The sequence below is a fragment of the Lynx rufus genome, unplaced genomic scaffold (genome assembly GCF_022079265.1).
Source record: "Lynx rufus isolate CCGP_SWC_20201006 ecotype Redwood Valley unplaced genomic scaffold, mLynRuf1.p SCAF_12, whole genome shotgun sequence".
NCBI classification, from domain to species: Eukaryota; Metazoa; Chordata; class Mammalia; order Carnivora; family Felidae; genus Lynx; species Lynx rufus.
The window spans coordinates 30,182,536-30,326,714 of NW_025814826.1; the positions used below are offsets into that span (position 1 = coordinate 30,182,536).

The 144,179-nt window shown below is 40.3% G+C and overlaps 1 protein-coding gene and 1 pseudogene across 1 annotated transcript; both read left to right on the forward strand.

Annotated features, from left to right (window-relative positions):
- Positions 1-13,915: 13,915 nt before the first annotated feature.
- On the forward strand, positions 13,916-33,371 carry LOC124507540 (6-phosphogluconate dehydrogenase, decarboxylating-like; annotated as a pseudogene).
- Positions 33,372-43,539: 10,168 nt separating this feature from the next.
- On the forward strand, positions 43,540-90,543 carry STMN2 (stathmin 2). The gene is made up of 5 exons (XM_047073770.1): positions 43,540-43,605; positions 69,662-69,757; positions 71,898-72,070; positions 82,496-82,687; positions 89,190-90,543. The coding sequence occupies exons 1-5, from the start codon at positions 43,587-43,589 to the stop codon at positions 89,247-89,249; spliced, it is 540 nt and encodes a 179-aa protein (XP_046929726.1). The 5' UTR covers positions 43,540-43,586; the 3' UTR covers positions 89,250-90,543.
- Positions 90,544-144,179: the final 53,636 nt, after the last annotated feature.

A 144,179-nucleotide genomic window follows, 5' to 3' on the forward strand; every position in this document is an offset into this window, starting at 1 on the left:
ACCAGCTAATTGAAGATATGCTGATCTAAGATTCTAGCTCTCCTAAAGTGGATGGCTTGCATGGTACATAGACAAGACTCTGGGGATTCTTCTCAGAATCTCTGATGCCATGTATGCTAACAGAGAATGAACAACGGACATCATTCTTCAACAAACCAACAAAACCAGATGTATTTTCAAGCATTACAGACACTCCCTCTACAGGCAGAGTAAATGGAATTTTCTTCCATTTGAATTTCTTCTTAGCAAAATAACGATTTAGAAGAAGTCAATTTTGCAATTTCCAGAAAAAAAAAAGCCCACAAAATGATATCAGTATATGCATAATATGTGAAAATCCAAAAATGAGGTCACTAAGGCATCTGTAGTTTCCTCCAACTGTATGTTGAAGGAAAACGGAGTGGCTTCCAATTCCTTCATTACCCACTTCAAATTATTAGAATAAATGTCAGCAATTCTGGAGTATATGACATCATTGTAAAAGACTGATTTTGTTCTCATTCTGCTCCAAGTTGCAAATAAGTGCCACCATTTCCAGCACAAATGGATTCGCCAAAGTCACTCATTATGTAAGGCTTCTTTTATTTGACATTACAAAAAGCAATTTTGTAGAATGGATCAAAAAGAATATGGATTGGAGAAAACTTTAGTCTTGGTAAAATTCCAGACTTTAAATTGAAACTTCTTCAGATCACATTTTTTATCTGTGTTTTTGACTGACCGATGTAAGGGGCTCATTGGTTCCAAGGGCTTTATGTTTCCATTGTATGAGTTTTTCCATAAAGAAGTAGCTTTTGTGGCCCATCACATTTAATGATAAAAGCAAAACAAGTGAATGCATCAGCTAAATTATGCATTCTTTTGCCTTGACATTTTCAGCATCACCTCAAGCACAATACAAATACAGACTGGTCTCCTTAATATGATCTCCAAGTTGCACTTTTAAAAACCATCTCAATGAGAAGCAATCATAGACATCATAACTTAGCAAAGTGTTGACTGATGGTTCTTGATTGTGTACTGAAGAATTCAATAACATACTTATGTAAAGTTAAACTATAACTTAAATAAAATAATACATTGTTAAAGCTAATTTAACAAAGGAAATATTGAAAATTCCAGAAGGGAATAGGAAAATTTTTCACCTGGCGCAATATGTATCTGAGCTTATCCTGAGAAACAATAGAAACCGATAAAACCCATAGACTAAAGTCCAAAGTCCTCATCATTTTATAACAACCCAAATGACCAAATGTTTATTGAACACCTACAGAGATAACACAGGCATCTATGTCAATTACAAAATTGAAGGACACGGCCCTTACCTTTGAAAAGTTGATAGTCCAGTGGGAGATACGAGTATCTAAAGAGATAATTTTAATATAATATGGTAACCACTAGGATAAAGGTAAGTAAAATAACACAAAAGCCTCGAAAAGGAATATTTATCCCTCAAGAAAAATCTCCTTGAGGAGCTGATGCCTCAGCTAAGTCTTAAAAATGAAAAGATTTCTTTTATCTTTTCGTACTCAGACCAAAAAAAAAAAAAAAATTACCTCATGTCTTCTTTGATAGGTAAGAAATTCAGATGATAAATTATTAGACGTGTACTTTAAAACCATGCAATAGAGGCTAAGCAGTGCCTTTAATATCTGGGCCCAGCACAGGGTGTGCCATCAAGAGGCTTGGCTCTGGAGGAGAAGTGCAGTTTGAAAGAAATGTGCAATACAAACTGAATAAGAACCCGAACTAAGGCACGTAAAAAAAAAATTTTAAGTGTATTTATTTGTTCTGAGAGAGTGAGCGAGAGCAGAGAGGGGCAGAGAGAGAGGGAGAGAGAGAATCTCAAGCAGGCTCTGCACTTGGGGCTCAGACTCACGAACCGTGAGACCATGACCTGAGCCAACTGAGCCACCCAGGCACCCCTGATGAGAAAAATATAAGAGAGAGTAGGATTTGGTAAGTAACTGGATATACAAAGAATTAAAAAAACAAAGGACACAAATTTGTCTCTCTGGGTGACCTGGAAAGAGACAGCGATGATACATCATTAATTAAAGACAGAGGTCTCATGATGCAAAGGCACCCACCTTTGGAGAAAGCTGCTAAGTCTAGTGAAAACATGCAGGCCTACTTCATGAGATCAGTCAGCCTGAAGGAAGAGGGACAGTGATACTGGGAGCTTGAGGAGAAAAACATGACAGCTCAGGGAAAGTGATCCATGAAACAAGAGAAGAAAGTAGTGGTAAAAGCCCAACTAAAATTGGAGATCATCAATCTACAGTGTAATAAATGATTTCACCATTGCATGACTTTCTTCAGCAACATTCCATGACCTAGAAGCAAAAGCACGTAGAACAAGTGCTGCTCAGAGAAATGGTGCCACGGAAAGGCAAAGAGGTAAATAAATCTACGTGCCCAAATTAGTTTCCAATTAGTAGCTCATTCAGTTCTCACCAAATCTGATCCTGATCAGACCTACACTTGTCAAGCCTCCTAGAACCTTCCACAGGCCCACAAACATGGCATCATTTTATAGTTGCAACATGAGTAGACATACTCGATGACGACTCATTACGGTACTTTGTTTAAAATGTTACTTTTGTTCTTATAACAGCAAATAATAGCTTCAATAAGATTTATATATGTGTTCAATAATCTTCACCAGGAGTTCAACTCCATCCTTTGAGAATTCACTTCATCTTGTGAAATAGATTTTTATTTTGTTTCCATTTCAGGAAAAAGTAAGTCGAGACCCAAAGCAGTTAGCTAAGATCATTCCACTACCATTTGGTGGAGGAAGATTGAGGCTCAGACTCTCTGAGTCTTACTCTTTCTGCTGCACCAAAGTAGAAATACAAAGTAGGCAAAGGAGAGAGAAAGTGCCCGTTCCTGAAGAAGGTAAGAATAAGATTTAGCAGATGTAAAGAAATGTCAGGTGAGTGTCAGATAAAAACAAGTTAGTAATCTGTGAGACGGGGCGGGGTTGATCATGACAAAATCCAGGATATGAGAGTGATAATGAGCAGTATTAGGAAGTGGAAGGTAAGGTTGCTGGCAGTATATTGAGTAACAAACTGATTTGGACATTAAGGTTGCTAAATACTGAGTAGGAGATTAGAAAAAATACGAGAGAGTAATGTGAGCAGTAGCATGGTTACAATGTCCAAGCAAACCAATGGCAGGAAATAATTGAAATGCAAAAGGTATTGAAATATAGAGAATAGGCTAAGCCCTTTTGGGTTTATCAGAATAATAAAAGAAGGCAAGATAGATAGATAGATAGATAGATATTGATATAGAGATATATAGTTATATAGCTATAGAGTTATTTATACACATATATATTTCATAATTGTTAGATATATGTATAGTTAGATACAGTCTTATTTGAAGAAGCCACATTTCCACTGAAGGAGTAAAGAAAGTCTGAAGATGACAGAAAGTTTCAAGCAGTGAAGTAAAACTTACATTAAAAAAACAAATAGGGGCGCCTGGGTGGCTAGTTGGTTAAGCATCCGACCTTGGAGGCTCGGGTCATGATCTTATGGTTCCTGGATTCAAGCTCTGCGTCTGGCTCTATGCTGACAGCTCGGAGCCTGGAGCCTGCTTTGCATTCTGTGTCTCCCTCTCTCTCTGCCCCACCCCTGCTCATGCTCTGCATCTTTATCTCTCAAAAGTAAACATTAAAAATTTTTTTTAAATAATAAAATAAAATAAAATAAAATAAAATAAAATAAAATAATAAAATAAACCATGGGAAAGTTTAAGTGAGAGAACAGGAATGGGTAGCCTATGAATGAAATTATTGGATGAGCTGAACTTGACTGAGTGTGTGTGGAGGAATCAGCAAAGAGGAAGACAAACCAGAGCGACAGCAATGAATGATGTCAGAGCTTGGAAAGCACAGAGGAAGAAAGGAATATTTTTGCAGTAGTTTAATTCCAAAGTAAGTACACTATCACAAGAGTAGTTAGGCAGAGACTCTCATAAAATTTCACATAAGGTGCTGACTTTAATGAGCTCTCTTTGGTCATGTACTTTGTACTTTACAGCAAGATCAAGCATTTACCCCGCCTGTTTTGTTCTTAAATATATTGCACATTAGAAGCAAGGTGTGTGCTTACCAGGAACATGTGGTACATCAAACTCTAGTCTATGAATTTTTTATAGGCAGAGAAGAATTAGAAGATCAGATTAAATTCAGAGCAATAACTGAAACCCTGCTCAGAATTAATGGGCCTCATTATTTGAGTGAAGGTTTCAAGAGTAAATACTGCTCATTTCGCAGTCAGAGCACTGAACTGGTGACATTGCTCAAGCAATTCACTCATACTTTAATATGATATTTCATAATTATGATAAAATATTCTAGGATGAAAATTATGTTTGGCCATTTATGTGCAAGTTTCATTTTGTGCAAGTTAATACAATTCATGACCTGGTATGCCTCAGGGCTTAAATATTTAAATGATGTTTAGCATAATCTTTCCCAATGGATAAAACCCTTTTGGGAAAAAAAGCAAGATCTAAGTGATATTAAAAAATGTTTACTTAAATTTATATTTGCTTGATGCTTAGAATAAATGCTTCAATTCATTTTAAAATCTACTCTGTTCCTCTATGCTATTTTTTATTTTTAGTATATTTGCCATTTGAATTTCTCTGTGTTTTAAATAACCATATATCAATCTTTATTAACTATGGTAGGTCATTTGCAAAGATGACCTCTAATATTCACACATACTTGCAATGTTACTCTCTTCTCCCCCCATGGAGAAGTAAAGTTTTTTCTCCACCCTTTGAATCTGGCCTTGGCCATTTGACTTGCTTTGGCCAATGGGATATTAGCAAGCATGAGATGAACAAAGACTCAAAAAAATACTTGCACATTAGGGCATGTTCTCTTTTGACTCCATTTGGAACCCTAAGACCACGGTGTGAATAACCCTGAACTAGCCTACTGGATAGACCATTTGGAGTGGAGCAGAGAGCACCCCATCTGGATAGACTGCTAACCACCTCACTTGTGAGTGAGCCCATCTTAGGCAATTGAGTCCTAGTTAAGCCACCAGAAGACTACAACCAAGTGATTGACCCAGAAAAGGCCATCAGCCCAATTGAGCTCAAAAGTTGCCCAAATTGATGACTCATAGAATCATAAGAATATAAAATTATTTTAAGCCTATAAATTGCTATACAATTTGTTACACAGCAATACCTAACTAATACACTAATATACTTTTATCTTCTGAAAATAGGTAGCAATGGTTCATTTAAAGATGAGTGGTAAAGAAGAGAGGTGGTTAGCAAAGCAGTGCTTTAGTTGCAAGAAAATGAAATAAAAGTATAGGTATTATGTTAATTTTCAGTTTCACACAATTTCAACTTATACTACCACTGATGCTTTCCAGCAAATGCTTAGTCTTCTAAATAAGCTCACAGTATTCAAAAACTCTAGAAACATGTAACTTCCAAACGGTTTCCATTTAAGCTATCCTATTATTCTAATAATCTATTTGTTAAACACTATTGCCTGATTTGTTAATAGTGGAATGCTGGGAAGCAGCCTCAGTGCTGGATTAGTTCATTGCTACATCCCTAAATTGATCACCAGATACCTGTCTCACTGTCATTCACTTTTATCATGCACAGGAAAGGCTGCTGGGGGAGAAGTCTCCACCAAGAGTGAGACCGAGGTTAGGCCACGCTTTCACTAAACCCTGTACCACAAGATAAGTCAAAAATTTATTACTGGTCAGGATCTGTGACAAAGATATTTTTTTTAATTTATTTAATGTTTATTTATTTTTGAGAGAGAAACAGTGTGAACAAGGGAGGAGAAGAGAGAGAGGGAGACACACAGAATCCAAACCAGTCCCCAGGAGGGGAAGAGAGAGAGGGAGACACAGAATCTAAAACAGGTTCCAGGCTCTGATTTGTCAGCACAGAGCCTGACGCGGGGCTCAAACTCATAGACTGTGAGATCATGACCTGAGCCAAAGTTGGACGTTTAACTGACTGAGCCACCCAGGCACCCACGTGTGATAAGGATTTTTAACCAGGGATGGGCATGATAATCACCAGTGGACTTTTTTAAACTACCAATTTTTTTTCCCATCTACTGGAAATTTTAATTCATTAAGCCTGAGATGAGGGGGGGGGGGGGTAACATCTGACTTGTTTTAACGTCACACATAATTGCCATTCACTTGGCTAACTAAGAATCACAAGTAAAAGCAAAGGAAAACATTAACAACGTGATATAATTTGAGGGGTAACGAGGATTTTTTAATAATATAACCCCCTTTGGGCGCCTGAGCAGCAGCTCAGCCGGTTCAGCTCAGGTCATGATCTCGCATTCGTGAATCTGAGCCCCACATCGGCTCCTACACTGACAGTGTGGAGCCCACTCCAGACCCTCTGTCTCCCTCTCTCTCTGCCCCTCCCCTGCTCATGGGCACACGCAATCTCTCTTTCTCAAAACTAACAAACATTTAAAAATAATAATATAATTTATAATAATAAAAATATATAATAATGTAACTAATATAGTGCCTGAAGTTACATTGGCTTTTTTCTTTGGTTAAAAATATATTATCCATAAACAGGGCAGTTTATTCAAGGGAAAAGCCTTGCATCAAAAGACCTGGATTCTCTTGTAATTACTTATCTAACCTTGGTGGAGTCATGTAACCTCTCAGTATCTTCCCTGGAAAAATAGGGAAAGAAATATCTGCTTTCTAGGTTACTGTGAATGTCAAATGAGATGCATGAGAAAGTATTTTGCAAAGTCTAAAATGTCATCTAAAATAAGGAATTACCACCTTTCAGGAGCAAAAGCCATTAACTTCTCAGAACAACCTCACTTACTTGAATCACTAGCCTATTACCTAATAAAATGAGACTAGGCATGGGTAACTTTGGATTGGGAGGGAGAAAACCTCTGAAGTGGAATAATATCCAGGAAGGAGGAACCAAGCTTTTCACCTCAAGGGGGAATCTTTCTCAAGTGGCTTGAGGACAATACAGATTAATGGAAGAGAGTAAGGAAGGTTCAAAAAAAAAAAAAAAAAAAAAAAAAAAACGAGACGCAAGCATTCCCAACTTCCTGATTTAGCCTCAGATCAGCTCAACAAACGGCCCCAGATCAAAATGGTTCAGTGGCTTCATTTTATTCTTAAACGATGGGACAGACAGTGAGAGAAAGAATAAAATAAGATATACTTCCGAGTAACGCATTTGACTGGATATGTTTGATTTTATAGGCAGTTCTTCTCTTCATCTTTTTCCATTTGAAAATCAGGTTATATCCATTTTTCATATTTGGAAGCACAGACCTATAATAACAGAGTCAGAGGAGGAATTTTGCAAATACAGTAAAAATAAAACTGAATTGCTCTTCTAATTGCCTTGCAGACTTAGGTTATATGAATAATTATTCATAATCTTCTTTGATGCTGTAGTGAAATAAGTTTTTTTTTCTTTTGATGGCAATGAAATAGGTCCGTTCATTTATTGAGGTTATAATGATCCAAATGAAAACTTGAAAAATGATGGGCTCGGGCACTAGAGAGAAAAGAGTTTGAGTATTTAAAAATACTAAACAGTAAAATTAAGTATTCTCACTTCAAGTTTTCAAAAATGTTGGATAAAGATGAATCCTGTGCACTTGGTTTATTTTTTTATGTTAATATATTTTTATCCAACCCATTATATCCAAAATATTATTTCAATATGCAATCAATCTAAAAATTATTAAGATATTTTATATTATTTTTTCACACTAAGTCTTCAAAATTCAGTGTGTATAGGCTTGCCGTGTATTTCAAATTGGATTAAGCATACTGTGGGTGCTCAGTAGACACAATGATGCTACCATATTGGAAGAATAGCACAGATTTAGAATATAAGAATATTCTTGGGTGAAGTGACAATTTAGCAAAGAAATTCAGTCAATCTACATAATTGAGAGCTCAGAGGTATAGGGCAAGTAGAATAAGGACAAATGCCTCTACACTTGAGCTTGAAAGAGGGGTGGGTAGGGGAAAGGATAGTGGGCTTTGAGGGGATAAGGTGCTGCGCTGTCTGGCTAAGTTGAGCAGTCAATAGGAGATGAAAAGGAGGATTTTATGACTTTATGAAGTATTAAGGGTCCATGGGTCCTTTGCATAGGGTTAAAAAAAAACCCTCAAGGTTTTGTTATTTTATAATATTTAGGTTTGCATGGACCTCATTCTTTGTCGAGAGAATTGCTGTAGATTACAACCACAAGGGTTAAAGCTTGAAAACGTTAATAAATACTTTAAAGGAGGAGGGCTTTTAGTCAAAGTACTGGAGTGGGGGGTGGGCATTAAATCCCTAATCCATCCTTGTTTTCAGTTCCATCGAATATGGCAGTGAACACTTCCTGTTGCCTTCTCTATGATTACCCATTGGAAGAGAAGCAACTAATCTGAAGGGTGAGAGTCTGACACTCACTGGGGCTCTTACTTCTGGGGAAAGGGCCCAGATGTTCACAGCCACTGGTCCAGCTCTCTTCCTCAATGCTGTCGGCTGCAGCATGGGCTTTCCCTTTGTGTTCCTCCCATGCTTGCTCTTGCTCAGCCTCTCTCGGGTGGTGGTAACAGACATGAAATTCCAGTACAGCACAGTAACTGCTTTACTGAAGCCTTATTCAAAGTAGCATAAGAGCATAAAGGAAGGAGGAAGTCAGGGGTTTGGAAGTCATTCTTCACATCAGAGGGCTGTCTTTCCTACTCATAACACCTTATGCCATTTTCTCATTCCACATTACTATGGAAATGTACTTTTCTCCCAGCTTTATTGAGATATAATTGACATATAATATTGTATGAGTTTAAAGTCTACAACTTAATGATTTGATATATGTATATGTTGCAAAATAATTACCACTAAAAACATTAGTTGACCGTTCCATCATCTCACACAGTTACAAATTTTTTATGTGTGGTGAAAACTCTTAAAATCTTCTCTTAGCAACTTTCAAATACACAAGACATTGTTGTTAACTGTAGTCACCACGTCGTACATCATATCCCCAGAATTACTCATCTTACAACTGGAAGTCTGTACCTTCGACCACCTTCACCCATTCCACCACCTCTCACACCCTGATTTTGGCAATGACCATTCTATCTCTGTTTCTGACTTTGGCTTTCTTAGACTACGCTTACATTATTTGTCTTTATCTGACTTATATCATTTAACATAATGCTCTCAAGTTTTATCCATGTTGTTACAAATGGCAAGATTTCCTTTGGTTTTATGGTTGAATAATATTCCATTGTATATATAACCATTTTTCTTTATCTATTCATCTGTCAATGGACACAAGTTGTTCCCATGTCTTGGCTATTATAAATAACCCTGCAATGAACATGGGGGTGCAGATAATCTCTTCAAGATAGTGACTTTATTTCTTTGGGATCTATATTCCAGTAGAATTGCTGACTTATATGGCAGTTCTATTTTTAATTTTTTAAACATTTTTTTAAAGTTCATTTATTTACTTTGAGAGAGAGGGAGGGAGGGAGGGAGGGAGGGAGAGGGGGGAGAGAGAGAGAGAGAGAGAGAGAGAGAGAGAGAGAGAATATCCCGAGCAGGCTCCACACTGTCAGCATGGAGCCCAATATGGGGTTCAAACTCACAAACTATGAGTTCATGATCTGAGCCAAAATCTAGAGTCAGAAGCTTAACCAACTGAGCCCAGGCACCCCTCTATTTTTAATTTTTTGAGGAACCTCCATACTGTTTTCCATAGTGGCTACACCAATTTACATTTCCACCAACAATGTAAAAGGATTCCCTTTTTCCCGACATCTTCCCAACCTTGTTACTTCTTGTCTTTTTGAGAATAGCCATCCTAACAGGTACAGCTCTGGTTGCTATAAACCAGCTCTGGTTGCTATAAGAAGGGGGGCAGCCCTTCTCTGTTTCTATCTGATTCTCAATGGTCAAGGCCCGTGAGTGATTCCTCTGAAGAAATGTCCAAGTGGGCTCCTTGGAAAGTGCCTGACAATGATGGGGAAGATGGATGTTCACCTTGGGCTCTTTGTTCTCTGCTGTAGAAGCCATAAGTCCAGGGGCCCCTTGATGCAGCACAATGCAGTCCTAGAAGAGGGGCAACAAAGTCAGACTGTAGCCTCTCCTATTATCCTTCTAATGCAGTCCTTCCAGATTTCTGTGATGGGGGAGGGGGTTTGCTTCAGACCATACCTGGGTTTCTGGGATTTCACAATGGTGTCCTATCACTGGATAGTGGTTAGTTGGTCTTCTTGTGAGGATAAGTTGGGAACAGCCCATGTCACCCTCTTGCTCTGTTTCCACTGAAAAAATGAGATGTTTATTTGGGGTAAATATGAAATTTTCTATTTTCTAAAATAAAAAGGCAAAAAATATATTTCTTTCTTCTAAAAGAAGTTCATAGCAATGCTGAACATTTTTCAAATAAGCAAAAAAACCTGTTCACTCACCTCATGAAGAAATATTTTTCCTCCATACATTTTTATCCTATAAACTATCAAAATATGCCTTTTTTACCCTCTCTCTCCATTCCTACAAATGGACACAATGACATATATTCTTTTCTTCATGGGATACAGTTAAGGGCGATAGCAAAAGGTACCTGATAGTAATGTCCAGCTGGACAAGGACTGAGACTTGAGATGTTACCTGGCCAAGTGGTTTTCTTCGCTGCTAGATGTTCTACAAATACGTGTTGCTTTATATGTCTTGATTCTCTGCCTAGGTGTCTATTATAACCTGGGGTCATCAAACCAAGCATAATAAACAGACAAGTTAACAATCAATCACAATATAGCCTGATAGATACTTTCATAAAAGTGTTATAAAAGTGCAGCAATATGACAACACATCATAAGGGCAGTCAGGGGCATGTTGGTGCACTACGTCCATTGAAGGAGGTGCTAGAAGTTTTCTATTGCTGTGAAACAAATTACCACAAGCTTAGTGGCTTAAAACAACATGTAATGATTATCTCAGTTTCTGGGGGGTCAAAGTCCTGGCTCAGCTTAGCTGGGCCCTCTACTCGGTGTCTTATCAGGCTGAAATCCCGACATTGGCTGACTTGCCTTCTCATCTGGAGTTCAGGGTGCCTTCCAAGTTCACGTGGTTACTGGCAGAATTCAGTTCCTTGTGGATGTAGGACTGAGGTCCCTGTGCTCTTGCTGGCTGTCAGCCCAGGGCTACCCTCATCTCCTAGAGGCCACCTGCAGGGCGGTGGCCACCCAGGCCTCTCACCAGCCTTCTCAGACGTGGCGGTGTGAAAATAAATAAAGAAAACCTTGCTTAAAATGGAGTCAGAGCCCTGATGGGGGAGATTTCATGCAACTACAACTCATGGCAGCCTGCTTAACCAGTAGGACGAGGTAAGATAATAATTTTGACCAGGGAGAAGATTTTTCACATAGGAATTTTATCTTCTGCTTTTAAGGAAAAGAGGGAAGATCCCTCTCTGCCTGGCAGCACACAGGAACCACAGCTTGCTGCCAATGAGAAACCTCCACAACCACCAACGTTCATTCTTCTCCAGTGAACTAGTTCACATCAACCCTCCCCCACTTTCCTCTTAAAGTCTAAGAATAGCTGAACTTCCCTCTGTTTCTTCAGACTTGCCTGCAGCCCACCATAGCTGGCTTGTCCCAAAATTGCAATTCCTCTGCCATTCCAGAATAAACTTATTTTTTTTACTTCTATAAAATGTTTTTCACTCTATTCAAAGTCACAGTTTACTTCGTCAAAACCAACAAGACAATCTCTCTCCAGTCTGCTAAGGCAGGGTCTCTATAACTTAAGGTAACCACAGGAGTAACTCTCCCATTCCTTCTCCGTATTTTATTGGCCAGAAGCAAGCCACAAGTTCTGCCTGCACTTCAGAGGAGAGAGTTACACAGAAGCATGACTCATTTGGAGGTCTTTTTAGGATGTGTCTGCCACGAGATGACACACAAATTTCATAAAGATGATGTCTGAGATGAGTGTTGTAGGTTGCCTTCGATTGGACTACAGGGGAGTGAGTGGGGAAAGACATTCCGAGCAAGTTGAAAAGCCTTAGCAACAGAGCAGAGGAGGGAAGGCGCCAAACACATTCTGAAATAGGAATTAGTCCTTAGAATGGAATAAAAGGACCTCTGTTCTTTCTACTTGGGGTGAATTTTGAGGAATTCCCAAAAAGAAGGCAGAGTTTCTGCCAACCCATGTGATGTCTTTGTGTGGATTAGATAAAGACACCCCTTCTCCTGGTGCGTACCCACCACACCCTAGACAGCCCGGTGTGTGGATGGCTGTGGCTGGACTTCATCCCCCATCCCCTCTTCCCAGCCGACGGGCTGCCCAGTTGTCTGCAGCGGCCTTGGGGGAAGAACTGTAGAGGAATTTGGGAAGTGGGTAACCTGGTGCTACTTCCATCATGTAGATTCTTCCCCAGCTGCCTGGCCACAGACCCCTGGGGAACTCTCTGGTGTGGCTCCTTCCAGGCTTTCCACAGGCACCCAGAAGCCGGGCTAACCCTGGGGCACATTTCAAATCTGGCAGAGCCGAGTGAGGAGAGGGATGGCAGTGGGGATACAGAGAACGGACACAAGAAGGAAAGTGAATTTAAAATTAAAGAATGGAAAACTAAAGTTCTGGAGATTATTTCACTTTTTTTTATAAAGGGGCAATTTTCTCCAGGCCTTTGTAGCTCAAAACACAATTGTTTCAAAACAAGTTGGGTATCATATATTTGAATATTCATTAACAAAAATGATTTCAGATCTAACTCTGCACATGGGATTAAGGACCAAAAACATTTTTATTTTTCCAAAAAAATAATAATAACACTATCAAGTACCTATCACATGCTAGGCACTAAACTTTATAAACGTTGCTTTGACTAATCCTTATATCCTTGAAAAATAATTATTAATATACGTATCTTACGGATAAGGAAATTGAGATGCCAGGATACGAGGTCCAACTGAGGGGGTTCCATTCCCACGTATTTCATGTGAACCGTGAAGAGTTCACATGAAATAGTTGTACAGCCTGCTCAGGTCAAGTGTACCCATTTAAATGGAAAAGGAAACCCTGGTCCTTTGGCTCATTCTTTGTACTACACTAAAAAGTAAATGTTCATTGCTTCAGAATTTTGGGGAATTTAACTTTTCTGATTTGAGCTGTAATTTACAGTTACATAATTATTAGGTATCTATGGAGCCCTTACCACATGCCAACACAGTATTTGGTGTTCTACATGTTCTTTCACCTAATCTTCATAGCTTTCTGCTACAGATACTATCAAAGTCCCCATTTCACATACAAGGAGGCTGAGATGACAGGTTAATAAAGCTGCCCGTGATAATCAGGCAGTAATTGGTGGATTCAATATTGAACCCAGGTAATCCTTGACTGATTGTGCAAAGCTAATCTGAGAAACTATGGGGGACATCACACACTTCTCAGGTTGACGTCCCCACAGTAGTTAATCTGAAAGTATCTTCACATTTATCTCTTTCCTATTTAAACTGTCATGCTACTTTGCAATGATTTATCATCACACATCAGATTTTATAGTCACCTCCACACAAATCCGGGGCTGATTAATTAACTAAAATTGGAAGACATTTTGGTGATGAAAAGTGCTAAGCATTGCTATGAATAATAATTAGTATGCTACTCCAACTAAATTGTGTATGTCCGCATTGGGAATCAATCTGCAGGAGGAGGGTCTGACCTCAGATGGCCGAACTAGATAAGATGGATTAGTCAGAGCAACAGAAGTGACTCCAAGAGATATCAGCAGGAAAATCAAAAATAAACAACAACAACAACAACAAAAAGCCTCACTGAACACCTAGTATATGCCATGCACATTCAGGATCCTCAAGACACAATGTTGAACACGACAGAGCTGGCGCCTGCCTCGGGGCGTCTTACAGTCCAGAACACAGCAGACATGAGCGAAGGTCCCAGCACAGTGGTCCACTGTGTTGAGAAAGTCTTGCAGGCTCCAATAGAAAGCAAGTACATGGCCAGGGTCGCTGAGATTCAGAGCCTGCTCTCCAGTCCCTACAAGGGTTGGGATGGGGTGAAGTGTGGTTGCAGTCTTAGAAGGGAACCAGGACAGGCAAGTCTTTCCCTGGGATTCTGCAACAGAAATAAGGCAGTGACCTGCCCACAGGAAGTAGGCAAGAGCTTGGCTACTAGAAACAAATTAGGGCCTGATCATCAGGAAGAGTAAAATAAAGTTAGTCTTCAGGTCTGGAATTTTATAAAGCTCTCTGCGGCCTTCCAGAAACAGAAGTGAACCCAGAGGCTGAGGTACACTGTCAGTCCATCTTCTCCAGGGCAGTGACTGCTGCTGTGGGAACCAGGGAGCCATGAAGGGAGAGAGTCCAATAAGCCACCCCACTTTCCCGTGCTGCTTTCCTTCGAAGACGGCTCACAACATTTATGTAGCTATAATGAGAGATCCTGCCACCAGAAGTCCCAAATTGGAAGTTACCCAAATGATAGTCACACATAGGGCTTTCCCCTTCCCTACCAAAGAAACCTTTTCTGAGCATGAATTAGATAGAATTCTCACAAGCTTTCTTGCCCAGTAATTCTGCCAGGAAGTAATTGCTTCCTTCATTTCTGGAAGCTGGACTCCCAGTACTTGTTCTAAGCAGTGAATTTATTCTAAAAAAGGAAGCAATCCTGAAACAGGTGTGCATGCAGATACGTGGTCTTGGATTTCAGGAGGCCCCTGTGACCCACTCAGTTCTCTGATTTGAATTCTTATTGGGGAATTAATTTCTTCCGAGGTGCCATTTCATCCATATCTAATTCTATGACTAATCCCCTTCTATACTGCATAAGGCAACTGCATTTCTTCGCTTTTGCCTTATTCTCGATAGTTTTTCAGGTGTGGTAGGGGATCATTTTCCTTCTGTGATGCCAGTGGTGACAGACACAAACTACATTTATTTGATCAAGCAAATTAGAACAACCGCCTTTTGCAGTGAGAAGCAATATATTTTCAAAGAATGAGATTTTATTTTTATTATTTTTTTAATGTTTATTTTTGAGAGAGAAAGACAGAGTGTGAACACAGCATCTGTGCTAAGCTGTCAGCACAGAGCCCAACATGGGGCTCGGACCCACAAACCATGTGATCATGACCTGAGCCAAAGTCAGATGCTCAACCCACTGAGCCACCCAGGCACCCTCCAAAGAATGAGATTTTAAAACAGGATGTTTCAAGTGTCGTTTCCCCCATTTTCTTTAAAGACATTTCTTCTCAAGAGGGTAATTACAAACAATAAACTCCTTTGCATCTAAGCTTCGACCCAGACCTAGGTGTTGCCAAAGCTATCGTTCAAAACGTGTATAAAAAAAGCTAAGTGACTCTTCTGTGAGCATATGGTAAATATTCAAGAGTCAAGTATTCTACGCAACTCCTGATGACCAATAACTTACAAGGTTCTTTCATATAGTTCAGAGTTTTTAATCAACAAAACAGATCAGAGTTATGATGTCCAATTGGCATTGACATGCTCATGTTTATACACCTGGACCCTGACCACAGCCCAGATCTCCTGACCATGAGTTCATATTCCCTTCTGAAGTGTACATGTTCAAAAACTATTATCTAAAATACAAAGAGGTATCTGTATCTCCCAAAGGCCCCACCTCCTAATACCATCACCCTTAGGGGTTAGGATTCAACACATGAATTTGGGAGAGGGAGGGCACACTCCAACTATAGAACAGCCCTTTGCAATCTTCTTGCTAGGCTTGTTAACATTCTTCATATGTGAATCTCCTTATTACCATAAAAGAATTTCAAAGAAATCCAGACTTACAGACACAGATAGAAATGCAGAGTAGTACAAGAAGTTGCTTATATTAAAATAGAGAAAAAAAGAAAGCATGGCAGTGAGATAAATTGCTGTTATCCTTAGAGTGGCTGAGAAAGGTGAAGTTATCTCTTGATAAAAATTCACCCTGAAGTTGCTGGGTTCTTTCCAAGAATGCTTATTAAGTTGGAAATGTTTAATATCAAAATAGACCCTTAAGGACACCCAAAAGTAGGCTAAAACTCTTGATTTTCTTCCTCGCCCATCTAGTGCTTCTCAGGTTTCAAACTGGAAAGGCTCATCAGCAAAGACTCCTTGCCACAGAAGGTGACCAAAGAGTACAAAGCTGTCCGGCTCTTAACCACTCCACCATCCCACTTCTCATTGTGCTGTGTAAGTAAGCACACACAAACACACCCACACACAATGTGACTTTCACATGCCAGTCACCGCGGTAAGGACTTTGGCATGGTATTTCACTGTGTCGCCATTGTAAGTGAGGCATAATTTCATTATTTTTGTTTCTATTTTTTCTAGCAAAATTTTCCTAATTTCAGAAATACAAATTTGAGATCTATTAAACTCTCTCTCATCTCTCATCTCATAAATGAGATGGGTTCTATAACTGGGTAGGTAATTAGGCTTTTTTAAAGAGTTAAAGAGGACACTGTCCACAAGAATAAAAATCGATGAGAGTAAAGACCTGACAAAGAAGAAACTTGTACGTCCAAAGTCCATAGATGAGAGTAATTCAAGACCCTAGAATAATGAGGCCATGGAGGCAGTTTCCAACAAGATTTAGGAATAAATAGCTCTGCAAAAGGCTTTGCCATAAACTTCAGAGAAAATAAATCTATAAATAATTTCATTTTCATGCTTGAAAGTGTAAGTATTTGGAAGTACAAGGTTGCCGAATTTCTATTAAAAATCAGATATAGATAACCTCAGATGATGAGTGATCGTAAAACACAGCTTTGCAGTTCTGAACCATGATTGAAAACAATCATTGTTCTCTCCCTTTCTCTCTCTCTCTCTCTCTCTCTCTCTCTCACACACACACACACACACACACACACTTGCACACTAACACACAAAATGTAGTTTGCATTTTTATCCTATTTTCCAATATTCATAGGGTAATCACTGGTCACATTCCTGCATCACCCTGTTTTGTGCTTTCGTTCTATTCTATTTTTTTTAAGTTGATTTATTTATGAGAGATAGAGACAGCATGAGTGGAGGAGGAGCAGGGGGAGGGGCAGAGAGAGAGGGAGAAGGAGGCTCCAGGCTCTGAACTGTCAGCACAGAGCCCAACGTGGGGCTCGAACCCAAGAACTGTGAAATCATGACCTGAGCCGAAGTCGGACGCTTAACCGACTGAGCCACCCAGGCACCCCTAATTTCTTTTCTTTAAATAAAAGTCCCAAATTTACGTTAGGGTATTATTTGGACACACAAAAGAGCAATCTTTAAAATGTCTACACAGACTTTGAGAAATGCTAAACTATGTGAGCACCTTTTGAGACAACCAATCCCTTCCTACTATGTGAGTTGCCTTCCTCCTACATGCAAGGCATTTAGGAGAGTGCATGGCTCATAGTAAATGCTCTGCAAGCGTTTGTTGCTATTGTTGTTGTTTTTTATCCTCCCCAGCACCTCCTCCTCCTACTCCTCCTCTTCCTCTAAAACTTGCCTCACTGCAATCTTCAATAATGGACTCTTGCAGCCATCACCCTGCCTCTTCCTTGGCCACAGATGGTTGAACCAGGAGTGGAAACCTGACTCGAGCCACTCAGATTTCCTCTCCCAGGAATTTATTTGGTGATTCCGCATTGTCTCTGTTAGCATCAAGCCGAGTGGATAGATAGGGGTCTGGGAAAGCCATTTTACAATATGTGCACAAGTAAGTCAACCTGCTAAGTGAGAGGAAAATGAAGGAGCTGAGAGAGAAAGAGAGCAGAAATATCTTGTGGACCCATAGGAGGGGAGACAAAGAGAGTTAGAATGCTGTGAATTGGAATGACTTTCCATTTCTGGTTCCAGCTCTTTGTGAGCTGTGACTTCACTTCTTTCACTAGGTTGGTGTTACTTTCAACATGTTTCCATTGTTGCTTAAATTAATATGAATGGATTTTGATAAATGGCAAAAGTGATTGCTGATTATAACAAGAATACACTTCAGAATAAAAGGTGGCTAAGAAAATTTGAGGAGAAGCCACAAGACCCACATTCTAATTCACTTATTTTAGGAGAAAACACAAAAGTAATTTTAGATTGAAGTTGTTCTTATAATGTATTTGATAGGAATGATTCTACTTTGAGAGCCATTGAGTATACTCTAGTAGTTTAAGATTTAAATCTGTATACTTTCTTAATGGCTTTCTGGAACATTTTTGGGGGGTAAGCAGTGCTACTGTAATGCACAAAATTGTATCTTGGTGTACTGAAAGCATTAAAGAGCTTCTTTTATTAACCAACTTTCTACTAAGAAATGACTGGGGTACTGGTCAAAAGACAGAATTCTAACAAAGACTGCAAATACCTGATACTATTGATGCAACCGTGGGAAGTGTTAATATAAATTTTAAAGCAATAAGTTCTTCAGGGAAGCATATATAAACTGGGGAAAAAATAAAATATCTTCTGCTTCTTCTAGAGTTACTAACAGTTTTTGGTGTCAGTACTGGTAATTACAAACAAACCACGTGAGCCTGTCCCCAAGCATGCCCATCGCAGGTATCCCATTTCCTTGGATTTTATCCCATCACAGGTATCCCATTTCCTTGGATTTTATTTGTCTTACAAGTCATCATTTGCGTACACGGAGCTCTTCTCAACAAATATGCATGAATCCAAAATGGACTAAGTGCTATATTTTCCTCAGATTTTGTTAAATGCCATTGTCTGACTCACAAATCCTTAGTCTGGTGTAGCTGAATTCCCTGTCTCTTGTAAGAATTCTTCTTATGAATGGTTTGGGATTTGAAGTGTGAAAACATATACTTGTGCTATGGCTATAAATGGTGAGACTGATGTTTATTATGAATTTACAATAAAAATATTTTCCCATTGCACGTGCATGCACACACACACACACACACACACACAGCATCTTGATTTACATGCAATTCTTCCATGCGGAGGGCCAGGCTGTAAAAGTTCTTCTTTCCACCTCACCCTAAGTAAAGATCTCCTAGCCTCCCTTTCTTCTACACATGTGCACCTGCTCTGACAGTCCACCACCACCTCCTATGCTTCTCCAACATCCCCTTCCTGTAGCCTCTACCACCAACCTCTGGGATCCCCTGGTCAGCCCTTCATCCAGGCCTGCTGGAGACCTCTTCCCAAACTGTGGAAACTGGATCAGTGACCTGATGAAGGGTCTCCACTCATACTTCTGTGTATTCAGGAAAGGAGAGAGGAAAGAGAAGTTACAGATATCTCAAGTTAGAATTCTGAATGTATCTTCCAGTGGAAGCAATAATAGAAATAATATTACATGTGTAACATAATTGGTATTATTCTTCGGGTTTCTTTCATTCATTTACTTATGCACCAAAATGTTTTTTTGTTATCTACTATATTTCAGGTACCACTTATGAGTCCAGGGAAATGTCCATAACAAATAGATAAAATTATGGGTTTTTTATGGATTGGTCTTAATACATAAACATGATGAATAACATTGATCCTATAGGAAATCGTGCACTGAGTTCATAATAATCTCACAGAATGCAACCATCCCATCAGTCAGCTGAAGAATTCCTATATATATCTATATCTATACATGTATAAATATTAATTTCTTAATTAAAATCTTAAAAGCCTATGTATTCATTCATAGACACATAGCTAAATAAATATGCATGCTTAGTCTCCATTTACTATACCATAGAAACTGGTTTCCAGACCTCGAATCACTGAAAGTGATTTCTGCTCATTATTCCCCAAAATATCACATCAAATTTCTAACATATATTTTAAGTCTAAAATAAAGTTCCAAATCCAAAACATTGTTTAGGTTTCCACCTGGATAAAGCATAGTTGCTAAGGATGTATGCTTTGGAATCAGACCTACTTCCAAATCTTAGTACTTTTGTCACTCTGTGCAAGTTACGAAACTCTTAGCCCTTAAATTTCAGAACTGTAATGAGGATAATGGTACATGTCATATAAGATTAACATGAGTATTAAATGAAATTAAGCAGTGTATACATTAAGCCCACCATGCCTAGTACAAGGTAAGTACTCAAAAACTTATACTTATTAATATAAAATGGCTATACTTCATCTATCTCATGAGCCAAAGAATTAGTTGAAGAATTCGAAAAGAATTAGCTGACTTCAAAGCCCTTGAGAAACAATAGGCTACCGTGTCCTCTTCTGATGAGAGTATATTTAGAAGGTGAAAGTACAACAAATCACATTTTGTAGACAGGGGTTCAATTATATTTTTCTTTCTATCTTTGTTTCTTTTGCTTTTATCATGCCCCATGGTACGTGTTCAAATATTCCCATCTACCATGCTAAGGAAGCAACTATAGTAATTCCATTAATACAAATACATCAGCCTGGTAAGTCATATGAACACTCCAACCAAACTCCAAAGGAGCAACTGAAGGTGATTTTTTAAAATTACATCTCTGAATCCATCTACCAAACCTAGGGGGCAGAAATGGATCAAATGATGTATGAATGGGCAGGTAACCGTTACCCATAAATAATTTCCTTTCAAGACTTAGAAATGACATTGATTGAGAAATGACATGCTATTTCTCACATGAGATATTAGCTAGACGTCTCTTTAACATTCCTTTTTTCTGCCTATCTCCCCAGGGGAGCATTTTAATATACAATGCTAGTCTGGAATGGGCATTTGTTCAGAAGGAGAAATACAGTTACAAGTAGCTCTTCCTGAACAGCTTCTCCGGTGAGGAAACAGCTCATATGCCTTTGTCCCAGGCATCCATCCTCCAATTAGGATGCATCCTCCAGTTAGCGGAGAATGAAAACCATCCTTTTCCCAGTAATAAAAGTCCTTCTAATCCCAAGTGGGAGGCGCAGGGGGAAAGGAGGGTTAATTAAAAGTTAAAAGCCTCAGGCAGAAAGTAAGTCCACATGACCACATTGTTGAGAACTATACCATCTAATTTTTTTTTATGTTTATTTATTTTTGAGAAAGAAAGTCAGAGTGTGAGCAGGGGAGAGGCAGAGAGAGAGGGAGACGCAGAATCCAAAGCAGGCTCCACAGTCAGCACAGAGCCTGATGCAAGGCTTGAACTCACAGACTGTGAGATCATGACCTAAGCCAAAGTCGGAAATTCAACTGAATGAGCCACCCAGGTGCCCCGACAAGTATGCCATCTAATCAAGCAATGCAGGTGCTGGAGGTGAGGATTCACCCAAAGAAGGAAACATTGGCTTACATGGGAAAACTTTCAGATAATAAATAGATAATTCAAAGTTTTTCTGTTTTCTGGCCTTAAGTATGAAATGCAGAGCTGCTTCTTCACTAGAACCTAAAGAATTCATTATCCTTGGGCTGTAACTCTCACACGTGTAATTTTCTTTCCTTATTTGCATCTATTCAACCAGATGTGCAGGCCTTCTAGTGCTACTTTGGAAATAAGAATGAAAACAGGACCCCTGGGTGGCTCAGTCGGTTAAACGTCCAACTTTGGCCCAGGTCATGATCTCACGGTTTGGGAGTTCAAGGCCCACATGAGGCTTTTTGCTGTCAGCACAGAGCCCACTTTGGAGCCTATGACTCTCTCTCTGCCCCTCCCCGTGCTTTCACATGCTCTCTCTCTCCCTCTCTCTTAAAAATAAATAAACATTTAAGAATTAAAACAAACAAGGCTAATAATAATGAAGGGGTAGACATAAAATAAACATAACTGTTTTATCTTGCCCTCATTGTTTCTTTACATCTTGTTTTTGAAGAATCCAAGTCCACGTATGTATCTTTGCAAATGCTGTGCATAGATCAGTAAACTTTATATTGAAAATACATTGAAATGGTCTCTACATATCTCTCTGTCTCTCTCATTAGACTATAAGTTCCTAGTTACAGAATCTATGACTTATACGTCTTTGTAGTATGGCATAGGATAGTGTCTTGGAAATTTTGCCTCAGTTTTTAACCTGTTTACATTTAGATAAGACCTAACATGAAACAAACGTAGCCAAATTCAAGGATGAGTTTGAGTAGGCATTATTTGAAATGAAGGCAGTTTGTGTCTGTCAAATACTAAAGAGAACTTCTAGCTCTGAAACCAGAAATATTTGTATGAACTTTTGACCTTTAAAAATATATTCTTTTACAAAAACAAAGACGGCATTGCAAATTAGTGAGGAAAAGATAGACATTTCTAAATGACATTGGAATAAAGGATAGCCATGTGGAAAAAGAAATTTCATTTCGCCCTAACACCACAAACATCTGAGATCTGAAATACAAAAAATTAAAGTAAGGAAATTATACAATAGAAAAATAAAATCAGGATAAGTTTCTTTACAACTTCGGAGTTGGGAAAATATACCTTATTCACAACTTAGAAACAATAAAAGAAAAAATAAGTTTGACTACACTAAAATAAAAAAAATTATATAAGAAAAAATATCATAAATAAAAAGGACAAACTAAGAAAAGATATTTATAACTTATAGACATAGTGGTGATATTTTTATAACATGAAGATATCCTAAAATTTGAGGCAAAAAACTCTACAACAAACAAATAGAAACAACCAATGTGAACGAACAATATACAGAAGAATGAAACATACGACAAGATGCTCAACACCATCCATACGTTAAAATTTTATTAAGATCTCACTTCCAATTGGCAAAAATGCAATATGTTGGCAATGTATTATTTTATTTTAATGGAACAACCCCATGATAGGTGAGAATACAAATAAAGGTAACAACAATAAAGGATGATTCGACAGTAACTAAAAGAACTACTTATGTACTCACTTTTTGACTCAGCAACTCCACCTCTAAGTATCCATCAAAAAATGGCAGAATTATGAAATATTTTATGTACAAAGTTATTCATTGCAAAAAAAATTTTTTTTAAACCAGAAACAACTTAACTGCTCATCCATACAGACTGGTTAAATAAATTATGGTAAATTAAATAGTGTGCAATCAGGCCACCTGGGTGGCCAAGTAGGTTAAATGTCCGACTTCAGCTCAGGTCATGATCTTGAGGTTCTCAGGTTCAGGCCCCATGTCAGGCTCTGTGCTGACAGCTCAGAGCCTGGAACCTGCTTCAGATTCTGTGTCTCCCCCTCTCTCTGCCCCTCCCCGGCTCATGCTCTCTCTTTCTCTCTCTCCCTCAAAAATAATAAAAACATTAAAAATTTTTAAAAATATAGTGTACAATCATAAAAAGGACTGAAGAAGATTGCTATACATATGAAATTATATGAAATGATATGAAATGATCTCCAAGATACATTAAGTAGAAAAAGAAAAATTCAGAATAGCATATATAGCATGCTATTTTTTGTATAAGAAAAGAATTTGGTTTATTTAGCAAATTACATTTGTAAAAAGAATTTTTTGTACTAAACCTGTACGAATTACAACTTGTTACAAAAAAATTAGTAGCTATAGAAAAAGAGAAGGAACAGAACAGAATAGATTGGAATGGAAGCAAGAGCCCTAAAATATGAAAACTAAAAGAAAAAATAAATTTAATTGTATATCAAGTTAAAGATATAAGCGTGCACACACACACACACACACACACACACACAATTCTTTTTTCACATAGCATTTTAACTTTCAATACTTAATGTAATAGAATATATTTCATGGACAAATACAGTTCAAAAAAATCTTAATGGTAGTTCGTTTGTTGGTAATATTATTGGTAATTTTTTTGACATTATCTGTATATACACACAAATATATAATTAAATTTAATATTATTATATACTAAAATACTCCATGTAAAAGAAACACAATATAAGCACATAATCAAAAATTTGACTCAAATATTTTAATGTTAATCCTGAATTTGAAATATCATAATAAATTCATGATTTCTTCTCCTTTGAAAAAATACAAGTGCCCTAGCTCTGCCCACTGAAGAGGCTGGAATTAATGACCACCAAATGGCCCTGAGCACAGCTAACACCCATTGAGCATATCTAGCATTATGGTTTCCAAACGCCATTTCCTTATAAAAGTACTCAGACACCAAAAATCATAAAATACCTAGGAATAAACCAAACCAAAGAGGTAAAAGATCTGTATGCTGAAAACTATAGAAAGCTTATAAAAGACATTGAAGAAGACACAAAGAAATGGAAAAACATTCCATGCTCATGGACTGAAAGAACAAACATTGTTAAATAGTACCCAAAGCAATCTACACATTCAATGCAATCCCTATCAAAATAATAGCAGTATTCTTCAAAGAGGTAGAACAAACAATTTTAAAATTTGTATGGAACCAGAGAAAAGAATCTGCATAGCCAAAATAATGTTGAAAAAGAAAACCAAACCTGGAGGCATCACAATTCCAGATTTCAAGCTGTATTACTAAGCTGTAATCATCAAGACAGTATGGTACTGGCACAAAAACAAACACATAGATCAGTGGAACAGAATAGAGAACCCAGAAGTGACCCAACAGATGTATGGCCAACTAATCTTTGACAAAGCAGTAAAGAATATCCAATGGAAAAAAGACAGTCTCTTCAGTAAATGGTGTTGGGAAAACTGGACAACAACACGCAGAAGAATGAACCTGGACCACTTTCTTGCACCATACACAATTAATAAACTCAAAATGGATGAAAGACCTAAATGTAAGACAGGAAACCACCAAAATCCTAGGGGAGGAAACAGGCAACAACCTCTTTGACCTCAGGCACAGCAACTTCTTACAAGATATGTCTCCAGAGGCAAGAGAAACAAAAGCAAAAATGAACTATTGGGACTTCATCAAGATAAAAATCTTCTGCACAGTGAAGGAAATAATCAGCAAAACTAAAAGGCAACTGATGGAATGGGAGAAGATATCTGCAAATGACATCAGATAAAGGGTTAGTTTCCAAAATCTATAAAGAACTTATGAAACTCAACACCCAAAAAACAAATAATCCAGTGAAGAAATAAGCAGAAGACATGTTTTCCAAAGAAGGTATCCAGATGGCTAACAGACACATGAAAGGATGCTCATCACTCATCATCAGGGAAATACAAATCAAAACCACAATGAGATACCACCTCACACCTGTCAGAATGGCTAAAATTAACAACTCAAGGAAACAACAGATGTTGGCAAGGATGTGGAGGGATTTTTGCACTGCTAGTGGGAATGCAAACTGATGCAGCCACGCTGGAAAACAGTATGGAGATTCCTCAAAAAATTAAAAATAGAACTACCCTACAACACAGCAATTGCACTACTAGGTATTTATCCAAAGGATACAAAAATGCAAATTCCATGGGTCACATTCACCCCGATGTTTATAGTAGCAGTATCAACAATAGCCAAACTATGGAAAGAGCCCAAATGTCCATCGACTGACAAATGGGTAAAGAAGATGTGGCGTATATATATATACAATAGAATATTACTGAGCAATCAAAAAGAATGAAATCTTGCCATTTGTAACAACATGGATGGAACTAGAACACATTATGTTAAAGGAAATAAGCCAGAGGAAGATAAATATCATATGATTTCGCTGATATGTGGAATTTAAGAAACAAAACAGATGAACATAAGGGAAGTGAAGAAAAAGTAAGATAAAAACAGAGAAGGAGGCAAACCATAATAGATTCTTAAATACAGAGAATAAACCGAGGGTTGCTGAAGATGTATTGGGTGGGGGATGGGTTAAATGGTTAATGGGAATTAAGGAGAGTACTTGTTGGGATGAACACTAGGTGTTATATGTAACTAATGAATCACCAAATTCTACTCCTGAAACCGTATATATGTTAAACACTATATATTAACTAACTTGGATTTAAATAAAATTTTAAAAATTAAATAATAAAAAGTAAAAGGACTCAGGGACTTCTGAAAAATATCTGATTCTCAATGTGGATCTGGAAATTTACAAGATGAACATTCTGCTTTGTCAAGGAGTAAGGAAATTGTCAAAGTCGAAGGGTCATTTCCAAAGGTCACAGAAGCCAGTATGAAGGAGTGCCTATTGGCCAAACTTGAAATGATTTGAGTGTCAAGTATAATGAATGTAATTGTTTAAGGCATTTAATATAGATATATTTTAAATGAGTAAATAATAATAAAAAAGGAAGAAAGCAAAAAAAAATCTAATACACAGCATTTAAAAAATCTTCACTTCAAAAAATGTCAATTAAAAGGATGGAATTAAGTGTCCATCTTGCCTTTACTCTATTAAGTATATTTCAGAGATCCAAAATTATTCTTCTTTATGCAAGAAAGTTCTTTACCTAATGGTGGGGATGAAATTATAGGATTGTGATATAGAAATTACAGATTTCTCAAAAACACATTTTATAACCCGAAATGAAATAATTGATTCAAACCTCATCAATAGATAAAATCATTGGATGACAGGGATATTTACAGTGGAGGGAGGGACCAGGCTGCCACCATCCAAAATCCCCTGATCATTCATGCATTTTGCATCACAAAAATGTAGGTAATCCATTCACCTTAATGTATTGTGACATAAGACACATTATGCCATCTATAAGAAATTCTTAACAAAAAGTGTGAGGGAATTACAATAAGGGAATAGGACATTCTTGCCTTAACTGGGGTGGACACCAAAAGCATTACCAGTAGCCATCACCCAGAAATTTACATGCCACACACATTCCACAGTCATAAAGTTTTTTGAAAAGAACTGAAAATACCCTCCCTGATAACTGTCAGCTCTAGGACAGGTAGCTGTCTCTGAGATCTGCAGTCAAGCAGAAGGAAGGAAATAATAAAGAGAAAAGTACAAATCAATGAAATATGAAACAAAATACAATAGAAAAAAATCAATGAAACCAACAGTCAGAATGATACAGAAAAAAAGAGCAAAGACACAAATTACCAATGTCAGTAGTGAAAAAGGACGCTTCAATAGAAATCTGAAAAGACATTATAAAAATAGTAAGGGAGTAGCTAGCGTTTGCATTACTTGAAAAGCAAAGAACTATAATTGTATGATACTTTTACAAATACACTTAGGAGGGGATGTAGATGGAATGGGATTAATTGCTTCTGGCTTGTCTGAAGACTAAGGACCTCCCAAGAAATCTGCAAGGTGCAAGACTTCTTCTTTCTTCGGAAAAGAAATAGGAATCCCATAGAAATATACAAAATGAGACAAATCAAGATGGAAAAACAGCTTTTTCATGCCAAAGACAAAATATTAATAACACCTCAAAGTGAGCCCATAGCTGGACTTGAAGAAGTACTCCTGGAAAAATACTACTAAAAAGAGCATACAATGAAAAAGGGGGAAATCCCAACTTTTTCCAGGAATGTGATAAGATTTTTCCATTGAGTATGAAATACATTCTTTTTTATATATATATACCACATCTTCTTTTTTTTAATTTTTTTTAAATATGAAATTTATTGTCAAATTGGTTTCCATACAACACCCAGTGCTCATCCCAACAGGTGCCCTCCTCAGTGCCCATCACCCACCCTCCCCTCCCACCCATCCCCCATCAACCCTCAGTTTGTTCTATGTTTTTAAGAGTCTCTTATGGTTTGGCTCCCTCCCTCTCTAACCTTTTTTTTTTCTTCCCCTCCCCCATGGGTTTCTGTTAAGTTTCTCAGGATCCACATAAGAGTGAAAACATATGGTATCTGTCTTTCTCTCTCTGACTTATTTCACTTAGCATAACACTCTCCAGCTCCAACCATGTTGCTACAAAGGGCCACATTTCATTCTTTCTCATTGCCACGTAGTATTCCACTGTGTATATAAACCACAATTTCTTTATCCATTCATCAGTTGATGGACATTTAGGCTCTTTCCATAATTTGGCTATTGTTGAAAGTGCTGTTAAAAACATTGGGGTACAAGTGCCCCTATGCATCAGCACTCCTGGATGCCTTGGGTAAATTCCTGGCGGTGCTACTGCTGGGTCATAGGGTAGGTCTATTTTTAATTTTTTGAGGAACCTCCACACTGTTTTCCAGAGTGGCTGCACCAGTTTGCATTCCCACCAACAGTGCAACAGGGTTCCCGTTTCTCCACATCCTCGCCAGCATCTATAGTCTCCTGATTTGTTCATTTTAGCCACTCTGATAGGCGTGAGGTGATATCTCAGTGTGGTTTCGATTTGTATTTCCCTGATGAGGAGCGACGTTGAGCATCTTTTCATGTGCCTGTTGGCCATCTGGATGTCTTCTGTGAAATACATTCTAAGGAAACGTATTGATATGCCATTTATACCAGGGAATATTAATAAATTATATTATAAATTCTCTCAATTTGAGAGGAACTCCTATTATGATTGGTTTATAAAGACTAATTACGCTCTTATTTAAACTAGCCTAGGGAAGCAAACTCCAAGAAAGGAAAGTAAAAATGCTTTTGAAATGCTGGCCCTTTAAGAACTTGAAAAAGTTGAAATTCGTGAGGAAAGAAAGAAAGAAAAAGAACAAGTTCACCTGAATCATATTAATGGATTTAGTTGCTACATTATAAGATAAAGAGAAAATAAATGCCGGTTTAATCAACCTATCAAAAAGTTTGTCTTTTTTTTTTTTAAGTAGAACTTTTGTTCTTTTAAGTGAAGTTTAAAGAACTTTTAATATTGGTCATGTAAATACAGAAAAATTCCATAAGGATAAGTTTGGGTAATATTCCTAAACAAAGCAAATCCTGCTAAGGTGCTAGTGTGTGACAGTTCTCAGTTACCTACTTCCCAGTTTTCTCTATAACTGAATGACTAAAAGTTGCTTAGGTTTTTTTAAGTTGAAGCTAATATAGATGATATGGTAGTTGCAAAGAGATACTGGTATGGTATGGTAGGTGTGTTTTACATGTTTCTCAAGGTAACCAAGGCAATTTTATTAGGATGGCAAATTCAGTGAGGGTAGCAATTGTCCTGGACCTGCTGATGAGGCTAATATTTTTTTTAATATTAAACACCTAAGTAATTTTATGCCTATTTGTGCATGTTTAAATACATGCATATATAAATGCATACATTAGAAAACAAAGAAAGCTTAAAAATCATAGTTCAGAAAAATATTGATCTTTGAGTATAATTTTTGTGTTTTTTATGCTCTTAAACCATTTTTTAAATTGTTATTTCTGTTTCCAATTGTGGTAAAATACATAGAATTTAAGTCATTTTTAACATGAAAGTTCTTTGTTTCTGAAAAGCCTGTGGTTTCAAATATCTGTTATACTTGCTATCATATTTACTTTAAATATTTTAAATATTTTGCTTTTTCTAAACCAAGTAATAGTTTCCTAACTTTAGGCATCTGTGATTGAGTCTATATCGATGCAATGACCAGTTTCCTCTAACAAATCTCTTTAAAGCTGTCTTTCCCAAGTGTAGGCCCAAATTCAGAATGCTAAAATTCTTAACATACCTTTTTCACTCAAACAATCCTTGGTGCTCCTCAGATAGGCCACTGAGTTTACTACTTTACCTTATAAAGGATGGATACTGGATATAATTGCAATATTATTTCTACATATATTAACAATCTCAATCACCATGAAAGCTAACTAATATAAATGGCCCAGAGACCCTCTCTTGGCATCTAGAATCAGAAAATTGCTTTTCCTTTCTTAAGGAGACCTTACAACAACTCTCAAATTCAGGCACCCCATTTATAAAAACCCTTCTCATTAAAGGTAGAAGAAAAAACTGTGCTTTGTGATGCTTATCTCCCAAACTGGAACCTTGTCATAAACCCATTGTTTTCCTTGGCATTTTTCTTGATCTTGTGTGTTGATTCATCATGTTTACAAGTGGGAGGGCAGCAGCTCCACTTGTTAAAGTCTCCGTAGAAGGTATTCTGGCCTTGCCTGTCCCACTCTGACTCTCTAATAGAGTACAGGCCTCATTACTCCAAACTAGCACCCAGCACTTCCGGGCCAGCCTGACTACCACCAAAAAATCTACTTTGTCTGTTTCTCATATAATTGTCAACTGCTGACCCAATCTAAATCCAGCCACATTACTACTTTCACTTCCTGGTAGAGACGACTTCCATGACCATTTAACAGTTTTCCAATACTCTGTTATACACTTGTAAGTCGCTTAGAGAGTTGATCTTAAAAATTCTCACCACTGTAGAACCAAACTAAAATGGAGTCACTAATGTCAAGGACAAAATAGAGGTGGTCAGCACAGGTGCATGAAGGAAATGTAACCTAACCTAACACGAATTTACAGCTCTTCCCAGAAAGCAGCAGAGGATACCAGCTTGTCCCCAAACATCACATCTGTTCATGCCATCTCTGGACCTTCTTGTTCCCCTGACTCACCTACCCTGATTCAAATAGGGGAAAAAACCCACTAGACAACCAATTAGCTGCAAAATAATGTCCTCACTGACCCCATAAAAATCCCTTTGTGAACAACTCAGGGTTTACTGCTCCCGTAGCCTTGAGTTTTGCAGCTCGCTGGTGGAAAGCCTTGCAAGAAACACCTTTCTTCGTTTTATTCAGTATGCAGAGTTTGGTGGTTGTTTTTTTTTTTTTTTTAATTTTTTTTTTCAACGTTTATTTATTTTTGGGACAGAGAGAGACAGAGCATGAACGGGGGAGGGGCAGAGAGAGAGGGAGACACAGAATCGGAAACAGGCTCCAGGCTCTGAGCCATCAGCCCAGAGCCTGACGCGGGGCTCGAACTCACGGACCGCGAGATCGTGACCTGGCTGAAGTCGGATGCTTAACCGACTGCGCCACCCAGGCGCCCCCAGAGTTTGGTTTTTGACACCACAAAAAAGAAATAGTAATCATGTGATGTGATAGAAGTGTTAGCTAACACTGTGGTGGTAATCATTTTGCAATATATAATTATATCGAATCAACATATTGTACATCTTAAATTTACACAATGTTGCATGTCAATTATATATGAATAAACCTGGAGGGAAAAAAGAATTTAAATTAATAGCTGTTCATAATGCTCCATCTTGATTCAACTCATGTTCTCTTAAAAACCCTGATACATTATTTGTTGATGGCACATATCTTAAAAATAATCAATGTATATTTTGTGCTTGGCAGTGTTTATAGAAGCTACCTCATTTAAAGCTTTAAGTTAACAGCTCTGTTGATAATAGATAAGACTTAGAAGTCATTCATGATTGCAACTTTTTTGGGTCCCCAGAAGCACATTCATCTGTGTAGAATATTTATTAGAGTGTACACTTGCCACACGAAGCACCCACAATGACAAAGGCAAATTGATCCAGACTTTTCAAAAATATTGGAGGGGGGTATTTCCCGAGAGATGTGACAGGTGACCAAATCTTGGCTTTCCTGTAATTATGTTGACCCAGCAAAAACGATAAAAGTATGGTACGACTCCCCTCAAGGCCAGTTTGAGCATTTACAAGATTTCATTTAGTTGCCCCAAAAACAAAGCTTTAATTAAGTTTTAGAAATATATATATATATATATTTTTTTTTTTTTTTTAATTTTCTGGTGAAATTGAAGCTTTCTTTGCTAAAAGTCTAACATTCTAGTTTTTGAGGGGGAAAACTTACCCCCCCCTAACAGGTGAAATGCTTAAGAAGTTATACAAGATTCTTCTTTTACTTTTTTAAAATGTTTCTTTATTTATGTTGAGAGAGAGCACACATGCACATAAGTGGGGCAGGGCACAGGGAGAGGGAGAGAGAATCCCAAGCAGGCTCCACGCTTATCATGAAGTCTGACGTGGGGCTCGATCTCACAACCAAGAGATCATGACCTGGGCCAAAATCAAGAGTTGGGTCCTTAACCAACTGAGCCACGAAGGCACTCCCAATACTCTTCCTTCAAAACAAAACTCATTGGCGGCAACGGGACTCAGCTTTGGCCTCCTGCCACTTCCTCTCAGCTCCATTGATACCATCACCATAGTCCCAGCTGGTAGTGCACTGATTGGAACGGCTGTCATGAGCAGAACTTAGTTTTGAACATGAATAACCATGGCTTTGTGGTGTGTACTTTTAATAGAAAAGTCTCCAAAGTTGGTAATTTCTTGACCAATGGGCAAAGGCAACCAAAGTGGTTGATGCTCACTCCAGGCTGAAGAAGTGCAGGCCGATCATACTGTTTGTGATGGCTGGTTAAGCTGTTGATGACTTCATTGAAAAATTAGTACCATTGTTAGACGCTGGTGACATCATCATTGATGGAGGAACTTCTGGATACAGGGATACCACAGTGTTGAGACCTCAAGGCCAAGAGAATCTTGTTTGTGGAGAGTAGAGTTAACGGTGGAGAGGAAGGGGCCCAGGATGGCCAAGAGGGACAAAAAAGGCGGGCCACACATCATTTTGTGACTGGGTGGGAGATGAAGGAGCAGGACACTTTGTGCAGATGGTGCACACTGGAATAGAGAGTGGGGAAATGCAAACTCATCCATAAGGCTTACCGCTTGATGAAAGATGTTCCAGGCATGGAGCACAATGAGATGGCAAAGGCATTTGAGGAATGGAATAAGACAGAGCTAGGATTGAAATCACAGCCAATATTCTTAAGTTCCAAGACAGCAATGGCAAACACCTGCTGCTGACGATCAAGGACAATGAGAGGCAGAAGGGCACAGGAAAGTGGACCACCATCTCAGCCTTGGAGTACCATGGTCCTGTCACCCTCCTTGCAGAAGCAATTTTTCTTGATGTTTATCATCTCTGAAGGATGAGAGGATTTAAGTTAGCAAAAAGCTGAAGGGTCCCCAAAGATCCAGTTTGAAGGTGGTAAGAAATCATTCCTGGAGGACATTCAGAAGGCCCTCTATGCCTCCACGATCATCTTATGTGCACAAGGCTTCATGCTGCTAAGACAAGCAGCCATGGAATTTGGCTGCACCCTCAACTATGGTGGTGTCACCCTGACACGGAGGGGGTCTGCACCATTAGGAGTGTGTTCCTAGGAAAGATAAAAGATGCATTTGATCAAAACCCATAACTTCAGAATCTACTACTAGATGACTTTTTTAACTCAGCTGTTAAAAACTACCAGGACTCCTGGCAGCAGGCAGTCAGCACTGGTGTCCAGGCAGGTATTCCCGTGCCCTGCTTCACCACTGCCCTTTCCTTCTATGATGGGTACAGACACAAGATGCCACCTGCCAACCTTATCCAGGCCCAGTGGGGTTACTTTGGGGCTCACACTTATGAACTCTTAGCCAAACCTGGGCAGTTTAATCACACTAATTGGACAAGCCATGGTGGCAGCATGGCATCATCTTCATACAGTGCCCAATCGGACTGGTTACCCACCACAATGTCACAGACTGGGACATTCCACTTACCACACAGCTCTGCTCACACAGCCCTCTGCCCTATTTTCTGATCAGACCTCTTAAAATAAAGTCTCATAAGAGACTCCTGAAGGAGCCAACCTGAGTTTACTTGTAACATAGATCTGTGAGAACCACCTTGCCCTCTGCCCTTGCTTCTTAAGACCAACCAGGAGCTGAGGCACTTGGGTGGCCCAGTCGGTTGAGTGTCTGACTTTGGCTCAGGTCATGATCTCATGGTTCATGAGTTCAAGCCCTGTGTTTGGCTGTGTGTTGACAGCTCAGAGCCTGGAGCCTGCTTCAGATTCTGTGTCTCCCTCTGTCTCTGCCCCTCCCCATTCGTGTTCTGTCTCTGTCTCTCAAGTATAAATAAATGTTAAAATTTTTTTATTTATATTAAAAAAAAAAAAAGACCAACCAGGAGTTGACCGTGTGTGAGGTAATGTGAATCAGCTCCGGGAAACAGTTTTCCAAGTATCCCCTGTGGTTAGGGAGTCAGTGGCAGTTTCACTTGATAGAAGCACACATAGATGGGCGCAGTTTCTGTGGAATTTGCTCAGATTGAGCGGAATTCCTTTGTTTCCCTACTTAATAAAAGATCCATTGTAAAGAACAAAAACAAAAACAAAAACAGACACTCATTGGCCTATTAGCATAAAAGCTCTGAGGAGGTAAAAAGAATTAATAATATTTTTAAGTTTTTTACATTTTTATTCTTAAAAAATCCATAGTTACAGGAAAGTCCCAAGAACAGTTAACCCCTATGTGCCCTTCATCTGTATTCACTAATTGTTAACATTCCCACATTTGCTTTATATCTCTCTCCTTTCTCTGTCTTTATATATATTATATATATTCATAAAAATAATAAAATGATTATTATTACTAATGCTAAACCATTTAAAAGTTGATTACAGATATTATGACCTTTATTTTTATGTTTTTAATTGTTGACCCTATATTTTTAAATACTCTTATGTTTCTCTTTTAGGAATAGGTATATTTTCTTACAAAACCTCATTCCAGTGATCAAATTCAGAAAAATCAATACTGGTTTGGTGTCATAATATAATATACTACTCATCTCCTATACATCATTCTTGATCTAGAAGCCATTCTGGAATCACCAGTTGCAATCACTGATTGTCATGTCTCTTTACTTTATCTGTCACAGTTTCTCACCTGTCTTTACCTTTATGAGATTGATATTTTTTAAGCATACAAGCAAGTTGTTTTATGGACTCTCCATAATTAATTTTTAGATGTTTGGCAGGAGAACCAAGTAACTAATGCTGTTTGTAGTGTACCACATCTAGAGACACACGATGGTCATTTATCACTATTGCTAGTGATGTTAACTTCAATTGCTTGGCTCAGTTGGCTTCCACAAGATTTCAAGGTTCCATCATCAATATTTCCTTTGTAATTAATAAGTAATCTGTGAGGAAATACTCTAAGACAGTTTAATTATCTCTTCCTCATCAAACTTTCACCTAGTCATTTCAGCATTTAATGATTATTGCCTAAGTCAGTGATCATTATGGCACTTGCAGAATGATGATTTTTTTCCAACTCTATCTTTCCTCCTACATGTATTATATAATATTCCATGATAAAGAAGAGCTTTTCCTTTTCTCCCATGTATTTATTTATCATAAATACATAATTAATTATTATTTGATTTAATGTGTTCTTTTTTTGAAAGAGAGAGAGCACACACAAATGGGGATGGGACAGAGGGAGAGGGAGAGAGAGAATCTTAAGTAGGTTCCATGGCAGCGCAGAGCCCAATGCAAGACTCAGTCTCACGATTGTGAGAGTTGAAATCAAGAGTTGCTTGGGATGCCTGGGTGGCTCAGTCGGTTGAGCATCCGACCTCGGCTCAGGTCATGATCTCACAGTCTGTGAGTTCGAGCCCCGCATCGGGCTCCGTGCTGACAGCTCAGAGCCTGGATCCCATTTCAGATTCTGTGTCTCCCTCTCTCTCTGACCCTCCCCCGTTCATGCTCTGTCTCTCTTTGTCTCAAAAATAAATAAACGTTAAAAAAAATTAAAAAAAAAAAGAGTTGCTTAACCAAATGAGCCACCCAGAAGCCCCTTTGCTGCTATATTTGTATTGATAGATTGTCCCAGATTTGCCATTGAGATCCCTTCAAGCTGGCTCCTATGTCCTTTTTACAATACCCATTAGTTTTTAGAGCTTCCTTTTTTTTTTTTTTTTTTTTCATTAAATAAGGTCCTTCAGACTTATCTTGAATTTTCTGTGTCCCAGCCCTGGAATCAGGCAAGTCTCTAATCTATTGAGAAACCATCACATGGTTTGTTTGTTTATTTATTTTTTAGAGAGAGACAGACAGTCAGAGTATGAGCAGGAGAGGGTCAGAGAGAAAAGGAGACACAGAATCTGAAGCAGGTTCCAGGCTCTGAGCTGTCAGCACAGAATCCAATGGGGCTTGAACCCATGATGTGAGATTATGACCTGAGCCAAAGTTGGACACTTAACCACCTGAGCCACCCAGGCACCCCTGATGTGGTTTGTTTAAATCTACTTAGAGTGTTGGTTCTGTACAATAATATCAATAAGTTTATGTCTCCTCAACATATGCTCTCAAGGAATCTTTTTCCTACATTTATGTTTTCTCATGCTGACTACATGAAAATGTGGTATATACTTTGACAAGATCATCCTGCCCTAGCTGTTTTTAGTGGAGAATGGTATTTCAAAACCAAACTCTGGGTGTTAACTGCTCATTATACCAGTGTGTAATTGCTTCTTAGCTCAATCAGCAGATAAAACTAAGAAGCATAGACTTTTATTATAGATATGGTGTATTTTAAATCATGAATTAGGAAATGCATATATATTTTTATACTATGAATTTTTAGACATCTAATTCCAATCTAATACCACAATATTCTTTATTTTTTTAATTTATTTTTATTTATTTTGAGAGAGATAGTGAGAGCAAGCAGGGAAGGGGCAGAGAGAGAAGAGGGAGACAGAATATCAAGCAGGCTCTGCATTGTCAGTACTGAGCCCAATTCAGGGCTCAAACTCAAGAACTGTGAGATCATGATCTGAGCTGAAATTAAGAGTCAGCCACCACCCAGGTGCCCCTAATACCACAATATTCTTTTCTACCTTTCCAAATTCTATATTTGTATCTCTCTTCTGCCACAGAGACAAACCTGACTCCCAATAATAAGATTATATTGACTCAGTTCTCAATCCTACTGTATATACAAAATGGTTCCAGAATTTCCACACCCAGTACTATACAAACAAGAACAATTTTGAAATGTTCAAGGAACAGGTTTTGGTTTCTTGGATTCGGAGTTGTTTTGGGTTGTGGGTGGGGGAGTTTGTAGTTTTGTTGTCTTTAAATTGAGGGTATATAATCAAAGCACTGTGTTTAAAATTATGAACTAAGAGTATTTAAAATTAGAACAATTAATATTTACAGAAGAATTTGATCCTCCTCATCTTAAAGTTCTTCCCTAACCTTAATTATGATATAATGTACATCACAAAATCCCCATAAATTCTCACGTTTTTACTAAGCTATCCTTATTACATCTTGATCTTGACAGGTATTTTCAAAACCTAGTATCATATACAATCATACCCAACAGGTGCAAACTGTACTTCCTAAAGAGATACCTGTGCACACACCCCTATGTAATACACAACCGGTAGATTGGTTATATGGGGAAAGACACCGATGAAAATCAGTTTTAGAACTGTATTGAAAACAGGGTCATTCAAGTGTTTCTAACCACTAATGCTGTTCTTAAATTCCAGAACACATAATCCATGGATTTATACTTTCCAATGCAAATGTACCAAGGATTTTTACAACCTAAATATCCATTCCCATTGGAGATCTAATTCAGAAGCAGGAAATTTACAGAAATAAAAAAGACAACTGCCACAGACCATTGCCATGGCTGCCAACATTGCCAATTGTGGAATTTTATATCTGGTCCAGATCCTCCTAAAAAGTATTAACCCAAACACATCTAATGCATAGGTCTCAATCGAACTCTAGGCCTCCCACAATTACTGCTGTTACATATATACCCAGGGCCTCACAATCACCCATATGACGTCAAAAATGGGAAGGGACACGTCACTAACAATGCAAATTATAAGTCAACTGTTTTGTCACAAATCAGTTCAGAACCATCACGTGATTTGTTTAAAGTTACCAAAAATGTTTGTTCTTCACAATTAGACTAATTACAACTAGGCAGAAACTGGTACCGACTGATTATCTTTATGCCCTCTCAGTACACACCCAAGGGACTATTTTTCCTATATAATTAGATGGGCCTTCCATGCTAATGACATCAACATATGACCTATACTTTGAGAAAATCATACTGCTTTTCTAAGGATTCAAGACAAATCCCTCTGCATCTCATATTTGTGGTGAGAAACCTGGCAAGGTAGCTTATCAAAAAAGATCCAAGACACCAGGTACCATGAAAATGTCGTCCTCAGACTGAAATGTGTGATCCACAATTTATAACCGACTATAACTGACAAATAAAAGAGCTTAAGCACTCAACCCACAAAAAAATTGTTGGCTAGACTAGTTCCAGCTAATAAAATTGTCCCTGACTATTTACAGGCCAACCAAATCCTGAATCAATACAATAACTAATGCCCAGGGAAACACTTGAAGAAAAGTGGAATCGTTAATTTGGGGGAGAAGGAAGGGGTTGGAATGGTACATAGATTTTAGGGCTGGCCAAATTTATCCATGAGACTTATACTCCTGGTTGGTTCTAGGCCAATTAAAAATTAGATACGAAGTGGGATTGCAAATATTTCTTTTAATATTATGACTGTCCTCATACATCTTCCCTTTTCTACTGAATCATATTGCTTAAAAGCTATTCCATTGCCACTATGCCAGAGTGACAACTAGCTGATGCTACCACTGTCAAAACAACTGAAGTCACTACAACTCACTTAGCCCACTTTGACCAAAAGGAGGACAGTATTATGATAAGCAAGAAATAGTACAGTCATCGTTTCACTAAGGAGGGGTGTTCAGCGAAATCCAGGCAATAGTTCAGCAATAGTCATATCCAGAAATAAAACACATCATTTTCAGAGTTTTCAGAAAGAGTCTTCAGAAAGCTCATAAATAACTACAGTTACCTTCCCTGACAAATGCCAGTTTGCTTCAAAGAAAATGTTCCCCCTGATAAGTTTTAACTAATAGTTAAATACACATTTGAGCTCAAAGCTAATGTTACTGTCAAATTGAATTTTTGATGAAATAGCTTTTTAAAAATATTACTTAGATCTATTAATTCAATTTCATTTGATAATAAAGCAGAACAGGGGTGGGGTAAGTTCAGAGGGTCAGAGAATGAGTTAATAAATGATTAATGGAAAAATATCCCTGGAAGGCAGTATAATAAAATGCTTTTGCTTTTTTCTTCCCTAATTCCTCCTCATCCTCCTCCCCCTCCTCATCCTCCTCCCCCTCCTCCTGGCTGTGATTTAAAATAAACAAAGTTCTTGGGCAACTCATGTTAATTGTATGTATAGTACTGTGCTCATTGTGGGGCTTCTGTTTAAAAAATAAAATAAAATGGGGCCTATGGGATAAATACAGTGAGTCATACTTCTCCTAGATTTCTCCTCCAGGCATTTCGGTATTATCTCCATTGTGTTCCCACTTGAGTGTTGTAAGCTAAAATGCTGAGTGGAATCCCAAGGGGAATCAACTTCCCAGCTTCAGTGGTGTCCAACTAATGTTCTCCTTGAACTCAAGTTGTAAATCAACTCACAGAGAGAAGGAAAGAGTCATAGTAGTTGCTGCCAAGAGAGCAAACAGTTTTCGAACACTACCAATTTAATGTAAAGATTCAACTTATTAAATTTATTTTGTCCCTTTTATGATTAGAGCAAGTTTGTTCCCAAAAAAGTTCAATTATAAAACTATCAATAGGACTTACTCATCTCAATAGGTCATTTTGTTTCCAGGTAAATTATACTAATTATTAATATGTACAAGTCCCATTTGTACATAAAGAAAACCTTAGGTACAAAAAAAAGGAGATAATCATTAACTAAACATCCTTCATATTTAAATAACTGATCTAAGAGGAAATAATAAGATATGTTCATTCATCATTTCAGAAAACAACTCTAAAACATCAGAAAATTCCTGAACTATATAGATTTCATTATTAATAAGGAATACTCCCCTTTCTCAGGATGACTTCCTTTTAATTAAACCATATTAGATAGTGCTATTGAAGGGCACCTGATTCTTTTTATTCTTTATTAATCTATAAAAGTTTAAGTATACCAAAATAGTCAAAATGTTAGTCAATTAACTATTTTTTCATCTTACTATTTTAGATGCATTACTAGAGATCTTCAGTTATAACTGCATTCCCAACTACCTAAAAAGAAATTTTATGGCTTCCGCTGCTGCCCCCCAAACTTCCTTTGTAATCAACTAATGTCAGATCAAAACAATTAACTCAACTCTAACAATATTTTTTGTATCTCACTAGCTTTTAATAATTACTTTAGAATTCCTTCCCAGACACTTGATTATTAATAGCAGAAAGTCATATGACTACATTAGATTACATCAGCTAAACCTCCAAAGCAACTGTTCCTCTCCACTTTGGAAAGAAATCAACACCTCAGGCTTCCTCACAGAGATAAAACACAATACACTGTAACCCACAGTAATTAAAATCTCTGTTAGCACATCTTTCATTTCCACAGCTTCCTCTTACTACTGTTAAAGATTTTAAAAAATTGACAAAGGTTTTATCCACCTCTGTCCTTTAGGGAATGGGGAAGAATATAAATAAACAATAGTAAACAGCTTAGTAACTGCTCCTGACAGGAGCTATGCAAAGAAATGTGGTTGAAAGCATCACTATGGCTTCACCAGGTTCAATCATTTTGAATTGTTTTCAACCATATTTTATTATTGTCACTGTTAATTCACAAGTATTTATGGACTTTCAACTGTGTGAATCATGAAGCCAAGTACTATAAAGGATATAAAGATATACACTATTCAGTCCATACCCTTAAAAAGTTTAAATGTATTGGAAATGGTAAACATAGTAGCTATAATTTATTAAGTATCCATAGTGATTTAGGCAGTTTATACATGATAACCCTACAGTCTACCCCAAATCCTGGAATACAGGCCTTATGTCACATTGTAGAAACTTAGTACTTATTCCTTAATTTGGGTATCCACCCATCCTTATCAAAATCATTTGTTTCAGGGAAAGCTGATTTTTATCTCCAGGCTTCTGGGGCCTATTCTATCTCTGTAGTTAGATGAGTCAAAAATCCTCTTTTTTTTTTTTAATCAGAGCAACTTGATTGTGTTTTCTATACTTTGCAACCAAAAGCAGTCTAACTGATACCCAGGATATTTATCCTCCAAAATAAATATAATTTTCTTAAAGAGGTGAAGGTTACACTTTCTTTTATTGTGCATTAAAAAATTTAAACATTAAGGAGAAGGTTGGTGGTTTCATAATATAAAAGCCTGAAATTTCACTAAATAAATATTTGTTGGGTGAATAAATTGGCTGAACAAGTGAATGAATAATGAATAAACTATTGAATATAAAATAATTCTCTATTCCTATTTGCCCCTACCCTCCCAGGCCAATATCCATGATTCAAATTGTTACATTAGAAGAAAAGAAAGAACAATAATTGATTAATAAGTCAGCTTTTTTAATTTATTTCGGGTTTGTTTTTTTTTTTAGCCAGTTGATGATAGCCTGCTATCTCTGTATACTATAGTAAATCATACTAACCTACCCTCTTCCCTGCTTGACATTACTTAAAAATCACACAAAGCTGAGGTTAGGTGGCTAGCACCCAAAGAGTCAGAAATAGAAAAGAGTCACACATCTGACACTTGCCCCTATGTATACTGACCTCCTTCTCACATTTCTATCCATCAGTAAGTCATGTTCCCCAAAGGATGAGAGATTAGACAATAGAATGTGTGCGAGTTTTGTTCTGTTTTGTTTTTTGTTTGATCAAAGTGCAGAAAAAGATCTCACTCAACTGCCAGTGGTAGTTGTTACAGACATTAATGTCATGACTTAGGGATCCTGTTCTCCAAGGAAGCTAGAGAATATGTAAACATAATACATAACCTGAGGGGAAAAGGTGTGGTGGGGAGAAGAGGAGTACCATAAAGATTTGAGTCACACAGACCGGCTGAAGATCTCTCATCTCATTACTGGTAACTACTCCACTGAGAAGGAATTAGCTCTCACATTTAAAGTGGGAAATGACCATAGAAAGGGAGAAAATGGCTATATATTTCCAGACCCTGCCAACTTCCATACTGCTCTCTTGCTGTGTCATAGTCACAGACCTGTACAATGACAGGAAAAATAATTTCTAATCTTCCTGTTCAAGAAGTAATTTTATTGATCTCTACTTTATCTTTTATTTTTCCTATGATTCAGCAGGTCAGAATTGCTCTAGTTCCAACAGTTTTCTATCACTCAGCAGATGTCCATGGGGTTTAAATGTCTTACAAGTTAATAGGAGGTGAAGAAATTTATTTCAGCACCAAGGAGAGTGCCTGTTATTTTCAAATAGTTTTATGTTTAAAACTGCATATTATTCATGAGCCTAGAATTTTTGATATATGACTTAATAGAAAGCTGCTAAGAGATTATTTCATTCATTAGAATAATCCCAATCATTTCTATAAAATTAAAAATTTGCCAGGATTCTGTATGTATTCATGATTTCAACAATGTGCTATTCTTTTAGCTATCAACTGCAATGGAATTGGCGATTCTTTCCCTTTTTTAAAATGTCAAAAACCACAATTTCCTGAATGGATCTAGACTAGAGGAAGGCTCAGAGAAATCACAGAAGTGTTAAATTAAAATCGCTATGAGAACAAGGTCTAAAATCTTTTTCACTGTTGTGTCCTCAAAGCTTGGCCTGTGATAAACGCTCAATGAATATTTATGTGAGTCTTCTGAGAAAGAACGAATTAATGAATGACACTCATTAAGTCAATAAGAATGAATTAGTGAATGCCTTCTCTCTAATCAAAGGTCGCTTTTTGCACCTGATCTCACAGATCCTCACATACCACATCGCTCAGCCTGAAACTTTAACACATCTTTCTTTGACCTATATCAATTGGGTCTGCAGATCTCTGAAAAATCATCCCCCAGATCACACCTTTCATTGCCACTTAGCTTTCAGCATGAAGGTTTCTTCTTTGAAACCTGAAAGAGTCACTGGGGTTTCAATCCAGAGATGCAATTCTACATCTCCAAGGTAGAATGGCATTACCCATCTATGGTCCTCCAATACCCAAGCCAATCAGTCAACCCGGTTCTGCCATGTAACCAGATGGAGAGGTCACAGACACTGGAAGCTGGAAGCTGACTCTCCCCTTCCTCCTTGAGGTACCCAGGTGGACCATAACTATTTGTCCCTATTCCTAAGTAACCCAGACAGCCCCTTCCTTCTGTGCCAAGAGTAGAAAACACCAGGCCTCACTCTGCCCAGAGACCTTCAAGAGTCCGAGACATCTGAGTCCCACTGTGCTGAGAGACAAAAGTCAATAATGCAGTTCTGTTTCAAGTTGCTACCATAGCCAGACATGGGGTCACTCTGGGGGACTAGAAACTACCAAAACAGGGTCAAAGGTGAAAGAGAAAACATGAACAAGTAAAACCACAACGTTTAAACAGATGTTTTCACTAGTCGGCATGCTGTGAAGACTTTTCAAAGCTTTAAATCCCTTCACCTTTTTAATGTCTATTTGTGAGATAAAACAAGTGTGAACAAAGTCAATCCTCTTGGCTCCCAGGTAGGCACAGCCCAGTTCTTAGCTCCTAGGAGGCTTCTGGGCTAAGGCTCCACTCTACTTGGACTGTACTATCAGGCCCCCAAAACGGGGGGGAGCTGCTAGGGAAGGACTGATTTCCATTTCAAACTGCATTCTGGTACTTTGTACTCCAGCACCATTGGTCGATCAATATTTAATGCTTGGAGATTCTGACTCTGCGGGAGTCATGTCAGGGGACCTTGGGAGCCAATCTGCTTGAGCTTCTGAGTGATAATTATTCATGGGCTCCTGCCTCTTGCTCTTTCTCTCGCACGGTCCCACTCTGCAGACTCAGTGCCTTATTCAGTCTTCTCTCTCGCTCTCTCCGCTGCTGTAGCTGGACCCTTCGCCTTCTCCACCGCTCAGCATCTGCACATCCCTACAATGGCTAAAACAGCAATGGGTAAGGCATCGCGCCTCGTTCTCCCTCGGCTCGACCTGGAGCCCACCTCTCACCTTCTCTCTTAGAGTTTTGAAGGCATTCAGAGATATTTTATAGAGAAAAAGACGTTAAGGGTAAAACAGGAACCGGGAAGGACGAAGGCAGTTCTGGGGGTTTGGGAAGGGCAAAGAGGGTGTCTATGGAAATCTAAAACTAAAATTTTCTTTTGAAAGGTAGAAGCAGGTAAGTTGCCCTCCCATGGGTAGAGAATTTATTCTGTTTCCATGTTTAAAATTAGGGCTCAATCGTGGGGGGTGGGGGGAGCTACCTTTACTGTTTGCCTTAAATGGGGTTAAGGGACATTTTGGAAAGTGCTTTGTAACATCCTTTATTTCTTCTCTAGTTAAAAAAAGAAAATGGGGAAGAGGAGGGCAAGGTGAGGGAAAGAAAAAACAGAATGCGAAGTCAAATCGGTCCCTTCTAGGCTGTTTGAAAGATGGGTGGAGACTGGGGGGGGGGGAGGGACGGGTGGAGAACGGGGCAAATTTTATGGTATTGTCTCGTCGGAGAAACCGCTAGTCCTGGGGCGCGGTGCGGGGAGGTTAGGGCGGGGGTGGGGGTGCTACGCTCCTTTGTTTTAGGGAAAGGGAGGGGAAGGAGAGAGGAAGTCGGGGAGGGCTTGGAGGGCGCGGGTGGGCAGCTGCAGGGGCGGGGAAGCGCGCGGTGGGGAGGGGTGGAGGGACAGCGGTTTCGAAGGCACTGGGGTGGGGTTTCTTTGTGTGAGGACGAGCGGTCCCAGGGGGAGGCACCTGCAGCGCTGGGCGCACAATGCGGACGGCCCCACCCTGTGCGAAGCCGCGCCGGCGCCCTCACTCCTCCCCGCTGCGGGGTGCAGCAGCATCAGCCGAAAGAGGGCCGGGTGGGGAACGCAGCGCGACGCCCAGGAGCCCAGCCCAGGAGGGACAGCAGGGCCACGCCCCGCGCTTCGCGCTCCTGACTCCCAGCCTCGGTTTCCGAAACAGACCCGACCATTGCCCCAGCCTTCCCGACCCTGGCCTCATTGTTCCGTTTTACAGAGAGAGGAGGGAAAAAGTGGGTTAACATTTTTCTTTTCAAAACCACATAGGGTGGCTAGACATTGACGCCGATGAAGGCTTCTTTGAACTCATTGATCATTTTGGGTAAAAGCTTCGGGAACCTAGGTGTGTGTAGATATAATCATAATACAGATCCAAGAGAGGCCAACTTCTTAAATTGAGCCACGCGAAATACCCGTCTTGTAGGTCAAACAGGGCCGAAAAATGGCAATTTTCATAGGCTCAACCTGTATCAGAGAAACAGTCCAGACACAGAGATCCCCCACCGGTCGTGCGCCTCTAGTGTCCCACGGTTCTGGCGCTCGGTGGCCCCGGGGGTGGACAGGCAGGGAGGGACCCGAGGTCTGGTGGCTGCTGGAAGCACCCCTCCCCCGGGACCCGGTGCTGGTTGCGGAGAAGGGAAAAAGCGATGGACAGGGCTCTCTCTGCACAGCTCCGCCCTGCCCCACCCTTTCCGTGGTGCTGGGAAGACCTCGGGCTCCGAGGCTTGGCAAGGAAACGGAGCTGGGGAAAGGCTGTTGAACGGTCTGCAGTCCTAGAGCCCCTTTTTGCAGCCCCGCAGTCCAGAACAGCCCAGACACCCCTCGAGAGGCGCAGACACCCGGCTTTGCTCTGGGTCCTGGCGCCGAGCCCCTCCCAGCCCGGAGGGTGGCTCTGCAGAAAAGCTGGCTCGAGCCCCGCCCGGCCACACAAAGGCGCGGCCCCACCCCAGCCGGCCGCAAGACCGCAGAGGTGACCCCTGCCCAGGGGTGCGAGAAGGGTTTTTCTCTTCTCGCTCTCCCCCAGCCCTCGGAGCTCAGACACTTTCCCCTAGCTGAAACCCTCGGCCCACGCGCGGTTCTCTATTATTTCCCGGGACGAAGACCCTTGGAGAGTCTCTCTAGGAGGACCCTCACTAATCCAGCGGGGCGCGGCTCGGCCCCACCCCTCCCAGCTGCGACCTAGACCAGTCAGCCGCTGGCCGGATGGGGGCGCACTGGGCGAGCCGGCGCGTGGAGCGCTGCCAGCCCTGCAGAGCCCAGCGCCGCGCCCTGTACTCCCCTCCCCCGAGCTGGGCGCTCGCCCCCGCGGGTGCAGCCCGGGAGACCGGTTTCTGCGCAGTGTCCTGAGCTACCCCCGCTTCGCACAGTTCGCGGTTCACCCGCAAGTCCAGAAAGGTTCTCAGAATGAGGGACGGGGGCGATCTCGCTCTGCGCTCTGCACCCCCACCAAGAGGTTTCTGCTGCAGGAGGGCGGCTACAAACTCATCATTATCAATATTACTTTAAATCATTATCATTACAATATTATTATTATTTCATGACTCAACGGCCTTATGTGTTCAAAAGGTTCAAGTGATTGAATTTGATTAAGGATTATTAACCTTTGTTGCACTCACTTTTCTTCCTTCTACTCCTCCCTGCCTTCTCCCCCACCCCTTAAAAAAAGAGTTTTTTGTCCTGTTGTTCATTTTACATTATAAAGCGAATGTATTTTCAATCCCTGGCCGGATCACGTATGTTCATGTGGGTCGGATATTACGTGCAGGTGCTTACTAAGAGTAGGATTTGTGTGCCAAAGATTGCTGGAAAATTCTCCGCACATAATTGTTACTGCAATGGGTAAAATTATACATATACAATTAAGAGGTTATGATTTTCACTGTATATTCCATAAGGTTATATCTGTCAATATGTAAATACAGGTTATGCAAAAAATTTTAACTGTTTTTTTTTCTTTTTTTTTTTTAAACTGATCTTCCAATCGCTGATTCTTGATACAGTCTCAATTCTGCACAGAAACCTGGATCTTGAAATGGTAGCCACTATCCCATTAATAAAAATCCCACCCATAATATGACAATGCAAGGGTCCTTTCTGCCATGAATAAGCTGTATTTGCAAAACATGAAAAGAAGTACAACCTTCGCAATATTAAAATAACGGATTTTGACATCGTTTCAGTTGCAAAGCCTAATCAATTAATCACCAGGGCGGGTGCTTTTTCCTGATTCATTAAACAATTATTCAGCATGATTGTACTAGGTGCATATAGAATTCCCCATTATCTTCTCCAATGAAGTGGGCGCCTTCTAAATGGATATATAAATAACCAGAAGTGGAAAAATGAGGATTTGGTCAGGATTTCAAGATAAAACTAAAAAAGAAACAGCAGTAGCTTATCAATTAATGATATATGTGATTAATACCTGCTGAGTAAGCTGAGCCTGCAATAAGCATTATGTGACCCAGTGTATTCCTAATATACATGGCTAGTATGAGGGTATAAATTAAAATACCTGGTGATATTTGTCTACACATGTTAAAATTCTCTGAAAGTACATTTTGAAATAATGAATAATTAAGATTGAATGGTTTTTAACATTAAAATCTGGAATTTTGTTCAGTCACAATTCGCAATGGTTTTGTGAAGTAATTTGTAGTAAATTATTCCATCCTAAGGGGGAGGGGAGTATTTTTATTGTTAGAACAATTGCCTCTGCTCTTAATCATTAACATTTTTAGCAGGATTTTATTTGTTGCGCTAAAAACACGTTTGCTCACTTTGGGGATTTTTTAATTATTAATGGATAGATTCTGGAATAAGCATTCAATCGTGTGGCCCAGTATGTCTTCTATCAAATAACCCGTTCTCTGTGATGAAAAGGCTGCAAGAGGTTACATTTTACCCAGATTCAAGAGTGCCCTTCAGCCATTTCAGAGTGCCAGAAAGCTGATTCACACAATAAGATAGTTTTCCTCCCTGTAATTTAGGATCGAAATAGTTATTTAATTCTGTGAATATCTAGTAGTTGCTATCATCCAGAATTTTAAGTTAAATCTGTATAGTTAAAAATGAACTGGGAGATGAATCGATTACATATTTAACTGAGCATTTTTCTCATTAATGAATCCAGACCATCTTTAGGAAAATTCCTGATTTAGCGATCACCACTGTGTTTTACTCCAACTGAACAGAACTGACTTATATGCCCTATTCCCCTGCAATAGCTCCTTGCTCACAAGCCTGGATGAAGCTGGCCCAAAGCTACTTGCTTTGGGTGTGGCTGCTCCCAAGCTGCTGATACCTAATTCCAGCTCACATCAATTTCCTATTGGTTCTTGGGAAAATACACACTATTCTGTTGTCTCAGGGTCTGTGACCTTATATGAAAATGCAAGACATCTGTGAAACAAGAAGAAAAGACCAAATCGGAGAACTGAGGCTAGTTCTCTTTCCTACTTCTCTCAATTGGAAAACCTTGGAGTCCACATTACCTTTCACCCCACTAGAGGGCAATCAAGTTCTCTTAAGAAATAGATGATTGATTTTTTTTTTTTTTTTTTTTTTTTTGGTGTGTATTTTTGAGAGAGACAGAGACAGCGGACAAGCAGGGGAGGGGCAGAGAGAGAGGGAGACACAATACCTAAGGAGACTCCTGGCTCTGAGCTGTCAGCACGGAGCCCGACACAGGGCTTGAACTCATAAATGGTGAGATCATGACCTGAGCAGAAGTCGGATGCCTTACCAACTGAGCCACCCAGGCACCCCTGATTTTTTTTAACCCAGTTTCAAATGCTATTTAACAAAATCTTTTTTTTTTTTTTTTAATCTGGAACATTCAGTTGCTTGTTCAATAAATTAATGGCATACTTTACCCTAGTGGATGAAAAGAGTTTGTTCACCTTTTCAAGGAGACCTACTTGGAAGTAGGTGTAGACCCTGGTTAGTTATTCTGTTACGATTTTACTTTCTAGTTTCATTACCTTGCTGTTACATCACTTATGCTACTTTTGGGAGTTTGTAGTGGATGAATGGTAGAAAATAGTGGTAATAGCAAAATTATTTAGGAAGAGAATGTTTTAATGTTTGAATAAAGGAATAAATTAAACAAAAACATTATTTACTTTTTCATTTGTTTAAAATGTGCTTCAGATGTTGTGGACACACCTGAATGTCAATGTCCACCTTCAGGGAGCCTGCAGGCTAGCAGTTAAAACGTAGACACAAAGTGATATCTGAGGAGAGGTACCAAAAACAGGCAGAAACTAATTTTTAGGATCATCAAAAGTGGATTGTTTTTCATGTTTGCATTGGCAGGGATTTTTTTTTCTCTTATGTTTCATGAAACTATAATCCATCTGTAAAATATTTAATAGTTTCATATTACTGTGTTCTGCTAATTTTAATCTGCATATGAATTACCTGTGATTTGCATTAAAATGCAAATTCTGATCCAGAAGGTCTCATTGAGGCCAGACATTCTGCATTCCTAACAAACTACCAGATGATGCTGATTCTAACCACCAAACATACCAGATTTAGAAGTAGAGAACTGTGATATACATGTTCCTCCCACAATAAGCTTTGATATTAGGTCTTAATATTTTCAAATGCATGGCAATCCTTACAAAATATTTCGTTTCCATACTCATTCTTTTAGAGATTGTATACCTCTGGGAGTTATGTGTTCTCTGTCATCACCTTCTCTTAATTGGATTTTTAAAAATATATTCATATTGTAGCACTCAGCAGAAGACCTTCAAGAGAAAGGTGGAAAATGAGAATTTGGCTCTGTGTGTGTATCTAACACAAAATGAATATGGCTTGTGGCACAGTTGTGAAAGATGATAAATCAATATTACTAGCTTACTGTTATTAGCAAAACAATGCAGAACAAGAAGTTCAACACACAACCTTTTAGTTATGGGATAATCTAAAAGTCTGTAACCCGTTTGCCATATAGCTAATTTGCTACAAATAGTCACATATTGTAGAAATTAAAACAGAAGATGGAACAGTACTAAAATTGCTTTTCAACATATCCCATACTTATTACTTACCCAATTGAATTTCTTTCTGGATAGCACATAAGAAAATTATTAATAATTTAGTGAGTGTGGGTGCATCATTGGAAACAGATTACACATGTGTTTTCTCCTTACTTAAGCCAATAAAGGGCTTCCATTATTTGACACTATTCAAGAAAGTCAACCCAGAGGAAAAAAATTGGTCTTTGAAGAATACTATCAAAAATACCATATGTCAGTCCTCCCATGCAGTGGGTGGCTGACCATGCAAACATTACCACATTTCTGGAAATGCAACCTGAAAAAGTATACTACATAAAATATCTCCAATTAGAAATACATTTCCCAAATAGGGCACTAAAAGCATAGTCCAAATAGAACTGGCCACAGAGTTGGTAGGGTATACTGTTAGTCAACACAAAGTTGGATTAAGCCTCAAGGTTATCCCTTCCTTTGTTGTTGTTGTTGTTGTTGTTGTTGTTCATTAACAGGTTTTTCTCTGCCATTGTTTTCTTTCAAGATTCATTTTTCTGGCGTAGACCTAAACCTTATAGAGTGTCTATGAGAAATGACTTTTATTTATTGATTTGACCCTTATGTAGCATATATAACAGGCTAGGAACTAAGCACTTTGCACATATTAGTGATGTTAATCATCCAATAATCCTAAAAAGTAGGTACTTTTACAGATGAGGAAACTGAGGCACAGACAGATAAAGTGATTTTCACCCAAGGTCACACAGTTAGATACAGAATTTGAGCCCGGGCCATCTGGTTCCAGAATCTGTCCTTTTAACCAGTACTAGCCACTCTTATATGCTCCGTGGCAGAAGTGTTCCCACCATGGAGGTCAAACCTGTGAAACCTCCATTTTGTCTAACAACCCTGAGATGCTCTTATCCTTTGCTAGCACAGACATACTTTGAAGAGGAAATACATTCGACCTGATGATTACTTTTAAGGCCTAACCTGGGATTCATTGAGAATAATTGCCATGATTTAGGCTTTGAGGGAAAAAATGCTCTGAGGGGGTATAATGTATGGAACACATGGCTGTCTGAAGGCTCAGCTAAGAAATCAGCAGGGACTTTGGGTGGGGACACAACAGGATGACCAGGTCTGGGGGGGAAACAAACAAACAAACAAAAAAATCTTGACTTAATGTAATCAATATCATTATGGCTATCGCATTTTAAAATGGGCCCTTACCTCCTTCCATAAACACCAGATATTTAACTTCAATATTTTGTTTTATGAAATAAATCTAGAACTAAAGGAGATATACAACCCAGGCATCCAGTTAGTATAATCATTAGATGTTCTTCAAGACTCTTCATCTTATTACGTCAAAATCAAGCAAGCAGGAGGAAGGCTCTGAATCCCTTGTGAAACATTGCTAATTATCTTTTAATAAAGGAATCAGGTCCTGTCATTTGTCAAGGAGACATTTGCAGTAGTAAAACCTGTGTTTATATAACCCATTTTTATTAACCATGATTAAAGATAACATTTTGTGTACATTTGTTCTCACAAAACACTTTTATGTGAATATAAAGGTTAATTAATGCATTTCAGCAATCATTTTGCTAGTCATCTGGAAATATAGCTTCTCTAGGAATTGTACTTAAGAGAAGCAGCCATACCTTAGACTATAAAACCATAACAAAAATTTTAAGATTTTTCTCACTTGCTGGGCCCCTGGGTAGCCCAGTCAGTTGGGCATCTATCTGACTTCGGCTCAGGTCATGATCTCACATCACAGCTCATGGGCTCTAGCCCCGTGTCAGGCTGTGCACTGACAACTCAGAGCCTGGAGCCTGCTTTGGATTCTGTGTCTCCCAATCGCTCTACCCTTCCCCCACTCATGCTCTGTCTCTCTCTGTCTCAAAAATAAACATTTTTTTTTTTAAATTTTTTAAAGATTTTTCACACTTGCAATTTTGTTGGCCTCCAGATTAAAATATTTAATATTTGGAAAAATTACAAAATTCAAAAAGGTTGACCAGAAGTAGATAATTTTTGTGTAGTACCTTAAAATAATATTGTCTGGGACTGATTTTTTTTAACCAAAATCATAAAGCAATGCCTGTAAAAGTGCTTATTTAACAGTTATTCTTTTAGAATAATTGTACTTTCGATGTCAGAGTTTGTACATCATCCGCAGCACAAGTAATTATGTAATTACAAACAATAGATCATCAGAATAAAAAAAAAACAATAGATCATCAGAATATGAATCTGTTAGTCTTTCAGTTTTTCAGTGGTAAGTCTTTATATCAGGATAAAAAGACATGGATGAAATTTATCTAAACCTAGTTCCACAAATACTCACACAAGAGCATTTTAAACTTTACATTTTTATTAGCACTCTACTCCCTCTTTAGGGATTTTTTTTTTCCTATAAACTGCAGCCACAGTTTGATTTCCATTCAGCAAAACCACTCACAGTAAACCTAATGATAATCTTCTAGTTCAGGCTTTCTAGTAGATAGAAGCCTAATGCACATGACAAAGCTCAACTTAACAAGATATTGACTGTTGCAACACTGGGACCCGAAAATTTTATCAAAACGTTACTTGCTAGTGACTCTACTTGCTAGAGTCACTTCCAGACTCTCACAGGGAGGGGCGCTAAAAGCTAGTCAGGCAGTTGAGCTGACACTAGAGTTTCTGAAGCCTCCTTGGGAACTCTGCTTCCAGACATGTTGTCTTTATGACTGCAAAGTTCTTTTTTATTCCCAATACCAATATCTACTGTGTTATTTAAATCTTGGCAGCTTTATCTGAGAAGTGCCAGTTAGCATCCTTCTCATTATCCTCATTCAAACACATGAAAAATTATGAGTCAATTCTAGTCTTTTGATGCACAGATTACATGATCCAAGACTCTTGTCACTTGAAAATCCTCATTCTACTTCAGACTCACTTTTTCCTTTTATATTAAAACAACAACAACAACAACAAAAGAGCAGACAAACACAGAAGATTGAAAATGTAAAGTGTCCAAAAGAAAAGTTAGATAGCATGATCTATGTTGGACCTTGTAGTTCTTAGAAAATATTTACTTGCTGTATCCTTCTTAATCTTCATATAGTCCCTATGAAATGGGAATAGTATACATGTTGCTCTGTTTAAAATGAATAAATTTAAGCTCAAAAGAATTTACCGGGTCTAGTTCATATGTGTAAGCTTCAGGCCATATACATATACATTTTATATATAAAATATAAATGTATATATATATTATTACATATATGTAAAATGTGTATATATATGATTATAATGGTGTAATACGTAACATATAATATGTGTAATATATATCATATAATTTAATATGTGTGATATATATTACATATTATATATAATATATTATTATAATGATTTTTTGATAAAAAATAAAACTAATAAAGTTTAGCACTTAGTCCTGTAAGTCCTATAATCAAATATGTCCTGTAATCAAAGATGCATATGTGAGGGAAGTCACACACTAAACATATTTGTCTTTAGTCCAATGTCGTTAATAGTTAATGGCAAGATTTACTAACGTAAAATAGATTCAAGCACCAATTCTCCTCTGAAGCCTATGCCAAGTATTGTGAGAATAGAAATGAACATGATTCTCATGCTTGGGGAATTTAGTCTTTTGAAGAAGACAAGATTCTGTACTTACAAAAAGGTTGAATACCAATAGTAGTAACTTAAACCATCACTCGAAGCCTCCACCACTTTTAAGTTTATTTACTTTGAGAGAGAGAGAGAGAGAGAGAGCGTGCGTATAAGCAGGGGAGGCAACAGAGAGAGAGAGAGAGAGAGAAAGAATCCCAAGCAGGCTCCACTGTCAGCTCAGAGCCCAATGTGGGGCTCGAACTCTTGAGCTATGAGCTCAAGACCTGAGCTGAAATCAAGAGTCCCAATGCTCAACCTACTGAGCCACCCAGCTGCCCCTGGAAGTCTCCACCACTTTAATAATTTTGTTATACCACCCTACAATTATTACAAGACAGTACATAATTATACACAAAGAACATCAGTTAGGAAGTACTGTGATCTCCCCAAAGGACAAAATTAAAATATTTAACTAGTCTCCTCTATCAATCAGACCAGCCAGGAAATCCCTTAGTTAAAATGCTTCTCAAATTTTACTGAGCATCAGCAGCACTTGGGAACTTCAGATCCCACCCCCAGAAGTTCTGATTCTGTGGGTCTGAGGTGGGTCTCCTTAATTTGCATTTCTAACAAGCTTCTGGGAGGTGCTGATGCTTCTGGTCCAGAACCACACTTGGATTAAACCTAATGTCAGTGACCAGTGGGTACCTGGAGCAGTGGGGGAAGAAGCATGGCCCTCTGGTGTGAGTTCCCTCCTCTGACCAGCTCAGCAAAGTGGACTCAAAAGAATAGAGGACTTAAGCCCCAACAGCTCCACCCGTCTCCACATGCTGCTGGTGCTGCATTGCAGGAAGAGGCCAGGAGCAGGATCCTGACGCCCTGAGCTCTAGTCTTTACTCTCTCAGCTAACCAACTTTGGTCAGGTCACTTTTTCTCTCTCTGCCTCTACTGCCGCATCTGTAAAGTGGCAACATACTGCCTTGTCTGTTTCAGAGGGTCCTTTTCAGAACCAAGGAAGCAAACGTGAAAGTGATTGGTACCTGTCAAGCACTCTGTAAATATAACCCATTGCATTTTTTTGTCATTAAATAGAATGAGTGGATATTTTACTCGTCAAGATACCAATGCACATTTAGAATGAGTAACAAGGAAACGAGGAGTGAAGAAACTGAGCCTTTTGTTTTTTGAAGAATACTTTCTAAATAATAAATTGAAATAAAATGTTGAGTGATTTGCTTGGACAGCAGTATCGGATATTTTGAAGGGCTTGTGCTTAGGTTTCATCCAAGATTCTTCTTTAGAATTCTTAAGTGAGCATTGGCTGAGAAGCAGCAACTAAGTCACCCAAAGTTTATTACAGTCCCCAACCCAAGGGAACGGTGGTAAGTAGTGACCCAAGATGGTACCCTCAAGCTAAGAGGGCTGCTGGGCAAAGCAGGGGTGCCCCTGCAAAGAGAAATAGAAAATGTGAGAGGGTTGACAAGGAAAAGGTAACACTTAGTACAGATTTTTCTGCTGGTTCCATGATTGCCCCTTGCCAGCACCACCTTGGCCTTCTCTACCCTCTGAGTCTAAGTCTTCCCTCTTGAGCAACTATACAAGCAGGCCCACCTTAGACAAAGCAACCCAAGCCCAAATGTTCAGGTGTGCTGAAAGCTTGGTTTAAAGCTGCCTCCAAAAGTTAAAAACAAAAAGGAAAAGCTCTGTGTAATAGGAAAAAGCAACTTGTCATGGAACTTAAAAGAGTGCAAAATGCTATGAAAATTTAAAACAGTAATATAAATTCCCCCTTCACTCCCCCCCCCCGCCCCAAAAAAAGCTTAGCTCAAGAATGTTGCTGTTATGTAAGAGTGCATTCTGGCAGATTAGAAGTGGGTTGCGTATTAGATGGACATAGTTTTGAACCCTGCACCACTCGTCATTATCAGATACTCCTTGTGCAAATTATCATTTCTATACCACAGTTTTCTCAGTTATGAATGGGGAAAATAATACCATTTAAATCACACGGTCTTTATGAGGATTAACTAATCAATTGAATATCAAGCACTTTTAATAAAAAAAAATTAATCTCCATCCAAGACTCCCTGAACAGATGATGGAAATATTAAATAAAAACAATCACTTAAAGTAAACATCTAAATTCTTGGATTTTGTAAATTTCCACATATAGTAACAAATCTACTAGAAATTACTTGGAATTTAAGAAATGATTGCTACTCAGTAATTCTTTGTGACAGAGGGAGAGCTGATATATTTATGATGCAGCTGCCAGTATAGTATATCTCCAAAGCAAATCCGTTCTGGGGAACATGCCAGAATTAAAAGTACACTTCTCTTGCATTTATTTCTCATTTTATGTTTCACTGTCCTATTTCATATCTCATCCTACTTCAAATACATATAAAATATCAAAAAAATTGACCCTTCTTGCCTGCCCAGTAAGGTTCAGCTACATAAGATGTCACATTCCATAGAAATAAAAACTGATTCCAGAAACATTAAGATGTAAAAGTCTACACTGAGGTCTCTTAAAGGGCAGGAAAGGGGGGGATTATATGACATAACACACACACACACACACACACACACACACACACCAGACACACAGAGTCTCTTGTCCTTACATTCTTATTAAACCATCAATTTCATCTGAACCCCATCACTCCCCATCACTGGGCTGTTGCAAAATCCTTCACTCCTGATTCTCTAGTCTTCTCCCTACCTGGCACTCTCCTGACCTACTACTGCCATTTCCAACACCCTTCTTCCAATTAGACCTTTTCTTTCAGAGATAACTCCAGGAGCTTTTCTCTCTGGATCAATTTAGTCTCCCTCTTCTCCTTCCATTAGTAGATAAGTACAACAAAGACACCAGAGCCAAACAATATGAACATAGTATTCCTTAGATGACTGTGGTGGTACAAGGCTATGAATACGTAGAGTTTCATATTATTCTTCAATCATTCATGACAGTAACACCTTTTCAGTCAGTAGTGTTTCAGGTACCAGTCATTATAAATGTAGAGGATGTTAGCAGAATGTAATGAATAGAATAAAGAAACTAAGAAATCAAATTAACATTCGTTGGGTTTCTGACTTTACAAAGGCTTAGTTAATAATTGACTACCAATATAAAAGATCATTTTAAATATTTTGCCTCTAAAACTTAATATAAATGTGTGGTATATAAACTTGCAACTGTATTTACGACATAACTGAGAACATGATAGAAATATGTGCTTACATTTATAAGTGCTACATAGGTCTTTTTCAAACTAGATTCTGTTGATTATAGCAATCTCCATTTCTCCATACTTTCTCACAAACATAGAATAATGACAAAGGAGGAGCTTTACATGAAAGCATTAAAATAACATAAGTCCTTACAAGCTCATAATACACTGTACAAGTTCATTGCACAGGGTAGGAAAGTTCAGTTTTAAAGAAAATGTAGGCATTTCCTCGTTAAAAAAAAAAAAAAATTCTAGCTAGGTTCTGAAATACCTAGCCAAAACACAAGGTGGAGAGAAAAGAACTGCATCTCTCCTATCAACCAAAAACTTGGCTTGGAAAAAAAGAAAAAAAGTTTTGTAGTAGAACAAATAAAAGAAAACGAAACTCAATATTTAGGATGAAAATTTTTTCCAAGTGGAAGAAATATTGAATTAGGGAGCCTTGAAAGAATTAGATTTCAAATTTTGAAATTTTTCTTAAAATGAAACCTTAAAATGGTGTTCCCAGTTGCAGTCTGTATTGGTCACAAATTGCAGTATATGTTACAACATATCCTAGAGGAGAAATGCAGAAAAGTGTAACTTGAGGAGAACATTGGACTTTGTGCCCTGCCTGCCTGGCCAAATGAAGGCTCACCCATCTAAATACAAAGGGAAGATGTCGCTCATGAAAAATAAACAACAAATAACGAGTAACGCTGAAGTTCTTCTATCCAGAAAACTGCATGTTTTATCACTTCTGATAAATTTTAGAAGTGAGTGGGGAATATGTATTATATAGGGTAGTCAGCTAAGAAGTCAAGTAGGATTTCTCCGAATTGCTTCTGGGAAAGGATTTGTGCTCCTTGAAACAAGTAACAGTAGGTTTCTCAAGTCAACCTCCAGTCCAGCTTTTCTTGATCTTTCCTTCCTGTGAACTCTTCAAACAGATTTCCTATCTCCTAGTATATGGCCATTTATCACCAAATAGCACCTTCTGCTATCATCTACCTTGTCATTTATTGTTCCCTTACTATGCATGAGCCACCCACACGTCACATGTCCTCCCTGTGCTCTTTTTCCTCAATTTTTATGGTAACCCTCAAGCAGGTTTCATTATCCCCACCTGACAAGGAAGGAAAGCAGAAGCCAAGGAAGTTAAGTGACTTGCTCTGCAGTGCAAACATTCAGGGAAGATCTAGGTTTCAAATCTAGCGCTCACTTCACTGCACTCTGGCTTCCTCATCATGAGCGTCCTTACTTTGTTTTGCTGCAGACACTTCTTTGTCTTAGATCCAACTATATTGAGGGCTGTTTTTTAGTACACAATTATGTTTCACTCACTTTGTCTCCCCTGTAATCACCTCTGTGGCTGACAATAATAATACTACTATTGTCTAACATGCATTGAATACTTTGTCAGGTTCTGTGACTATGCCGAACACTTTACAAAGGGTATTATCATTCCCATTTCCACAGGTGAGAAAGGGAGAGAGAAAAAGTCACACACAGCCAATAGATGGTGGGTCAGGATTTAAGACAAATCAGTCCAATCCCAGAGTTCAGCTGGTTAACCACTGTGTCTCTCCTGGACATCGTAGGACCTCTGTGTTCGTTGACTCGATGACATAAAGATGAACTAAGAGAAGCTGGCAGAATTGTACCAAATAAGGTTCCACAACATCTCACTATAGCCAAGCCCAGTAAAGCTTCAAAAGGTCACTCAAAGAATAAAGATTAATTTGCAGAAGACTCATCTTCACTAACAATATCATATCAGTACAGCATTTCAGTTTCTTAACACATACCTAATTCAATCCTCACAAAAATATCCTGTCTCCATTTTGTGGATAAATAAACTTCTGTTCAGGTTTAATAAATTGTCTAAGGTTGAAAAGATCCTGAGCTAGAGCATAAGTCTTCAGCTCCTATTCATATTCTTCCCATGGGGGAGGTGGGGGGAAGCAACACAGCATATAAATGTAAAGGAAACATTGACCTCTTTTTCTCCTTGAATAGAGAGTTGATTACCTGCTATTGTGAAGGATAAAGGTGGTGGAGCTTTCTTAAATTCTGCCAGGAAACTACACAATTATGGTTGTATCACTCACTAGTGCCATTTTGAAACTATCCACATAGCTATAGCTAGGGCTGTAGGGAGAGAAGCAACCAACTTCAAGTATGCAGAAACACCAGTCTGTAGCAGAAAATGAAGCTAATGAATTTAGTGGGGAGAACAGTTGAGCTCAATGTGGCTCTAACATCTGGGCTCTTAACTCCCACTCTATACCTGGTTTCAGTGGGAAAGCCAGCTGGGCCACTGACTGATTCAAGTATCCTTTGCAGCTGATGAACAGCCCCACCCTGCTCAGCAACCCATGGATAAGTGTTTACAGCCCATCTTCTAACAGCTATATGTACTCCTACATGTGGGGGGAAATACAGAAAACATTAAATGATAAGTGTTTACAGCCCACCTTCTAACAGCTATATGCACTCCTACATGTGGGGGGAGATACAGAAAACGTTAAATGATAAGTGTTTACAGCCCACCTTCTTACAGCTGTATGTACTCCTACATGGTGGGGGGGGGGTGGAATACAGAAAACATTAAATGAGACACCTTCCCTCATCCTCAAAAAAATTTAAATATAGTTGGTAAGAAATAATTAGCAGCAAACAAACAGGCAAATAAGGGCCAACCTCTGTGAAACAAGACAGGAGAATGTCTTTGAAAGAAGAAACTCAAAGGCCCTAGAGATGGAAACCATTATGCTTGATTCACTTCTGTTTTTAGGAAGGTACAAACCCAGCCTTACGGAATTGCATGAGTCACAACTGTTGGAGACATTTCTGAATTGGCACCACATCCTAGGACACAGATCTGTCCTGCTGTATTATTACTTGGCAAGTGTTTTGAAGATGTGAGCAACATTCCCAACCACAAGTCTACTCTTTTATGAATAATGTTCAGGCAGAATAAGTCTATAGAAAATAAACCATCAAATAAAATCAACATGATGCCTTTGCATATTATGTATGATCACGTTGTGATTTTCAAAATAACATCAGCAACTTATGCCAAAATCCAATCCACATTTGTCTATACAGACCAAACACTTGATTCCCTTTTCACCTTCAGTTTTTTAGTATTTATCACCAAATCATGTGGTATTTTCTGCCATAAATAAATACAATGCATAAGTTATTCCAATCTCATTCAATCAGTATAGCAACATGTAATCTTCTTCACATCTTAAGATGAGTGTTACGAATTCAAAAGGAGTTCTAGCTGGTATCCAAAAAGTTTACCTTGTGTGCACCATTTATTCTGGCTAATGTTATACATATTGAAAGCCAAACTGAATCTTACATGTAGTATGTGGAAAAGTGAAATTTTCCCTAATGGTTTGACAGTTTGAAACTTAAAACATGAATTGCTTTATGAAGCATGTTCTATGTTATGCTATTTTATGTAATATAAATATTTATTATGAAATGCCAAAATTTGAAAAAAGGAAAAATTTTGCAAAGTAGAAATACCAAGACTAAGGTTTCCTTTTCTTTAAAATGTAATACCTTAAAATAATCTGTTTAAAAAACATCAGTACAGAAAATGCTTACTGCAGAAAATGCAAAAAAAAAAAGATGAATCTGTATGTAATGAGAAAGTTACTCTATTTAAAGACAAAATTTGCTAAATTTGTAGAATCCAAAAATTCCAGAGCTTGGAGCTATTAATTGTAGATGCGGAAAAGGTCCAAATTGCTTAAAGGACTTGCTCAAGGTCTTAAAAAACCTGAAGTTCTAAGAAGATCGTAAAGGCCCTGTGATGCAGTCACCATGTCAATGCTTATTTTCCTAGCTCTCACGTGGGATTAGTTCAGACTTGTGTCACTACACAAGATCATAGTTTCACTTGAAAGAGTCTCAATCCATTTCATAATTTTTTAGAGTAAAAGGACAATCCGTTGTTCCTGACAATTTTGTAACTGGAAGGAACTCCAGAAGTAATAACAGTACACCTATTGCAACAAGTACCATACATCCCAAGAACTTTGTGTCCGTACCTGAGGCGGTCGTCTTCACATGAAGTGAAATTTGCTTCCCAAGAGAAGCTAAATTGTGTGGCCATTTTTGAAGGGCTGTTCCCAAGTGCTCTGAAAGAGGAGATTAAAGATTTCCCAAGTCTGGGGTGAGGGGCAGGGGTTAGAGGGGAGAACTAGGAACTGCCACAATGCAAAATAAATGCTTTTTAAAGAAAGACACTGATTTTTTTTTGTAAAGTCTACCATCACTTCCATTTATGACACCACTTTCCCACCTCTGTTTTCCATTCTGTCCCTGCCACCAACATCGCCCCACCATCTCTCACCCCCCACAGGGGACCTTCAAAGAAATAAAGGTTATTAGATCTGGTTTCTTCACCTATAAAATGAGAATAACATTAAATGATTTAGGAGCACGTGGTGGCTCAGTCAGTTAAGCCTCCAACTCTTGATATTTGCTCAGGCCATGAGCTTAACAGTTGTGAGATCAATCCCTGCATCAGGCTCTGTACTGACATGGAGCCTGCTTGGAATTCTCTCTCCCTCTTTCTCTGCCCTTCAGCTATGTTCTCTCTCTCTCTCTTTCCCTCCCTCCCTCCCTCCCTCAAAAACAAACAAAAATGATTAGATGATTTCAATGATTTCAAGGCTTCCTTCCAGTTCTAAAATTCTGTGGCTGGTGATTCCAATTGCATTAGACTAAGTTGTCTTTTACATTTTAATCCTGTTTGTAGCAGTGGTGACACAAACTGACTGTGCATTGCAGAGGCTTCAGACACCTATGTACTTGCTTTGTATGTTGCTTTACGTGCCCTGCAGAAAATTATTACTAATTCAAGTTCTAGTATACAATCTGATGAATCCTATTTCAGAAAATGAGTCTTTATGTGGCAGAACTTGAGGAAGTAGCATTTAATTTCCAAAACGCAAAAGCCATTTTCATCACACAGCTAGATTAACCTGAATGGTTTCTTCCATGCTATTTGGCTGCCTTGAAAATGGGTACTGAAGATCATCATGCTATGGAAACTGTAACATTAAGATGCTTCATTTTCATCTCAAAGGCTCTGTTACTCTCACAAATTCCCAGAGGCACCCAAGAATAATATCACTATAATAATTTTTTTAACATCAGGTAGTTCTAAACCTGATGCACATACTGTGCATTTTACAAAATTTCATTAAATGAGACCCTGGAATTCTCATTACATTTTTGGAAGCAAGCAAAACGACTGCTCTTCCTACATGAGATTTTTGTGGACTTTGCCTGAAATGGTTACTTTCTGTTAGTTATTTATGTGCCATTCATTTCCTACGAAAACATTTAGGAATACTAGTATAAAGTATAGATTGTATACTATCCAGATAAGGATTCTATCCAGCGAAACCTTAAGAAATATTATGTGGCAATAACACCAAGCTAAAATAACTTTTATTCTCAGTTGATGCTAGTAACTATTCTCAATACTATGTATTTTGTAAGACATACTCAGAAATAAAACAGCAATAGGGAGCTTTTCAAATGCAGAGAAACTTCACACTATTCCAAGAAAGTACAAGTTTACATAGAAACTCTTCAAGAAATACGCTTTCATCTTTTAGCAAGTTTTCAGACTGAGAGAAGAATTAAATCAAGATTAATTTATAGGGCTTGTCACACAAATTGCTGTTGAGTCTCTGCTTAATCCTACTGTGTTTTCATACAGTGTTTTATATAAATTAACGTATTCCAATATATGAAGATGAACAACCCCGTCTTGTGACTGATATATAGGATTTCCTTTGAATTCATTTTCTGTGTCCTCATTTATGTAAACCACTGGTCCATTCAAGGGGAAAGCCAACTGGCCCATTAACAGAGGTAAAGTCATCTGAATCTTATATGACAGGTTTTTTTTTTTTTTGCAGTTGTGATAACAGATTTGCATTTTTCCATTTCTGAAAGTTCTTGCTTTCACTGAGAACATAATAAGTAATTTACTGTATTTGTAGTTTTGTACCACTTTATTCAATGCAAAGACACAAGTCATGGACTTCATTCTAAATCCATATGAAATAGAAGCAAGAACTTCTTTTTCAGGAGAAAGGTCACACATTACAACAAAGTGAAGAAGGAAGCTAACATCCTTATTGATAACCGAAACATTTTTTATTCTAGAAATTGAGCCCACAAATGCAATAATTAGTCTGCATATACACTGTGATCTTTGCTGAATTAGAAATGAATGAAAATGTTTTTCTAGTCTTCCACCAAAAATATTAAGAAGTAATGGGGAGTGATTTAAATTACTTAGGTGCCGCATTAAGCAATTATGGAGACACAATTCAGGTCATGGCAGCCTCAAATGACAGCTGCATCCGGCTCAGGAGACTACAGGGCAGGGAAGAGTCATTCCTATGTGAGAACTGTAGCCAGATGGACCAACTCTCCTGAGTGTCTGAGATGGCTTTCTGTCATTTAAGTGCCAATCAATCGAGCTATCATTTTAAGCTTATTCATATAACCTGGCCATGTTGAGGGCTTAAAAAATATATCCTTTAGTACTCAAAATTAGCTTGGTAAGAAAGTCTTGAAATATAAACAGAATAAAGTGCTTTCATTACTCCTATAAACCAGTGTAGTTTTATCTCCATGTAGGACTATAAGAATTTCTTTCATTAGAGAGAGGGAAAAAAAGGACCAAACTGTGCACGATAAGTAGGATTCTTATTAAACTCAGCCAGAGCTGTAACTGGAATGAGGGTAAGGTAAGGTCTCAGATTGGTACAATTTACTGCTCTTATTACAGTCTTGATCACAAGGACTGATTCATGTCATCCAATTTCTTTTCCTTGTCACAATTGTTTTGCCAAGAATCAACTGAATTGAAATTTAAGAACCTCCTATGTTTCTGTACAGCCCAGTGATGGGTTGTACAGCTTTGACCTTAAATGTCCCCTAATTTGATTTGATACCTATTCCTGCAGAAAAAGTGTGCTGTATCAGCTGATCAAACATTAATCTTTCAAACCCTCCTTGGTCATTATATCTTAGGAAGCCATAATTTGGGGGGTGGGGGAGAGGTGGGTAGAATGAATATAGACTGAATCCATTTCTGTACTAAGCCAATTAGCATTACATCATCATAGCAGAAATATCTAGAACATTATCTCATATCAGTGATCTTCTGGGATGTTAAAATAGATCTTCAAAAATGTGAGATTTATTTTTTCATTTAAATGTTGAATCTTAAATTACATTTTCATCAACCATATTCATCAACCTTTTTTTTAAGGTCCAAATTCAAGCTAATGTACTATACAAGTGTTTTAAATAAAATCCTTTTAGTCTGTTTCATCTTTCAAGAAGCAAATCACAGTGGTAGAGTTCCCAAAAGTATTTCTAAATGGGATGACAGATTTGACTTTTAAAAAATAATCTGACCTCAGTCTCTAGGATCCCAAAGCAATCGAACTACCAAATGCAATTCACACACACACACACACACACACACACACACGATATGGTCAAAATCAAGTTAAAAGGAGGATGAAGGGTTTAATTCATGACCTGGAAAAGAAAGGTACCAGAAACAGAGCTGGAAGATTACTGATTCTGATCTATGTAAAGACTATATATTTAGAAGAGTAGCGAAATAATTATATATGTGTGTTTGTCTATTTCATATTTTACTAAATAAACATAACCTCTCTGTTGCTTTAATCTAATCCAAGATCTAATCTGACCATGAAATCTCTAGTTTTGATCATATTGTTCTCCTTGATGCTCTTTGTTCCTCAAAGGAAAAAATACTCTTCAGATTCACATACACACATACACAAAGGAAAAAGAAAAAAATAGAGAAAACTTGGTAGTCGTCTGCCAAAATAAATCACTCTTAAAATATTCAATAACTGAATCATGGGAATCTACTCCCAAAGCCAAGAGCACACTATATACACTGTATGTTAGCTAACTTGACAATAAATTATATTTAAAAAAATATTCAAAGGAGCTTTTTCCTTAAAATACCGAGGTAACTACCACTTGCTCCACTTGCCTCATTAGCTGTGATACGAATGTTAAAGATATATTCAGTCGTATAAGAATATATACACTCAGAGATCCTTTTGAGAAACTGTTCCTGAGTTTTCTAGCCATCTCTGCACCAATATTTACTATCCAAGCAAAACACACAAGTGAGAAAAAGTTACACTTTCTTTCTGTAAATCTCTATCCTGAATTTATAGTCATGGAGTCAGTAAGTCACACGTGGGAATTAATTAAAGAATAAATGCCAAAGAAAAATGGGAAGAGAAAAAGATCTTGGATTCTTTATTTTGAAAGTGGGTAGTAGTAATATACATCATTTTCTTGTTAAGCACAATTTGTAGATGGCCAAGGTGTGTGTAACGCGTCTGAACAAATAGTTGGAGGAAGTAAAGAGCATTAAAAGCAGGGCACATAGAGTCAGACAGACCTACATTCAAACTGAACTCCACGCTTTACGATCAGTTGGATGTTGGGCAAGTTACTCCACTTCTCTGCATCTTTTTCTTTCATCTGTAAGTCTAGTCTAATTATAATACCTTCTCATAGCATTATTCAGATGATTGAATGAGAAAATTCATGCAAATATCTTAGCCCAGAGCCTGATATATTGTTTGTGCTCAATAAACAGCAGCTGTTACCATTATTCACAGTTCCTTGTAGCCATTTGGAAGAATGGAAAACAATGTTCAAAAATCATTAGGTCACATGGATATTGCAATAGAACCGTTATACATCATATGGGTTACATTTTAAATGAATTCACTAGACAAATACACAAACGTGCACACATTAATAGTTAATAGCAAATGCGACCAACTATGAGAAAAATTATATGGAATTACCTGTTGCCTCCCACATCCTTACAAACATGCTTACAATTCTACTTCGTGTTGGGATGTAGTGAAAAAATTAATATATGCCGAGTTCCAAACACTGATGAACGGACCTATCAATTTAAAGTATGAAATATCAATAGTGAAATGTTGTTAGCACATTTCTAATAGCCTTCGCATTTGCTTGGGATTTTTCGTTGTTGGTAAAAGACGGTTATCCAAATTACATATATTTCAACCCACACTCTATATTCTGCTAGGCCAACTCATTTTACTGGGCTCAGTTTTAGTGACACTTGGAAAGCTTCCCTGACCACCCAACCACAAGGATTTCTTGCTCTTTTCCCTCTACCCTTGGTTCCAAATACAGTTATTATTTACTGTCCATTCTTCTTTCCTAAAGTCTCTTGGATCTTCCTTTTCTTTTTCCGTTGCCATTTCCCACTGTTTTCTTAAGCCACGCCACATTTCCTGCTGAACTTCATTCAGTTGTGTCTTAAGTGTATCCCTTGGTAACAGATCTTTCCTGTATAAAATGGCTAGATAAATCTAGTAAGAGACTTTCATCAGGTCACCCTCCCTTTCAAAATGTTCAATGGCTCCCTATTGCTAAGATCATTGTGATGGCCAAATTCTAAGAGTGAAAGAAGAGATTTTTAATGGCTTCAACCAGGACTTCCAGCTAACTCACTCATTTTCATCTCCGTGCCTCTCAAACTTCTCCACAAAAAATATTCCTAAGAGTGGACTCAAACCTGATGCTTGAGCTTAAATTTCTTTCTGTTTAAAATTCATGATATTCTGACGTTCTAGTTAAAAAATATAACTGTGTTTGCTTTAATGTGAACACATTTTAAGTCACCTTCTCCCTCCCTTGCTTTCCTCAACACTGTTCAGTCCTTACAATCCAGGTCCTTTTGCTGTGGTTGCTGTATAAAATACAAGCCACCCAATTAAATTTGAATTCCAGAAAAGCAAGGAATGGTTTTTAGTGTGTCCCATGCAATTTTTGGATTAAAACTTAACTGGGCTTCCTGTATTTTTACTTGAGAAATCTGGTAATCCTAACTGTAAATCCATTTCCTGCCACTCTCCCCATGGCACCAGGGCTTTGATTCTTCTGAATTTCTAATACAAATCACCTGTGCCTCCCCCAACACCCTATTTTCCCCATGATCTCTGTTTTTATCCATACACTCCATATTTTTATATCCAGATACCCCACTTCCCAGACGCAAAAGCTTCTTGAGAATGAGGATACTATTATATCTCTTTGTGATTCCATAATGCCTCACAGAAACTCCTGATGATTTATGGTCATCAATGGTGACCATAAATGCTTGTTAATGGAGAGATCGACTTAAAATCAATAAGCAATAGCCAACACTATTTATTAAGAAATAGCTTTCTGGGAGCACCTGGGTGGCTCAGTCAATTAAGTGTCCGACTTCGGCTCAGGTCATGATCTCATGGTTCGTGGGTTTGAGTCCCGCATCGGGCTCTGTGCAGACAGCTCGGAGCCTGGAGCCTGCTTTGGATTCTTTCTCTCCCTCTCTCTCTGCCCCTCCCCCTCTCATGCCCTGTCTCTCTCTCTGGGTCTCTCAAAAATAAATAAACATTTTTTAAAAAATAAAAACAATAACTTTCTTTTTTTTTTTAAACAATTGCTTTCTGTTCCATCCAGACCTGTGCTGTGAAATTTTTCATAGATAAGCAAAATGTAGCATTTGCCCTCTAAGAACCTATAGTTCTGTAAACAAAAATTACACATCAAAAAGTAATGAATGACCCTAGACAATATAGAATCACGTAAAACGGTATATAATCAAGTACAGCCAACTAAAGGCAATAGGAGATCAATGTGGGTAGCACCCCCCGAGCGAGGGAAACGCTGGGAGGGAAGATCTGAATTGGGATTGAAATTTTGGCAAGAATTTAGATGAGAGGAGAGGATTAGGAAGGGCAATGCCACCTGGGGGAAAGTTTGGGAAACTGCACCCAGTGAAGAGGAAACTTCTGCCTTTACTGCAGAGCAACAGTCAAGAGTGTTTGGGTTGCAGCTGCAACTGGTTTTAAGCAGCTCCCTAGGATTCAGAGCAACTATATGAGTGAGAATCTAAGCAATGGCTGCTACTGGGTAGGTTCATGCCATGTAGAGTAAAGAATAAATCCAAACCAGCAATACATACAATGTAAAGGGGTGCCTGGGTAGCTCAGTCTGTTAAGCATCCCACTCTTGATTTTGGCTCAGGTCATGATCTCTGGGTTCATGAGATTGAGCCTCACATCAGGCTCAGCACAGAGCCTGTTTGGGATTCTCTTTCCCTCTGTCTCTGTCCCTCCCCTGCTCACTCTCTCTGTCTCTCTCAAAATAAAAGAACCTATGTAAAGAGTCTCTTAAGTAATCACCCACAAAGGTCAATGGGGTTTTGTCCCCAGACCACGTAGCAGAGGAAAGAAGAAACTTTTTATCAATCATGGTTATCATACATTACACATAGGGCTTTAAAGTATTGGCCCCTGACAACTTTTATATCCCCTGCCTTTATTAAATTATCAAGCTTAACAGAGCAGTGGCTTTACTGAAAATTATTGAATTTTGTTCACAAGAAACTGAAGACAGTTATTGAGGAGTATTTTTTTTTCAGTGGGAATTCCTATTCTCCTATAGCTTTAATCAGTTACTACTCTATGAGAAGGAAAATCTTTTATTTTATTTCTATTCTTCGGTTGGCCCTCCCTAATAAAGTTGGTATCTTTAACATATGCTCCTAATATGAGCTTAATTTTGCAAATTACTCTCGACGCCATATTGCTTTATCTTACAAAAAGGCACAGCCTATGAAAACTCGCTGGCTTGGGTTTTATTCTTCATGGAATTGAATGTATTAAATCATCAAATGTTTCTATCCAAAAGAAACTGTGAGGTACACTGAGCATCCATGTAAAGACCTGCTTGGACCTTCATAAGTGACATAATTTCATTAACTAAATAGACAAAAAAGATGAAGAAACATAGTTTTTGCCTTCTAAAGTTCCAAAGGCATCTGATAAAATCTCTCAGAGTGGGTGTCAGGACTGTTATGGCAAAGGGCAAATTGTGTTGCTTATTTTAAAGGAAATCAGCTAAATAAGGAGGGAAATTCTCTTAAAGAGACCCTCTGGATGTGGTAGGTTGAACCATATACACAGTATGACAATATTTGATCTTTGCATATGGTTCAAAGATGTGCGAATATTTGCAGCCCTCTTGGCACATTGAATCTCCTCCCAAAAAGAGAGGTCGAAAAAGGCATCTTGGCAAACTTGACATTGATTCATTTCCTGCATTTTTATCTGGAGGCCGCATATGACTTTATCCTCTGTGGGCCATTGTTATTTGCAAAATTGTTGGTGGGGTGGGTGGACAGTTCGCTAAATGATCTTTTAGGACCCTCCTAATGTAGCATTCTGTAGTTCTAAAGCATCTGGGTGTTGAATCTGTTTCCTCTTAGCCAACAAAAGATGCACTTGTCAATAATGCCCAAATTAACCTTCCGGGAATTCCCATCTCCCCAAGGTACTCGCCCTCCCTTGGGTTGCTGTAATGATCAGAAGCCCCTCCCACGAGGTGAATGTTACCTATGAGACTCAACATGTTAGACCATCGCCCTTTGTTTATACATTTTCACAAGTTAGTGCACAGTATACCTTCATTTTTCTTTCATTTTCTTAACTTATTGATAATCAACAATAGTGAGAAGTCCCCACCTCCTTATCCCCATCTGGTTGTCGTTCATCCTGGGAGGGAAGGAGGAAGGGAATCACTCGCTGAATTCCTGCACCTGCTTGGCAAGGTGGGTGCCCAAGCTGGGTTATACAGAGGAAAGGGGAGCCTCATCAGATCTCAGATTTAGGTTTATGGTGTGTGTGGAAAGAAGTTGCTGCAAGAAAGTGCACTTGGGGATGAAGAGAAAGCAGCAACACGGGTCCTTGGAGGATGTATCTGCTTAATAACCCTCCTGATGGGTTCTCTGCCTATCCCCAGCTGAATACGTGGCCACTGAGGCCGAAGCAGCAAAGGACACCTCCTGAGTCATACTTGTATATACAGTAGACCTGCCTACATTTGTGCTAGAACAGACCTATCTCTCTGCTAACTTTGTCTGTTTTTGCTTCTTCCATGGCTTTTCTGTCTCTCCTCCCTGTCCTTGCTGGATCTCAATTCCTTCTACTTTCCTTTCTTTCTCTAACTCCCTTTCTCTCACTTTATAGTTAACCTGCTATAACATGTAATTTATGCCCTCTGTAATAAGGAATACACACTTGAAAGTCCCGTTTCAGTCTTTCTTTTTGCAGAGCGGGGTCCCTGGCAATATTCATTCTGCAGGAGGCTGTAATATTATTTGGGTTAAAAGAAACATTAAGAGGCAATTCAGGAAATGAAAGACACTAATCTTGAGCCTCTCGTTGTAGCCTACAAGGAAAAAATGAAGGAACTGTCCATGCTGTCACTGATCTGCTCTTGCTTTTACCCGGAACCTCGCAACATCAACATCTACACCTACGATGGTGAGTTCCCTGCAACAGAAATGCTCCTGCTAACAAGATCATTCGGAAAAGCTTAGATACCTTTGTTTCTCTCTCACAGCTCATGGTATAATTAAATCGATATTTTGTAGATCTCACTATTGACTTGTTGTGTCTAGCTATTAGGTCTCATTAATTGCCTATTGCTTGAAACAGCTTGAGGGGCTTTTTTTTTTTTTAAGTAAATTCTACTCCCAACATGGGGCTCAAACTCACAACCCGGAGATCAAGGGTCACACGCTGCACTAACTCAGTCAGCCAGACGCCCCTGAAACAGTTTGAATTTGATGCTAACATCAGCACATTAATGTCTCTTAAGACACATGACTAGATTGTTGTTAGCAGCATAGCAAGACCCACAGCATGTTCAAAACTTTTTTTTGCAAATAATATAATATGCTGAGCTTTAGTGAGGCCAGATCATAATTTGCAAGAAAATGCTTTATACTAAGGAAACTTCAAGAGTAAAAATCAACAACCACCACTGTTTTCCCCTTATCACTGTCTTCATAAAGTGTGCATATTTTGTGCATGCATGTCCACAAGCTGACAAGTTTCCATGATAAATGTGACCTAGGACTAAGGCCCCAGATAACGAGAATTTTAAAAGAAAAGCCTAAAGCATTGGCATGACTACGAACTTCATTTGTAGTGCAACATTTTCAGTTTGATTTATCCAAATTCATTCTATTTAGTGCGGTTTTCCTCCTGGCTCTGCCACTATCTGCCTGACCTCAGGCAAGTTACTTTGATTTTTCTGAGGTTTACTTGTCTCTAGTATTTTCCTCCCGCAGTTGTTGTAGGGTTTAAGTGGTCAAATTCAAGTCAGATGCTTAGGCACCAAGCCTGATCTCTGGTAAGCACTCAAAAATAGTAGCTATCACGACCAAACAATATCATCCTCACTTAGTTCAGTCAATTTAATCCAATGGTTTGATACCGTTATGTGTGTAGCAGATGGAGCTGAGGTATATTTTACTACCTGTGGACTGATCGTTTTTCTTTTCCATATGTGGAAACACATGCAATGAAGATAAGCTGAAGGCATCTGTAGCAGTTAACCCCTTCTGTGCCTTTACAGCCTGTTCTAGGACTCGGGCTTTCTCCTCCCAAAGTTATTCTATCACAGCACACGTGTCATAAATGCAATCATCAACATAACAATTAGCAATTTCATAAGGAGATGTCCTTCATGTGAAAAGGTTTCAGTTGCCAACCAAAACTTTCATTAGAACGCAAGCCCAGTGTCTGCTTTGTGTAAGTTCATTGAGCCAACAAATAAACCAGGGAGATTCTTATTCTGCTGGACACCAGTGACCAGTAATCCAGCCATGTTTATTCTGAGATTCTAATATCTCACTACGTGTTGTCACAGAGGCTCCAAAGATAAGTACAGAACAGGCCTGTCCTTGGAGGAACTTAAAGCCTGGAAGAAGAGACATACGTACAATATACAAATAATCAGTAAGCAGAACACAGTGTGGTTAAGTGTGCTAACCCAGAGGTTACACAAAGTGCACCAGTAAGACAGGAAAGACAGTGACAATGACAATTTCTGCAGCTTTAGGGATTGAAGCCGGGGGAAGTAGAAAGTCAGAAGTTATGTATAAGTTGAGTCTTAAAAGCTAAATAGGTAATTCAACATTGTTCGTGCACTGCGTCCTAGAGAATTTCAAATTTCCAATAAATCTTTGTTAACCTTTTTCTTCATCATTTAGCCTGAAAAATGCTCCAGCCATGGTAATTTTCAAAAAATAAATCTAAATCTGTACCACTTTATTTTCATGTGAAGTTCATGTTTATTCAAGAGAAAAATAAAGTTTAGCTTAAAATCAATTCAGGCTATTTTTTCCTAAGTATGCCTACCATTATTCAACTCCCTATGGATGCTGTTGAATTTCTCAACACTAAATATTTATTCTGTTAAAATATATCCGTCCTTATACTAATGAAAGAAGTCTAATATGTTCAGAACAATGTAGAGCAAATAATCCCATGCAGCATTTTGCTATTTGCCAGAATAAGAACGCTACTTTCAATTGCCTGAATTCAAATTACTTAAATAAACACATGCTTCACACTCTGTATGTATGTTAACATTCTCAAATAATTCATTTCTCAGATATGGAAGTGAAGCAAATCAACAAACGTGCCTCTGGCCAGGCTTTTGAGCTGATCCTAAAACCACCATCTCCTATCTCAGAAGCCCCACGAACTTTAGCTTCTCCAAAGAAGAAAGACCTGTCTCTGGAGGAGATCCAGAAAAAACTGGAGGCTGCAGAGGAAAGAAGAAAGGTAACTTTTTCCATACATTTTTAAATTCTGTCTTTACTCGTTTTCTTCCCTTCCCTCCTCTTTTCCCTCCCTCCCTCCATCTCCTCTCCACACACTCCCCCTCCACGCACACACATGCTGGCAGAGGTTCCAGGAAACAACCACCTCTACACCTGCAACATCCCCAACAAGTGTAGGTCTTCAACAGACACAGAGCCGGGCTAGTTCAAGTAAACATTGCTGCTTTTAGGCTAGTTAAAGCCAAAGCCCTTAGACACTAAAAGTACCTTTCTCCCTCTCCTGGATCCCTTATCATAAAATCTCCCTGCTGTAATACACGGTGCATAACTGAGAAAGCACAGCCTTAAGTAACTTTACTCCAGTGTTTGGAGGTGGGGAGGGGTGCAGGAGTGGTGATTCCTCCTTCTCAGGGTCTGTGTCCTTTCCCCACTGGAACACATGGTTTTCCTTGAAACTACAGACCACCAGATCTTCTGAAATATTTCTTCCCAGATGCTGTTCACCCCGGGATAGGGGCCCCGAGCTTGACCCTGTCCTCCTAAAGGCCTCACTTCCTGCCCTTGAAGTTTGTGCTTCTAAGATCAGGACCCTCTCTGGGATCTATTAGGATCCTCCTCTACTCAGTTCCAAGCCTTGATGGCATCTTTTTCCCTTTTTTCCATTTGCCCTTCTTTGTATTAGAGCACTTTTCTTTTTCCAAATCTCCAATTTTTCACAATCAGGTGACTAAGAAGCCAAAGGTACTAAAAAGGAGGGGCACTCAGAAATCCCAAGGACTCTGCACGTAAAGACAGAAGTTATGTCTAAACACATCTGTACCAACCATGTGATTATTAGAGTTCATCCCATCAAGATGCTCTTAATCAACCCAAATGGAGTTATTTTTAGGAAATTCATTCCTACATCGTATTTTCCACTGACTTTATCATCATTTATTTTTAGAAGCATGTAGTCACTAAAAATACGCTCCATGCATAGTCTTATTTGAATGGACAGTCCGCATTTATAATAACGTATAACTTTATTAGTATATTGCCTATAAAAAGTTAGCCAATACATCCAACACCTCTATGTTGGATAGTTACAAAGAAAACAAAGATACTCTTTCTCCTAAAAACTGAATTCTCTAACAGTCAAAGCGGGACAAAACCAAACACATGTATGTGTATGTACAGTTAACAGATACAGTATGTGTATCTTCAGATCAGGAAGAAAGAGCCAAAGATTAGAAGTCCTCAGATTACATTTTCTGAACTAAAAATTACGTTCTGTTCTGACCTTTGTAGTTGAAAAATCTTCCTGTGTCAGAAAACATCCTAATCACATTTTCAGTTTTCACTGAAGAGTGAGGTTCTCCAAGCATCTGACAAGTACTTCTTTACATGTATATTTATTGTAGTTGGTCAATTACTGTTGTCATAGAGGTGGATTTTAAAAGGAGGAAACTGAGCTACTAACTCAAATCTGTGTACAGGAAGTTGCTTTAACAAATGTTGTTACTTAGAGCTTTCTTCTCATAGTAAAGCTAACTTAACTTGAATTTACAATCCATCAAGACTTTGCTGCCAACAGCTCTAAGTAAGTAAGTCCAGCAGTGACAGTGGGTTGCATCGAAGCAGCTCAAGTCCTCTTAGAGGTAATGGGCACCAGGTACAGATCCTAGGTTGCCACATAGAGATGCTGTGACCTGATTAGAATAGGAAGTCAGTGACTGAGCTGCAATTGAAACTTTGAGATCATGGTTCAGAATGCTGCTGGTGTTTCTAAGGTAATGTATTTGATTTGAAGGATATTATTAAAAGGAAAAGAACGACACAGAGATGATCAAAATTAACTCGCCGTTCTCACAAAACTCCCTGAGTTAGCTAATGACTGATTCCAGTAAAATTCCTACACCCTGGCAACGATAAATTATCAACAATTACACGTTTATACAATTGAATGGAACTAGAAACCGGCCACATGGCTAAAAGACATTTACAAATATTATCTAACATTATGACACTAGGAAAAATGTTTTTTGAAACCCTTAAAATCAGTATTCCTTCACGTGTCTGGTATTACTTGTTAAAATTTTCAAGGCAAAAATCATTATATAGATTATGTCCTTGTAGTAGGGTTTTAATTAGAATAAAATATAATTAACAGAAAGTGCCAACTTACAAAAATCATTAATTGATTTTATTCTGTTGTGCTGACTTAATAAGTGCTCCTTAGAAGAACTGTTAATTCTCCTCAAAGAGCCTCCAGCCAGTGCATATATCTCAGTGATTACCTTAGTGAGGACATGCATGTAACCAAAACTCAATTCAACTAGCTAGAATACAAAGTGGGTATGTGACTAAAAAGTCTAGGAATGGTTACAGCTTCAAAAACAGCTGGATCCTGATCAAGCAATAAGGTCAGAAAACCTTCTTTTTATATCTGTCATCTGTCTCTTCCTGCATCTAATTGGTTTCAATACCAAGAAAGTTTAGTTTTCAACCGTCAGTCCCCATTTCTTTTCCTCACAAATTAGCAACTCCGGCAGAGAGAGGGCTTTTCCTTCCCAATAGTTCTTTTTTTTTTTTAATGTTTATTTTTGAGAGAGAGCACAAGTGGGGGAGGGGTAGAGAGAGAAAGGAGACAGAATCTGAAGCAGGCTCCAGGCTCTGAGCTGTCAGCCCAGAGCCCAATGTGGGGCTTGAACCCATGAACCACGGGATCATGACCTGAGCCGAAGCAGATGCCTAACCGACTGAGCCACCCAGGCGCCCCTCAATAGTTCTTTTTTTTTATGTGTATTTATTTTGAGAGAGAGAGAGAGGGAGAGAGAGAGAGAGAGAGAGAGAGAGAATGCATGGGAGAGGGGCAGAGAGAGAGAGAGAGAGAGAATCCCAAGAAGGCTCCGTGCTGTCAACTCAGTGCCAGTCACAGGGCTCCATCTCATGAACTGGGAAACACGAAATCAAGACCTGAATCTAAATCCAGAGTTGGAAGCGTAACCGACTGAACCATCCAGGCGCTCCCCAAATAGGTAAGATCTCTGCAGAGAAATGTGGAGGTATAGACCCCTAAAAGCAAATTGAGATGTTCTCATCCGGAGAAGGGGAAATAGAATTTAGATAAGCAAAATTGCAGATATCCACAATTTTATCTGTAAACGTTTAGTGTTAGTATAACAATTATAGTAACTATTTAGCTCATAACTGTACAATCGGTGAGCTTGTAGCCCTGCCAACATGGAAAAAAAATAAATGTCTCTAGCTATATAGAATAGCGCTGTCCGATAGAAATACAATGTGAGCACATATGTATTTTCAGTTTTTCTAGCAGTTGCATTTTTAAAAGTAAAAAGAAACGTGAAACAGCCATATGTAACTAGTAGCTACTGAGTTGGACAGCACAGAGACAGATGAACAGACCAGAAAAATTTTAGGGAACCATGGAGGAATTTTAGGCCTTTACTTTTTCAAATTGGTACCAGATAATTATTCAATTTCAACTTTACTATTTTTTAAAATAGTTCCTAATAATAGATGTTCAGCCGAGCCCAGTGATCAGCAACATTTTTGCCCTGGATCCATTTCCTTTCTCACAGTTACAAGTTTCTAAAGATTCTGCCTATTAAACATACTATTAATATTAATAGTAGTATAATAATAGTATAATAGTATGAATACATTAAATAGTATTAATAAATTCCTTTGTCGTGGTTACAATCAAAGGAATCTATAAGTGCCAGTTAATATTTTTATTATCATAAAAATAAGCATATTCTCACTAAATTAACTTAATTCTAACTCAAAGTAAATGTAAAAATAGACAGAGACATACAAGCAAAATAAGATTTCTGATAGGCTTTTAAAACATAAAAAAGTTTGTGAGCTTCTCTCGCCTCCATTGGTACCATTGAAAGGCCTGCTTCTGGGAGTTTAGGGACCACATCTGAGAACCCGTGACCCAGGCTGTGTTGCCTGTGTGAGTCCTTCCGGATTTACAGCTGGAGGACTGCCACGGAGTCATTTCCACGTGGGCCCAAACTCACTTGGTGACAAATGTTTTGGCAGTGTCCCCAGTCCCTCACTCCATCTGTTGACACTATCGCAGCACTGACCATCTGGTTACTGGGTTGGACAACCCTCCCTCAGGCTTCTTTGAACCAGAATTAATGCCCCTTTGATTTGCTGGTAGAAGAAATTTGTTATACAAGAAATAGCCCTTTTTCCTGCTTTTACTGCTTTCTTTGATTATCTCTGGGAATCAGCTTTCACCTCCATGAGACTATATTATATCGTGAGGTCAGCTTGTAGCTCACATTTTGAAATCAAAATTTCCATACCACAACTGGCCCACAAGGGTGAAGCAATATAAAGACTTAAGTCAGCCAGCCAGCCAGCCCGCCATTTATTCATTCAACAAACATTTAGCAAGTAACAGCAGACCTAAGCTAACCGTTTCCCAATCGCCCCAGGACAACTCCTGTTTATTCCTTTTTTTGATATCATCATTATCATTTCAATGTCATAAGTGCCCAGTTTGGACAATAAATTATATGGTCATCTGAGCCAAGCAATAGTTTCTAAGAGCATCTTTAAAGCACAGTGGTTAAGAACATGCTTAAGACAATACCTGTAATCAAAGTCTGGCTCTATCACATAATAGCTGTGTGACCTTGGACAAGTGACTAACCTGTCCATCTATGTCTTATTTTACCCATCTGTAAAATGAGCCTAATGATAGGACCTGGGTCATGGAGTTATTGACCATGGGTCAATGAGAATTAAAAGACCTATCCTACGTGAAGCCGCAGGCAAGTACTGTGAGAGACAACCAGCTATTATTATGCAAAACACAGCTGGTTCCTGCCTGCAGAAACTAGAGTCCAGCAAACTCAGAATCATATAGAGAAAAGAAGTTTCTTGCTAAAAAAGATACTGAAATGTTACCATACATTTCTTGAACATTTTTAAATGTTATAAAATATTATGTATCAAGTTACGAAGGAGAAATAGTTTGACAGGTGACAGGTATATAAATGGGTCTGCCCAACTAACAGTGGCTTGAAAAAAATAAGTATTATGAAAAAAAGATGGCAATTTAAGAATTTTAATGACATTAATAAAATCTCACCCTCAAACAGATTGAATTAAGAAGAGTACTACATAAACAGTACTCACAGTTCAGTGAGATAATTGACACACTGACGATATTGGTACAATCAACTGCAAAGTCCCTGAACCTCTGAAAGAAAGATGCATTGTTTATTTATTTTTTTTTTTGAGAGAGAGAGCATGCAAGTAGGGGAGGGTCGGGGTGGGGGGTGGGGGGTGGGAGAGAGAGAATCCCAAGCAGGCTCTGCACTGTCAGCATGGAGCCTAATGTGGGGCTCAGACTCACAAAGCCATTAATTACATCATGACATGAGCTGAAGTTGGACACTTAACCCACTGAGCCACCCAGGCACCCCTGCATTGCTTTTTTTTTTTAAATAAAATGGTGTAAACTGGGCCATGATTAGTCACCAAACCTGATAGACTTAACTTTCTTGTTTGTTGGCATCTCACATTATAGATGGTAATTACAGTCACATCCAGGAAAAGAGGGGGTGGTTTGTACAGCAACGATTATAAACTCAAGTGCTGGCTTATTTGTGATTCAGCATTCGGGAGGCATCTGCTCCTTGGAGGATGTGACACTTGGTCCACAGAACCCTCACATGTGTCATGTGTTGTCCCTCAGTGAAGAGCACCCCCGTGGTTCTTTTCCTAGGAGTTAACCACAGTAAACGCATTCCAGGCCTTAGCAGAAGAGCTCATTCTAAAGGGCTTGGGTTTTAACCATTTAAAATGTTTTATTATGCTTCTCACTTCAACACACAGTGAATATTGCACACTTTTGTTTTGCACAATTATATTCAATTATCATATTTTTTAATGTTTGTTTATTTTGAGAGAGAGCACAAGCAGGAAAGGGGCGGGGGGGGGGAGAGAAAATACCAAGCAGGCTCTGTGCTGCCAATGCTGAGCTCCACTCAGGACTCGATCTCACCAACTGTGAGATCATGCCCTAAGTCGAAATCAACAGTCAGATGCTTAACGACGGAGCCATCCAGGTGACCCTCAATTATCATATTTTAACAAGACATTATTTATGACTCTAACTGGGTTGCTAATGGTTTTTCACTGTTAACAGTAAAGCCAATAATTAGAGACACATCCTTTAAAGATACTTAGGTACTCAGAGATCTAGTGTCTGATATATGGTTCTAGTTAGTGGCAAGTAATATATCCAGATGATGAAAGGGGACAATAAAATAAAGGGTTAGAAATTGTTCACTCCAGAAAGAAATGGAACACTAGTACTAACTAAAATATAGTCTTAAATCTCATAAGAGTACATAAAATAAAATTGAGTTTTATATATCACTTAACTCAAATTTATCTTCCATTTCATTTGTATAGTAATTAAACTCTTATACTCAGTAATATAAGGCACGGTAATGAACCTCTCTGGAAAATGTTAAAGTGTTCCTAAATGTACAATAACTCTTGTCCCTGTCTCATTATTTTTCCCTTCACGTACCTCTCATGTAATCATTTCGGTGATGCTGAATTCAGTGTATGCTTAGAAAAAGTGGGCACCAATTCTGCGCCTCCGTTATTACAATAGCAAGGTGGAGAAGGTTCCCTGGTCTCCCAGAATGTCATGTTGGATGTCTTAGCTCTATAAATAGTTTGTCTTGACATTTGCATTGTATCAGCTGATCGTTATCATGCCCTAATTTTCCATTTCAGTATTTCAGTGACCTTCTATGTTAGGTACATGCCATTCAGAGATGGTCCTCCGTGGTCAGATCCTTTGCCCTTAAACAATTTATTTTTAACAGCTTTCAGCAAATCCTACCTTTTACGCCTCCCAGTCAAGATTCTTTTCTGTTAATCTGCCCAAGCGAGGAAGAAAATAAAATCACCTCTTCAACCATGTGGTGAGAACGTTTACCAAAATGAAGGCAAATGCTTCCACTTTTGTCTAAAACATATTTTTATTCTGGATCCTCACGCATGTTATGTTTCAGGGCAGTTTTCTGAACTAAATGCTTATTTGCTCACTGAAGCGTAACCAGTTTTCTTCCTTGAGGCTGTGACCGGGAGATTAAAAGGTGTATTGATGACAGAATCAGTCTCTCCCCAGGAATAAAGTCAGAGAAGTTGTAGGCAGTGACATCTGGATGCTAGGGTGTGAAAGAAGGAAAAGGGAGTAGTGCTGTCTTCAGCGGTGGAGACCTTAAGAACTGAGGTAAAGGCCCCGAGACTATTAGCTCCACAGAAGAGTTTGTCTAAGAGTTGAGTGCCTGTGAGGAAAAACCAAAATAGGGTGCCAAAAGTATCTTCTCAGTGTGGGATCCTTTCCGTAATCAATGTATTTTTTTTAACGGATGTGGCTTTAAGTATTTGAAACATAGATGATCAATAGGTCCCAAAAATGTATCAGTGGAGAGGACGGTGGATGCAACATTCCCTCAGTATAGGAAAAGGCACCACAGAAATGAGCAGCCCCGAAGTGGGCTGGCCCAGTTTGGCGGGTCTCCGTCACCTATCAGCAGCCTCACGTGAGAACGCTCTGTACTGCCTTCTGTTTCTGTTTCACCCCATTAATTATGCTAAAGAAATACACTTGACACCTATGCTGGGTAATCTCATTTAGCCCCAATGGCTGCAAAAGTACTAACGCCATTAATTGAGGCACCTCAAACAGAGCCAAATGCTGCGCCCAGTAAAGCAATAGGCCTCTCTCTCCATTACTGGTAACGGGGCCGGTGGGAGTGTTTGTTCACGCAAGCCAAATGTGCCCCACCAAGGCAAGACATTTGAAAAGGTATGTGCTGCGATATTGCCCTTTTAGTCCCCAGGGTTTCCCTTCTCGATTCCCTTCCTCTGCTGTCTCCTGTCTTTAAGTCTCTCACAAAAGAAGATTAAGAATGCAAATGTGAACTGTGAGTTAAATTACAATTTTACAAGTGCCTCAGTAAATTTGAGCCCCTGAAAATTAAAAATTACTCAGTTGCTCATTGATAACCATCCATGGTAACTTTCTCTGTGAGCTGATATAGTAAAGAACGGCAGGCATATGGCCCCTTGCCATGAAGTCCATCAGAGAAAAGCTTTTACACATACACACACACACACACACACACACACACACCTTTAGTCAGTCTGTCTCTCTCATTGAAGTCAGTGGTCCTAGTAGCAGTAAAGAAGCAAATCAATGTAAGATGCTTTACCAATAGTCCCACCTAGAGGCAGAAGGATGAACCAGCTAGAAAATATTTTTTCAGGTTTTCTCCAGAAAGGTGCCGTTTGATTTTGAATTTATTCCGTGTTAACATTTCCCGTTGTTTTTCATATTGGGTTCTACCGTAAGCTATAACAAAGCAAGTATGTGATGTAGTCTCCTAAGGATGTCAGTGAAACCATTTGGGGACTAAAACAAGATGCGGGGCTAGTTCCCCAAATTTTCTAATCTCCCATGAGTCACGAGACCTATTCCTGATAAACTTCAGGATAAACATATCAGCAAAGAGTCTCAAGGCTGTCTGATTTTCCCCTTCCTATCTGAAGAGAAGTTTCTTCTCCGTCAAGCCTCATACTGTATGCATACCAAGATCTCTCCTGTGAGACCCCATGATGGCTATCAACTAAATGTTTTCCTATTAATGCTTTTAACATTAACATTAATTAATCAATATTTGACAAGCCATGAAACACATTTTTAAGCTGCCATTGTTTAGGTGTTCAGAGTTACAGTTACTCCTGCAAAGACTCACCTCAGAGCACCAGCCAGTCCTAAGGAATTACCCAGGAACAATGCCTGTGTAATAATTTAGTCTTCAACCTGGATAGCTCAGCATTGAGTAAGACTTCTCTTAGCTGCATACTGTGAAAGAAACAATGAATGTGGGAAGAAGTTAAATAGCACATCCAGGTCACCAACACAGGCCTGACACCAGAGGCCATGCCAGTGCATTTTCCAAAAGGTACCCTGAATAGCCTGCATTAGAATCACCGGGGATACTTATCAAACATATAGATTCCTGGGGGTGCCTGGTGGCTCAGTCAGTTAAGCATCCAACTCTTTTTTTTTTTTTTTTTTTTTAAACAGATTCAACGTTTATTTATTTTTGGGACAGAGAGAGACAGAGCATGAACGGGGGAGGGGCAGAGAGAGAGGGAGACACAGAATCGGAAACAGGCTCCAGGCTCTGAGCCATCAGCCCAGAGCCTGACGCGGGGCTCGAACTCACGGACCGCGAGATCGTGACCTGGCTGAAGTCGGACGCTTAACCGACTGCGCCACCCAGGCGCTCCATCATCCAACTCTTTATTTCACCTCAGGTTGTGATTTCATGGTTCATGAGCTCAAGCCCCGCATGGGGCTCTATGCTGACAGTGCAGAGCCTGCCTGGGATTCTCTTCTTCTCGCTCTGCCTCTCTCCCCATCTTCTCTCTCTCTCAAAATAAATAACTAAACTTTATATATTACATACATACATATATTACCTATGGGTCTTAACCTGGGTCTTAACCAAAGAACCACAGAATCAGAACTTTGGGGAGTGGATACCAGGCCTCTGCATTTTTATCAACCACTTCAGTGATTGTTAATATACACTGTACAGAGTCATACAGCCTCCTGATGCTGCAGGGAAACTACAGTGCACAAAATGTGGGGGGATGCTAGGTGGGGTGCAACTGCCTCTGGCGTTTCTACTCTAATCATTAAGTAACCACAGGGTTTCAAAGATTACCCGGGTGACCTTGGCATGTTCAAGAGGGGGCCAGAACAAGGACTTTCTGTTTTCTGTGGCCAAGTGGACATTACCTTTACACCGTTCACACGTCTCCAAAGAAAATTTGGGTAATGAAAGTAAAACAGGCAAGTGAGGAGAGGTGCGTGTGGAATAAAACGAGAAAGTACATTTGGAGATTTGATTGGCTAAAGTTGAAAAGCTCAGGACTTAGCCTACAGCTGATGAAAAATGGGGCAGGGGCAAGAGGTGAACTTGCCCCAATCCTCCCATATTTTCCTTAGGCTTCAATGGATGCTGCTATCCAATGATTGATTATAGCATTCCCGGTTGCACAAATGCTTAGCATCAACTTATTCTAAAAAACAAAACAAAACAAAAACTCCTCAATGAGGGTTAAATGCTTCTTCCAAGACGGTGTGTCCAAAAAATCCCCAGCTGAAAATTCAGCTAGCCACATTCAGTAGAAAACTCAAAGCCATGTAGATGAGTACTGAATTGACAGTAGTGCTTAAGGCTAGAACAAGTGTTCATTGGAACACTCAAATCAGTGGACCCACTCTCTCAAATCAGTGGACCATTATTCTGCCAGGTTTGCTTTTGGGTGATTATAAAATGGATATGTTTTTCTTCCCCAGTCTCAGGAGGCCCAGGTGCTGAAACAATTGGCAGAGAAGAGGGAACATGAGCGAGAAGTCCTTCAGAAGGCTTTGGAGGAGAACAACAACTTCAGCAAAATGGCGGAGGAAAAGCTGATCCTGAAAATGGAACAAATTAAAGAAAACCGTGAGGCTAATCTAGCTGCTATTATTGAACGTCTGCAGGAAAAGGTAATCCCGACAAAGTTCTGGGCATAAGCATGCATTCATACGCAACACAGCTGGGTGAAGTTCCAAATGCCCGGGCACCAGGGACTTAGTCAAAACTTGTTTCAAGTACAGAGACAGCTAACGCCTTGGACAGGTTCTTCCGTTGTAGCACTGACTCTGTGGGCACTGCGACATGGGAGAGGAGTGGGAATCCAACGTTAAAGCTAGAATTTGGTGAAATGTTTTAGTAGTGAATGGATTCAGGGAAGCTGATTCATGCTTTTCAAATATATAAAAGACTTGCACAAACTTTAAGAACCAATCCATTAGAAAAATATTAAATTGGAAATATGAAACATGCCATAAAAATATATCATATTAATAAGTAACAATAATATATAACAAAATAATACATTCAATATTTAATTTACTATTTCATTGAGTGTAATATTGAATATATAAATAATAACTTGGAAAAATATATTCAAGAAATGACAGACTACCTAGGAAAAATGGAAAGCCCATTCTGTCTATGTAGGAGAATCTACATGGGAAACCAGGGTATAGTAACATTCATGGAACCCAAGGGAAGGGAAGCTAGTAAGGGATGTTTATTTCCTCACGTTCTGATATCCTGGTGTCTTTCTCCTCACCAACCCTGAAATATACCCATTCCCATCAATCAGGATGAGCAGAGCAGGAGATCCTCTGAAAAGTATTCTCTCTTTCCCTGTTGTTGACGCTATGCTATCTATCCACCACCACCACCACCACCCAGAAAAGTCTCCTTTGAAAATGTGTAGTATAGATATGAATAGTGTAGCTTTTTCCATCTCCAGAAATTGGATTAAGCATTGAGAAATATGATTTTTGAGAAACAATGCCTCAGTCCTTTTCTGAGCCGTTGCCCTCTGCACCAATACTGAGTACTATTACATGTTGGCACTGGAGATACAGACAGAAGTAGGACTGTCCCTGTCATCAGAGCACTAAGAGTTTAGACAAGATCAGCCTCCTGTTTTCTGAGTATTTCTTAGGAAGACCCAGGGATCAGGCAACTCTGTTCTGAAGTTCTGATGACTCTGTTTTTACTCGCATTCTCTGATGACAAATATCAATCCAGAACCAAAGGAAATCAGGCACAAAACATAAATATGTATATATATATATATATATATATGTATAATTTCATGGAGATTTTCATGGGCATCTGTGCTTTTGAGGGATTTTTTTTTTTAATTTTTTTTTCAACGTTTATTTATTTTGGGGACAGAGAGAGACAGAGCATGAACGGGGGAGGGGCAGAGAGAGAGGGAGACACAGAATCGGAAACAGGCTCCAGGCTCCGAGCCGTCAGCCCAGAGCCTGACGCGGGGCTCGAACTCATGGACCGCGAGATCGTGACCTGGCTGAAGTCGGACGCTTAACCGACTGCGCCACCCAGGCGCCCCTTGAGGGATTTTTTAAAGCATTGCCTAGGGAAGGGCCTATGGGCTCTGAAACAGCAGTAGGACACTGAGGCTCCCAGAGGTATGTGGAGAAAGTACTAGATGACCTGGTCAGGAGCAGAGAACCACTGAATACCTTGGTCAGAACCTTAAAGTTAAAATTTAATTTATGCATATAAGCTGGTGCTTCCATACTCTCAGAACAATGTCATTGTGTTTCACCCAACTGCATCAGGTCAGGATTTGAAGGAGGCAGTTCAGCTCTCTGGATGTTACACATGGTGGTACCATAGCAAGTGCTTTGCTGAGATGCAGGAGAGCAAAGTTCCACTGGGCAAAATTTATGTGCCTCACCTTGAACCATTCAGTCTTCCTCCATTTGCCCTCAGTTCACACGTTTCTGTACAACCAAGGAGATTCCTGCTGACTGGTGCTCATACCATGGATAGCAGAAGACCACTGTGTGTTCTGTTTGGGATAATTATGACTCAACCATCTCATATCCTAGGCCCTAAAAAAAAAAAAAAATTAATGAAGTTGCTAGAAATGGGGCATGCTGATCATATTCCAGGCTTTTCAATTAGACCGTAATATCTAGTGCAAGATTTATATCACTGACAACCAGGAGCATTATTGTTTTTGAAATTACACATATGCAAATATATAGCATATCCCTCTTGATTTCAACTATAAAGTGGTACATAAAATTTGCATGTTTTAACTAGTATTTCCAGAAGTGTTGGATTTTAATAGGTAATTTCTTTTTCTCTGTGTATTTCTCTTCACCCACTCCCCAGCCCAGCACCTTTTAGCACTCTTTCCCATTCTCACCCAGATTTAGTCTCCACCTCCTTTCAGACTTGCATACAGACATGCGATTTGTCCTAGAAATAATCAACCTGTGGACGGCTTAACATCCTGACATCAAGCTGCAAAATCTCCCAGTGAGACGCAGGCGTCTATATTTTTTAAAACCCTCCAGATGATTCCAATATTTGGCCAGGTTTGAGAACTAGGGGTTTATAGCCTATTCTGATTTAAATCCCAACTGACAGTATTCTATCCCACGCCGGATAATGCAGCCCAGATCATTTTTAGGACCACATATGTTTTCTTTTTCCTAAATAAGACAGAGTAAGGTTTTTATCCTGACCAATATGTAGCCTTTTGTTTGAATGAAATTACTGCAGTAAGATTAAATTAAAAAGAGAATCAATAATAATACTAATGCTGAAAATGCATGAAACTGCTAACATATATAAGCTGTTCTGGAATCTGATGCATCAAAAGATGATTACTACTGAAAATGACACCGATTAATCAGTTAATCATTCAGTGCGTATTCGTGGAGTACCTACTATGTGCTTAGACACCTGGAATAATATCAAAGAGCATTTACCAGCCATCTCTTTCCCTATGCAGATAATATAAAACCAGCAACAAATAGCATAGCACCAAAAATTAGAGAATAAGACAACACATAATATGGACCAATATAGATAGTTAATACAAAAGCACTGAAAAATGTTAGTAAAAATGAAATCCATGTCAAGGCTAGCACACTAAATTCTCACCACTGTGACAGGCCTCACTTCACTGAGCCTGTCAATTAGCCAGATGACGTGATACAGAGCCATGGTGTCCACGGTTTCCTCAATGTCATTCACTGACAAATTCCCACAAACTTCTTGGAGATCCAGCCATGTTAGCTCAAAGTCTTTAGCTAAAACTGAAAGCCTAAAGCAAAAACAATCTCAGTTGCAGTTTAGAATCTACTGAAGTGCTCTTTAAACTAAGAGATTTTGATTTAATTGTCTGGGGTGGCACCCAGAGATCAGTATTACTTCTAAAGTTTACCAGTAGATGCTAATAGCAGGAGTTGAGAACCACTGAGCTAAAGACTTCTTAAATATGCTTTGTTATATTGTCGTAAATTATGTTTAAGTATTTTTATCTTCGTTCCATAGAAGTGTTCTTTTTTCCTTCAGAAAAGAATGTTACGCTTTTTTCTTTCAATGTCTGTTTCCATAGCACCTCGTCTCAACACCCCAGCTTATTATAAAGGAAAGAATCAAATGTGGAGAAAGGTGTGAAAGAAGGAATGCATCTGCCACCGAGAGTTACACTAGGCTGATCTGTTTATGTCACTCACATCGAAATTACAACTACCCAACAGTCTTCAAATTGAGTGACATAAATAGTCATACCCAGGACTCAAAAGTATAGTCTGTGGACAATGATTGACACTCTGGTGAAGTTTAAAATGTTCTTGTTCATGGAATAATATAATAGAAAGAGACACACTGAGACAGAGACTGAGATGGAGACAGAGACAGAGAGACAGAGACAGAGATAGAAAAACACCTTTTCCTGCCATGCGAAAGGATTAAAGAGACACTTTCTTCTTCCCCCAACATGTCCTTTCTCCCCTAACGCATTCAACAGTATCTAGCAGAAAATTCACTGCCTGGCCCATCAGGAACCCTGAGTAACAGCAGCTCTGTCATCAGACCCAACCAGGATCTGTAGTGGGTATTTTTTAAAAGCCAATTAAAGCAGGTATAATCATTTTCACAATATTGCATACATTCATAATACATCTAACTTTAACATCAAGCATTTAAAGGTACAGCGAATTACCAATCTTTTCATGTAGGCCAAGACCATTTTGAGAGATGGATCAGTTAATTGGGGTACCATGTCCCCCTTTTCCCCATTATCCACCTATATCATATTAGCTATGATTTACAGTTTCAATTTCTTTAAAATTGGGTAAGGGCTAAAGATATCTGCAAAATAATATGAATATAGGACCTTAACAACTTTTCTTTTTTACAAATTTCCCCTAGCTTTTATACTTGATCCAATATCTGACCATACTGCCCTTTCTCAGGTATTTCCAAAGCTTTTCCTCCACCCACACTAGCTTCTATTACTGTATCTTTAATTAAATTATGTAATTAAATTCTCAACTAGCTAGCCGAACAGGGTGGAAATATCATTGACTACAAGTAAGCATGTAACTCAGCCAGTGAGAGGAAAAGTATGTGCAAATAATAAGGAAGAGCCTACTAGCCTCATAAGCAACGCAACATTTAGGTGATACCAGGATGATGGCGGGAATGGAGAGTGTTGGTTAACCTACCAGATCAGTTAAGAGGACTTCTAGTGAACCTTGTTGAATTCTCCACTTAATTCAAATTGTGTCACATGTTCTTGCCTTTATAGCTCTACCCCACGATTCACTAGCCAAGGCCAAGACCACCCAGATCATAATATTGTAACAAATACCAAAGGAGCTTCCCATGGTGTTCAGGAGTAAGAGAAGCAAAAAAACACAGACAACCTTGACAGCTACTTTACCTAGCCAACCCCAAAGGACAGTACTTAGTCAGTAAGAGATGTTGTTTTAGTATATTGATCATCTCACCTCTAACAATATAGAAAAGTTGGTGCAAAAACATTGTAGTCATTATTTCAGTGACAATAGCATCCCATAATATGATACAGCTTAAAACAATAAAAATATTTTGAGGGAATAAGATTCTGTGGTTCTTTTCTGAAAAGGTGGTTTTGATGTTATATAACTCCTTAGATACAGATTTCAACCATTATTAATTTTCATCTGTCATAAACTTTTCTTCTCCTCTGACTTTTGTTTGGGGGGAGGGGTCATTCTTGTTCACGAATGCAATTTATGTAACTATTTACTATCGAACCTGTCTGAGGAATGAATAATGAAAGGAAAAGAGGACGTAAAACTAGCTGTTCTTGATTGCTCCCTGTAGGCCAGCCATTTTGCATGTACTACTGCATTTAATCCGAACAACAACCCTGAAAGGAGATACTGTTATTGTCTCCATTTCATACCTAAGGAATTTGTCCTTAGAGAGATTTAGTCAAGATCACAAAGCTAAGTAGACGACAGAGTTTAGCTCTGAACCCCTGTCTTTTTCATTCCACCCTTTATACTAACCTTTATACTAAGCTGAAGCTGCAATTCGTTGACGATCATCAAACACCACACAGTAAGCAGGCTTAGCAGTACCATTGGAAGTTTACGCTCCAATGGCCACTATCATCTCGATATATGAAAAACGTTCTTTCCTGGCACTCACAGCTCACTCCTGACCCCTCTTTTGTATTGCAAGTGCGTAGCCATTTGTAAAAAGAATTTCTGATGATATTGACCGCGATCCTCATCTTGCATTTAAATCGACTCATGCAACAGAATTTCACAGATGGAGCTGATACTCTAGGTCATCTAGTTCAGATCCCTTGTTTGTATTTGATAACTAGTGAGGCAAAGGAGACCTTAAAAGGTAAAAAGTATACATATAATTAAATTTAAAAAAAAAAAAAGGAAAGAAGAAAAAGAAAGACCTCATATTTCTTGGCTTCCAGTACAGAAATCTCTCTAATCACATCTTCTTAGGGAAACGGAATGTTTCCTAAAGCCATCTTTCATACATTTTTGCATACCAAGGGAGTAGTTACATACAATGCTAAAATATGATCTATTACACTTCCCTTATATTGATGGGAGGAAGGAAGGTAAGACTGGAAAGGTCACTGGGACTCAAGTTTTGAAAGGCTCTGACTAATAGGTTAAGCATTTAAGAAGCATATAAAAAAGTCTTCTTCCTGTGTCTAATCCTCTCAAAGTGTCCACTGATAATTGTAAAGCCCTTAAAATATTCAGGAAGAGGAAAAGCACCATTAAAAATAGGGTAAACAACAGTAGGATGTTCTATTGCCATTTTCTGGATTTATATAGCGATCATAATATTCTGGATTCTCTTGATCATATGACCTTTTTAATAGTTTTACTCAAATACAGTATTAAGGGTTTTTTTAGGCGCTGTAAGTCTTATAAGATCTTCTGTTATGTTATACTTACTGGGTCCCTTGTCCTTTCTCGTGAAGTGAAGAGAATTCCTAATGATAGACATCAAACAACTGGGTGACTTCCAACGAGGCATGTATTGTGTAAAGAAGTAGGCAAGCCTTTCCGGTTCTCTGTGGAGCAGACACCCAGGCTCTGTGACATTACTTCTCCCTTTGGTGTCTTCCAGGAGAGGCATGCCGCGGAGGTGCGCAGGAACAAGGAACTCCAGGTTGAACTGTCTGGCTGAAACGATGGAGGGTATGGCACGCCCCACCATTAGTAAATCCCCCTGCCTATATTATAATGGATCATGCGATATCAGTATGGGAAATGTATGACATGGTTTAAAAAGAACTCATTATAAAAAACAAAAACAAAAAAACAGAATCAAAAATTAAAAAAAAAAATCAATGCGGTCTCTTTGCAGAATGTTTTGCTTGATGTTTAAAAAATACCTTGGATCTTATTTTGTAAATACTTACATTTTTGTTAAAAAATACAAGTATTGCATTATGCAAGTTATTTCATAATCTTACATGTCCTGTAACAGGCTTTTGATGTTGTGTCTTTCCACTCAAATGAATTTGCTAGGTCTGTTCTTTTTGAAGCCCTCATGTCGAACTCCATTCCCTGCCCTTTTCATCCCAACAGAAAAATGAGGTCAGTAGACAGTCTATGGTGCTAGAAACCCACCATTGCCTAATGACCTAGATGGCTTTGTAATCTCTGAACTTGACTAAGACCACACCTAGGTTACAGGTTTTATGACTCCACACGAACCTCCACATTTGTTCACTCATAATCTACTAACTGCCTAGAAACTACAAAACCAGGCTAAGAAAAAAAAAAAAAAAACCACCAATCATAGCATTTACTTCTGCTTCTCCTGGATTATGTGCTACAAATGTGCTTTGGCTTTAGAAAGGGATGGATGAGAAGACAGAGCTGAGATCAACCTGGGTAGAAGCAGAAAGTTAAACCCTTTAAAAGCGCTGAACACAGATTCGAATCCAAATGGTTCAAGCAGCCATGAAATCGCTCTTCATGAAGTGGGCTTAATTCTCTAGTTTAAGTTCTTTTGATGGAATGAATTAATTAATGTGTCAGGTGGCTTATTTGTGGATGCCATGATTGATGATGTTCATTTTAAGCTCTTACCTATAGTACAAGTACATGATGCTACTGAATATTTTTCCACTTGGAAACTGTGAGCTGGTTGTTGCATTGAAACACACATACAAACGAGATCAAAAACACTGCGGACTTTCACTCAAGCTGGTCTTTCTTCCCCAGTGTGAGGCAATCCTGCCTATTAAAAAAAAAAAATTACTCCATCTGTGAGGGCTGATACAGCTAAGGGGGCTAGGCAGGGCATTTGTGCCAACTAAGAATCACCAGACACCCACCATAAGTACCTATCGCAGTTTTGAAGTCGTTTCTCCCCCAAATCCCAACTCCTGAAGGTTGCTGCCTGCATATTTACTCTTCATTAGTGCTATTTTCCTGTATGTCATTGTGAGCAAGCTGTGATTAATAAAGAATTGGAGTTCTGTGAACTAATAAAGGTTCAGTCTGTTCTCTCGCCCCTTCATGTATCTGACCTGGAGTTCAGATTTTAAAAGGGTGGCCAATGGATTAGACAATCTCATAAGCAAAGAGACAATGATTAGAGTTTGAAGGAAACCAGTGCCCTGCTGATTCACTTCCCTTCTGGGGCAGCAGGCAGCATCTCTTTTCTCTCTGCTTCTGACAGGCCAACGCAGCAGGAGAGGTCTTCAATCTGTTTCCCTTGAAAACATTCAGGACTGCAGGAGATACCACAGGTTCAGACTGACGATTCTGAGAACGAGACCCCCTTTCAAAGCACTTGGAAGGTCCCTGGCACCACCTCGTGCTCTCCCATGTGGCCAAAGAACACCTTCACCGGCCTGTTAAAATGAGATTTCCCTGCCATAGTGCTGAATTTTGCACCACCAGTAAGCATACTGCACACATGGACACAGCAGGGTCCTGTCGATGACCCAGATGGATCTTACAGGACCAAAGGAACCCCATCCAGCTTTAGCAGAAAATCATAAATAATTGAAACCACGCAGATTTATGAATAAGTAAACTGGGCTATATTCCATAGGAGCACTAGTGAGCCAGGTTTGAGGATGAGGCCACCTGGTCCCTCTCTTTGTGGGAATCTAACACTGCAACGATCAATACACATGTTTGCAGGCCTGAACGCCACGATCTTCCTTTGGGAAGTCAGTTGGAGCTTCTGATTAGCATAAACCAATCTTCATTTTCATACTGATTTCTATACAACTTAGTTTGTAATGTTTTCGTAAAACATTATTTGAAGGGCTTCCATGGGACCAGACCCTGTGACTGAGCCCCGGAAACACGAAAATGAATGACCACAAGAAGCTCACAATCTACTTGTGAGCCAATGGGGATATTTTGATGTGTCCCTGCAGCATACTGAGGGGAAGCATAAAATTTCTATGAAGCTTTCTGAAATAACTAGAAATAGTTGACAAACATCTCACACTACTTTGTGGGTCCCTACATTGGAACTGTTGACCAATCCAACTGAAAATCCCAAAGGTGGAGAAACTAAGGCCCAGAGAGACAGAAGATAAGTGACTTTGCTCCAGGTCACAATTCCCACTTAGCGTGATTTCTCTCCTTATTGGTAGCTCATCAGCAGACCATCCTCAAATCTTACCACACCAGCAAGGATGTGTTATGTCTATAAAGTTCCCCTAGACTAATGTTTTGCAATATTGGCATGATTCATAGTCATTTGGAGGACTTGCTAAAAACAGATTGCTGAGCTGCAGCCCCAGAATTTCTGATTTCTGAGGTCTGTGGAAGCCTGAGAATGTGCATTTCCATCATGTTCTCAAGTGGCACTGGCATTGCTTGCCTGCAACCTCAGTTGAGAGGCCCCGCTGCAAAATGTAATCGATACAGATGTGTGGATTCTTGGTGATGGCCACGGTGGTGGTATTGTTTCATTCAGGGCATATTCCATGGGAGTGGGGCGTGAAAAGAAACTCATTCATTCAATATTATTCAAAAAAGTGGAACCCAAAGGAATCCAAGAAGAAGAAAAAAATGAACTAGACCTTGCAAGTTCATAAAAGAATAGAAAGAAAGCGTCTAAGAGACAGATGAGGTCAAGGAACCAAAAGCGTTGTCTCTCTCACAACATCTTATTTCAGTAAGGCTTAAAACGCCTCAGATGCTCCTGACCCTTTAAGAGTTGAACTAAGAGATCTTTGCAAAGATGATGTCATTTTGCAAGTTATCCACAGTTTGGTAGTCTTGTTCCACTTATAATTTTTTTTTACAGAGAGCCCGGTATCCTCGGGACTATGTTTAAGTTGAATATATGACTTTAAAATGCACTCTGAAGAAAATTCACAGAAGCTCATCGGTTTACAGATTTACCCTCCTCTCCTATTTCTTCTATACCCAAAATATATGGAACAACTGATGGTGACAAATTCTGTTTTCTCTGGAGGCAAGCACCAGCCTTTATAACATTTCTCAGGAGATAACATATGTAAGAGTGTACTGACAGTCATACTCTGCCACATCCACCCCCATCCCACTGAGGGAGAGAAGAAGGAGGAGATATGGCACCCGTGATTTTAGCAACCAAATAATCGATCATCTTGCGTTCTCAGCCCTGAATGAGACAATTAGCCTTGACTTCTAATCAGGCCATTTGCTGAAAATTCCTAAGGCAAACACACAGCCCCAAACAAAACTGAGATTCCCAAACTCTTCCCCCAAATTACCATAAAGTCATCTTGGATTCTTCACTGCCCCCACCACCCACTTCCAGTTAATCATCAAGTATCATCAGTTTGACCCCCAAATTGTCCCTCATTTCTTGCTTCTTTTCTATTTCCATAATCACTCCCCTACTTTGGGTTTTATTAGACTCTTACAACAACCAACGTATCTCCTTCACTCTAATCTGCAGGCCCCTCTCCACTCTGACCACATCTCTCCAGTCCTCTACCACCTCGTCCCCCTTAGCAGCAGACTAAAATCTATACTCCTCTGCATGGCGGTAAAGTGCCTCACTAGCCCCCTCATTTCTCAAGAACATTACTCCCCTTGGGCACCAAACTATTCACTTTAACAAGAACCTTCTGGTCTCTATGCACATGCTATACTCTCTGTTTAGAATTATGGTCACCAGAAATTAGTTAGGAGATGCTAGACCAGACTGTGATAAAACCTACAAAATCTAAGTGGGGCTAATAAATCACAGAGGCTTATTTTCTGCTCCTGATACATGTCCAGCATGGGTCACTGTGGACTCTGTCATTCCTCACTCTGTGCTAAAGGCCAAGGAGCTGCCTTTATCTGAGACACTGCTGGCCACTGTGGAAAAGGGAAAGTGGGAAGCCGGCCAATTGTGCACTGGCCCAGAAGCAGCAGACATCACATTTCTTTGGACAAAGCAAGTGATATGACCACATTTAACTCCAAATGGGCAGGAAAATACAATCTCAACATAAGCTCTAAAGGAGGAAAGCCATAAATATTTAATGAACAGCACCAGTGACTGCCACCCTACTGGTCACAAAATATTCAGTCACCCTCCTTCCCACATGTAAAGTAAGCTCACACTGTCCCTAAGATAAAATCTCCAGGTCCATTTGATCACAGCAGCAAGCTCAACATCCAGGGTCTCTGGGTAATGCACAGTACTCTCTCTGACAAATGTGGACATGAGTCCTCTTGACCAGAGACAAGTTAATGAAGATGACAAGTTATTTTCCCCAACATAATCAATACACAATGATGAAACATTTCTTGCTTCTGTCTCTATTCTGATTGCCAGAGAGGAATTCTCCCATCTGTGGCTCTAGGCTCTGTCTTCTAAGGAGATGTGCCTGTTCCTTCATTCTCCTTGGCCACATCTTACAGGGTATAGAGAATATGCCTTCCTTGGAATCCGAGGAACTCTCTTGGCTAACTTGCTGCCCATCATGTGGTTCCAAGAGATGCTAAGTCTTTACTGATCTAAAATTGGTCCATATCTTGGCAAGAAATGGACGATACATTATTATAAATGGGTAGATGAAGAGAAATTAATGAAGATTCTATCAGACAGAATAGAATGGTATGGACAGATTAAAAGAAACCAGCTAAAGATGGTAAAGCACTTGGGGCACCTGGGTGGCTCAGTCGGTTAAGTGTCCGACCTCTGCTTAGGTCATGATCTCACGGTTCGTGGGTTCAAGCCCCGCGTCGGGCTCTGGTGCTGACAGCTCAGAGCCTGGAGCCTGCTTCTGATTCTATGTCTCCCCCTCTCTCTGCCCTTCCCCCATTCACACTCTGTCTCTCACTCTCTCAAAAATAAATAAACACTTAAAAATTTTTTTAAAAGATGGTAAAGCACTGAAGGTGTACCAACAGAGAGAAACAATTTCCTCCTATGACCTGAAGACCCAGGAGACAGCTGTACCTGTAGAAGAAGTCTGCCTAATCTGGGGGCTATGACCTTCTGGAGATGAATTCAGCCTCTAACAAATGCAATCTGGCAAGGAGGGATTGGGGAATAAGTGTCTCAACAGTAAGTGTCTCCACTCTCACCTTTCAATCTCTAGCCAAGACCCCTCATTGGCCAAATCCAACCATAAACCAGAGGGCAAAGGAGCCCAGGCGATGCCTGCATAGAAGTCAGCCTCTGGGGCTGAGCAAGAAGAGGAAAGGTAGAGAGAGACCCTGGAGGGGCAAACAGAGAATGTGGCCACCTGCAGTACAGGCCACAGACTGGTTTAGTGAACAGCACTAATGACAGTTATGGTGCCTTGTCACTTATTTGTGATTAGCACTGTTCACTAAATATTTCTGTGTCTTTCCTTTCGAGATAGCTCTCTCCTCACACCTGGAATCAGGTAAGGTTTTGTGACTTACTTTGATCAGTGAGATGTGAGCAGAAGTAATGCGTGTCCCTGAGAGTGGAAGCTTTAAGAGCACATTCATGATTCACCTTCCTGTTTTCCCTCCACCTCTGTGACCTGGAATAAAGACGAAGTAGAGCACAGTTCCCATCTGTTAGAGACACATAGCATGAGTGAGATCAACCCTTTTCATTTTAAGCCTCTGAATTTTGGAGTTGTTTGTCATTCATCAATAAGTATTCATGAATTGAAACTCTTCACCATCACACAAGTCTCTTATCATCCTCAGTCCAAAATTGAATGTTCCAACAGCTTCTGAGTGGCTTCCATATCTTCAATTCATCTAAATGCTAAGTGCCAAGGAATCCAGTTAAAGCCAGGATATTGGGAGGGAGGCCTGATCTAAACACATGAACTCTTTATCTCAGATACTAAAAGGCAAATTAATTTTTTTCATTGGTTTGTTATGATGGCAACTATTGTCACCCACATCGCTTTAAAGGGTAAAAGAGCAAAGAAGTAACAAAAGAAAACTCAAGCATACAAAATGTTCACATGTGTACTTCTGTCAACTACCTCTAAACGTTATCATTTCCTAACGCACCAATTCCCGTGACTGGTTCAGTAGAGCCTTTTGTGTATTAAAGGGAGACGCAAGGTGTATTAACATTTCATGTAAATCCGTGGGTACTTTGGGAAAGTCCTTTCTCCTTGTGATAAATATGTTACCTCATACCCTGAATACCAGTTAAATGTGTCAGTTCAGTTCTGTAAGCTATACGACAGATACTAAGCTAGACCACATGTTAGTACACAGTGACGTACACAATCATGAATATGATCCCCTCTCTCTTGTTTTTGAGTCAAATCCAACACTTCTTTCTTCCTTACCCCCTAATAATCCATCTTGTACCAAGGGGCAAGGATGTGGTGGATATTTTAGAGGCCAAATCCAAATCCAACAGGGCCTCTCTAACTTTCAGGCTAGCATTAAGCACTCAGGTCTTTGAAGAAAAAAAAAATGCTATCTTTTACCCTTTTCCAATCCTAGTGTCATAGTTTTTCTTATCCATCTCAGTCAAGCTTCCAGAAGCTGTTTCTCTTCCTTCACTCCCCATGCACCCTTTAGCCTACCACCATCTGCCTTCTGTTCTCACCTGTCCAGGAAAACTACACTCTACTACTCTATCTATGGTCTCTTTGGTGCTAAACCAAATAGATACTCTTAGTCTGGCCAAATACTGCTAGGGTCAGCCCCACATCTTACCTTCCCTACGAGCTTTCCTTATACCCTTCACACCCCACTAGACTGACAAGACACCTCTTACGTGTTCCCAAAGCACCAGTGCAAAAATATTGTGGTGGTCAAGGGCATGGTCTCTGGGGTTTAAGGTTCCTAGCCCTCTGATCCTGGGCAAGTTGCTTACCTCCTTTAAATTTCCTTACATGTAAGTTGGGGATAGTATAATACTAAATGCCTATGGCTGATTGAATCACTGTTCCCAATTTGTCACTCTCTCCATGTGTCCTTGCAGGACATTTGCCATGTGACTTGCAGGACCTCCAACTAGAGGAGGCAGAGTATATTTTCCCACCCCACTGATGTTTGGTTTGACTATGTGTCATACTTTGGCCAATGGAATAATAATAAATTTGACATGAGTAAATTCTCTAAATGTGCAGAGGCTTGCTACCTTACATTCCTATTAATCTGTCATGAAAACATGTCACAGAGGAACTGCTATAACAACAGTGGAGACACATGAGCAGACCTAAGTCCAATCAAGGAGTCATGGCCAGCTGACTGACAGCCTAAAATACACACACACACACACACACACACACATATATATATATACAAGAGAAGTAAGTATTTGTTGTCATGAGCCACTGAGGTTTGAAATGTCTTATAACACATTATTATGAGATGATTAATACAATGTCTGAGAACATTGCTGAGAAGAGTAAATGAGCTAATATAAAAGATCTCCACACAGCACATAGTACATAGTAAATATTAAATAATTAGTCATTAGTAACCTATATCACACTGCATTATAATTTGTTTGCTTAGCTCCTTTAACCATAAGCTCCTCTAAGACGGAGTTTCTAATTTATTGTTGAATCCCTAGTATTTAGCAAGTGTTACACACACACACACACGTGCACACACACACACACACACACATTTCTGGTGAGTTAGTAAGTCAGTGAACAAAATGAATTTATGAATCCAAATGACAAAAATATTTACGCAGTGCCTGGTGTATAGAGACATTTTAATAAATATTAGTTCCCACATCTTTCCTCCTATTATAGTCTGATAGCGTCTGCTTGGTTTTTATTTGAGCTTGAAATTAAGCTTTATATCATACAAAGGACCATTTTAGATGATCAGAAAAACAAACTTCTGTGATGAATGGAAAAACTTCTTTACATCTAACCACAAGGAAAATCAGAAAAAAAAATCACTTGGGGGCAACCCTTTGACCATAACTTTAACACCAAAACTTTCAGCCACACACCATCAAACCAACGCTGGTCCCAACAGACCACACCACCGGGGCTGCTGATTCTGCTCACAAGTTATGCCATTTCAGGCAGCTCCTAGTACAGGTCCCTGAAGCCAGAAGCTCCCATTTGTTCCTGAGGAAAGGGAGTCTAGCTGATCTAAACTCTCTTCAGAAATGGGAAGGTATAGCATCAGCATAGTTCTTAGGGTTTGGCAACAAATAAATCCCTCACATTTTTGTCCTGAACACCGGATGTGCTTTGTCTCCTTCAAACCACAAATTCCCTCTGTGAACGTCTTTCCCAATAGAGACCTCTCTCCCCTGAGTACACTTCTTCTCTGCAGGTGTCTCAAGGAAACATGGTAAGTATCTACCTTGCTCTTGTTTGCCACTTCTAGATCATTCTACTTCCTCTCTAAAACACCCAGTCTTGAAGTTCATGTCACCCTACTGTTCAACCTCTTCTCTTCATTGTTGGCATTCACTGCCAACCTCCAGGTCACACTCCCTCATTTCTCTATGATTTTTAGTTCCTGGATCACTGTAACTCTCTTCAACTCTACTTCTGTCCCAATGATTGGCAATTTTAATATTCACACAGTTGAAGCTTCCACGGTCTGCTTTGGGTTGCTTGGCCTCCCCTTCTTGAGTGAGCATGCTCCTCCACTTTTCCTGAGTCACTCAGCCTCATGGTTATTCCCTAGGCCTTGTAATTATCAGTAATCCCAATCCCTCCATTATCTCTACTCCTTGCATCTCGCTCTTTGACCACCACCTCCCGTCTTTGCAGTTGAAGCTCTTTAATACCTTGACTCCTCTCCTCAACCACACTGGGACTCCAGTCCCTTGATCATAACTTTTCACGTGCCTTTCCCTCCTCAGTCATCACTTCCCCCTTATCAGCTTATTTTCCAAGGGCAATCATTGCCACCTCTCTCTTATATATCCCTACAACCCCTTCCTTTGATATGTTGTGCTTAGTTGGCCAAACCCATAACCCCAGGTAAATTAACTCTCCTATGGTCCATGCTTGTACCCATACAGATGAACAGAGCTGCAGAAACCACACAACTATTCTGACTTGTCTTTCTTTAAATTCATGAACATGAACTTCAGTTGGGCCCTTAATTTTCCCCAGCAATCATACTTTATTTCTCTGGTTTTATCTTTATGTTCTCTCAAACCTCCTCAAACTTCCAACATGGCTTCCCCTGTGTTCACACTTAGCTGATGATTCTCCTGCCTACTTCACTGAGCAAATGAAGTAATCACGATATAATATCCATCCACTCCCAACAACACATTTGTCTGCCTACCACACTTATGTTCTGCTTTCCTGACCATTACCACAGATGAGCTGTCGAAAGCCAGGCCTTCCATTTGTGCACTAGAGCACATCTCCTCTAACCAGCTCAGATATATTGTTTCAGGAAGTCTCTCCTCTCCCTCTTATTTCATCATTTTTTTTTTCTACAATGTCAGCATACAAACATGCTAATATCTTAGAAAACATCTTAAAATTTTTTCTATTCTGGGACACCTGGGTGGCTCAATCGGTTAAGCATCCAACTGTTCAGTTCAGCTCGGGTCATGATCTCACAGTCTGTGGGCTCAAGCCCCATGTCAGGCTCTGTGCTGACAGTGCGGCGCCTGCTTAGGACTCTCTCTGTCTCCCTCTCTCTGCCCTGCCGTCCACTCACACATGTGCTCTCTCTCAAAAATAAATAAACATTAAGAAAATTTTTCCAACGGGTACTAACATATTTCTCTGCTTCATTTTGCAACAAAATTCTCCTCACTATCATTTCTCTCCATTTCTTCTCTCACGATCCCTCTCCAAAAAGGCTTTACCTCATTCTACTGTACCTACACTATTCTTGTCAGAACCGACTAAGTGCTAAGCAGAGTGAAAGACAAAAGACTATACCCATACAAATGCTGAAATTTTGAAACATCCTATCATTTGTATTATCAAGGGAGGTAAAAACAATGTACCTACAAAGGAATAAAAATCAAATTGCCTCTGACCTCCTGTTGGCAACTCTGAATGCTAAAAGCTAATGGAATGATATTTTTAAAGTCTTGAGGAAATAATATAGGATTCTATATTCATCAGGTAATCAATCAAATGTGAAGGCAAAGTAAAGATATTTTCGGACATATAAAAACCCATAAGAATCTTTGTTCATTTCTGAAAAAAATTACTCAAGGATATACTCTGTTGATATAAGAAGCCAGTAAGATTTATGGATATTCTGGGGCACCTGGGAGGCTCAGTTGGTTAAACATCTGACTTCAGCTCAGGTCATGATCTCACGGTTTGTTCAAAGCCAGTGTTGGGCTCTGTGCTGACAGCTCAGAGTCTGGAGCCTGCTTCGGATTCTGTGTCTCCTTCTTTCTCTGCCCATCCCCTGCCCCACTGCCTTATACTCCATCTCTCTCTCTCTCTTTAAAAAATAAATAAAACATTTAAAAATTTAAAAAAAATTATAAATATTCTAATTATTGTCAAAGAGTATACTAAATATCATCAAATGTCATTCAGCATTCTTGTTCCCTCTTGTACTATTCCCAGAGACTAGAAACTAGTCCCGGAGACTAGAGACATTTCCTTTGCCAGCAGTGTTCTTGATACTCTATAGATCCCGATATGTGCTTACATCAGATTTGGAAGGTGGAAGAGGAGGACAAGGGATGTGTTCCCCTCTGGAAGTAACAGTGAATGTGTGAGCTTCCGTAAACATGATCCTTTGTAGCAGTCACATACCCGTGACAGTGCCTCACTTCAACACAACTGTGACCATGGACATTGACCTTTCCTGCCATCTCCTGGCTCCTGGGTGGCAACAGCCAGTTTGTGATTTTCTGGAAAACGCAGCTAAACGCCTTGCGACTTTCATTCTTGCAGGACTTGCAAAGTTCTGGTAGACACCGAATTGCCTTAAATCTCTTTCCATTTGACATAACTAGAGTGGTTTCCGACTGAATTTTGGCCAATAATGGCCCGTTTTGAAAGTAATAACAAGGGGCGCCTGGGTGGCGCAGTCGGTTAAGCGTCCGACTTCAGCCAGGTCACGATCTCGCGGTCCGTGAGTTCGAGCCCCGCGTCAGGCTCTGGGCTGATAGCTCGGAGCCTGGAGCCTGTTTCCGATTCTGTGTCTCCCTCTCTCTCTGCCCCTCCCCCGTTCATGCTCTGTCTCTCTCTGTCCCAAAAATAAATAAACATTGAAAAAAAAAAAAAAAGTAATAACAATTAGGAAGTAAGTAAACAAATAATAAAGTAATAATAATTAGGAACTTTTTTAAAAATGTTATCCGTTTTAAACGTTTTTAAAAAAGTATTATTCATAAAGAGAAACTGTCTGGATTTCAAGTTCAAATTAAGTTTCTTTTCAAACCTCTTATCAGGCTCCTCCCATGCAGTCTCATCACTTAAGAATTTAGTAAATTTAAGAATACAGGAAGCCTTAGTAAAAAAAAAATAGATTGTTTCTTAAAATTTTACAAAATCTAGAATACTTACAAAGTGTAGTGCTAGATTCTTAAATTTTCATGTCCTCCAGAAACTACAGTAAATTCTAGAAAGTTTTTGCCATGCAGTGAAACTCACTTTGAGTTTTACTTTGAGTAATATATTGGTTAAGAGACCCAGGAATCTCAATTGGTCTCTGCAAAGAGAAAAACGTGTAAGGAAAATTACTGCAAAATGGATTTTGCCGTATTTATCAATTTAGGCTAAATTCCTACTGTATGATAAGCAGGAAGATAATTTTCACGGCAGCACATCAGGAACAAAGCTTACGCACTTTGAAGTAGGAATCAAATTTTAGGAGTGATACTCAGAGGTCAGGGCTTTTTTTTTTTTTTTGGCCCGCAATCATTTTACAGATGAAACCTTATGAAATGTAGGTCAAATCCAGGTATATCAGTGGTGTAGGTCTTTGCGTGGCGCCCACAATCAAGACACTACAGGGTGAGCAGTGCAACACCAGACAGAACAAAAATAGGACTTGATTAATGCAACGAAGGAACACTAAAGAGATGTCAGGATCTGTAGGATTTCACTGCAACAACTCCAGCTCACTTTTTTCTCTGGCGACTAGTCCTAAGGTTCATTGATTCATTCAGCAAAGAGTCACTGGGGATCTACCATGCAGTTCACGCAATCTGAGCAAAACTGTCACCTTTCTCGGTTCTTTGCTCTCTTCCACACACAAACATACGGCCATTCTTTTCACTTATCTTCCACTTGCTCCAATCACCCTCATGACTGCTCTCATTTCACTTGTGTCCTTACTGATTCATGTTTGCGTTTGACTTTTATGGAGTGCTTCTTGCACACCAGGCCCAGCATGGAAGAGAACCTGATCCTCGGCTCAGAGGCCAGCCTTATGGTGATCTGCTTAAGAGACAAATGTAGCTATCTCGTGTTCTTGTAGCGGCTGCCGGTCACCCACTGGAGAGTCTCAGCCATGGCGCCTTCCGACATTACTGATCGTTGCAGCCCAAGCTCTCCATGCGCCTTCCAAGGCCCGTGGTCTTGGTCATGCTATTCGCTCTGCTTGCTTGCCTACCACCCTGTGCAGCTCAGGCATCCAATGTTCCATTTCCCGAACATACCTCCATCCTCTCCCTTCTCCCTAAATTGGCTGGCTTTCCTCTCTGCTTCTATAATCTTGTGTGTTTGCTTCTATCAACAATTATCACGTTACAAGTTAAATGATTTAACTTATCTGTTCATTCAAACATTATTGACAATGCCAAATGCATGGCTAGGTCCTAAATAGACAACAGTGAGCAAACCAGAAATGATGCCTGCTTTCACAGAGCTTAGATGATTGTGAGAAGAAATCGACAACAATTAAATATAAACAAACACACACACGCATTCATACAACTTGGGAAAATGACCATGAAAATGATGAGATTCATGCTCTGTGAGAATAAAGGGATAGATAAGATAAAGTTGTCCAAAAATTTCTGTTGGTAGTGAATCCTGGCACATAGTAGGTACTCAACAAATGTTTCCTTGACTATCAAACTGAGCAAGTAAGACTTCAGTAGAATTATAAAAGTGTATGTGACAGTTATGGTGGTTTAAATAACACGGTAGAAAAGGAAGGACAGTAAGAAAGAAGGTGTGTGTGTCTGTGTGTGTGTGAGAGGGGCACGGGAAGTGGGGCAGAGGGAGAGAAAGAGAGAGAGAGAGAGGGAGAGAGGTGCTCAGGTATCTCAGACTAGAATGTGTTGCATTCAGATTTTCCATTTCTGGAGGAAATACCAGATCACTTTGGACCACCAGGGGGCAATGTCTGATCACATGTAAGGGCAACTCTTGCCTCAGGCAATCTTTGTGTTCTGGAGACACTCCCTCCTGCTCCATCTGTTAAAAAATAAAGGACTTGAACATAACTGCTATTTATTTTTTTACATTACTAATGAAATACACATTCCTCGAAGATAATAAATACTGTAATTAGATTAAAATGTATTAAAATGGAAAAAAAGAGGCGTTTCATATTCATAATTCTATAATTATCCTTATCTAACGGAACAAATCTCCACTTCCTAATCATTTATAATTTTCATCACTCAACTACAGGTCACAGCAGGTATTAATATTGGGTGAAAGGAGTTTTCCGGTTTCTACTCTGCATTTATGCTGTTCAAGCACTTCCAACCGCTGCTTCCTTCATATTGAATAGTCTTGTTTAGCCTCATCATAACTCATTGAGATAGATGAGAGGCAATTATCATTTTTGCTTGGCACATAAGTAGACACAGAGGAGTTCTCGGCTGGTTGGGGCAGAATAGAAAATGGCCACCCAAGTTTGACAGGCTGCCCAGAACTCACTCAGCTCACCACCAGCCAGAATGAACAGGCCCTGGAGCACTGCCATTTCCTGGCAAAAGTCAACGACCAGGTGGTTTCAAGAGTGTGTTATTTGAGACACCTACAGATGTTATTCCTGTCGCAGCACATCAGGACGTGTATAAAGAGCTTAGAGCCCTTGCTTGGCCCAAAGTAGGTTGTTCCCAGAGGCCTCGGCAACATCTTCACTAGGAACCTTTAATGGCAGAGGCCAGATACTGCTCCAGGAAATAAAACAGCCACAAAAGTTGGAAGGAAATAATCCAGGCTTTGCTACCTGATTATTCGATCAATGGGCATTCATCAAACAGTGCTGCAAAAGTCACTGTGCAGTTAGCAATGCATGAAAATTGTCCTTACCCTAAAGGAACTTAAATCTAATTATGAGAGCATCGCATAGATGCATGAAAACATTTGTTAATAATAACATAAAACAGACCTACGTGGCAGAGCTCATCAGAGGTTGTTAACAGATATTTGTTGATTGCCTACTAAGTTCCAAACATGACTGAGATGCAAGAGTATATATACAAGGTATTCCGCTTGCCTTTGCAGACTTTACTCTCTAGTTGTAAAGAGATGGGTTATTCTGTTTATTAATCTATTCAATAAATATTAATGAACCACCTACAACATATGAAGCATAATGCTAAACAAGAGGGATATGAATAACCCACAATCCCACCCGCAAGGAATTCAGTCTGCTAAGGGAGGCAGACCTGTAAACAAACAAATAATTTACTTTCCATATAGTGTATATGTGTAATTATATACATATATAATATATATAAAGTATATACATAAAGATTGGATTAGATTAGATTATATTTTATCATTTATATTTATTGAGTATACATATATTTGTGCATTTATATAATTTATAAATTATATTTATATTTTATTATTTTATAATATATGAAGATTGAATTATTTATAGATAGATGATAGAGATAGATAATGCTTCAGATGAGCATGAGAGCTAGAAAAAAAATCACGAAAAAGTGACACTTAAGGGGAGTCTTGAAGGTGTTTTCCAAGCAGACTCATGAGTGAAGAGTCTTGCAGATAGAAGGAACTAAGTGTGCAAGGGCACAGAGTCAGGAAATGGCATGATTCAGCAATGGCTGAAGCTCATAGTAAAAGTTGAGCAATGAAGGGAGAATAGTAGAAGACTAGATGGCAAAAGGGGAAGGGATTTTATCTTTCCACGGTAGAAAACCTTTAGAATATCAAAAGAGAAGACTGAGACAATTTCATTTGTGTATTAGAAAAATTATTATAATTGCTGTGTGGAGAATGGTTTAGAATAGAATAAGATTAGAAGCAAGGAAATAATTAGGGGTCTATTTCAGTAATCAAGACAAAAACTAATGAGAGGGAGGAAATACAGAATGATTTAGGATGTAGAACCAAGAAAACATGGTAGCCAATCGATATTTGGAATAAGGAATGAGAAGTGTCAGTGATGATGTATTTCTATTGGGTGTTCTTAATTTCTATTGGGCCATGATTGGAACTATAAGAAACGAAATGGGAGGAATGAGGGACAAACAGCTCAAAGCTAAATATGTTGAGTCAAAGAAAAGTACATGTGAAACATCTAATATGCATCCCATAAAACATCCCATAATTTTTTTAAAGTTTTTATCTATTTACTTGAGAGAGACAGACAGCATGAGTAAGGGAGGGGCAGAGAGAGAAGGAAAGAGAGAATCCCAAGCAGGCTCCCAGCTGCCAGGGCAAAGCCCAATGCAGGGCTCAAAAACGTGAGATCGTGACCTGAGCTGAGACCAAGAGTTGGATGTTCAACTGACCGAGTCACATAAGCACCCCAGAGATGACCCATAAGTAGTTGAAAGCTAAGGTAGTCATAGAATATGTCCTGGAAACATTTGCATTAATTTAGATCTAGAAGAATAGATAGTATTTGTGGAGTGAAGGTGGAAATGAGGGAAAGAGTTGGGAATGAAGGATCTTCCAGGTAAGGGAATATTCTTAATGAAGTCAAAGAGGGAGGAACAAGGGTAATTATGAGACCCACCCGAACAAAGCAAAGCATAAGAAAAAAGGCAGTGTTTCACAGACATAATGAGTCCAACATCATGGTGGAAGTGAGCTCTGAGAAAGAGTATTCTGGGAGTGAGATGCAGTCTATGGTTTACAGACTAGAAAATCTGGACCAGGGTGGCAAATGGAGGTGAGTGATTTTTCAGGGCGTGAAGAATATAAGGTAATAATGTCCTTTCCTTTCAGAGAGTAAAGTACAGAACCTCCAAATTTTAGTTCCTAAAGTAGAGTTTCCTGGTGAAAAGCAAAGGTTGATATAATATGTATTATATGTCAGGCGCTGTTTTAAGCACTTCACATGTATTAATATATTTAATCTTCCCAGCAACCATATTGAGTGTATATCATTTTTATTGTCACTTTAATTTTATGGCTGAGGGAACTGAGACACAGAAGTGTCCGGTAACTTGACAAAGGTCATACAACTAGTAAGTGGTGGACAGGAGTCTGGCTATGCAGCCATACCTTCAATTGTTTCACTACGTTGCTTCCCAGAGGAACTGCTCTCAGTTCCTCCCCTTTGAGCCCACCCACCACCACCACCATGCTAATTCCAGGAAGGGTCTGCTCTGTTCCCTTGCGGCACTGACACAAGCCAAAGCTTGTCAAAGTTTTCACTAAATCATAAACGAGAGTAGAGTGGAAACACAGGAAGAATATTCAGAAAACCAACCTGACTTATGAAACACAAGTCTCTAATCCATTTACAGCTAACTAGCCCTGTTTTTCATGATCTCCTCTGCACACCACACCACCCCAAAGGCTGATATCCCTGCACTCCTTCCAGCCTGTTCCATATGGCTAAACCATCTTTCAAACATGTGGTACGGAGCAACTATCTAGACATCTGATTTAAAGATCTTTGTTAGTGGAACTCTTGCCCCATTTCCATAGACTTACCTGCAAGACCTGTTCCTCAAGTGATCAATATCACACGTGACTTCATTCCACCAGTGAGATTTCCTGTCCATCACCCCCATGTCTACAACCTTCACCCTGAAGTGTGTCTCCACTCTCCCCTAGCACAAGAGCATTTCCTAATACACTACACCATTGTGTCCACATGGGAGGAACTACACATCCGTAAAAATGGGAGTATTTCCTTACAAGGTGGCAGGTGTTAGGCCAGGGAGGGGCCAGCAGGCATAGGGAGGAAAGGATTGGACTGGAAAAAACTTGGATGAGTTCCTTGCCATCAGGGTTGAAGGTGATCCCAAAGTTTCAAGTCCAGGTAACAGAGAATGAATGTATTGAGAAAGTCAGGAAAGTTGGTGGAAGAAACTGGTTTGGGGAGTTAGAGTAAGCGTTCTTACCCAAGTTGTCTGTAAGGCGAGGAAGACAGATCCAAGTGCAGATGTCTGATGGCCAACTGGAAACCTAAAGCTATATATAGGTTGGTGCCAGAGATATAGATCAGGGCATCATCAGCATAAAGGTGAGAAATGAAAAAGAATTGATAAATGTTCCAAGATTTTAAAAAGGAAAAAAAAAAAGACTAAGTGGTCAGAACTCATATCTATAGGGAAAAATGAAGAAAAAGAAGAGGAAACAAGGAGATAAAAGGAAAAAGAATCATTCAGAGAAGAAGGGAAAAACCAGGGATACTGCAGCACCGCAGAAAACAGGGGAAAGATTTCTAAAAAGAGAGTGAATGACTTAAAAAATCCATGTGACAAGAGATACCATAAGAGCAGAGAGCAAACAATAGACTGGGAGAAACCATCCGAACTACATGTGGCAAATGAGTTAATATTAATATGAAAAGGATTTGCTGTAGGAAAAAAGGTGAAGAGTTGAATAGGAATTTCACAGAAATAGAACGAAAAATCACCAGTTTATGCACGAAAAAATACTCATATTCATCAATAATCAAGGAAACACAAATTAAAACCTGTCAGAAATGTTGATGGCATCCACGGAGACCAGTATGTGGGGAGTCAGGCCTTTCCATATATTACAGGTGGAAGCATGAATTGCCATAATCTTTTGACAACAATCTGACAACATTTAATACACTTTAAAATGCACTTTCCCCTTTGACCTGATGACACCTCTTTTGAAAATCTAACACATAGCAATAAAAGCACCAATATATCTTAAGATACTTGTATTTGAGTGTTGCAGCATTCTCTGAGAGTGGGGGGAGAAAAACATGAAAAACTGAATCAAGATAAATAAGACAATAATTGAAGAAATTATGCCATATCTGTGTGGCAAATGCCATATGAAATATGGTGTATCCATTAAAAAGAATATGTGTGTTTTAACCTGAAGGAATATGTTATATTTTAAAGCAAAATGCAAGTTTCAAAGTAATAGTTATTGTATGACCCTCTTTTTATAGAAGATAAAATTATTATAGACTATAGAAATGAACCCATATTCACATCAGGTGTGTTCGCATAAGCACAGAGAAAGAGGTAGCATACACATTAAAGGTTAAATCTGGGGTTGGAGGGAAGGGAAATCGATTCACTTTCACTTCACACACTTCTGGATATTACCTGATCTGTTACTCTGTCCGTATATGTTGTGATTTCTTTTAAATCCAAATAAATGATTACAACAAGAAAACTTGAGAAGTATCAGAAGTCACAGTCTTCTAGAAATGACCATGAAGACAAAACCACTAGAGATGACAATAAGGAGAACAGAGTTCTTCAGGAAAACAATTTAGGAAAGTGAGGGTCAGTGGATGGGGCAGGCAGCTGAAAGAATCCTGTTTTTAAGAAATGCCAAAAGGGGCGCCTGGGTGGCGCAGTCGGTTAAGCGTCCGACTTCAGCCAGGTCACGATCTCGCGGTCCGTGAGTTCGAGCCCCGCGTCAGGCTCTGGGCTGATGGCTCGGAGCCTGGAGCCTGTTTCCGATGCTGTGTCTCCCTCTCTCTCTGCCCCTCCCCCGTTCATGCTCTGTCTCTCTCTGTCCCAAAAATAAATAAACGTTGAAAAAAAAAATTAAAAAAAAAAAAAAAAAAGAAATGCCAAAGGAAGTGAGTGGTAGATAAACAGATTCTTAAAGAATGTTCATATTGAACACGTATATGTTCCAGTTTGCATAGGGTTTTTCGTTTATAAAAATAAACACATGCGATTTTTTTTTTTTTAATTAAAACACTTTCTGGTGAGGGTGCCTGGGTGGCTCAGCTGGTTGAGCGTCCGGCTCTTGATTTCGGCTCAGGTCGTGATCTCACAGTTCATGAGTGCAAGCCCGGAGCCTGCGTAGGACTCCGTGCTGGCAATGCAGAGCATGCTTGGAATTCTCTCTCTCTCCCTCTCTCTCTGCCCCTTCCCTGCTCATGCTTGCTCTCTCTCTTTCTCTCTCTCTCTGAAAATAAATAAATAAACTTTAAAACACACACACACTCTCTCTCTCTCTCTCTGTCTCTGGTGCATTATCCCACTTGGCCCTCACAGAAACTGTCCTGTCATCATATTGCATTCCCATTTTACACATAAGGAAACTGAGTCTGATAGTAGAGTGGCTTTCCCAGTACCACACAGCCACTACAAGGCCCCACTAGCCTGGCAATCAGGCTATATTTTCTTCAGCAAATCCCTATATTTTCTTCAGCAAAAGCCCCAAAGTACAAAGGTTCTTTCTGGATCCCAAGGAAAGCAGGCTCTGGCATAAGAGTCATTCCTATTGCCAGATAAAGAATCGATCAGAGGAACCCACTCTGAATCAAAATCAGCCTTTCTGTACCCAAGCTGAAGGCAGGAAGCCGTAACCAAGAAGGCAGCCTGCTAGAAGTTTCCGTTCCTATCTGTCGCAAGCTCCCCATGACCTTAAGAAAATAATGTCACCCATGTGTCTCAGTTTCCCTCCCTTTAAATAGGATACCCTACCTTCTTCCAAAGAAAAGTGTGTTGAGATAAATCTCAACATCTTTGTCTACAATAGCTTTGAACTTGCTGGTGGAAAGTACTACACAGGCGGCTATGATCTTGGTCCCTGAGAAGTAGCTCTTTGAGAACATGTTCAGGAAGATGATTTACGGTGCGGCCACTCCACCATCACTCACCTCATGGTGAGAATAAGCCTTCGAAGAGCGTCTAAGAGACTAAATACAAATTGAAACCACACCTGCTGAACCCTGCTGGGCTGCCAGAAGCTGTTAAGAAAGACCTGATATCTTTAGTAGTCACTATGTGTGCGAAAGGATGTGACAAACCTCGGGCAAGGCCAAAGGGGACCCACCATAACCAAAGAAACCACGCGTGTGTGTCCGTGTATAAAATACGGCCACGCAGACAGGAACCTGTAGGTCCCAGTTCCATTTAGAGATATTTAGTTTATCTTCCATTGCTTCAGGAACACACATTCTAACAGCCTCAAACCAGCTTCTTTGGAGTCATTGACGAGCTAAGGAGTGGACATGTGGTCAGGTGGTGAGAGATGGGGGGTTTGCAAGCATCTTCTATTCGCTGAGCAAGATGGTAAGTTCCTGAAGTCCAAAGAACCTGTCTTGTGATTGTCTTTTTGCTGTATGCTCTTCTTCCTGCCCTGCTCACTCCTCGAATATGATGTCTAATTCAGGGGTCTGCACACAGAGACTCATGCAAGGCTGGTGTTCGTACACTAGTTATTCACACAGCAGAAAGATTTCTGGAGAATTCCACAGGGAGACGTCAAAGCAACGGCAGTTGAATTGTAAAACAGGGGATTGTAATTAAACTGTTACCCCAGCTAGTAGCATCTCTTTGGATAAGTTATAGCCCAAGATACACTATCTTGGTGCCCTGTCATTCTTTTTTTAAAAAAGTATTTTTTATACTTTATTTATTGTGAGAGAGAGAGAGAGAGAGTGGGCACGAGTGAGGGAGGGGCAGAGAGAGAGAGGGAGAGAGAGAGAGAGAGAGAGAGAGAGAGAGAGAATCCCAAGCAGGCTCTACTTTGTCATCATGGAGCCCGATATGGGGCTTGAACTCACAACCATGAGATCATGACCTGAGCTGAAGTCAGACACTTCAGACTGAGCCACCCAGGTGTTCCCTGTCATTCTTTTTTTAAAACTGTAACAAAATAAACAGACTGCCCAATACTCTGTGCCCCTTTATCTACATACACATTCTCAAAGGCAATCCAGGAGCTGTGTATACACCTCAAAAATAAACACTCTCATCACTTGTTGAGCACAGATCCTGTATTGTAGTTTAACTATTGTGCTTTATAATATTTGTATGGGACCTAAAGTTTGGACTGTTTTTTTAAATATTTATTTCTGAGAGAGAGAGTGAGCGGGGGAAGGCAGAAAGGGAGGCTGGACAGAGGATCTGAAGCGGGCTCTGCACTGACAGCAGAGAGCCCGATGCAGGGCTCGAACTCACTAACCATGATCGTGACCTGAGCTGAAGTCGGACGCTCAACCAACCGAGACACGCAGGCACCCTTTAACTTGTTTTTAGGACATGGTTGGTTCTTTCCTTCCAGGATGTCCCAATAGAGTGAGGGAGCCAGGCAGTTTCCATCTCCACGGTCAGAGGTGGGTGGGCATCCCCACTGTGGGAGACACTAGGCTACACGCGACGGGACATGACTGTGCATGAAGCAAGGCCTCTCCTGGAAGGACGGAATTAAGAGTCCCCTCGTGCGGTTTTAAATTGAGTTTTAAATGCCTGGTACACCACCTCCTTTCCAAATTTTCTTTCTTGTCTATTAATGTGGAAGGCAAGGCAGTACATGGCATAAGTATGAAGTGAATACACATAAAAGGCAATTTTTCTTAATCCCTATGCCCATAATCCTCGATAGGCATCATAAAACAGCAATGTGGTATGAACAGAGCACCAGGGTCTCGTAAAGTGTAATGGTTCATTTGTGCACATCCTCTATTTTTCAAGAAAGAAATGACTTTCTTTGGATTCTTTATATTAGGAAATATTGGCAAGAGAGAAAAAAAGAAAGAAGGAAGGGAGAGGAGGAGAAAGAGGGAAGAGAGGGGAGAAAGGGAGGAAGGAGAAAGGAAACAAACAAAAAGAAATCTTTCCATTGTTTTGAAAACTGAATCAATTCTTTTAAAAAAAATGCTATTGATTCCCAGCAGAAACAAAGTCAGTGGATCATCCCTCTGCTTCTGGTGGGGCTACAGTAGTTTAGTTCCAAGAAATATAGGCTCCTTGCTTACGTTAGAGGAGTTCATTATTAATCATCTCAGCCCCTGAATTTCTGTCACCGAAGCTGCTTCCTACCCCTAATTATTGCCTCTCAGGTACCTGTGTCACAGAATCAGTGCCAGGTTTCAGCTTGACAACCTGGTTAAAATCAGAGGCTGTATGGAATATTAACCCAGTTTGAAACTTACCCACTTCACAACTAAAAATGGGACAAGAGACTGGATTCTTTTTTTCAAGTTTATTTATTTATTTTGAGAGAGAGAGAGAGAGAGAGAATCCCAAGCAAGCTCTGTGCTGTCAGCACAGAGCCCGACTCGGGGCTCAGTCTGTGAGATCATGACCTGAGCCAAAACCAAGAGTTAAGATACTTAACCGACTGAGCCACACAGATGCTCCAAGAAACTAGATTCTTATCTAGGAGGGAGTAGGGAGAGGTTGGTAAAAGGGCACAAACTTTCAGCTGTAAGATGAATAAGGTTGAAACTCTAATGTGAAACGTGGTGACTATAGGAAGGAAGGGAAGAGGAGAGGAAAGGAGGGAGGGAAACTAGGTCTCTGGTTGAATGGGGAGCCATAGGGACTTCTGTAGTGCCAGAGACAAAACAGAGGCTGGGAGGAAACTGGAACATCCCTGGTGCATTTCTGCCAGTTTAAAGAGGCAGAATGTGCCCTGGCATTCGGACTTTGAAGAACCATAGCTGGGCCTAAAAAGCAATCTGGAATTGAACACAGCAGCCTCTTCAAACAGTTTTTGTTAAAGTGTGGCTGTCACAGGGCCAGGTCACAGGGCCAAGTCCCGGCTCAGGCAGTAGACAGGCTATCCATCAGCACTTACCTTTGCCCCTGGGAGCCCTGACACTTTGCATGCCCCCTTCCCCCCATCAACCCCAGTTCAGACAGGCTCAGAATTCCTACAGTTATAATTCCATGTCGTCTCAAGCCCGAAGATAAAGGAGAGGCAGAAGGAATGAAAAAGCAGAAGGCCCCGGGCGTAGGACGGAGATCACTGGGGAAAACACTGCAGACCCCAAGAAGATTTTACTCCCAACGTTCAAGCCATGAAAGAGTTCTCCTGAAATATACAATTCCGGCAGCGGGGCGGGGGGGGGGGGGGTGGAACTCCGGGAGATGGAAACACTTTTATTGCCAAAATTGAATCCCTTACCATTCCGACACCCTCAGAGCATTAAGGTTTGCAGTTTGACACCTAAAGCACAGGAAGACGTCAAAGCTTTGACAAATAGCCAAAGGTCACACCTTAGTCTCCGGTGACAATTCCACTAGTGGTCAGAGAGTCACCAAGCCCAAAAAGTCAATGAATGTTTTTTTGGTTTCTTTGGAGATATTGATCTCAAATGATTAAGGATCCTAATGGCAGAAAAGAAGAAGTCCCAATGTGTGTTTGGCAGCTGGAAAGTTGTTTCCAAAATAATTTAAGTAGCCAGTTGTCTTTTCACTGGATTCCTTACTTCACAGCACCTGGCGGGAGGCTCCATTGTTGCCCTCTATTTCCACTTCCACCTGCTCTGTGTGACTAAATTCCTGTTAGTATCAGATATATCCCTTTAGTCCTTGAGCAGTCTCCTATGTCTGTTCAAGAACTCTCTCATTTTTCAAAAATGTTAATTCAAATACTTATGAAAGTGTGGAACAGGGGCACCTGGGTGGCTCAGTCGGTTGAACATCCGACTCTTGATCTTGGCTCAGTTCATGATCTCACAGTTCGTGAGTTCCAGCCCCACACCAGGTTCTGCGCAGAGCCTGCTTGAGATTCTCCCTCTCTCTGTCTCTGCCCCTCCCCACTCATGTTCTCTCTGTATCTCTCTCTCCCTCTCTCTCAAAATAAATAAACTTTAAGAAAAAAGAAAGTGTGGAACAAATACCACCTTCTATTAATTTCTCTGCATCTCTGCAAAGAATATCACAATTTCTAATAACGAGAGGGAACCACAGCCCTTATTTGATCAGTTAATTTAGCAGATGCTAGGATACTAGAGTGACAATATCCAAGGATGGAAACAGGATTTGAATTCTTACCCCATGTTCTCCTCCTAGGCATTGTGTGATTTCCTCTACTTGTCACCTTGTGCCCACTTTTCTTCCATCATTGAAACTACTCTTCAGGGTCTCCTCCATGATGTGATATCTTGTGCACAGCAGCGAATTAGACATGCTCAGAGGACTCTTAGATGTTCTCCCGGGGGAACTCAGAGCTTCCCTGAGGAGGGGAACTGGGCTTCAGGAACCATCCTTCATCTGCCTTTCATCATCCCTCAAACTGGATGATACAAACTCTCCAGGACTTGCCCTCATCCTTGTAATCATCTTAGGAATGTTCCCAGACGTTCGGCAGAAGTTCTCCATTACAGAGCTGGGTATGGTAGCTTTGTTTAAAGTCCACTCTGAGTTACTCAGAAAGTTTCCAGGCAGAAGGATGTCAGGAAGGACCTAAGGAGAAGAAAAAGCTGCTAGTAATGAGAGGGTTTATAAGACACCCCCTGTTACTTGCTCTCCCCCTTCATTACCATTATTTTTTTTTACATTTATTTAAAAGAGAGAGACAGAGCACAGGTGGGGGAGGGGCAGAGAGAGAATGAGACACAGAATCTGAAGCAGGCTCCAGGCTCCGAGCTGTCAGCACAGAGCCCAACGCAAGGCTTGAACTCACAAACTGTGAGATCATGATCTCAGCCAAAGTCGGAGGGACACTCAACCGACTGAGCCAACCAGGTGGCCCCCCTTCATTACCACTATTAAGATAACCTCCCAGTCAACTTTCCTGTAACATTCCGGTAATTCATAGGCCACAAAAATCATAAAGATGGAAAAGATGGCAACAGTGTATTTATCTAATATGCTCCCCTTCCAGTTCACAACACTGTAACCTAATTCTTTTTAAGAATGAAAGCATAGAAGGGAAGGAGAGGAGAGAAAGATGAAGAAATGGTGATTTTTAAATAAAATGTTTGGAGTTGGATATAGTCTAATGTAAAGACGTATAACCTCTAAGGGTTGGAAAGATCATAAAGATATCTCCTCCTAGAACATCTCCCTTGTACTAACATCTCCGCTACCATTTTTCTGCCAAGGGGTCCATATCCTATGTGTGATTGCTACTGAAGGAAAAAATACCCACAGAGGCTGCCCATTCTATCCCTGCTGCTGTGGTCCAGCATCTCAAAAGGGCACAACCCTGGGGTGCCTTCGTGGTTCAGTCGGTTAAGCATCTGACTTCGGCTCAGGTTATAATCTCACAGTCCATGAGTTCAAGCCCTGGGTCAGGCTCTGTGCTGACAACTCAGAGCCTGGAGCCTGGTTCAGATTCTGCGTCTCCCTCTCTCTCTGCCCTTCCTCTGCTTGTGCTCTGTCTCTCACTCCCCCCAAAAATAAAAGAAACATTTAAAAAAAGAAAAGGGCACAACCCTGAGGACGATCTGGACCCACTACCATTACACTGCTGTTTTCAGCATGCAGCCTGGGTTCCTTTTCCGAAGTACATTTCTTTCCTCCATGTTCTAAGTCAAATACAAATGGCCATGGTCTGTTCTTGAAGAATTGCAGTGTATTCTAGAGTCAACAACCCTGCCTTCTTTCTTGATCCTTCTCAACTGAGCTATGAGCTATGCATGAGGCTCTCCTTATATTTCTAATCATAAATCAATACCTAGTTCCTTAAAGTAGTAGTAGCCACCTTATGGACTTGTTATGAGCTCTAAACTAGGCACAAATATAAAGTGATATATAGAGTGTGTCCAACACATAAAAAACCTCTGTCAATATCAATGGCTATTATTAACCATTTTTATGTATTGCGCTTCTCGTTTTATTCCACATACATGAGCCTCTTTCAAGGATGGAGCGCATAAGTCTGAAAACTGGACCTGGCATTCTAAATGCACCGGCACCTATAAGATTCTTAAAGAAAGACTGGCCCTCCCTCCTTCGTGAGGCATCCATCCAAAACAGCCTTGCTCTTTCCCACTGGGAGATCACACTGCGCACATGGGTCCCATTAGCTTCCCATTATCACCGTGACTGCTTTGACATTCTTGTTCTTGTCATTGCTCCTAGAGCTTAATATGTACTTTGAATTATTTTCCTTGAAAGTAAACAAAAGCCAACTTCAAAGGTGTTCTTTTGTTTTTTGTTTTGTTTTGTTTTGGTTCTGTTTGGTTCAAGTCCTTTGCTAGTGTTTGCTGCTCCTTTAGCATCACCTACAAGTTGTGATATACTGATTATATTTATTTTATAGGTTACAAAGGTGCTAATTGGTGTAAATACACATGAAAGCATATATAGAAATATTTAATTAAAACACATTAGTCAGTGGCAATTGGTGCCCAGGGAGTGTAGAGCTCTGTTTTCGTAAAACCCGACTGATACTTAACAAATATTGATTGGTTCCTATCATGCACAAGTTACTGTAGTAGGTTTTCTTATATGGAAAAAAATGTAATTTTATGGGAAAAGATAGTTTTTAATTGAAAATAAATGTACATAAAATGTGTAAGATGCAAACATATACTTGCTATTAAGAATCATCTGAGGGGGCATTTGGGTGGCTCAGTCGGTTAAGTGTCTGACTCTTGATTTCAGTTCAGGCCATGATCCCAGGGTTGGCATTCAGGGTTGGCATTCGGTACAAAAGATATCCCCGCTCCTGACAGGGACTATCCTTGCGCTATTACATCTTCTCCTTTAGAAGATGTAAGATGACAGACGCTTCCTGTCTGCTAATTCGAAGTCACCAGGACTTGAACTTCCAGGAGTCACCAGGAGTGAACAGAGTGGTGATAAAAGGGTAGTCTCGATTACACACTAGTCAAGATGTCTTTGGTGACAAGTTAGCAGAAAATCAGTATAAGCTCATTCTAAATGGTAAAGAAGTTCATTGCCTCACTGTGTCAAAGATTGCGCTGTCCCATAATACCCCATGGTCATACATCCCCCATTATTACCCCAGTGTTTGGCTACCCAGAATAAAAACTACTTTCCCTCACACTGAGTTTTAGCCAAAAAGATATAAGCAGAAGTGTATCTGGCAGCGTCTAAGAATCTTCCCCAAGAGACAGATGGTACATAACACTGCCTTCTTCTTCCTTATGCCTTCCTCTTTCTAACTGCCTGGAAAACAGATGCCATTATCTTGAACCTTAAGGGTAAGGGTCATATCGTAGAAGTATTGGGCTGATGATCTAGAAGAATCCCGGTTCTCTGACTCTTTCAGAGAATGTGGTCACCACACCAACCCTGACCTGCATTCCTACAGACTTTTACATGAGAAAGTGCTAAGCATCTATCCTGTTTAAATCATTGTTTCTTTAGGAATACATGACTCTCAGCAAATCCTGACCTTAATGATATACTCATGTGTTGGGAAGTCCTGCAGCTGGGGAAGCTTCAGGAACGGTGTAATCTAGTGTTTCTGGCTCCATTCCTCTGTGATACTTTTGGTCTCTGTTCTTCTCCATAAGGGAGGCTCATCTCAGGCTAGTAATAATATCGGAGTGGTGGTTCTGGACCTCAGGTCTGCACATTTCAAAAATCTAAAAAAAGATAGATAAAGTGGCTCCCAGAAGTTTTCCCAGAGGAGAGAAAAGAACAAACCAAGTAGTCCTCAACAAACCTCTCTCCTCTTGTACTAGGGCCTGAACTGAATCCTGAAACTATCCTTTTCAAGTGGATGGGAATATCCTTGGGTTACATAGAGCCGTCCCTAGAAGTAGGGATGGGGCCAGCTCCCTCCAGGTCGGGCACGCGAGGTGGTGGGCAAGGGCTAAAGATATGAACAAAACCGAAATTGTGTTAGGAAGGAGGAAGAGTAATGCTCTGGTTGCTTATTAGTATAGCAAACCACCCAAAACTTGGTGGCCTGAAAACAATCTTAATAGCCATCATATTTAGCTTACAAGTCTGCAATTTGGGCAAGACTCAGCAAGGATGACTCATCTCTGCTGCATCTGGCATCAGCTGGGGGAGGGGCTCCTTGAAGAGCACAGGGGGCTCCTCGGCATCTCTACTTCTAACTATATGGTCTCTACTTAGTCTCTCCAGCACTGCAGCTTTCAAGCTGCTGAATTTCTTACATAGCAACACGGGGCTCTGAAGGTACATGTCCTAAGATAGAGTCAGGGGGAGGCTGTGTAGCCTTTTCTAACTTGGCCTCACTTTTGTCACATTCTATTTGTGCAAGAAGTCACAAAGGCCCACCCAGGTTCAAGGGGAGGGAACATAAACTCCACATCTTGATGGTTCCATGGCAAGACTCTGGAAGAATACACAAGACTGGAACTATTGTTGCAACTTCTTTTTGGAAAATACAATCTGTCACAAGCTGAAGGAAAGGTTGATAGGCCACCAATAACATCCACCACTAGGAGATAAGACCTATCTACAGACATCCACCTGCTTGCCGTGCAAAGCGATAGATGCTTTAAGACCTAGGCTACAGGCCCTACAGCAGCTCAGAAATGCAAGAGATTATATTTCTGATGGCAGGGCTGTGCTGAGAAGACAGCACTGGTAGTGGGCCATGAAGAATGGGAAAGGTACGTAAACAGGGAAATGTGGATAAGGGGGTTGGGTGAGACACCAGGTAAGTAAATCCTGAGATGTAAGAAAGGGAATCCCAGAATATGAGACCAGATAAATAAATACAGAAGAGCAAGGACCAGGAACATAAGCAACCACTCATTAATGTCTTCTACTTATTAAAGACTTATAATAATATTTTCTGAGGACTCCTTTTTAAAAAAACTGTTGGGAAAATAATATAAATAAATTAATTCAATGACAGGTAGGCAGGCAGGAAGACAGTCAGGGCACAGACACATGTGAGAGAGAGAGAGAGGTTGAGAAATGAAGCACACACATAGCAGGTGACCTCTGTTGGAAGCTGCCAGCTTACAAGGTTGACCCAAATGGCTGCTTACATTGACTGCTGTTGGCATTATGGCACTCATGTCGACTTTCTGTACATGGAAGAATTGATTTTAAACCACCAGGCGCTCTCAGTCTGTGTCACATTTGAGGCCAGAGGTGACACAGCACTGCCCATGGTACAGATCTGAGAAGATCTGTATCCCACCACCCCTGTGACCCGGTTTCGATTTTATAAGTTGGCCTTAGACAGCATGACTCACCCTACAGCAGTGGGCCCAAGCCTTGATTGCACACGGGGATCCCTTAGAGATGTGCAAAACTAGCGATGCTGAGGCCTCACCAGAGACTCTGATTCAATGGGCCTACAGTGCAGCCTGGCAAAATGGGAAGAGCTCTATGCTGGAAGGGAAAAGCTGGCTCTTATGCTAGATTATGCTAAACTTCCAACTATACGGAAATAACTGGATGATTTTTTTTTTAATTTCTAATCCAGATGTGTAAGATTCCCAGGGGAAAACTCTCTGTGGTCTGGCCTTCCTACTGGGAAGAGACATCTTTGTTAGTAGACACTGAGGAATTTGAACATAAATAAACCCAGGCCGGAAGTGTTCTTTGTGCGTAAATCTACTTTTCCCCAAATTCGTCTCTGCCTGTGACAAAACACGTGTAACATATGATTTTCACCAAGTCCACAGTCCACTTTCCAATTGTTAACTGAGCAGTTGGCATGACTGAAGTTATTTTAGTAGCATGAGCACCTGAGAACATTCCTGGTCCATTGGTACAATCATATCAAGAGTTAAGAAATGATTTCTAGGGCCACATGAGCCAGCAATCAACCATGAATCTTCCACAGCTATTTCAGAGATATCCAAATCAGCACTGAGGGAATCAGAGAAAAGGTCTTAGAGCAGTGGGTCCATAACGCCTGCCTGAGTGATTTGGAGACTTGCTGAAACCGGTATGTATGAGCACTCGCTTAAATGTCAGCTTAGGAATGAGGCAGAAATCAAGAAGTGCGTTCAGAAAACAGGGCTCGCCGTGATCTTTGGCTGGACCTATTTCCTGATAGATGCTGTCAATTCTTGACTCGCCTGGGCTTGGTATGTGCATGTGCCAGACCCTTTCTACCGCATACCCTCAGCTCCGCAGTCCGGTGGCAACAGGTGCTGTGGAGAACCAGACTCAAGCATCACCCAGCGGTGCCCATCTCTTACAGAGGTTGATTCTGACCATCTGACCCCACGGTTTCGCCTTCCCCCTCACAGATAGCAGTTGGACTCCACAAGCTCTTCCACTTGGAGATTCCTTTCCCTTCCAGGCAGCTATCCTACCTCCTCACTGACCTTGGAATGACCATGGTCTAGTAAGTGCTGCCAACATGGCGATTGCCATGCCTATGTCCCTCTACCCATCCGTCCCAGGTTCAGACCTCAGCATGTGCCCCAAAGTAGGGATTATGTCATCCCTCACCTCACCTCCAGTTCCTTCTTTCTCCAGTTCCCTTTCTTTCCTCCTTCTTTCCCTCCTTCCCTCCCTCCCTCCCTCCCTCTCTCCTTCCCTTCCTCCCTCCCTTTCTCCCTCCTTCCCTCCTTCCCTCTTTCCTCCCTTCTTTTTTTCTTTCTTGCTTTCTACACATTGTCATGATTGTCTTCCCAGCTCTCTTTGTGTTTCATACAGTTGTACGCCTGGGTCACATGAGCTGCAAAAACCTGGGCCTTTCCATTCTCCACCTTGCCTGTGCCCTGGGCAGGAACTGCCCCCAAGCCCACCTGTCCCAGAGAGGAGGCCCAGAACCCCACTGCAGCAGCCAGATGCTCAGACACTGGTGCAGAGCACACAAACAGAGAACCAAAGGGACGTGGAGCCATGCCAAGCAAACAGGTTTAAAATGAAACGCTTCCTCGGTGGGAAAAATGGACTAACCACTGATTCGCAACCCCTCCTGGCTGCACATCCTGCAAAGAATCGCAAAGCCCACCTCGTTATTCAAACCCGCATGAACACTGGACCACAGTCACACCTGTGGGCCCCATGCCGGCCTCCTGCTCGGCATTGCTGCGGAAAGCTAGGTTCAAACCTCATGCAGGGGCCATGTCACAGGCGAGGCCTGGCAGAGTGAGTGATCTTCCCACAAGTAGTTAATGAGCCCACAATCATTTATTGTTTTATATGAAGTGAGATGAACTCAACAACAAACTCAAAAAGCAATCAATTGGGGCCCTAATGTTAAGCCAGTCTAAAGGGCTATCTACCAAGGCACCATGAGTATGGCCTTCTGAGTCCTCAGACCAGGACTCCTGGCCTTCAAGTGTGAGGGTATCACTGCATCCTTGTTCTGTAAAATGAAGGGTCCAAACAACGCTCAGTTAGGAAGTTAACAGTGAGTCAGGGGTTGGGTTATGAGGAAAACACCTTGGGCTTCGGAATCAGGCAGTCGTCCATTCCCAGGCTGAAACTTCTTTCACTCCGGACTGGTGATCTTTTTCTAACTGATACAACCTCCTTCAAAACTAGCCTTAGCCTCCCACACTCCATGCATGCTTTCCTTGCAATATTCCCAAAGCCCGGGCTAGCCAGCCGATCAGCAAGTGAGAGGCAGGGTGGCAAGCCGAGTGATTACAGGGACACTGACTTAGCGGCTTCTGGTGCTACACCTGTCAAAATGGCACTGCTTCATCCCTCCCAGAGCAAATGCAAAGGTAGCAGCCCCTGGCCAGGATCTACAAGCACAGATAGCACCCTGCCACTCTTCGGGTTCCAGGGAGCTCAGCACTGTGCCACTCCGATCCCTGACCCCCTCACTCCACCAGAAGGTTACGGTTTTTCCAGATAACTCTCAGCCAGTTAGGTGCCCTTGGCATTCTAGTCATGTGAACGGCAATATGCATCTCTGCTTTTATCACCGGAAGTTCAAAAAGGATCATGTCCTTTGGGGTGGCGATGTGGGCTGCTGGCTGTGGACGGAGATACCAGCTTCGGAGTGACACTGTAGTGAGGCTCGGGGGAAAGAGGGCTGTCTGCAGTCCATAACTTGATTGTAAGATGTTATAATGCATTTGAAGTCAGAATCCCTGGGTTCATGTCCTGGCTTAGCCATTTACTAGGTATACATTGGACAAGTCACTACAACTTTTTCAGCTCCAATCTCCTCATCTGCAAGGTGTGGTTTCATCATTAAGTTTTGCCAATGATTCAGAGATAATAAAAAGGAAACAGCAATTATAGCAGTTTGGTTTCAATATTAAGCTCATCTAAGGGCCAACATACTATAGAGCAAAGCCAATGAGCTTTTGAGTCACAAGATAAAGATAAGGCTCATAAGGACTCTGAGCTTTCGTTTTCTCCTCTATAAAAGGGTAGTGGTGGGTCAAGGGGAGGGAGCTGGGCAATCCTAGAGTCAGAGACCACGCTTGGGCTTAGCAGTATAGCCTTGGGAAAGTCATTCAGCCTCACAACACATCAGTATCCTTCACTGTTCAGTGTGACTAATGTTATCAATTTTTGCACGTGATTATGATTTTTAAATGGAATAACGAATGCATGTAAAAAATCTTCTAGAGAGGTGACTAGCATGTAAGAGACACTTATTAAAAATAAAATGGAGGGCATTTGGGTGTCTCAGTTGGTTAAGCGTCCGACTTCAGCTCAGATCATGATCTCACGGTCCATGAGTTCGAGCCTGGCATTGGGCTCTGTGCTGACAGCTCAGAGCCTGGAGCCTCTTCAGATTCTGTGTCTCCCTCTCTCTCTGCCTCTCCCCCACTCATGCTCTGTCTCTCTCAAAAAATAAATAAACATTAAAAATAAATAAATAAAATGGAAACTATTATTATCATTATATGTAAATATGCCTTTTAATTATGTAAAGGGTTATACGCATATCAGCTATTATTAATTTTCTCTCCCCTCCTTCACAATGCCTAAGGATACAGTGGAGTGCCTAGAATTATTACCTTATAAAAATAAATAAATTAAGCTGTAGTCAGAACACCATAATTCAAATAAACATATTTGGAGAGTCAATTGTTTGAGCTAAGAATCATGTTGCTTGAGCTAAATCCCAGCTGTGTGACCCCAGACAAATCACTTATCCATCCTGCACTTCAATTTTGTCATCTCTAAAATGGAATGATAATTGCAGCTACCTTGCATTGTCATTGCAAGAATAAAATAACCTTAATAAATTGAAACATGAGAAGTCCTTAAAAAGTGTCTAATTCATAGCAAATGTTTAGTAGGTGTTGGTTATTTTATTGTTTTGTGCCAATAGATATGCTAATAGTTGAGTAAATCACAGGTCACTATGGCAGGTTAATTCATCCCCTGAAGGACTCACAATCTACGGAGAAAATAGACCTTATATAACCAGACTTTAGGCTATCCCAAATGGTGCATTGTGCAATTTTGAAAAAGTTGCCCTTTTCTCAAGACACTTTCCTGCCATCTGCCAGAAATTTTTCAAAATAAATGTGCAACAATTATTAGTGTGAATGATGCCCCACAGTCTTGTACAGTACACAATTTTAACAACTATACCCAGGGACCCTGTATAACTGAACGTAAAAAGTGTGTGTGTGTGTGTGTGTGTGTGTGTGTGTGCCAGAGCACACATTTTATTAGTAATGAAATAAAGGATCAAGTGAAAGGGAAGGCTAGGGAGAGAGCAGAAGACTGTGTAGAAAGTGACATTTAAATTGGGCCTTGAGTGATGAGTAGAAATCTGCCAGGTAGAATTGAGGGCTAGAAGGGGACTTTGAAAAAGGAAATCTAAGCAGAGGAAACAAAATAAGCCAAGTTCAGAAGCACGAGCACAACTATGAAGTTTGAGGACCACTGTTGCAAGGAGCAGGGAGCCATCCCATGTTCTGAAATTCAGGAAGACTCCAGAATAAGTTAGTTTAACCTGGCACTTCTCTCTCAGTAAATGGAAGAGAAACTTCATATGATAGCAGGTGGTCCAGTGGGCTTAGTGAGTACTACTTGGCATCATGAGGACGATGGACCCTAATGGGTCCCTGGGTCCCGTGTGGACCCTGGGAGCCCTAAAGTAGAAGGAATTGGCCGATCTGTGGAGGTAGGGAAGAAAAAGGAAACTGGACACAACATCCCTGTTCACTAAGGGCAGAAGGGCTAAGTCAACTACTGTGTGCACACCAAACCAAGGAATATACACAGCTATTAAAAGGAGTAGTATGCATATAAAAGATCTCCAAGAAATACTGTTGATTGAAACAAGCAAGTGACCAAACAAAATACACAGTACGATCTTCCTTTTTATAAAGCAAACAAACAGATATACACACAAAACAATGTCCCATAACCCCTATGTGTGCATATATATGTATGTGAATGCGTAGAAAATGTTCTCAGATGGATCCTCGATGCACTGATAAGAACAGTGACCTCTGGGAATAAGTTAAACTTGAAAAGAGTGGTCAAGGGAAACTCAGACTCATCATACCATTCCATTTTTATGAGGAGAATATACTCATGTATCACTGTATAATTAAAAATTAACTTTGAGAAGAAATCAAAGATTAATATGGAGCTGGCTTTGAAGACGAACGTGTCCCTCTTCCCAGTTTTGTTCCCAAGGTGACATTAACCAACCCCCACCAAGTGTCTCCACCCAACAAATCAGAGATAGAGACCAGACAGGACTAACCCAAGGCGTTCTGGCTCACAATAAACCAAAGCAGCCTGAAGCTACTAATCTCAATAAACACATGAAATAGAGGATTCTTAAGAGTACCATCTCATTCCACACAGGACTGTTTCCGTAACGGTGTGAAATAGTCCTCATTTACTAAGGTTCAGCTGTTGCTGGGCAACGTGGCAGGAAGGATTTTCATTGCAGCGAAAGCTTTACAGCTTTGAAAAAAGGAGTTCGTGACCACACCACCAAGGTAATAAAGAATGTAAAGCTCAAGTGTGCTTTTTTCCCCCCTCATATGTTTTAAGTTCTCTCTCTAGTATCATGGAACTGGAAGGATATCCTGCTAGGAATTGTTCGTGGAGAAGTAGGCCTTCCGTTGGGATTTGCACCAAGGGATATAGCAGCATAAATAGCAAGGTAACACTTAATTTTCTGTGCACAACCATCATTAGTTGATGCGATACTCCATACAAATGTGCTTAGTCAACCCAAGAAAACCTGTTGAAGTCACACACAAGAAACTGCCTAGAAGCCAAACCTTGTTGTTAAATTGAATTAAGTGTTTTATGTGTCACTTTTTGAAAAATAAACTGCATGACACGTTTACCAGACCAGAAACTGCAGAAATACTTAAGATTCCACAATTGAGACTGGTACTTGTCTTGATTCTGTAGGAGGAGGTTTTCCATAGAGGGATTACAAAATAGAATATTTAGGTAACTATGAATTATTACAAAATGGGTCAAAAAATGCTGTTGGTCCGTTTTTCCGTGATACCCAAGGCAGAACGGTTCTGCCCAAACAAGCTCCTAGAGGTGAATCATTGCTTTGCAAATTCTATTCTCATTGCTCTGAAATTGCCAGCATCATTGTTTCTTCCTCTTTCTCCTCTGCTCATTACTTATAACAGAGTGAAACAAAATAAACCTTTAAACAAGAAGGTATTTTGTGCTTTCCTTTTAAGTTACCTTAGTCCATGTTACTATGGATTTTATAAATAAACACCAAGTTTTTCAATACTCATGAAATACAATGAAGTAAGCACACAGAGACATTTTACCAGATGGTACACTAGGAACCAAAAAAGGCAACAATTAAAATTTAAATATTCACGGTTTGAGTTCAGATGCAGAAGAGATGAGCCTTTTAAAGGCAAGATCCAATTAGTTGATGAGATTGTGTACTTACACTCAGTAAAAGTTTTGAACCAACAGTTAAATAATATATGAAGAAAGTCCAGGTCAATTTAGGCCACTGGATATGAAGATGTTTGCAAACAGGGCTCTTGAGAAGTAAGGTAGGCTTCTCCATTCAAGAGTTCATGGAAAGGGGCCCCTGCGTGGGTCAGTTGGTTGAGCGTCTGACTTCAGCTCAGGTCATGATCCCGCTGGTCCTGACTTCAAGCCCTGCATCGGGCTCTGTGCTGATAGCTCAGAGCCTGGATCCTGTTTCGGGTCCTGTGTCTCCCTCTCTCTCTCTCTGTCCCTCCCTGCTTGCCCCCCCTCTCTCTCAAAAATAAACATTACAAAAAAAAAAAAGAGTCCATGGAAATTGTGACCTTCTTTTCAAAAGGCAGTTCTCTAGTAAATTAGCTACAAGAGCGTGGGGTTAAATAGAAGATATCGAAGTATCCTCTACTCTTACTTTACTTTATAATTTTTTTAAATTTTAATTAGGCGCCACACCCAATGTGAGGCTTGAATTCATGACCCTGAGATCAAGAGTCACATGCTCTACTGACTGAGCCAGCCGGCCTGCCCTCTTTTACTTTAGAGCCCTTTCCTCTAGGGGATGCTTTTAAGCAACCAGTAACAATATCTGCCACAGAGAAGTAGGTACTAGTCAGGAAAAAAGTGTGGTTTGGGTATTCCAGACAAAGAAAGTAAGGTGTGCAAAGGCCACAATGTGGGAAATAAAAATATTTCAAGGCAGTGAAATGTGAGGTGCAGGTAGAGGCTGTGACGGGACGGGACTGGATATTCTAGACTTTATCTTGAGAACAATGGAGAGACGTTGAAGAGTTTTAAATCAGTAAAAGCTATAATTAGGAGTTTTTTAAAGTGCCTTATTCAGCAAGTGTTTATTTTACAATTCAAACTGGCTTAGCCAATCACATAGATGTATTGATTCATGTAAAAATCCAGAGATAGAAGGGAATTAGGTACAGTTCTTTCATGGGTCAAACTGAATTTCTGTGTGTTTCTCTTGGTTGTTCCACAGGTCCTATTGACCTCATCTGATGCTAAACTCCTTCAGGGATCCAAAGGGCTGCCAGGAGAAGCCAGAGCTACTCGCAAGCTCACTCAAATGTGGGAGAAAGAGACATCTAGCCACATGAACTAAGTATAGCCACACCCTGAACCATTCATTGAGGCAAAGGGATAAAACACTACTAACTGACCTCTAACAGAGTCTAACCTTGAAGCACATCCAAAGTATGTAACTACTACTACACGGGGACAAAGGTGCCTAAAGGAATAGATCCATAAAGGAAAATCCAAAGAAAACAAGATGGGAAGCAGACAGACCAAGTTGATGTTATAATGTGGCAGACATTGTTGATGTCTAATCCAATAGGCATTTCCTCCTCCTTTGTTGCCAATATACCTCTACTTTGTTCAGGAATTACGTGACCTTTTGCTTCAGGGGCCCTTCTCCACTTCTTTTTGTAATGACTGGTTTGGGCATGGATATGCAACCCAGTCTTAGCCAATGGGAATGGAGAGAGAATATGCTTTGGGGTCTTTTCCTTTCTCATAAAAAGACATTTACTGAAGCAAACGCCAATTTTCTTCTTCCTTTTGTGTCGTCCTGTCTGTGTGTGACACCTGCAACCACCACAGCCATCTTGCAGCCATGGTGGGGATAGCACTGAAATGCTGGGCATGGCACAGCAAAAAGCTGGAAAGCACCTTTACGCCATTATGTAATCACACCAACCCTAGAACTGCTCTGGCTCCAGACATCCTGCTATGGGAAATAACAACCCCCTTACTGTTTATGCCACTTTTGTTGGGTACCCTTCCTTGTAGTTCAGAACATCTTACCTGAAAAAATTGTGTTTGCTCCATTTGTTCTTTTTCTCTCCTCCCTGTCCTCCTCCTCCTCCTCCCCCTCCTCCTCCTTCTCCTGCTCCTCCTCCTCCTCCATCTCTTGCTCCTCCTCTTCTTTATTCAGAGCTTGGATAGCTGAATTTCTCAAACTCTGTTCAGGAAAACAGATCAAAGGTCTTAAGGTCAAAATATCTGGAGAAGTTTGGAGGGATCCCTTTTCCTCCATGCCAAATCACAACACAGGATGCTACTCCGATTCCTTATAAGCTGTGGCTACTTAACAGATAATATATAAAGAGCCAACCAGAACATATTACTAGCCATTTTCTACATCTAAGACACAATGTGGAAGGCGAAAAGGAATAAATCCAGAAACCAGTACTATCTGAGCAGGGTAAAGTTAGTTGTGTATTATTACAGATGTTTTTAATTTAAGATCTTTGGCTATTGTGGTAGTCCTTATAGTTCTACTTCAATCTTCTTCAGACAGATTTCTAACATACAGGCTGCCACGCTTTTTGTAGATGACCCCACCTGACCACGGCTTGAAGAACAGCTCTGAGAACCAGTAGGCCTACTAAGTGCCCTGGCTTAGAGCTCCACCCCTCCTACAGAGGCACATCTACAGAATCAGGTCTGGCCAAACCAATGAGTTCTTCTATCAATGGGAATTTTCACATGACCCATACAAAAGGAATCAACAGACCAGAGAGTTGTAAAGTTCTCAGAGGAGAAGCAACGATGTCAGAATTGTGATTAGTATAGAAGAAACTGTTCTTGCATTTTGTTTTCTTAAATGGGCCGTGATTTTGTTGGATTATATTCCGTTGGAGTCATTAAAATGAGTGATGTGCATGTTTTATTTTTGTGTCAACATTTATAAAATACTAGCAACTAAATCTTTGACAACTATTTAAAATTATGATGAAAAAAGTTAGATCCTTATTTTTAATGTTCAAAATTCAGTTAGAGTATATGGGAGAAAATCTTGAAGATTGGTGGTCAAATTGAAAAACTACGACCCGAGAGATAAAGAGGGAATTTATTGCAATATGGAGAGGCTGATCAACAGTACACTAACAATAGAAATCAGGGGCACCTGGGTGGCTCAGTCAGGTAAGTGTACAACTTCAGCTCAAGTCATGATCTTGTGGTCCATGATCTTGTGGTCCATGGAGTCCCCCCCTCCCCCATCCCCATCAGGCTGTGTGCTGATAGCTCAGAGCCTGGAGCCTGCTTCAGATTCTGTGTCTTCCTCTCTCTCTGCCCCTCCCCTGTTCACACTCTGTCTCTCTCTCTCTCTCTCTCTCTCTCTCAAAAATAAAATAAACATTAAAAAAATAATAATAAAATGATTAACAGTGACCAAGATGGGTCATTTTCTCACCCTCAACAAAGAGATAAAACTATATTGTTCACTAGCTTCACATGATATGTTTCATTTGCCTGGGAAGACAATGTGTTATAAAACAGTTGGACCAAAGTCAGCTGACACCAGAATGAAGAATGGAAAAAGCTCCCAAACATTTCTCTAGCAAACTCAAAAATGAGTTTGAGTCAATCAATTTAAAAAGAAAAGTAATTTGCATGTAGCCAAAAGTCTGGCAGTCACTTTAGGCTTTTGCAACTCAAAAAAAGGAGGGGGAGAGAGGGAGAGAAGCAGGGAATGGAGAAGGAAGGAAGGTAGCAAAGAAATGGGAAATAAGAGACATGCTAGATTTTAGGACTCTATGGAAAACTATTAACAATTAGTGGGTCTAGATTGTCATTTATTCATATAGGTATTTCCTTCCCATTTGATATTACATCCCCTAAATATCTTGCCAACAAGTATCTTAGACAGTTCATTATATATATAATTATACAGAGAATATAATCATGTTATATGCTATATATTATATATGTAACATCCATAACATATATTATATATAATATAAAAACTGTAAAGTATTTTATATCATATAATAATATATATGACACAGATAAGTAAATACATCTTGCAACCAGGGAAATAAGAGTAGTGAAAATCAAAGAAAAACAGAATTTAATTTAATATACTTCATCAGACCCTGTACACTCGCTAGAAATAGGCTAATGATTTGGGTTTAGCAGCCTAGCAGCTAATACAGAAGAAACCTGATCCAAGAAGCCCTACAGATGCCATGGAAGACCTTGCAATCCGAGAAACCTACATTTGATTGCCAGCTCTAATCAGCTCTATGGCCTTGAGAGCAAGTCATTGAACCATCTAGGTCTCAGTTTCTTCCTTTACAAAATGGGAATGATGATAGGAATCCCTTAGCTACGAACTACACAAGTCAAGTACAGGCGTACCTCAAAGATATTGCCAGTTAAGTTCCAGACCACTGCAATAAAGCAAGTTAAATGAATTTTTTGGATTCCCAGCATACATAAAAGGTATGCTTACAGTACACTGTAGTCTATTAAGAGTGCAATAGCATTGTGTCTAAGAAAACAATGTATTCTTAATACCTTAATTAAATACCTTAATACCTTAATTAAAAAATACTTTATTGCTAAAAAATGTGAACCGTCATCTGAGCTTTTAGCAAGTTGTTATCTTTTTGCTGGTGGAAGATCTTGCCTTGACATTGATGGCTGCTAACTGATCAAGATGATGGTTGCTGAAGGTTGGGGCAGCTGTGGCAATTTTTAAAATAAGACAACAATTAAGTTGGTGTATTGATTGACTCTTTTTTTCACAAATTATTTTTCTGTAGCAATGTTGTTTGGTAGCATTTTGCCTGTGGTACAACTTCTTTCAAACTAGGAGTCAGTCCTCTCAAACTTTGCCACTGCTTTCATCACGTTTATGCTTTTGTTTACTTTATTTGCTTAGAATATTTATATTCTAAATCCTTTATTGTCTTTTCATCAATCTTCACAACATCTTCACCAGGAGTAGATCCTATCTCAAGAAACCACTTTCTTTGTTCATCCACAAGAAGCTACACCTCACCCATTAAATTTTTACCATGAGATTGTAGCAATTCAGGCACATCCTCAGGCTCCACTGTTGGTTCTGGTTCTCTTGTTGTTTCCACCACATCAATGGTTACTTTTGTCACTGGAATCTTGAACCCCGCAAAATCATCCATGAGGATTGTTGATCAACTGCTTTCAAACTCCTGTTAATGTTGAAATTTTGACCTCTTGTCATGAATCGTGGATGTTCTTAATGGCATCTAGAATGGTGATTGCTTTCTAGAAAATTTTCCATTTCTTTTGCCCAGATCCATCAGGGGAATTACTATATATGGCATCTATACCTTACAAAATGTATTTCTTAAATAATAGGTTCTGAAAGTTGGAATTGTTCCTTGATCCATGAGCTGTAGAATGGATGCTGTCTTGGCAGGCATGAAAACAACATTAATCTCGTTGTACCTCTCCATCAGAGCCCCTGGGTGACCAGGTACATTGTCAATGAGCAGTCATATTTTGGAAGGAATTTTCTTTTCTGAGCTGGAGGCCTGAATAGTAGGCTTAAAATATTCAGTAAACCATGTTCTAAACAGATGTGCTATCGTCCAGACTTTGTTGTTCCATTTTTAGAGCACGGATAGAGTAGATTTAGCATTTTAGAGTGTTCAGTTTTGGGGATGGTCAATGAGCACTGGTTTCAACTTAAAGTCACAGGCTGCATTAACCCCTGACAAGAGTCAGCCTGTCCTTTGAAGCTTTGAAGCCAGGCACTGACTTCTCCTCTCAAGCTATGAGAGTCCTAGATGGCTTCTTCCCATAGAAAGCTGTTCCATCTCCACTGAAAAAGTCTATAGTTTAGTGTAGTTACTCCCATTAATTATTTTAGCTGGATCTCCTGGATAACTTGCTGCAGCTTCTACAACACCACTTGCTGCCTAACCTGCACTTTTATGTTATGGCGATGGCTGCTTTCCTTAAACCTCATGAACGGGGCTCTATGAACTTCATACTTTTCTTCTGCAGTTTTCTCACCTCTCAGCCATCATAGAATTGAAGAGAGTCAGGGCCTTGCCTTGGATTTGGCTTAAGGGAGTGCTGTGGCTGGTTTGATCTTCAATCCAGGCCACTCAAACTTTCTTCATATTGGCGGTAGGCTGTTTCGCTTTCTTGCCATTCCTGTGTTCACCAGAGTAGCACTTTTAAGTTCCTTCGAGAACTTTCCCTTTGCATTCACAACCTGGCTAACTGTTCCGCACAAGAAGTTTGGCTTTCGACCTATCTTGGCTTTGGACATGTCTCTCTCACTAAGCTTAATCATCTTCAGTTTTTGACTTAAAGTAAGAGACGTGTCACCTTTCTTTTTACCGAAGGGGCCATTGTAGGGTTATTAATTGGCTTAATTTCAATATTGTTGTGTCTCAAGGAATAGGCAGGCCCAAAGAAAGGGAGAGGGACAGGAGAATAGCCAGTCAGTGGAGCAGTCAGAACACACACAACACTTACTGATTAAGTTCGCTATCTTATATGGGCACCGTTCATTGCACATCAGAACAATCCTAAAAGTAACATCAAATATCACTGATCACAGATCCCTATAACAAATGTAATGACAGTTTTAAGAGTCTGAAATATTGTGAGGATTACCAAATTGTAATTGTAACACAGAGACATAAAATGAACAAATGACGTTGGAAAAATGGCACAATAGACTCACCTGGGGCAGGGTTGCCACAAACCTTCAATTTATTAAAAAAAAAAAAAAAAAAAAAAAACAAAAAACAAAAAACAAGGGCGTCTGGGTGTTTCAGTCGGTTAAGCGTCCGACTTCGGTTCAGGTCATGATCTCGAGGTTCATGAGTTCAAGCCCCGCGTCGGGCTCTGTGCTGACCGCTCAGAGCCTGCAGCCTGTTTCAGATTCTGTGTCTCCCTCTCTCTCTCTGACCCTCCCCCGTTCATGCTCTGTCTCTCTCTGTCTCAAAAATAAATAAACGTTAAAAAACGAACAAACAAAAAAACACATCTGCAAAGCACAATTTAAAAAAATGACACACAATAAAAGGAGGTATGCCTAGGGGAGCCTGAGTGGCTCAGTCATTTGAGCGTCTGACTCTTGATTTTGGCTCAGGTCATGATCTCACAGTTTGTGGGTTCAAGCCCCGCATGGGACTCTGCACTGATGGTATGGAGCCTGCTTGGGATTTACTCTCTCTGCCCTTCCCATGCATGCTCTCTCTCTCTCAGAAAAAATAAATAACCTTGAAAAAACTTTATTTAAAAATGAGGTATGCCTGTATCTAATAGGACACCTGGCATTCAGCAAATGTTTAACACAAGTAATCAATTAAACAGCTCATATGGTGCACAAATAAAAAATAAAAGTTGCTCAGGGCCAGGTAGCAAACAGCTAACCCTCTAATACCAGCAGAACTTCCGCAAAGCTCAAGACGGGATGAAGAGCCTCTCCAATTTCTTTAGCAACACTTGAGTTTTGAACCAATCATTGTGAAAAGTAAAATAATTTACACATGGCCAGAAGCTGGCCAGTGGTTTCAGGCTTCACCGTAAGGCATTCGGGTTTGGCTGCACGTGTGCGTTTGCGTGTGTGTGTGCGTGCGTGTATGTGCGTTATGCTATCGTTTTAATTGAGCAGTCCCTTGACTAAAAGTATTTCATCCCTTCACAGATTTGCGCAGGTGGCTTCAACATTGGCCTTCTTTCTTTCTATTTACTTCAGAAATAAACTGGACTTCCCGGCTCCGCTTTCCTCTCCCAGCATCACTGGAGACTGTGAGCTTTCTCTGGCTGAGAAGCCAAGAGAGTCCACTGAACCAGATTAACATCATTTTAATGGATCAACCAGTGACAAGTGCTAGACTCACTAACTAGGTGGCAGACTTCCCTGCCCAATCTCCCGGGAGGATTTCAGATTTCACGCACACCCAGCCCGTTTGGCTCACCACATCTTTCGGCTCCAGATCTTCTGGGATTCCAGTCAGCAGGCCCATGTGTCTCGTTCTACCTCTGAAACCCCCAGCCACTGAGCCATGATGATTTTTCCACACCTCACCCCGGGGTGTGTCAGCACACAAAGCCAAAGCAGAACTCTTTCGAACTCACTAAAATACACGTACAACTGGGGTCTGCTAACTCAGCATCCACTACTCTCGCTCCCCACACCCCATCGTCCCCCCAAACTCACAACCCCAATAGATCCCATGAATAAAGACATGTGTGACTGTCTCTGATGGTCTGGAAACAATACAGTCATATTTAATTCCCACTTGCGCCTGATTATATTTTCAGTAGAGCAATAGCCCATGCTGCCTCCCACATTAAGCATCCCTCTGAGGCCATAAAAGATGTGACTGGAGGCCAGAGTCACACTTTCCCACAGGGGCCAAAATTGCCACATTTCTCAGAAAGCTGTATATTTTTATCCAGAACTGATTTGAAATGCTCGGAGAAAGAAATTTTTAAAAGTGTGGTCAGAAAAGTAGAAATAAGAACAACTAAATGTCCTTTATTTGGTAAGAGCTTCTTGGGAAAGAGATACATTTGGTGGGGAGAAAAATCTCTGGGCCTCAGAAGACAACAGCATGAAAGGAATGCGTTGTGATTATCAGAGAAGTTAGAAGACGATGGATGGGACACTTTTAGCCAAGCTTGTGACAAAGAAACACATTCCCTCAGTCAACCACACAATTTGAATGTACTCCCAGCACTGCTCATGATTGGACAAGCAGGCCCAAGGGCTTGGGTTTTGGAATAGATGTAGGGGTCATTTTCCGGGGTCTGGCTCTCCCACATGCTAACTGCAGGTCTTGGGGTGAGTAATTTAAGAACTTAAACCTCAATCTCTTCCTTTGCAAAATGGGCTAATTATGTCTCTTCCTTAGGGCTGCAGTGAGCTGAACTGACAGCTTAATATTGCACGTAGAATAAGGGAGGGCAAAGACCATTTCTAAGTGCCCATCACGGGATGGACGGTGGTAAAAGAAACGGTCACTGCCCTCAAAGTGCACAGTCTAGTGGAAAAGGAAAGCACACACGTCTAATTGTAACAGAATGCGCACCTGCCTTAGCTGAGGTTGGACATACGTCTCTAGGAGCACAGAACAAGGGACATTTTCCTGGTGGAACCAAGATGCACATGCTGGTGGTCTCCCCCCAGGGCCTCTGCACTTTCTCATCACATCCTGCGGGAGAGGTCCTTGAGCGAGGAGATGGCAGGATGATGAGTCTGGCTCCCGACCTTGCATTCAACGTGAGAAGATCCCAAATACAGTTGGTCACGTTCTGTGACCCCGTTGGGCCCCCTGAACCCAGTTATACCTGTGCCTTTTTCAAAGTCTGGAAGACTCTCATAAAATAGATTCTTCCTCAAAGGACCTTGGTCACTTCATTTATTTTCTCGAGGACTTTTGAGTCCACCTCAAGTCACACAGTCATTCAGCTGGACAGAATGTCTTTCATCAGAATCTTCCCGTGAGAGTGGAAATGTCAAAATCAATTTCCTGGAGAAGAAACAAAAAAAATGCACGTTTTTCCCCTCCCTAAAATTGTCTTGATAGCAAAATTTACGAGCATAGAAAAATGCCCTGAGGGATCAGATGGAAGGCTCATTTGAAGGGTCATTGTCATCTGGACCAGCGAAAGCCCTGGAGAAGCAACTCCGCTGGGCCCCAGAGAACAGACTCTATGTCGAAATTTTTCCTCATTTTTAACAGCTACGATTCTTTTGCAACGTGCTAGTTGCATCTCAAGGCTAGTGGGTTGGCAAGGTGTTTTACATGGGAAAACTGAACAAGCTGGAGTCACAGACAGAGGCTGGCATGACATATTGCAGACAGCCTGGCGATGGGTGAGGTATGTCCAGGTGCCAAAGATATTTGGAAAGGCCCAGAGCCCTGTTAAGCTGTCTGGAGCTTCAACTACAAGGAATGCTAAGATCTTACTGGAATATATCTGCAAGTGTGGCCCATTGGAACTCAGACCACCACTCCAGACTCATTACAGAACGGTCAAAGGTAAACTGGGTCCCTTGCCACAAAAGGAAACAAGGTTCTGAAGTAAAAATCAGAAACGGCTCTTTTCCATACTGTCCCTGTCCCCACTAAATAAGCGTTGAGCAGAATTTAAAGATCGTCGGCTTGAAGAGATGCCAACTCTGTATCCTTCCTGTGCGCCCCAACCCCACCCCAGCCAGCTGGTTCAGAAGTACAGGCAACTGTTACTGAGTCTCAGGATGGAAAGACTGAGCACAGCGTGGGCACAGTGCAGGCAAATCACCAGATCTGACAAACAGGAGTGATCGGAACAATGATCCCACAGCAGATCCCAGGGCAGAGCCCTCGAAAATGGGAAGCCAGGGCCCATCGCGGCCAGAGACCTGATAGCTGGGCTGGATGCATGTGTGAGGGCACTGGTCAGGGCTTGGGTTTAGGGAAACAGTAAGGTGAGTCCCATTCAGAATGGTGACTCCAGAATGACAGTTCAAGAAGGGCTTAGGGGCAGCAATTTTGTTGGAAGAGGGCTAGAAAAGCTGAAGGTAGCTAGTACTTTACAAAGGATTGAGAAAGTGTCAGTTACGTATATCAAAAAATGTAAGTGCTGTGGAGATTTGGAAGGACAGTCAAAGCCTCCCCCAAAACACACTGCAAGCCACCCCTGACCCTGCAGAATCGGGAAGTTGCTTGGATTCAGAATTCTCTATGGTCATTGCTCTAAGGTCCCAAAGGCCGACTTAGAAACCAGGACCCCCAGGGGCGCCTGGGTGGCTTGGTCGGTTAAGTGTCCGACTTCGGCTCAAGTCATGATCTCAGGTCCGTGAGTTCGAGCCCCGCGTCGGGCTCTGTGCTGACAGCTCAGAGCCTGGAGCCTGTTTCAGATTCTGTGTCTCCCTCTCTCTCTGCCCCTCCCCCGTTCATGCTCTGTCTCTCTCTGTCTCAAAAATAAATAAACGTTAAAAAAAAAAATTTAAAAAAAAAAAAAAAGAAAGAAACCAGGACCCCCAGTGGAGGACAGACTCAGATCTGCAAAAGTCAGCTGCCGGTGTCCTTCCCCAGCAGACGGGAGGGAGGGAGACAGGAAGGGCTTGCCGCAGTCCCCAGGCCATGAGGCACTGCAGCAGTCGGCAGAGGGATGTGCGTCCTCGGTGAGCAGGGTGGGGACGGTGTCTGGACGTGTCCCCTGACAGTGTGGGCCGTGAGCACTGGGGCTGCTTAATCGTTTCCTGCCTACAACCCAGACAGTTCTGGGAAGGAGGCGGGGCGGGCTAGAGTTGCAGCTGGGAGGTCTGTGTGGCCAGCTGTGATGAAGCTGGAGGGGGCGGAGGCAGGGGAAACGCACGGGGGTGGGGGTGGCGACGGGCAGGACGCATCGAAACGAATCCTCGAATCCGAATCCTCGAGTGTTCCGAGGAAGAAGACGGGCCACTCAGTGTGGGGAAGGAACTTCCTTCCATCTTTCTGTGTTTTCCTTCCTCCCTCTTTCCTCCCAGGCAACCGGCTAGAGGCAGGATGAGCCGTCTCAAGGAAAGAGAAATAGAAACAGCTGCTAAATTACCGGAGGTCACGTCCTGTTCGAAACCACAGCAAGAGGACAGCGCGCCACCTCGGTCACAGAGGCTGCCGTGATCCCCAGCCAAAGGCATTACGTGATACGTTGGCGGTGGCGTCACAGCCTCGGGTCGGGACGCAAATCCACAAATCACCCTTCCTTTAGAGAAACTGCTAAAGCGCTTCCGTGGCAGCCACTAAAGCACAGATGCTCCAGATGAGTCTGGGAGGTTTTCCTTTGAGAGCTGCGTACGCCTATCATAATCCAAGACGTGGTCCCCGGGACTCTTGTATCTTGAACCCACGTTCCTGCGCATGTGGCCCAGAACGTAAAGAGGAGAACCCCAGTAAGGATAGGACAGCCAGCGAGTGAGCAACGGTAATAGTAGCTTAGCCCCATTTTTCAAGTAAAATCGTTTAGAATTCACTAATATCCGAAGGCACAGCCACTGTTTTTTTCATTTTCGGGTGAAACAGAACGGTCTTCAGGGTGTAAATCTTCTGAAGGTCACCCTTCTTCGATCCAGTCTTCAATCTGGGGAAACACTCCATGCTGCCTGTAGCGAGACAGGACACGGCAGCACTCAGAGAATGCTGTTGTCTGTATTTAGATGCACACCGAAGAAACTCTAAAACAAAGATGTCAGAGAGACTTCGAGAGAGAAAATATAAACCCAGTACCCGGAAAAATAGGCCAAGTACTTTAATGAGTCAGAACCCCTCCCTGAAGATGCCGATCATTTGCAGTGCTGGGTAGAGAAGCAGCAGGGCTGGTTAACCGGCCACAGGACCGTGGCCGTGCCTGACAAGGGAGAGGATGGCCTGTACTCAGCACTGGCTTATGTGATCCAGAGGCATGCAGAGCTCCATGGGAAGACAGGTGCATCAGGCTGACTGGAGCCCAAGGCATGAAACACGCTGTTTCTTTAACTCACCAAGCAACCTCTGCTGATAATCAGGACCCTCCCGTAGGCCCACGGTGGGAGATGGGACACCATGCCGCTGAGGGTCAAGAACTCCACTCTAGATCCTTCAGTGATTCTGCTTCTTAATTTCAATTGACTTGTTTACTTAATTTACAAATAATTTGGTTACTGTAAGTCTGCCTTTGAGAGACTGGGTCTACTGAAGAATCTAGTGCCTATGGTAAACGCAGTCAACATTAACTGAGTGAGAAAATGAATAAAATTAGGCTCTTTTGCCCTGAAGATTGAAGGATTGAAGGGAAATCCCTATAGGCAACGCCTCTCTGTGAGCAGCTGGAGAGGTAGTCTGCTGGCCTCTCCTGGGCTGTGAACAGCCCACCATAATTGTTTCTGGATCAACTAATATGTTCCTAACAGAGACAAGTGCAAATAAAACCAGCTCTTGGGCTGGAGAGGTGGGGGCGGGGGGGATGCAGGGAGGAAGCCAGGGGAACTTTCACACTTCAGAGAATAATATAAGGCAACAAACAACCAACTACATTTCATAGTTCGTGGGCAGGGAAATGACAGCAGCTGACGCTGGGCTTCAGTTGGCTTTGTAGGTTTACAAGGACAGAGGATTGGCCCAAGGTATCCCAGATAGGGATGGAAATGTCTGTGAACTAGGAAGAAGGTGGGACACTTAAAACAGGAAGTTTAGGTTCTGAAGGGCTAGATATGATGCTGGAGACCAAAGGACTGACCAGATCTCGCAGTGTCCCAGATGCCAGGCTGCTACAGGTTCATAAAGCAGAAACAGGCCTCAGAAGACTGACCAGGTAACAGTGCAAAGGCTGAGTCCCCAGAGCAAGGGACGAGAATTGAGAGAACAACTAAAATATTGATGCAGAAGTCTGATGAAAAGGGCGATTGAGTCTATTTGGGGAACTTTGTCCCTCCCTTCAACTCTCTAAATTTTTCTCCCATGCTCTATTATGTCAACTCAGCCCACTGTATTTTACTGGCTTCTGCTGTACACATATGATCTCACTTAACCATCCAACAGATGTGAGGTACCTATTCTTCCCCAATTTGTAGGTGAAGAACAAAGAGGCTATTCACAAGGTAAGAAAGTTGCCCAAAGTCATGCAGCTGATACCAAATAGCTGATCAGAGGCATAGCCCTGAATTCAAACACAGGTCTGCTGTGCTGAAAGCCAACAAGTCTCTGTGTGTGTGTCTGTCAGTGTGTGTGTGTGTGTGTGTGTGTGTGTGCATGTGCATGTGTACAGTTTTCCTGCTATCTAGGGAAATTAGAGAATATGATTTCTTAGCAGAAGCTTTTAAAAGTCAAGTTCTCTCTTTGGCACCTGGGTTTTTAAAATTCTTTTATATAAACATCACATTTAGTCCAGGAAGCATTTGCTTTCAACAAGCATTAATTACACATTAGATAAGTGAAATTCTCGAATATATTCAATCCTCAGTCATACGAGCAGGGCCAGCACTAATTAACACAGTAAATCAAATAGGACTCGTGGCTTAAACCAGATAAAAGCTTATTATTCCTTTACAGGAAGAAAGTCCAGGAAGAAGCAGTCTACGGTGGTGTTAGTGGAACCACAGAACCATCAAGGACCCACACTCCTATCTCCCTGCTCCACCATTCCTAACACAGGACCCTCCATCTGTAAGGTCACTTCAAAACCAAATATATTACCAAAGCTCTAGCCATCCAGTCCATGATCCAGGTAGGCATGTGAGGAAGTAAGGATGGGCAAGAAAAAATGCCCTGCCTCCATGTGTCCTGGTCATCAGGGGCACTTTCTAGAAGACCCTCTCAACAAATTCTACTTGGAACTAATTGGCCATTCCACGCCACAAGGGGATCTGGAAATGTGGCTTATGCTAAGCAGCAATGTGCTCAGTGAAAAATCTGTCACTCAGGAAGAAGGAGAGAATAGATCCTGAGTAGGCAACCAGCAGTCTGTGCCACCTAGATAACCTGAATCAGCAAGGAAGCCAAGAATTAATTTAAATTCAGGCAGTATTCTAGGATTCCATTTGCATGTGAATAATGGAAATCTGAACCTCTTCACAGCACTGTTTCTGCAGGCCAAAGAATGAAAACATTGGAAAACATATTTGAGGCTCTTTAAAAGTTTGTTTTTAATTTTTTTCATGACTTTTGGTATTTTAATGAGAGGTTGCTCCTGTCTAATAAACTTAATTTCCTGAGACCTATCAAAATTTTCTCTTACTGTGTTTCCAGTATACGCTCTTAAAATAATGAGAGCAATATATGAGATGTGAGAAATACAGCTGTAGGGGGTGGGAAGATTGAAGCTGGGTCTAGGAAGTGTTAACCCGTGAAAAGATGCTGCTGTTACACAAAGAACCCCCAACCTGAGGCTTTTCCCTGAGACCTCAGCTTGTCCACAGAACTGTGTTTTACCCTGAGAGTTGCAGGGTGAAAACTGTGCAATATTTTAAAAATCAACCCCGAAAAGGGGTATCTCGATTGCCTAGGACCATCAGAAATGGCCTCTTACTGGTCAAGTACACTTCCCTGCATCCTTTAGCTTATTCCTAAATCAGCCAATATGGTTAGGATTAAAGTGACATTGAAAACATTTCAGGGTTAGAGTCCAGCCATTATGAAGCAATTCTGATTATGAGAACAGGACCAGCTATATCCATGGTTCCCCAGACTTGGCTAATTTAGAGTGACTACATGAAACTACTCCGTAACCATGATTCCACATTTTCTTTTTTTTCATTTTTTTAATGTTTATTTATTTTTGACAGAGAGGGAGCCGGGGAGGGTCAGAGAGAGGGAGACACAGACTCCAAAGCAGGATCCAGGCTCTGAGCTGTCAGCACAGAGCCCGACACGGGTCTCAAACCCACAATCCGTGAGATCATGACCTGAGCCGAAGTCGGTCGCCTAACCGACCGAGCCACCCAGCTGTCCCTCCACATTTTCTGATTAGAAAAGAAAATTCTGCAGAATTTCCAATACCTGCCATTTTTGAAACTTTAACAATAATCTAAGACCATTTTCCAACTAACACGAACTTTGGAAAACCATTGTCAGACAGTGCTGAGTTTGGGTAAACAGCTCCAGTTCACCTCTAAGTAAAATTGTGACCTATTTTTAGAGACCAGGGGTTTCAGTGTTTTGCTGTTCTAGAAATAAACACCATCATCATTCCTTCTCTTTCAATGAGCACAGCTGTCTGGGTGGGGATGTAAACATCCCCTGGCCGTGTTGTGAATCCAAACACAACAATGTCAGGCTGGTGTGTGAGAACCAGGAAATGAGGCTGACTCCAAATTGCACAAGAACTGATCTATTCTCATGATCAAACCTAAATGAAGTAAGACCTACAAGATACACAATACACTTGGGCTTCTTAGCAATTAACCTTTTTTTGGTCAATCCAGGCTTCTTCTGGAACTGATGGAACTCTATATTAATCTTATTGTTTATTTTCTATGTCTTATGATGCCTTGACATTTTCGGGGGCCTAATTAGCCAGGGAGAGACTGCCCCTCCCTGGGTTGGTCAATTCCTAAGATAATAGGAACACACCTTTCATACGCACCAACACTGGTGAATCCCCACGTGGCCATGCAAAGCGTGGCAGGCCTCCTCCTCTTAGGAAATATAGGTAATAAAAATCTTTCACCACGAGAATCTACCCCCAAAACCAAAAGCACACTGTTAGCCAATTTGACAATAAATTATATTTAAAACAAAAATCTTCTTTCAATGGCGTTCGTCTGTCTGTGCTGTCACTCAGTCACTTCTATAAATTAAAAATCCCATGGGCACCATCATGATACAGGCTCCCGTTCACCAGTGCTTCAAAACATGGCAGCAAATGAAGATGGGCAAAGTCCCAGCTCTGTCTTCACCCATCATCCAGTCTGCCGGTTCAGTCTGTGTAGAGTTGGGGAAGTATGACAGCTGACAAGAGAAAAATATTTTCTCAACTGTGTAAAGATATCAGGAAAATCTCATCTCGCAAGGATCCAATACAATTTTCTCCAGCTTTTCTCCTATGCTGAGAACAAGAAGGAGGTTCCTTACAGACAGCACAGCTCTCCTCACCAGGATGTAGGGTGCAGACTCAGACCCTCTTTACTCCCCGCCTGGAGCACTGTGGCCTCCCAGACTCATCTAGCGGTAACCAACCATGGCCTGTGGGCCAAATGTGGCCCACGGATCTGTCTTATTTGGCCATCACCGATCATATGTTTAAATATATTTAAGTCAACATTTAAAAATCATGAAATTTCACACACAAATCTAGATTTCCAGCCTCTTATAAAATTTGATTTCCCACACAGCAACCACAAGCTAGAGCTGAGGAGAGGGTGCCGCTTAGCTGGGACGTGTCCTCTCCAGGCCCGCACAGGCCCCCACGCACTAACAGAGACAGCCTCTCTCGACTCCCCAGTGAAGCAGTGGGAGGTGAGTCATGGGAGGCGGGGATGGGAAGCCGTTAGGAATTAGGAGGAAAAGAAAGCATAACACAGTGAAAACTGGGGCACATTGAAGTGATTGCCAGAACAGGGAGGAATTTTCTCTACATCAGGACCAATAAGACTGGAGGCAGACACATGAATCCTGGCACACAAATGCAGGGCCACTTGAAACAGTAAACCTGCCCACCTGGAAGAAGGTGGGAAGATTTTTTTAACCCTCTCACCCTCTAAAACATGGTCATAAATGAAAATTATGAGAAAATAGAACAAAAGTAACAATATAAAAAGGTACAGCAACCAGGGAATAAATTAAGAAAGCTGTCAATAAAATAACACTCCCTTCTTGAAAAATTGCAAAGACAAAGACATGAAAAATATGAAATTGTTGGGGTGCCTGGGTGGCTGTCAGTTGGGCCTCCAACTAGCTCAGGCCGTAATCTCACACTTCATGAGTTCAAGCCCCACGTTGGGCTCTGTGCTGACAGCTCAGAGCCTGGAGCCTCTTTCGAATTCTGTGTCTCCCTTTCTCTCTGCCCCTCCCCTGTTTGAGCTCTCTCTCTCTCTCTCTCTCCCTCTCTCAAAAATAAATAAACAGTAAAAAAATTTTTAAAGAAATTGAAATTGTTGAGATTATGAATATTTTTCCCCTCTTGTGCTGATTTGTATTTTCTCATTTTTCTAGGACTGCTTTTGTGATAATAAAAAAAATGTAATAAAAAATAAATAAAAATATCATTACTAATTCTAATTTTTAAAATACAAAATAAAATGACATGAGATGTCATATTGCCCATTACAACAGTGAGATAGACCTTTTAACTACCATCTGGATAGCCAACATTTATTAAGTGCTTACTATGTACTGAATAATATGCTAAATGATTTATTACCAACTCAACTTGTCCTCATGCCATCCCACTTACATTTGGGAAACCGAGGTTCAGCAAAATTAAATAACTTATTTCAAGCCCCACAGCTAGTGTTGAAGAGCTCAGGTTCCACAGCTCAGCTCCCACCACCAGCTACACTGCCTCCTCAAGCACAGGCCTGCAGGGGGCGTTAGGAGATACCATCGCGTGCTGTTGAGGGAAGTGAACTGGTACAATCTTTCTAGAAAGCAACGGTGCAACACAAGTCAAGGGCTTTGAAAATGTTTCCCATTCTTTGCAAATGATATCTCCAGGATACATGCTGAGAAAATAAGATTGGTTAAAAAATTTGCGAGCAGGATGTTCACAGTATCATTATACATTATAATGAGAAAATGGAAATAACTATATGTCAAAGAAGGGAACTAGTTACATAAATCATGCTGTTTCAATTTAAAATTGTTTTCCATGACTTCAATGACATAGCAAAATCTTAAATAGCAAAGCATGATATAAAAGCATATTTCATAGAATTCTGTCTTGTAAATATAAGAAAAAAAAACCTCTTTACATATACATGCATAGAAAAATGACTAAGAGAAAAATCACACAGTTATTTATTGTGATGAGGTTATAGATTTTTTCAGGTGTGTGCTTTCCATGTTTATTATGAGGAATGCATTCATATTTATACAAATGAATTTTCTTATACAAGTCATTCTTTAAAAGCCTGATTTATATTCAACTTTCTGGATTACACCTGTTGCCTCAAACACACCTTTATTTAAATGTTTTTATCACATTTATTTATTTTTGAGAGACAGAGTGAGACAGAGTGTGAGCACTGGGAGGCGCAGAGAGAGAAGGAGACACAGAATCCGAGGCAGGCTCCAGGCTCTGAGCAAGCGTTCAACACAGAGCTCGACACGGGGCTCAAACCCACAAACCATGAGATCATGACCTGAGCCGAAGTCGGACACTTAACCGACTGTGCCACCCAGGCGCCCCAAACACACCTGTATTTAAAAGGAATATTTTCTGGGGTGCCTGGGTGACTCAGTCGGTTAAGTGTCCGACTTCGGTTCAGGTCATGATCTCGGAGTTTGTGGGTGAGTTCAAGTCCCACATTGGCTCCCCACTGACAGTGCAGAGCCAGCTTGGGATTCTCTGTCTCTCCCTCTCTCTGCCCCCCCTTGCTCCTTCACTCTCTTTCTCTCAAGATAAATAAATAAACTTAAAAAAAAAAATTCTCTCTCCCTCTCCTTCTGCCCCTCCCCCACTAACACTCTAAATAATAAATAAATAAATAAATAAATAAATAAATAA

Excerpts from the sequence above, each read along its gene's own strand:
- STMN2 (XM_047073770.1), top strand. Across the intron at positions 69,758-71,897 it reads CAACATCTACACCTACGATG|ATATGGAAGTGAAGCAAATC; the intron begins GTGAGTTCCCTG and ends TTCATTTCTCAG. Across the intron at positions 72,071-82,495 it reads CTGCAGAGGAAAGAAGAAAG|TCTCAGGAGGCCCAGGTGCT; the intron begins GTAACTTTTTCC and ends TTTCTTCCCCAG.